Source organism: Engystomops pustulosus, chromosome 7, assembly GCF_040894005.1.
Source record: "Engystomops pustulosus chromosome 7, aEngPut4.maternal, whole genome shotgun sequence".
Taxonomy (NCBI): domain Eukaryota; kingdom Metazoa; phylum Chordata; class Amphibia; order Anura; family Leptodactylidae; genus Engystomops; species Engystomops pustulosus.
Window position 1 is genome coordinate 57,802,933 of NC_092417.1, and position 144,179 is coordinate 57,947,111.

Sequence of the window (144,179 nt, forward strand, 5' to 3'; positions counted from 1 at the left end):
CAAGGCCTATACAACGTTCTTTGCCTCAAGCTGTGTGGAACAGAAGCTAGAGAAAGACTCTGCCTTAGCAGGCATGTCTCTGTGACTATGTCCTAGGTTTTTTTTCCCTGTAGACTCAAGTACTTGTGAAGAACTGCGGTTCTGAGAGGAAAAAAAAATGAAAAAAAAATGAAAAAAAAATCTCTAGACAGTTAACTTGTCTTATCCATTTTTTATTCTCCTCTATAATGAATTAATGGAAGGTTTTCAGGGAATGCATCGACAAAGGGCATTTCTCCGCACTGCCTTCCTGTGGTGATTCACTTTGTCAGTGTTATTTGTTTTTGGTCATTGTGTAGATGGCTACAATGTGTTTGAGCAGATAGTGGACATGCTTTGTGTACTCAGGACAACAATATACAGTTCATTTACACATTCTGGCTAGTCATGATCTCAGTTAGCTCTTGTGTTCAAATTTCAGTGAATTTTCTCACTGGAGTAATTTCACAGTCAATTTTTTTTTATAAAATTCCTGGTGTAATGATACAGTTTTGCACAAAGTCAGCACTGTCTTTTTTGGCTTCCCACCTATTGTGTAGAAGCAGTGCTCTAGGTGCACCAACTATCTCATTAACACAAGGATTAAAATGGTAATATAACTGAAACACCAAATAGCCCTGTATAATAAAGGTATACTGGAATTCACAGTGATTTTTTTCTACAACATGCTTCCAACAGATTAAAATTCTTTGTGGAGGTGGCAGACTCCCTTAAAGGGGTTTTCCCAACAAACAAGTTAGGCCCTATCACTTAGACCCCCACAGATCACGAGGTCTGATGGAATCTGAGGACCTCTTGTTGCTCTCCAAGATGAGTGGAACAGACTGCAACAGATAGGGCCTAACTTGTTTGTTGGGGAAAACCCTTTAAAGCCACAATCTATCTGATTATAACATAAGAGTATCTATCCTCTTCCATATACTCGCATACTATAGGACAGAATGTGGGCTTTGAGCTTACAAAGAGGCATATGTAGCTCCCATTCTTTCATACTTTACATGTGCTGTGTGGTATCTCTTTATGGCATCATATCTTGAACATGTCATATTTTTAGGGCATGTCATATTTAATAAAAAAAATATTGTCATATCATGTCATATTTTTAGGGCATTCAGGAAAATAAAATCCAATTTTAGAATGAGCAAATTTATGAATGAATGTATATTATTTAATTTAATTATGCTATAATTATATGATATACAAATGTATCATAGAAAATACTTTTTAAAGGGTAGAGTTTTAAAAATAATATAAATAAAAAAAGATAAAAATAAGCACATAATATATATTTGAACTAGTAATTACTTAATTATGATTACTTATTCAATGTAATTGATTAAATTATGGAATTATAAAAATAAAGAGATCCCAGCTGCTGCTGTACCTCTTAAGGCTGCGATTGACAGACTGGCCTGCTTATCTTTTTGCCCCAGTCCCACCTGCCCCGTGGATAATTAGCGCTCTTGTCACACAGGCCATAGCTGGTCCCTACACAGACTGTACAATTAAGAAGCCATTTCTCAAACTATAACTTGCAGCATCATTTTTCTATACACAATGACAACTAAATATTTGTCTCAGCATTAATATTGAGGTTTAATACTTGAGAGATTTGGGAGAGTTTATCCTAATTTAAACTTTTGCCATAGGCAATCAATTGTGCTTGTCACATTCTTGATACATAGCTGGGAAATCTACATCTTATAAATTGTCGGATTCCTCTTGTCAACCCCCCCCCCCTGCATATTGCATATTATAAGGCTGAATGTTAATGTTGGGATTACAAACTGTTAAAATCTCATTCACCTACAAATTAAATTCTTATTAATTTGTATTCATTACATGATGTATTCATGTAATTAGTATTTACCTATCTTCATTTTTATTTTTGAGATTTCTTAATTTTTGTTCCAGAGACATCTGTCATTTTGCTATAAATAGATATAAAATTTGACATCCATCCTAAGAAACCAGGATTGTGCTTATCTCTCTCTATCTCTATCTCTCACTCTATATATACATATATTTGACTGCACTTATCCGCATATCAAAGTCATATTCCACACATTCTGCACACAAGATGTTCCCTGGTGTCGCACCAGATATATCTTATAATTATTTTCCGATAATTGTATATGAAGTCAACATATTATCCAGTACTATATACTGAATCTGGAACATCATTCATTCATACAGTGCAACTTTTTATTTCATTACTTGAGACTGACTGACTGACAAATTATTTTTTTCTGAAATTTTTAACCAAACCCTGACCCCCCACCAAATTCTATCAACCGATTCTTTTTGATTTTTTTTTAGATTAAACTTATAAAACCAGTTCAATTATTCAGCAAAGCACAATACGGAAGTAGATGGAAAAACTTCAAAGAGTGCAAAAATTGGTCAAAGTATACCCAACAAAAGATGGATCAAGAAGGACCTCAGCAAAAGTCCCTAGGTCGACAACTTAAAACCCATATACAAATAAGATTTCTATGTACACATAAGAAAATCCTAATCCTATGCTAAATACATTAATGGATAGGTTGATTTGAAAAATGTCCATTAATTGGCAATTTGCCCCACCAATCCAGAGTCTTTACAGTGAAACCGCGGGTCTCAAGAAGCAGTACCTTTGTAGATGAAAGAATCAGAAATTGGAGTATCTAATGGTAAGATTCCACGGAGCTCACTGTTCTCCTCCACCTCGAGTAAGGAGTGCTCCACACCGGCTGTGCAAAATTTGGGCTTTCCCTATAGAGACAGATCCGTCTTCCAAGGGTTCCCCTTGTCTAGGTTGCAGTTGTTCCGCAGAACATGTATACCCGAAATGGAAAAGGACAACACTAGTGAACCACCATTTGTAAAACAGGTAAAGATAAAGTTTAGCGTATAGCTTGAGTTTAATTCTTAAAACTATTAAAAACCTGATCACCAATTGTGCCAATTGTGGCTTGCCTCACATGCCCCAGAAGAAGCTGCAATTGAGTTGGGGGTGCACTAGTGTTACACTAATTAACCAGATGACTGGGCCACAGATGAGTCAGTTGCTCCATTGTGGTTTCTTCTTTCACAGATATGATGGTGATGGGATGAGGAGGATGACCATCTTTGGACATCAAAAAACTTAACGGTGTATTGAAAGTGTACACCATTTAAATTAGACTTTTTTTTTAAATTTGTCTTTGATATTAGATATGGTAACATAGGGGAGCAAATACAGGGCTCAATTTTGATAGATAAATAATTTGATAAAATTTCATAACTATGGTCTCACTGATCTGAACCCTTTTATACTGACACTGGAAGAGGAGTCCTTATTAGTGGTTCCAATATTCCAAGCAGACTCTGTAGATTGGCAATTTTTTTCTGCTATTCCTGATTTAATTGACCATTTTGGGAGCCATGGTAATATCCATTGAAGTTCTCACATCTTCTTTGTTTTTAAAATTATTGACCAACTCACTGCTGTCTAGAAGTTACTGATTGTTCTTGTATCTTGAACTGTGCTATGAGAACGTCTTCAAAAAGGGATGGAAGCTTGTGGAAAGATGATGAACCTGGTGTATATGTGGCCTAGTAGAGAATCCCACCGTGCCATGGCGGTCAGGGCTGTTTAACCATATAGGATTATAGTCATGATATGGGATGAAGTTGACGACTTTGACAGCATTCCCATAATTAAAAAGGTCTGTAGTCGCCTATTTGAAATTCCCACAGTGCTTGTAGATGCAAGGTCAATATTTGGTGAACCAGTGACCTGCTGCCCATGTAGGTCAGACTACCAGACAAAAGCTCAGCGCAGCAGCTTTAACAGGAATAAATTGACTGCACCAACATTTTAAGAAACAATTTATTCCTAGGGTGGTGCAGTTAACTCAAGCCAGCGGTCAGCAAACTGATGGATCTGTCAGCAGTGCAGGATGCCTGTCAGTCAATGCGAGAGCCTGCTGTGTATTGTGGCGTTCCTTGTATTAACACCCTGCCAAGATAATTCTTTTATATGCTTTTTTTTATGCCACCAAGAGGGTCTGTCACAGTACTGCTGTTTTTCATCTTGTTAATTGTGTCATTTATTTCATTAAAAGGTGAAATTTTATCAGGCTTTGTGTGCCAAATGTGAGAAGACACAATTAATGATACATCTCGCATTAAACTCTTGTGCCGCTTCTTCTACAAAGAATATAAAGCCTTTTAGTCAGAGGATGGAAGATGCTGCTACTTGTGTCTGCTATGTATCCTCTATGACTTATATAATGCCCTGCAAGCTCAAAGCTTGTATCTACTAAAACAACATATCTGCAGCCTCACAGAAGTCCACAGGTTGTTGTCCTACTTAAGTCATATTAACTAGGATGGAGTTGAGCTGCAATACCAGACCCAACCAATAAACAAGTGTGGCGGTGTTTCTGGAATTAGAAAGAAAAATACTTCTAAGGCTGACTGCAGACAAACCTGTACAGCCCGTGGAAATGAACCCATGTACTGGTCTGATCTCATGGACTGAACACATTGCAAAGGAAACCATCATCATCCTTGTCCTGCAGGGCCAATACTGTATTTAGGACCCTAAACCAACTTCAGAACCTTATGGACCTGTGGTTTAGGATCCCAAACCAACCTATGAGTGTGTTATACATGGAGAAATATTAATTGTGCCAACTCTCAAGAGCCAAGAGAATGCACCGGCTTCAAGCATACCTACAGCGTTTGCACAGTGAAGCAGGCGTGTACTACTCCGGCTTCACTTGTAACAACGCACAGGCGCCAAAGGTGATGAGGCTGGAAGTAAGTATAAATTCTCTTTCATACCAGGTGATTTGTAATATTTCATTGATATTGATAGTGCTCACCATGACTTTTACCCAGCCATTTACAGATCCTGGAAAACATATTAGAATGCATAGTTATATAAGTTTACACATTGCGGCTTCAGGCACTACACAACATTCATGAACCAGGAGGTTTTGGATGAACAGAGCTTTAGTGCAATTAACCGTGTCCAGGTTCGGTTTGTATTATATAGTGGTAGACTAAAACTTGTCACTCTCCAGCCATGACAAAATTACAAGCTGAAGAACGACCGCTCGGAGGCCCCTGTTGTACAGGATGGATTATAACTCCAGACATAATTATGTGAAAAATACATAAAAAGTCAGCAGATCGGATGGGGCCCTGTTTTCATGGATGGTCTTTTGATCCCTTCCTTGGTGTAAGATTACATATTTGAAGGTATTTTCTCCTTTATTTAACTTGTTCACGTCTTGGTTGAGATGTATGCATCGGCTGGACAGGTTGCTTCTTGTCTTGAATGGATAACTGTACGGATCTGGGCGCTCAGGGTGAGGCCTCCCTATGTCTGGGCCCGGGCTTAAGAGCTGACCGCAGATAAGACAATAAAGGAATTTTAGTCTTTCAAGAGCCTGTACACCTTGATGCCATGTAAAGGGATTTTACATTTTCTGTCGAAATAAAATGTAAATATTTTCTTATGAAAGGTTCTGCAATGTTCTCATATACCTTATGTCTTAATTCCTTATGACCCACCTCATCTTCTAGGGTACATGTCCAAAAAGCATCAATCCTTCATTCCCCTGACAAGTATACAACAGCATCGTACTACAATTTCTATGCCCAGTACATGTTGCACGCTTCTTTGTATTATCTATGTTACAGGCGCTTAGTATCTCTATGTACAATGCATCTTATACATGTTACTAAATGTTTCTATGATCAGTGTATGCTTGATGTTATACTGGATGTTTCTATGCCCAATAAAGTTGGAAAGGCTGCTTAAATGAACAATTCATGTTTCACATGATGTGTTTATGTACAATAAATATTATAAAGCTGCCACTCTCATTAAAATTAATGTGGGATGTGCACCACCATTTCGGGAGAGGATCGGTTCTCCTCTATAATGTGTCCAAATCAATTTGAATGCTGCTGGCAGCATAGATGCGATCAGTGCAAGAACCAATCTAAGGTGTTACTGTTTCGGGTTTGGATTAGGTACCGGACCTAGACCCAAACATGATTTTTAACTTTGTGGTTTACTCATCCCTAGTCCAAAGTTCAGTTCTAACTGTAGACTCATTGATCACATTCATCAACATTGTGAAGAAGAGAGCCATTTTCTTCTTGCTCCACCATCCACTCAGTGCCACTGCTGTCAAGACTTTCAGTGCTATGCATGTTACAAGTGTTTCAGAACGTTTTAATATTTCTACATATGCAAGTTACTGAATGGTCCTATGTACAATACATATAAATATATATATTATTATACTGAATATACTCGAGTATAAGCCGACCCAAGAGTATAAGCCGAGGGCCCCTATTGACCCGAGTATAAGCCGAGGGTGGGAAATGCATTGGTCACAGCCTCCCCATTACAGGCAGTCCCTGGGTTACGTACAAGATAGGTTTTGTAGGTTTGTTCTTAAGTTGAATTTGTATGTTAGTCAGAACCGTATATTTTATAATTTTTTTTGGTCTCTGTGACAATTGGATTTTAAAAATGTTGGGTTGTCATAAGAACCAGGATTAACAATAAAGCTTATTTGCAGACACCTTTAATAACTGTTATAGCTGTTTATTCCAGCCTAGGGCTAAAGTACAGTAAATTACCAATATCCTGAGGTCCGTTTGTAACTAGGGGTCATCTGTAAGTTGGGTGTTCTTAAGTAGGGGACGGCTTGTATATAGCCAGCCGGACCCTGCCCCATAGTATATAGCCAGCACCTGCCCCCCTGTATATAGCCTGCCAGCCCATATCCCCCAGTATATAGCCAACCCCCTGCCCCAGTATATAGCCAGCCCCCTGCCACAGTATATAGCCAGCAGTGGGGGAAGCCGGAAAGGTTAGTTTTGATATATTATTTTTACTCGAGTATAAGCCGAGTCTGGGTTTTCAGCACATTTCTTGTGCTGAAAAACTAGGCTCATATTCGAGTATATATGTATATTTCCCATGTAAGTTGTGCAGGTAATATGCAATGCATGTTTCAAGAACTTTCTATGTATAATGCATATAACACACTATAGGATGTTTCTATGTACAATGCAAGTTACATATATTACTGAAGATTTAGATTATTTTTTTATAAAGCACCATTAATTCCAAGTACAAAAGATAGAATACTACATATACAATGCAGGTTTAACAATTGTGAATGAACATTGTTCTGAAAGAGAAAAAAGTGCTAAGATGCACTAGACTGCGAAACAAAAATCACCACTGCATTTTGGACTCTCTCTTTACTTTCCTGTAGTAGTTATCCTGACCAGATACTATACCTTTGCTGGGCATAGAGATCAAGCAATTAAAAAAAAATGCATGCTGTTGTAGATGCATTGTGCATGTGCTATATTAACTTCTATGGGACTGCAGGAAATAGCTGTCCAGTAGGTCCCATAAAAGTAAATGGAAAGATGGTTAGTTTGCATAAGGCACTAGCAGACCCATGTTTTCCTAGTTGCTAAGAGTCCCTAATCAGACATTTTGTAATGGAGACACTGGATTTGGGGACAACATACAGGGAAATTAACCCTAAAACACCAACTCTCCCAACAGCCATGCCTGCTTGCCTTTGCATATCCCATTCAAACGGGACAACCACAAAGACGGTCCCTCCCTGTGCTAAAGTGTGGATGCGTAAAAAAAACAAACAATTAACACAAAGGGGAGGCTGACAGCCTGGGGCACAACTGAGATAAAGTACATAATCATATACACAGAAGGATAGTCAAGAACATAAGCCAAATATTGAAAAACCAGAAGTAAATACATATAGCATATATAAAAAACACAGATAAGAAAGCAAGCAAGAAAATCTTTTAACCAGCAATGGAGGATAGCACACACATGTTTTCTTTAACCCCTTCCCGGCGCGCGCCGTACTAGTACGGCGCGCGCCGGGTACCGGTGCATGGAGAGGGCTCGCGGGCCGAGCCCTCTCCATAGGCGGTAAGTCTTTGCTGCATATTGCAGCAAAGGCTTACCGGTAACACCCGCGATCGGTGCTAGCACCAATCGCGGGTGTTTTCTCCGCGATCGCCGCCGGCAATGCTGCCGGCGGCTTCAAAGAGATGGCGCCGCATGGGCACCGCCATCTTGTCGTGGATCGCTGCTCCCCGATGACGTCACGGGGAGCGGCGATCCGTCGCCATGGTAACCTCGGGTGTTCCGAACACCCGAGGCTACTTCGTTTTAACCCATGCATTACAATGTGCTAATTGCACATTGTAATGCATGGGGAGTAAAATCCACATATACTGCCATACTGTAGTATGGCAGTATATGATAGGATCGATCAGACTACCTAGGGTTAGAGTACCCTAGGGAGTCTGAAAAATAGTAAAAGTAAAAATAAAAAAAAGTTAAAAAAAAAAAAATTATAATAAAAAAACCTAAAAATTCAAATCACCCCCCTTTCCCTAGAACTGATATAAAAATAAACAGTAAAAATCATAAACACATTAGGTATCGCCGCGTCCGAAAATGCCAGATCTATCAAAATATGATAATGTTTTTTCACTATGTTTAACCCCGTAACGGAAAATAGCGTACAAAGTCGAAAATGGCATTTTTTTGCTATTTTGAAAAATATAAAAAAATTAATAAAAAGTGATCAAAAGGTCGCACAGTCCCAAAAATTATAGTAATGAAAACGGCATCAAAATTCGCAAAAAATTACACTATCCACAGCTCCGTACACCAAAGTATGAAAAAGTTATTGGCCCCAGAAGATGGCAAAATAAAAAAAAAATATTTTGTACAGGAGGTTTTAATTTTTTTAAATGTATGAAAACATTATAAAACCTATACAAATTTGGTATCCACGTGATCGTACCGACCCAAAGAATAAAGTAGACGTGTCATTTGGGACGCAGAGTGAAAGCTGTAAAATCCAAGCCCACAAGAAAACGTCACAAATGTGGTTTTTCACCATTTTCACTGCATTTGGAATTTTTTTCCCGCATCCCAGTACACACCATAGAATATTAAATACCGTCACTATGAAGTGCAATTTGTTACGCAGAAAATAAGCCATAACAGAGCTCTTTATGTGGAAAAATAAAAAAGTTATAGATTTTTGAAGTTGGTGAGTGAAAAATGGAAGTAAATAAAAAATAAAAAAGGCCAAGTCGTGAAGGGGTTAAGAATATGACTTATGCTCCAGGGGAAAGGAGCAGAGCTCTGTAAGCGTGAGAGTGTAAGTCCGGCCAACAGAGCACTGTTCAGACTGCAGACTGAAAAAAACTGTATTTAGCATCTTCTCAGCCGCAGAAGACCCAGACACAGATGTAACATATTTTCCTCTATTCAATAAGTGTAATTTGTTGGACAACACCTTTAAGAAAAGTATGGGGGAGTGCTACCCCACGTCACATTTAGTGGGCATTATACTACTAGCCAATATGGTTTGCATTGGATTAAGCATGTTGCATCTTGGACAATTATTTCAGTTTTTTGCTGAAACTTGCAAACAAGTAAATTACTGTAAATAAAAGTGAAAATGAACATAAATCAAGCGCTATAACAATGCCATCATAAGCTATTTATAATATTGATGATAAAACCCCCACCAAAAAATATTGAAAAATCTGTAAAGTCAAAACTGCTTTTGAATCTCAGAAATTAAGAAGATAAAAAATTGGCAAAAAGTCACACTTTAATATTCCACTCTCATTTTCATCAATCACCCAAGCAATACCCCCTAGATCAGCGCATTAACTTGTTTATCTTCGTCAACGACGAAAAACTACATAGCTTCATCATTCATTCCAGAGTGAGGGGGGAAGAACACAAAAGACAGTCACCGAAATTTGCATGGTGCTCAATTATACATTAGTGAACATCACTTGGCAATCTGTTCATATCAATTTAATTGGATTTTAATACTGCTTCTGATCTTGTTTTCTAATTAACAGCAGTGCCTGGCAATAAAGCAGAATCATGCACCCAGTAACACCTTTGATCTCAACCATATGGATTCCTACCGTGTTCTAGAAATTATTTTCCCCTGACTCAACACAGGCCGGAAAAAAAAAGCAAAAAAGCAGAGCCCCAAATGGCCTTTCCCCATGCCGCCACTGAGGCTATTGATTATTTTTATTACTGATAGGGGCTGATTAAAAATAAATAAAACATGGTCCTGTATACAAAGTGGTGTCACAGGCTGTGGGTTATGCTAATTGTGCTATCGGCTTCAGCTTCGATGTGGCGTCTGGTTTACAGTAAAGAAAAAAGTGTGACTCAGCTCTTGAAAAATAACAGAAGTTAATACAATTATAAAAAAAAAAAATAACAGAAGTCACCACTTTGAATTGAATTTTCTATTTATGTCTATGAATAATAAATATTTGTTTCACCCTTTCACAACCGCGATATCCATAGAGATCTTAATTTGGAAGACCCCCCTCCCTCCCCCCAGATCAGCTGTGATCTGTGGGGAAACCTAGCAGCAAGTGCTCTATTTCCCTGCAGCACCACCACTCGGAAATAAGGCATTACACACATTTTATTTTATTGGTCTGTCTGTTTAACGACGGACAGACTCAGTCCTCCAATGAGATAGGCATGCTTTGTAGCGGCACCGGATCCATCTGCTAATAGTTTTTTAACGGTATAAAAAAGGTCAATTACTAGAAATAACCCCATACCTAGTACCCCATCCTTTCCTGTACCCCAAATAACATACAACCCCTTTATCTTTTACCATGATATTATTATTATTCTTATAACAGACAAGGGGCAGTATATAATGCTTTATCAATGGTCTATGTTATTCAGTCCATGAGTTTACCTATCCTTGAGCCACCTAGACACTAGGACAGCAATAAGAAAAAGTAGGACCTAATGGGATTCCATAAAGGTCTATGTTATTCTTTCCATGGGTTTACATATCCTTGAGCCACCTAAATACTAGGACAGAATAAAGATAAAGTAGGACCTTATGGGATTCCATACTGGTCTATGTTATTCTGGCCATAGGTTTACCTATCCCTGACCCACCTAAATACTAGGGCAGCAATAAGATAAAGTAGGAACTCATGGGATTCTATAATTAGCTATGTCTCTAGATGGACCTACAAAAGAACATCTAATAGAAAGTGATCTGACGTTGAATTAAGCAAATAATAAATATGCAGGCAACTGGCTCCTAAATGCCCCTACAAGCCAGGACAGTGAATAACCCTATATTCCGTATATACTCCAATATAAGCCAACCCAAATATAAGTCGAGGTACCTAATTTTACCATAAATATAGGGAAAAGCTATTGGGTTAAGTAGAAACCTACGGTGGGAAATGCATTGGTGCCAATCCATACCCCCAGCATATAGCTAGCCAACCTCCTTCCCCCAGTCCATGCCCAAAGTATTTAGCCTGCCTCCTGCTCCTAGTATATAGCTATTGGTCCCCTGTATATAACCAGCATGTGTGCCTTAGTATACAGCCAGCCAGTGCGCTCTAGTATATAGCCAGGCCATTCCCTCAAGCAACAAGCCCCTAGTGTAAAGCCTCCTGCCCCCTGCCGTATATAACAAGCACTTGCCCCTGTATATAGCCAGCACCTGCCCCCAATATAGCCTTCCTACTGCTCCCAAAATAGCGTTCATCCTGCCCCCGTATATAGCCAGCACCTGCCCTTGGTAGTATTTAACAAAAGAAAGTCAAAAACCCCCCTTATGCAAATGTGTTTCTCATTGCTTCCGGGGAAGAACTGTTACTTCTGGAGCCCACCTTTTTACAATGCCATTAATTATTGTGGAATAACCCTATCACAGGGAAATATGATATGGAGTGTCTAGAAGCTTATGCAGTGCCCACCACAATGCTGGTTTTATTGAGGTGAGTTTCAGAAATGGTGGGCTCCCCTTAAGAACTATAGACACAGTAATGTAATAGGTTGTTACACAATTTTGTCATTTTGTGCTCAATGATGCCAACAGGCACGATACAAAGAAACAAATACATTTAAAACAGTTATCCAACATTAAGTGGCACACATACGTATCTTTGCCTTATCTTGTCTCTCATTGTGCTGTTCAGAAAATGAAGATTTATGGCCACATTTCATCATCTCAAACTTAAAATAAAGGAACTTTCTAAGTGCAGGTGCATTAGATTTCAGTGTTTCAGTATTACAAACCTTTAATTTATACCAAAGGCTTAATGTGCTGAGTCTATTAGATGGATTTTGAGTATGGCTCGAATCCTTTTCAAGTTTTAAGACTACACTTCATCCTCATCTCCTTTATTTAGTGGATCCAACCTAAAAACAATGGTGTGGAGTCATGAAACCTTGCCAAATATTCAAATGCAAAAAATCTCTGCTCTGTATCTTTAGACTCACAAATGGATTCAGAAGCCGTGGGTTAAAGGGACTTTTGTGTTATTCACTGGAGCCTTATATTTCACAGTTGTACTTTTGTGCTCCAAATATAACACAGGGACGGCACATCTTCACAATCTGTTTTGTTCCACAAGTGATTTTGCCATTTGCAGCTGGTTTTCACTCATGTGAAAAGACTGTGAATTCAGCTAAGTAAAGAAAAAAAACATAATAAGCTCCCAACCTTATGTTATGCCTGGAATACCAGACATCACCCATTGTTCCAACAGAATAGTTATACTATGTAGCCCTGTGTAACATACCAAAACCTAATAGTACCCAGTGTTGCTGCCGTAAAATCTGTACTGTGTGTGTGGTTGTACCAAGACCGCAGCTTGGGTCACTATATTGTAGCTAAGTTAGGGAGGACGCTTCAGACCCGCATTACACATGCGGGTCTGTACAGACTCCTGTCAAGGTTGTCCCTGCAAACCATGTCTCCTGTCACAGGTGCCTCCGTGTGCCCCTTTTTAAGAGTTAGCAGAAGAACTTAAGTCCATCTGGGAACAGACTTGTCAATCTCTACTTAGGGCATCCAGCCTCACCAAAACTCAGGCTGATAAGAAACGCTGGCCTCACCCCGTTTTTTCTCCAGGTGATAAAGTGTGGCTCCCCTCCAGATATGTCCGGCTGAAGATTCCCAGCTATAAACTTAGGCCATGTTTCCTGGGTCTCTTCGAGTTGCTAAAGCGCATCAATCCTGTGGCATGCAAACTGCAACTTCCTCTCACCATGCGCATCCCAAACTCCTTCCATGTCTCCCTACTGAAGCCAGTCATTTTGAAATGCTTCTCCCGACAGGCACCTCCTCCTGCTCCTGAGGCTGATGCAGCCGATATCTATGAGGTAAAGGAGGTTGTGGATATGAAGTTGGTCAGAGGAAAGTGGTTCTTTCTCGTTGACTGGAAGGGGTTCGGTCCGGAATAGAGATCCTGGGAACCTGGGGACAACATCCTGGAACCTGCTCTTCTGCGAAGGTTCTTTCAGACCAAAAAGAGGGGTAGGCCGAAGGGGTGCTGTCATGGGTGCCCCTGCAACTCATGTCTCGGGTCGCAGGCGCACCCGTGTGCCTCCTTGTGCCCTTTTGTGTCACTTACCTTACCGGGTTCCAGCGCACTGTGGCTCGGCGCCGGTGTCCCCATTTCCTAGGGCGCTTGTGCCGGCTCTGTGAAATTTAAAGGTCCAGTGCGACGCTAATTGGCGCTGACCGCCTGCCAATTCTGTTAAATAGCTAGCCTCTTCCTGTGTCCCCTGCTGGATTTTTGTGCCTTGTGTCCTAGAAGCTGTATTCCATGCCCTGTGCTGTTATTGTGATTTCCCATTTTGACCCCCGATTCCATTCCTGACTGTGCTGCTTTGACCTATTGCTACGTCCCAACTCTGATCCCGTTCTGCCTGTCCTGACCTCCTGCCTCCCCGACTACGATCATGGTCAACGTCAGACAAAGTCGCACCTTTGTAACGACCGGTGGTACCACAGCAAGTCCAACCCGCTTTGCCGCGGGCTCTGGTGAAAACCGGGTACCACTTAGATTCCAGTACCAGGTGTCGGCTTATGTCATCATCCGCGGTGGTCCTTTGGGACCACTACCCCTGAAGCTTGACAACTATAATGTTCTATATGATCTTGGTGTTGCTGATAAGTAAGATAAAAGTTTGCTATACTTAAGATGTGTATTGTCTAACAGATATCAAAGTTATTGGTTTCCAACCAACAGGTTAGGGAGAACCATATATTAAAGGTAGAGCCTTTAGAAGGGATAACTGCTGTAAAATGCATAAAGTCATAGCGGAATTGTGATATTCATCTGTACTACTAAGTAATGTTGTTACACTTTAAAATGGTGGTGTCTATCATTAGGACAACAAAGAAGGTGCCACCTGTGACAGAAATGCCAATAGAGGATCCAAATACAATTTGGGCAATTCCATTTTGGTGGAAATGATCACTAATGCTAAGGTAATCATGAGCTGTTCACAGATGTAGTTAATCAAACAAAATAGAACACACTAAAATTTGTGGATTATGGGGGACATGTATTATATGGATTAATCCCATTGTGGATTATGGGGGATCTTATATGGCTTTTTTATGGCGTACAATAATAAAATAGAATATAATAAATAGTATAAGTATAATATAATAGGTGACCCTTCCATATGTATAATATTTAGATGTGTTGGGTATTTACTATGTAGTCGTAGTGCTGAAATGAAACAGTGAAAATGCCTTGGCTAAATTTATTTTACAATTTGTACATATATTGTACAGTCTAGATCCAAAGCGTTTTCTTTAGATATTTCCTCTTACTTATGCTTTAGATTATTTTGGTCTAAGATTTCTGAGTTTTTAAACGATCAACGTCTACTATGAACAAGTTTTACCCAAGCATACCATCAGAACACCCTTTTGGTGCAGATAAGAGAAGCGCTTCGGATAAGGTGGAATTTAATCCTAACTTCAGGAAAATTTCAGTTTTTAACAAATGTGAATTTTGTGGCGTTTCATATAAACAAAATTTATGGCTTCTGCTGTGTACCCTGACCCAGTTGTCTGTGTCTAAACCTGACTCAGTTTTATGCACGTGGCATATTATTTTTGGGGCTCACTTTCCCCTTTATAGTGAAATGCACTGCACTATCTATCTGGTTATAATTGTTTATTGAAAATATCTTTTGGGGTCAACTTCTGCTTTAGTTAAAACATCAGTCTAAATGCACAAGGCAAGGTTTTCAGCTTTCAGGCATAGAGCACAAATATCCAGCAGGGGACACATGGAGGGGCTGGAAATTTAACAGAACAGGCAGCCGACCAGTGCCAATTATCGGTGCACTGGCCCTTTAAATCTGTGGAAGCCAGGGCGTGTGCCCTAGGAGGCAGGGATGTATGCGCTGGACTGCCGGAGCCAGCCCTGGATCCAGGCGAGGTGAGTGAGAGCGGGGGTCCTGGGGAAAACAGAGGGGCACCCGTAACAACATGTAAACAAAGATCTTACACTGGTAAATAGGAGGGACCTGCAGCAGGAGATTTTGACTCATTTGGCTGCTCCTCCTCCCAACTACCTGTGTTTGCCAGTGAGAGGGACGGAAAGAAAATAGACACACTGGAGGCTGCCATAATAGACAGACTGAAGGAGTGAGAAACAGGAAGTTGTGTGGAGATGCAAAGTGCCGCATGTGGATAACAGGGAGAGGCTGAGGCTCTCACAGCTAAATGTGTCTAATGGAACAGATTTCCATCCCAGAGTGCGCTGGCTGGGCCGTGAGCACAGAGCTCTTGTGGACCTGGCGTCGGCATGAAGAAAGAGGCGCTGCCCATGGAGCTGTCACGGACCTCCCGAGCACATGAAGATAGAAGAGCTGCCTAGGCCGTCGGAATGGTGAGTACTCATTTTATTTTTTGTATATACCCGAGGGTAAACCGAGTGGTGAATTTTGAAAATTATGCTGAAAAACTCGGCTTATACTTGAGTATATACGGTAATTTAATGTCTAAAGCCTGCAGCTTGCATGGTGATGGGGGTGAATACCCTCCACTATCTAGTTGTTTTTATCATATCCCATCCCTGGCATTAACACAAGGGATCAGATACACTCCAGTCCTAGGTGTTTAACATCTTAAACACTGCAGTCAAACATTGACCCTCCGCCACCCATTGGCACCCTGAGACTGCAATTGCTGGGTGCCAATGGTGTTGCAGCCATTAGTTCAGTGAAGGACTCCAGTGCTGCCTTGGATAGCAATATATTAGGCTAGACAGGAAGCTAAAATAAAAATCACCCACCACCTAAAAAAAATATGTTAAACCCCGCTCATTTTGTACCACCACAGCCATACCAACCCAAGCTACAAAACTTTAATGGTATTTATCTTGTATGACAAAAAAATGAAAAATGATGCCCAAATTTCCATATTTTAACTATCCATCTTGCAAAAAATTATATTAATCACAATCAAAACACTTGATAAACCCCTAGTGTGTACAAATAAAATCTACAGGTCTTGATAGTTTTTTGTCTCCACCAAACGTATTTTATGATGCAAAGGAAGGTAATTTTTAAATAAAAACCCTATTATTACCCTACAATTAGCATTGCTGTATTCACCAAGGGAATTTTTTTTGCTATTAAGGTTCAACGATAAATGCAGAAAAGTTTTATTAGAAAAACCATGTCAGATTTGTGTCCCTTTTTAAATATGCTGCACAGAAAGGGTTAATAAAAGTTCACCATAAGGATATATGAACCCCAAAATTGTGGGTTATATACTACATTTTGTCCTGAAAATAGCAAGACTCCATACAACTATAGTGACAGAAAAATAAAAAAAAGTTAGCGCTTCTAGAAGACATTGGGGCAGATTTACTTACCCGGTCCGTTCGCGATCCAGCTGCGCGTTCTCTGCGCTGGATTCGGGTCTGGCCGGGATTCATCAAGGTAGTTCCTCCGCTGTCCACCAGGTGGCGTTGCTGCGCTGAAAAGCATCCGAATGCCCTGAAATTCACCGAGCCGGACCAAGTGAAGGTAAGCGCGTCCCAAGCGACACTTTTATTGTTTTAAATGTGGCGGTTTTTCCGAATCAGTCGGGTTTTCGCTCGGCCACGCCCCCCGATTTCTGTCGCATGCATGCCAGCGCCAATTCGCCATAATCCGATCGCGTGCGCCAAAATCCCGGGGCAATACAGGGGAAATCGGCGCAAATCGGAAATATTTGGGTAACACGTCGGGAAAACGCAAATCGGGCCCTTAGTGAATGACCCCCATTGCTGCAGATTTGCCTTGCTAATGTACAGAGTGCACTAGATTATTAAAGACTGGTGCACAGTCTTTGCGCACCCTGCACTTGCCGATCGTGCTTACCCCACATTTATGTCAGACTTTCTACATAAATGTGGCACATGGTCCGAATTGTCACGCCCAGTTTTGTGTCTCGGCAGACACATCATAAATACATGGAAAAGCAATTTGCACATGTATTTACGTGCAAGATTAGACAAAAAAAACTGGTGCCTTTCATTGAAAAAAATGAAAAACCGCCTTGGTTTTAACATGGAAACCAGGTGGGGGGGATAAGGGGTTAATTTCTCTGATTCTGAAAATTTTGCTATATCATGACCATAGATTGTCATAGCTAGACTTTTAATCCCCTTAAATTCCATTCATTTCACTAGCCCTGTATTTAAAGACAAACCGTCAGGCAAATTAACCCCCTAAACTAAAAATATTGTCATAAACTGCCATTAGAAAGCATTGCCTCTATCCCTTCATTGTCCCTCTACATGCCTGTAAACTTAAGCAATGAGGTCCTAAAGCTGTATGCAAATGACCTGTTGGAGGTCCAATGAGTCATTATCATATTCAAGTTGTGCAGCTTATTAATGAGTGGGAGGCACAGCCACACCTCTCAGTGCTTGACTGACAGTCTGTATAATGATGTGAGGTATAATGGTGTAATGTCTCCTCCATGTGCTTCCTGGTGCTGCTGACCCCTGCAGCCTGTGTGTATGAGATACTCCTTTACACATGACTCACCATCTGTATAATGATGTCAGGTATAATGGTATAATGGCTCCTTCATGTGCTTCCTGGTGCTGGCACCCCCTGCAGCCTGTGTGTATGAGATACTCCTATACACATGACTGACCGCCTGTATAATGATGTGAGGCATAATGGTGTAATGGCTCCTTCATGTGCTTTCTGTTGCTGGCGGTCCCTTCAGCCTGTGTGTGTATAGGAGAGATACAACAGCTCCAGGCAGCCATGTCTGTGTCTCACACATTTGTATTAGGAGGATGCAGCATGTCAGCAGGTAAAGCACAGACACCAGCAATGCTTTACTATATATTATACACAGACATGAGCAGGGGGCGGAGAGGGGTATCAGGGGTGACATCACTGCCTCTGACCATGTGACCAGCCTCATTTACATAACAAAGAAAATATGCTTTTTCAATGATTAATGTATGAATTGACTAGATAGATCCTTTTGAGCTTCTCCAACAGTTAGTGGTGACAGAAATAGTGACAGAGACCTGATGACAGGTGTCCTTTAAATACCCTGGTCAAGTCAGAGTGGTGTCTTCCTAGGCCCCAATGGCCACATAAACAAACCCTATCTCAACCAGACCTTTAGTGGTTGGGGATGCCAACAGATAGCACCACATGTACTGATTCCAAAAGTCCAAATGGCTTTCATATCACATGATCATATAAATAATAATATCATTTTAGTTTTCTATAATCAGTTTAATTAATGTTGAATAGTTCATAAAAACGTTAATGACATCATTGATGAAACAAAGAACACAGGGGGAATTCCCATCCAATAGACGACTGTTAGTAGTGGTTTCTTGTCTGTACATAGCTTTCTGTGCTGGAGGACCCCTCCCTGTAATCCATTCAAACAGCAGCAGCATAAAAATATCCATATCTGGGTCATGTAAGTGTATGTAGCACCTCTGGCTTATACGTTGCCTTTGATTTTTTTTTTTCTATTCGTCTCTGATAAACATCATCTGCAGCTTTATGTACCCTAAGGGTTAATTGAGCAAACATTTTAAAAAATAATTTTTAAAAAGTTATTAAATGGCTAATCATTCCCCCAGTTTGACCCCCCTCCCCCACCCAAGGCAAAATGAGACTGATAGCCAAATGTATAAATTATTTCTAGTGAAGCTGAAAGCTTTAAAAGAGAATTTAAAAATCTGCTGTGTGTCAGGCAATCCACGGAGACTTTAGCAAGCGTGGATGATTCCTACTCCCCTGAAAGCCGTAGTGTTAATTTGTAAACCTAGGAAGTATACATAGAGAATGCTAATTTGTCATTAGTAAGATTAACACAATCGAGGGAATAGAATAGATTATTGATATATAAAATACTGGGGATCTTTGATGCATTACGTGTGAAAAACGCAAATCCGGTCTTATTGGAGTCAAGACATTTATAGCTTAAGGAAGGACTAAGAAGCTCTTTGCGTGTCACAGTGCGGAACTCTTGTTCCCATCAGGCTTTGCAGCTTGAAACACAGAACATTATGGAGTTTCTATTTAAAGGGGCTGAAAACAGCGCTGAAAAAAATCTTGGATCTCCACAAATATTTTTTATGTCAAAAGAACCTAACCCCTACTGAAGGAGATATTCAAGCCTTTCTATGGTCTATACTATAGCATTGGTCTCCACCTGCGTCTATAAACTACTAGCAAACCTGGTCCTGGGGGGATATATGCAGGCACATTTATTATGAAACAATGGCAAAGGTGGTGGCAATGGCCTTGGTAAACTAGATACCTACCTGGAGTTTGCATCCTTATTTCTGGTCGAACACAAGGAAAGGCAGCTGGACAGATTACAACAATATTCCTTGGTTTTCCTGGGTAGGATCATTGATGTAACTGTCAAAAAGAGTTTGTTAGGTATTATTATAGGAGTATTTCGCACTGCATGTTACAAACAAAGGGACCCATTAGTAATGCACACCCAACCTAATGCTGGTTTTAACTCTTAATTGACTATGAATATGTAATAATAGAATTGATCAGGTATATTGGACAATACAAGGCAATTCTTGCCCCTCATAGTGCTACAAAAATGGAAGTCTACTGGTTGTGTCAGAGCCAAAACCATGAGTTTTGGCAGAGGTCCTGCCCATTTCACAAACAAGCTAATTTAATGAATATAAAATCCATATTACAGCAAATGTTGTACTTTATGGACAACCCCATATTGATTTGTTGAAGGTTTGCTTTGGTCATGGATACATTTTCATTGTTAAGTAAATCATGGAATAGCTCCTTACGGTGTTCTCGTGTCTTTTTCTTAGTCGACACAAGTAAAGCTAAAATGGCCCTGGTGGGCTTCCCTAAAGTATTCCCCCCTATGTCATTATGGCTCAGAGCCAGGAATTATAGGAATCATCAATTAGAACATATTTACCTCATCTATGAGCTATAGTATAAGAATAACTTCTAATACTGGCTACAAAACAGCAATGAACCAGGTGAATCATGTATCAAGAGTAAGTGAGTCTAATTATACTATGGCGGTCTCATTCAATTTTAGAGGGCTTTTCTTAACTTCATCCATCTTAATAAACAGCTGTTAATAAGGGGCCTTTAATAATGTAAATTATACATCCAAGAGAAGATAAGAGCTTTTCAGCTAGAGTTCCTCATACATTTGCCCAATTATCAGCACACTTACATCTCAAAAAAGCCCATGTTACTTACAGATTTTATTGGTGAAATCACAGTTTTTAGAAAGACCCAATATGGAAAAGCTAATTTTAAATCTTAGGGAGGAAGGTTGGGTCACTCTCATGAGTTTTACAAAATTTCAGGATCTAAAATTTGCATTTGACTTACACGTATGTCTTGAGAAGACAAGTTTGGAACTTGATATGATATTTCTTTATAATCCCACTTGGCATGAATGGACATTATAGACAAGGTAATATAATGTAATAAGCCCATATACATTTCTTCAAGAGGTAACAAAATATATTGTGACAAAAATCTATTTTTGGGTGCTACTTGTATCTCAGAACTGCTAAGTATCACATTGAAAGGTTGCTATGGGGGATATTAATCTATACTCAAAACTTCTATCCTCATCGAGATACCTCAACATTTTGGAAAATTACCCCATCATCACATATTCTCTTAATCTTCACAAGGAGCAATTGAGGTTTGAACAGACAATTTTATTCTTGACTTCATTTTGTAGGTGGAAAATGTAAGGTTTGCTTTGATCTCTGTTTGAAAACAATTATTTTTTAAGACAAGTAGTTCATTATATTTCTAATTATAATTTTGGAATTCAATAATTTTCTAAATTAAGTGAAGAAAACCTTATTTTGTAGACTTATTGGGGAGGTAATGAGTTAACCATGAGACAGCACAAAACACAAGGCCACTAGTGGTGTGTCCATTGGTCTGTTCCATTATAGAATAGAGTAATGGACACCTTGGATAGATTGTAAATGGAAGCCCTTTTGTATACCCTCTGCTTCCATTGACTTCCATGTATGCAACTTTACCTACCATTATGCATTTGTTACTTATAATGATAGAAATAATGGTGGTCACCACTAATGGTGGTATGGACTAACCGTATGGCCACATCCCATGTGTTTCATGGTCCGTTGACCCTATCAAAAAAATACACAGCATCCTCTACTTTCAGCTGAGTTTGTGAAAATGGCCAATGAAGTCCATGGTTGCGTGAGAAATAAAAACGCACAGCACTAGGATGTCTTCCTAGTGGGGTCAGAATTTCATTTGTTTGTTGCTATGAGATGCTAATAAATGGTAGCTCAGAGCAGTTGATATCTCAAACAACTCACATTGCTCCAGGACAACAAAAAGTAGGTTCTATTGCACTAGTTTCAAAATCACATCAAAATCGAGCAATTTTCCTTGACCAAAAACTACTGAATTTGAAAGTTGGTTCGTGGGTAGAGATAAATCCCCCTGGCCAATCACAGCCATGGCTAGTTGCTAAGTATGTTCATTTGTCGAATCCAAATGCCGAACCGACATGTGGACATCAGGCCCGCTTTAAACAGACATTAGATGAAATGGAGTCCATACATAAAGATACTTCTATCTGGAATCAGTTGCATACAATAGGGATACAATTGCTTTGATACATATTTCCAGGTCCACTGAGAATTTGGTCTATAGAGTAGAAATATGATGGAGCGATTTCTACAGTTTCTTCCACTGGCTTTACATTGAATATGGAAAAGTTAATTTTCTGTGCACCCTTCTATGAATCATTGGCAAATGTCCTCTACTGTTTCTAATTTCAAAATAATTCACTTATTTAGTGATTATGAGACAAATGTAATTCCTCTTTGCTTGTTTTATTATACAAGCCAAGTATGACTAAGTGTTCTAAACCATGGGCATAATTGCCTTCGGGCCATAATGTATTTCGCCAACAGTTTCGATTTGCAACGGTGATAGAATTTCCCAGACTGGTGTTGGTGATAACATCTGATAGGTATAATGAACATTGTATGAAACTGTTACTTTACAAGCACGAGGCGGATAATATATAAGCGTTAAAGGGAAAGTGTCCAGGATTAGCTAAACATGCCCGCTTTTATACCTTTCTACAGGTGGTTTCTGGTATTGCAGGTCTGTAGGAGTGTATGGAGCTGAGCTGCAATGACATTAATAAACCTGGGGACAAGTTTGGCACTATATTTCCCTTATATACTTCATTGCTTACATCACATGGCAAATCTTATGTAACATGATCAATTCAAGTTGCCAACCAGTCATCTCATCTCAGTCCATATTAGAACTGGGAATGGAATAGTATATAGTAGTTGTCATGTGTATGGAAAATTTCAGAAAATTTAACTTAAGGTGATCCTGTAGGACCCAAATATGTTGCATATAGCTGGGATCCTGTTTTCAAGTCCCATCAAGGTCAACATATGCAAAGAGTTGGTATGTTCTCTCCGTGTTTGAGCGGGTTTCCTCCAGGTCTTCCGGTTTCCTCCCACACTCCAAAAACAAACTGAACGGTTGGTTAGATTGTGAGCCCCATTGGGGACAGGGACTGATTTGGGAATATCTGTGCAGTGTTGAGTAAGCTGTGTGCGGTATATAAATAAAGGATTTATTATTAATTTTACATCTTATAAACAGAATGTAATATGTTTGGAAACTACCATCAAAAGCCAGCATGATAAACCCGGAACACTTACTCATAGATCCAGGTACCGTGACTGTGGTAATCTTCTTATACAGGCGGTCCCCTACTTAAGGACACCCGACTTACAGACGACCCATAGTTAAAGACGGACCCCTCTGCCCACTGTGACCTCTGGTGAAGCTCTCTGGATGCTTTACTATAGTCCTAGACTGCAATGATCAGCCGTAAGGTGGCTGTAATGAAGCTTTATTAATAATCCTTGGTCCTATTACAGCAAAAAAATTTTGAAACTCCAATTGTCACTGGGGCAAAACATTTTTTTGTCTGGATTTACCATTATAAAATATACAGTTTCGACTTACATACAAATTCAACTTAAGAACAAACCTACGGACCCTATCTTGTATGTAACCCGGGGACTGCCTGTATTTGTTACCCATAGCCTCTGAACTAAAATCAATTTTTAAAATGATGTTCCTGCTCCCTTTGCACTTTTCCCTCTGCCTGCTGTTATCTCACAAAGTGGGAGGGGGAAGTGCTCCTGCACAGTGTAACAGCCTGTGAAGCCAGGGCACAGAGGGGCTCTGGTAATGCCCCCATAGCACTGCAGGCTCATTAGCATAATTTTAGAAGAAAGGAGACAATGCATAACATATATAAGAAGTCACGATGCTTGGATCTATGAGTAAGTGTCCCTGGTTTATTATGCCTATATTACATAACTACTATCGCATAAATGCAGTGAGAGTGTAGCTTAAATTGCTACATGTGGTTCTACTTTCCATCCAGGTCTGAAATGTAAAATGTAATTGGCCAGGTTGGTCTAACATAACTTGATGGAAAAAGTGTGAATCTTCCAGACCACGGTGCAGTCACATACAGAACAATAACTATACATTGTATTATATATCTATCTCTCTATCTATTGAATTAATATGGAAAATATAATGCATTGGAATTCAGCCACACTCAACTTGTCAATAACTATGGAATTAAGTTTCCTATCTATTCTTCCTCTAGGATCCATAGTAATGTATTGAATACAGAATTTGGAACTGGGCCTTTTCGAATCCTACAAAGATTTCTGCAATTTATCCTGTATCATATTCCCTTCACCACCTTCTTTTCATTGGCATCTTGTCACTGCCAACTCGGTGCCAAGTCTACTTAATATCCATATTTTTCTCTCTTTCTTTGGCCATCTGTACAGTTGTAAAATATCCTTCAGGGCTATAAGTTAATGAAGAAAACTCTGTCTTCTCTTTTCCATAGCCCAACAACAGACGATCGCTTCAAATGTGTGCTGAAAAGGTCAATATTTTTACTAGCGTTCAATCATCCTCGAACAAAGACAAACAAAATTCAATTTACACATGAGAGCCTAAAACGGTAGAAAAATAAAGAAATGATGACAAATGCCTGCATTATTAGAAAGTTATTACTAGAGATGAGCGAGCACTAAAATGCTCGGGTGCTCGTTACTCGAGCCGAACATTTCCAGATGCTCGAGTGCTCGTTTCGAGTCAATGGGAGACCCGAGCATTTTTCAAAGGGACCATGGTTCAGGAATAAAATGTGTTATTTAATTGAAAAATAATGTCTTCTGATAATTTGCAAACATCTGCGATCTATTCTTCACTGTTCCGCGCGTATATTATCTCCCGACAAGTTAGCAGATGTAAAGAACAGTGAAGAATAGAATAAAAACAGTGAACACAGTGAACACAGTGAACACAGGATCATTTAAGATAAAAACACAGTGCAGAACACAGTGCAGAATAGATTACAGATGTTCGGCACATCTGCTTACTTGTCGGGAGATACGCGCGGAACGGCGCGAACAAAATAGCATGTGAAGAACAATATATATGTGTGAAGAACACATTGCAGATGTATTTAAACATCTGCAATGTGTTCTTTACACACATATATATTGTTCTTCACATGCTATTTTGTTCGCGCCGTTCCGCGCGTATCTCCCGACAAGTAAGCAGATGTGCCGAACATCTGTAATCTATTCTGCACTGTGTTCTGCACTGTGTTTTTATCTTAAATGATCCTGTGTTCACTGTTTTTATTCTATTCTTCATTGTTCTTCACTGTGTTTTTTTTAATTAAATGCTCGATCTCGAGCAGGGGAAATACTCGTCCGAGCAACGAGCCGTCTCGAGTACCCTAATGCTCGACCGAGCATCAAGCTCGGACGAGCATGTTCGCTCATCTCTAGTTATTACCCATTTCATACAATATTAACTATGAGGGTTTAATAGTCAGGGACAACTCTGGACCTTATCTGACCATCAGTCAATTCAAGGCGAAAATGTGGCCATATCCTACAAACAATGGGGCAGATTTACTTACCCGGTTCTGTCGCAATCCCACGGTGCGTTGTCTGACGAGGATTCGGGTCTGCCGCGATTCACTAAGCTTGTCAATCCGTCACTTCTGCGCTGAGGTCCACCGGAGTTCACCTTCTTCTTCCTGGTGCATGTGAGTGCTTGCCTGCTGCTTCCCCTAAAACTCTGTAACAGTATTTTTAAGCACCAGTGTCAGTATACAAATAATGCTTCCTAGTAAAATTCACCCCATTCCAGGCCCTACACCATAAAAAGCCCTCTTTACAAATCCTGAGCTGTATAACACCCCCCCCCCCTCAGTGTGGCCCCCACAATTTATGTGGGACATTGTGGCAGTATACAGGCAGTCCCCGGGTTACGTACAAGATAGGTTCTGTTGGTTTGTTCTTAAGTTGAGTTTGTATGTAAGTCGGAACTATGCATTTTATAATTGTAACCCCAGACAGAATATTTTTGGTCTCTGTAACAATTGAATTTAAAAATGTTGGATTGTCATAAGAACCAGGATTAACAATAAATCTTCATTACAGACACCTCTAATATCTCTTACAGCTGATGATTGTAGCCTGAGGCTAAAGTACAGTAAATTACCAATATCCAGTGGTCCGTTTGTAACTAGAGGTCGTATGTAAGTCAGGTGTTCTTAAGTAGGGGACCGCCTGTACTGTCCTGATTTTGGCTCCCAAACTTAGTAATGACCCACGCGCATTAAAGGGAACCCGTCACCACATTTACACATTTACTGCCAGTGACAGATTCCTATAGAGCTCTAATAACTGACTGAGGCCCTTTTTTAGCTAAAATTTTTTGGCTTACATCCACTTAAATCACCTTGTATATTATATTATCTGGCATCAGAGGGGCGTGTCCTGCTCATGGGGCGTGGCTCACTGGTATCTCTGACTCTTCTCTCTAAGGCTGCCAAAGATGAGTCAGAAAAGCTAATTTGCATATCAGAAAAATGACTGTAATTATGGTACAGGGACCCACTGGCAGGTAATTTTTGGTGATATGAAGAGGACTTGTAACACTTTATCAGCAGGCATTGTTAGTCAGGGGGGTTAAAATCTGGTGACAGATCCTCTTTAACTCCACATTCACATTTAGACACTGTACATTAGCCATATTTTATAATGAACCATCTAATTACCTGTCCTAGTATATGTTCCCATACATTACATTATGCCTCTGTCTTGTGTCACTTGCACTTAATAATGACACCCATTGTGCCACCCACCCAATAAATGTTACATGCATTTGGCCTATGTGCTATAATGCCACCCACTTAATTCTTGTATACCCCACCTAATTCCCTCTCACTGTGACTCCTAACCTCCTAACACTAACAAATGCCCCCTCAAAGACCCTACACTTTACACCCCATAATTGTGTCCCCCTCCCCAATTGGTTTCTCCTTCCTAATAATCCCCTTCCCCGATTGTGGCTCCTGTCCTAACATTGCCCACTGAAAGGAACCCCTACCTAAAAGTGCCTCATTCTTTAGTCCACATTCCTTAGTGTTGCCCCCAAACTCCTCAGTAATGACCGGTTTATTGCCCACAGTCAATGTAAAATGCCCACAGTAATTCCCCAGAGGCTACGGTATTACCCACACTCTACATTAATGCCCCCCAGTCCAATAATGCCCCCTCTATATAGAAATTCCCCCTCTATATAGAAATGCTCCTCTAATAAAGTAATGCACCCAGTCCACAGTAATACCCCCTTTATATAGAAATGCTCCCTTTATAAAGTAATGTTCCTAGTTAGAGATGAGTGAGCACTAAAATGCTCGGGTACTCGTTATTCGAGACGAATTTTTCCCGATGCTCGAGTGCTCGTCTCGAATAACGAGCCCCATTGAAGTCAATGGGAGACTCGAGCATTTTTCAAGGGGACCAAGGCTCTGCACAGGGAAGCTTGGCCAAACACCTGGAAACCTCAGAAAAGGATGGAAACACCACGGAAATGGACAGGAAAAAGCAGGGGCAGCATGCATGGATGCCTCTGAGGCTGCTTAAACGCACCATTATGCTAAAATTATGGGCAACAGCATGGCCATGACAGAGTGACAGAATGAAGCTAGATAGCATCTAAAACATCCAATAATTGACCCTGACACTATAGGGGACGGCATGCAGAGGCAGCGGCAGGCTAGAGAGTGGCATGGCGACATACCCTAAATGGACTCAGGCTTCAAACCAATGGGTGGCAGAGAGGAACCAAAGGAGGTGAGCAAGAAGCGCTGAAATTATTTCCTCTGTGAACAAAAGGTTGACGGTATATTTAGTCGATAACACAGCATAACGTATCTGGTGAAACACCGGAAAAATGAGCCTGACACAGCTCGTTTGATAAGGGGACGACATTTGGAGGCAGCCATGGAGAGGACTTCCATGATTAAGAGCGACAGTATGGGGCATCCATATTGCGCTTCTATGATTGCAACTGCAGGTCTCCAGCATGGCGGCGACAGACGCGCCGAGTTCCACTATGTATCTGGTGAAACACCTGAAAATTCTGCCTGACACAGCTCGTTTGATAAGGGGACCATGTATGGAGGCAGTGAACTAGTAGTAGATTAAAGGTGCTGCAGTTAAAACTATGTTAGTTGGATCTTGGGATGGAGCTGGCGCTCCGCTGCCAGGCGAGCTTTCGCCAATCCAAGCCCCTGTCTCTAGGCTACTCCCCAAACAGCACTTCTAAGAACCTTTTGTATAAGATCAAGTGTAGTAGCGTTCTTATAAGTTTGGGATATGGCGGGTGAGGGGAATGTAAACAGATGCGCAAGAAGCGCTGAAATAATATCGGTAAATGATAAAAGTTTGCCAGTATATTTTGTGGATTACACAGCAGGGTGGCGACAAAGTTAACAAGTTTGATGTGGAATGCCCTGTAATAGCTCTTGGGCGGTGTGCCTTTTATCGCCTAGGCTCAGCAGTTTGAGCACCGCCTGCTGTCGCTTAGCGACGGCACTGCTGCTGTGCCTAGAGCTACCGACTGATGGCGCCATGCCCACGGATGGTAATTCGGAGGAGGAGGAGGTGGAGGAGGGGTGGGAGGAGGAGGAGGTATAGTAGGCCTTTGAGACCTGGACCGAGGTAGGCCCCGCAATCCTCGGCGTCGGCAGTATATGACCAGCCCCAGGGTCAGACTCGGTCCCAGCCTCCACCAAGTTAAGTGTAGTAGCGTTCTTATAAGTTTGGGATATGGCGGGTGAGGGGAATGTAAACAGATGCGCAAGAAGCGCTGAAATAATATCGGTAAATGGTAAAAGTTTGGCAGTATATTTTGTGGATTACACAGCAGTGTAATCAACAGATGCGCAAGAAGCGCTGAAATAATATCGGTTAATCATAAAAGTTTGCCAGTATATTTTGTGGATAACACAGCAGGGTGGCGACAAAGTTAACAACTTTGATGTGTAATCCATGAAAACAACCCAAATTTCTGCCTGACACACCTCGTTTGATAAGGGGACGATGTATGGAGGCAGCTATATGGACGACTTTTGGAGGTAGCAATGGAGACAACGTGTGGAGGCTGCTATGGAGACAATTTAATTTGGATAGTGCCTGTATGTGGCAGTCCAAAAAAGTTTTCAAACCAGAGGAGCAGGTAGGTGGCCCTCCAGAAAAATTAAATAGATTGAGTGCCTGTATGTGGCAGTCCAAAAAAGTTTTCAAACCAGAGGAGCAGGTAGGTGGCCCTCCAGAAAAATTGAATAGATTGAGTGCCTGTATGTGGCAGTCCCAAAAATTGTTTAAAACAGAGGACCGGGTAGGTGGCCCTCCAGAAAAATTAAATGCATAGAGTACTATAGCTAGAGCCAGTGGGCCCTGTCAAAAAATAGCCAGTTTCCTCTGCTTTAGTGTACAAAGAGGAGGAGAAGGAGGAAAATGAGGAGGAGGAGTGCATAAATTATTCAGGTTGAGCTTCCTTCACCTGGTGGAGATTGGAAATTATGAGAAATCCAGGCTTTATTCATCTTAATAAGCGTCAGCCTGTCAGCGCTGTCAGTCGACAGGCGTGTACGCTTATCGGTGATGATGCCACCAGCTGCACTGAAAACCCGCTCGGACAAGACGCTAGCGGCAGGGCAGGCAAGAACCTCCAAGGCGTACAGCGCCAGTTCGTGCCACATGTCCAGCTTTGAAACCCAGTAGTTGTAGGGAGCTGTGTGATCATTTAGGACGATGGTATGGTCAGCTACGTACTCCCTCACCATCTTTCTGTAAAGATCAGCCCTACTCTGCCGAGACTGGGGACAGGTGACAGTGTCTTGCTGGGGTGACATAAGGCTGGCAAAAGCCTTGTAAAGCGTACCCTTGCCAGTGCTGGACAAGCTGCCTGCTCGCCTACTCTCCCTCGCTACTTGTCCCGCAGAACTACGCACTCTGCCGCTATCGCTGTCAGAAGGGAAATACTGTTTCAGCTTGTGCACCAGGGCCTGCTGGTATTCATGCATTCTCACACTCCTTTCCTCTCCAGGGATGAGAGTGGAAAGATTTTGCTTGTACTGTGGGTCCAGGAGAGTGAATACCCAGTAATCGGTGCTGGAATAAATTCTTTGAACGCGAGGGTCACGGGATAGGCAGCCCAGCATGAAATCTGCCATATGCGCCAGGGTACCAACGCGCAAGAATTCACTCCCCTCACTGGCCTGACTGTTCATTTTCTCCTCCTCCAACTCCTCTTCTTCTGCCCATACACGCTGAACAGTGAAGGACTGAACAATGGTCCCCTCTTGTCTCCTCTTCCTCCTCATCCTCCTCTACCTCCTCCGATATGCGCTGAGAAACAGACCTAAGGGTGCTTTGGCTATCAACAAGGGAATCTTCTTCCCCCGTCTCTTGTGACGAGCGCAAAGCTTCCGACTTCATGCTGATCAGAGAGTTTTTCAACAGGCCAAGCAGCGGGATGGTGAGGCTGATGATGGCGGCATCGCCACTGACCATCTGTGTTGACTCCTCGAAGTTACTCAGCACCTGACAGATATCAGACATCCACGTCCACTCCTCATTGTAGACTTGAGGAAGCTGACTGACCTGACTACCAGTTCTGGTGGAAGTTGACATCTGGCAGTCTACAATCGCTCTGCGCTGCTGGTAAACTCTGGATAACATGGTTAATGTTGAATTCCACCTCGTGGGCACGTCGCACAACAGTCGGTGAGCGGGCAGTTGGAGGCGGCGCTGCGCTGCCCTGAGAGTGGCAGAATCTGTGCTGGACTTCCTGAAATGCGCACAGATGCGGCACACCTTCTTTCAGGCATAGTAGGCCTGAAAGACCTGGACCGAGGTAGGCCCCGCAATCCTCGGCGTCGGCAGTATATGACCAGCCGCAGGGTCAGACTCGGTCCCAGCCTCCACCAAGTTAACCCAATGTTCCGTCAGCGATATATAGTGGCCCTGCCCGGCAGCACTCGTCCACGTGTCCGTGGTCAGGTGGACCTTGTCAGAAACGGCGTTGGTCAGGGCACGGATGATGTTGTCTGACACGTGCTGGTGCAGGGCTGGGACGGCACATCGGGAAAAGTAGTGGCGGCTGGGGACCGAATACCGAGGGGCGGCCGCCGCCATGAGGTTGCGAAAGGCCTCGGTCTCTACCAGCCTATAGGGCAGCATCTCCAGGCTAAGCAATCTGGAGATGTGGACATTAAGGGCTTGGGCGTGCGGGTGGGTTGCACTATATTTCCTTTTCCGCTCCAGCGTCTGGGGTATGGAGAGCTGAACGCTGGTGGATGATGTGGAGAATCGTGGAGGCGACGATGGAGTTTTTGGGCCAGGGTCCTGGGCAGGGGGCTGACTATCAGCTGACACAGGGGAAGGAGCAGTGGTGTGCACGGCCGGAGGTGAACGGGCTTGGTGCCACTGAGTGGGGTGTTTAGCATTCATATGCCTGCGCATACTGGTGGTAGTTAAGCTAGTAGTGGTGGAACCCCTGCTGATCCTGGTTTGGCAAAGGTTGCACACCACAGTCCGTCGGTCATCCGGTGTTTCCTTAAAGAACCTCCAGACTTCTGAAAATCTAGCCCTCGCCGCGGGAGCCCTCGCCACGGGAGCTTCACTACGTGACACATTTGGCGCTGATGCACCAGCTCTGGCCCTGCCTCTCCGTCTGGCCCCACCACTGCCTCTTCCAACCTGTTCTGGTCGAGGACTCTCCTCCGTCTCAGAAGCACTGTGTTCACCCGGCCTCTCAACCCAGCTTGGGTCTGTTACCTCATCATCCTCTGATCCCTCAGTCTGCTCCCCCCTCGGACTTCCTGCCCTGACAACAACTTCACCACTGTCTGACAACCGTGTCTCCTCATCGTCGGACACCTCTTTACACACTTCTTCCACTACGTCAAGAAGGTCATCATCACCCACAGACTGCGACTGGTGGAAAACCTGGGCATCGGAAAATTGCTCAGCAGCAACCGGACAAGTGGTTTGTGACTGTGGGAAGGGTCCAGAAAACAGTTCCTCAGAGTATGCCGGTTCAAATGCCAAATTTTCCTGGGAGGGGGCAGACTGGGGGGGAGGAGGCTGAGGTGCAGGAGCTGGAGGAGTGCCGATTTCGGTGACATGGGTGGACTGCGTGGAAGACTGACTGGTGGACAAATTGCTCGAAGCATTGTCGGCAATCCACGACATCACCTGTTCGCACTGTTCTGGCCTCAACAGTGCTCTACCACGAGTCCCAGTAACTTCAGACATGAACCTAGGGAGTGTAGCTCTGCGGCGTTCCCCTGCTCCCTCATCAGCAGGTGGTGTCTCACCCCGCCCAGGACCACGGCCTCTGACCCCTGCAGTAGTTGGATGCCCACGTCCCAGCCTCTACCCCTAGCCCTCGGGTTAAACATTTTGAAAATGAAAGTTATAACTTTAATTTTTTTTTAAATTTTTTTTTTTGTTTTTTTTTTGTGTTTTTTAGTTTTTAAAACCAAACTATGCTATCCTATTGCTATGGCTATTTTCTAGCCAAGTATGAAAGCACACTGCTATGCCAGATGAGATGACGCTGAGTTATGAAAAAATAAACGTAAAATAAAAAGTAAATGGCAGACTGTGCCTAATTGAAATCCAACCCCTAATAAATTGTCCCACTTCGGTCTTTGCGATGGATATGTGCGTCACTAAGCGCTAAACACAACGGTCGCAAGTCTCACTGCAAATTCCTCACAATATGGTAGTAGATGCACTACAGCAAGGCCAGCCACCAGCAGATCAACCAGAAATAAAATATATAACGCTATTGTAGGCCTAAGTAAGCCGTTTGGATTCTCCTATGGCTATTTTCTAGCCAAGTATGAAAGCACACTGCTATGCCAGATGAGATGACGCGGAGTTATCAAAAAATAAACGTAAAATAAAAAGTAAATGGCAGACTGTGTCTAATTGAAATCCAACCCCTAATAAATTGTCCCACTTCGGTCTTTGCGATGGATATGTGCGCCACTAAGCGCTAAACACAACGGTCGCAAGTCTCACTGCAAATTCCTCACAATATGGTAGTAGATGCACTACAGCAAGGCCAGCCACCAGCAGATCAACCAGAAATAAAATATATAACGCTATTGTAGGCCTAAGTAAGCCGTTTGGATTCTCCTATGGCTATTTTCTAGCCAAGTATGAAAGCACACTGCTATGCCAGATGAGATGACGCTGAGTTATCAAAAAATAAACGTAAAATAAAAAGAAACTGGCAGACTGTGCCTAATTGAAATCAAACCCCTAATAAATTGTCCCACTTTGGTGTTTGAGGTGGATATGTGTGTCACTAAGAGCTAAACACAACGGTAGCAAGTCCCCCTGCAAATTCCTCACAATATGGTACTAGCTGCAAATAAAAAAAAAAAATGTATAACGTTATTGTAGCCCTAAGAAGGGCTGTTGGGTTCTTGTTGAATCACTCCTGCCTAACACTATTCTAATAGAACAGCCTAACGCTGTCCCTGACCAGCAGCAGCTCTCTCCCTAGCGGCATCCAGACACAGAATGATCCGAGCAGCGCAGGCAGGGGCTAGTCTATTCCAGGGTTACCTGATCTGGCCAGCCAACCACTGCTATCGACGTGTAAGGGTACCACGTCATGCTGGGTGGAGTGCAGAGTCTCCTGGCTTGTGATTGGCTCTGTTTCTGGCCGCCAAAAAGCAAAACGGCGGGAGATGACATTTTCTCGAGCGGGCGAACGAGCATCAAGCTCGGACGAGTATGTTCGCTCATCTCTATTCCTAGTCCATAATAATCCCCCCTTATAAAGTAATGCCCCCAGTCTACATTAATGCCCCGATATAAAGTAATGCCCCCAGTCCACATAATGCCCCTAATCCACGTAATTCCCCCAGTCCACAAAATGCCCCTAGTCCACATAATGCCCCCAGTTCACTTAATGCCCCCAGTTCACTTAATGCCCCCTAGTCCACTATAATGCCCCCTGTCCACGTAATTCCCCCTGTCCACATAATGCCCCCTGTTCACATAATGCCCCCGGTTCACAGTAATGCCCCCAGTCCACATAATGCCCCTTGTTCACTATAATCCCCCCAGTCCACATAATGCCCCCTGTTCACAGTAATGCCCCCTGTTCACAGTAATGCCCCCATATAAAGTAATGTCCCAAGTCCACATAATGCCCCCAGTCCACAGTAATGCCCTTAGTCCACATAATGCCCCTTGTTCACTGTAATGCTCCTTGTTCACTGTAATGCCCCCTGTTCACTATAATGCCCCCAGTCCACATAATGCCCCTTGTTCACTATAATCCCCCCAGTCCACATAATGCCCCCTGTTCACAGTAATGCCCCCTGTTCACAGTAATGCCCCCATATAAAGTAATGTCCCAAGTCCACATAATGCCCCCAGTCCACAGTAATGCCCTTAGTCCACATAATGCCCCTTGTTCACTGTAATGCTCCTTGTTCACTGTAATGCCCCCTGTTCACTATAATGTCCCCAGTCCACATAATGCCCCCTATTCACATAATGCCCCCTGTTCACAGTATTGCCCCCATATAAAGTAATGCCCCCAGTCCACATAATGCCCCCAGTCCACATAATTCCCCCAGTCCACATAATTCCCCCAGTCCACATAATGCCTCCTGTCCACTATAATGCCCCCAGTCCACAGTAATGCCCCCAGTCCACAGTAATGCCCCCAGTCCACATAATGCCCCTTGTTCACTATAATTCCCCCAATCCACATAATGCCCCCTGTTCACAGTAATGTCCCCAGTCCACATAATGCCCTTAGTCCACATAATGCCCCCTGTTCACTTTAATGTCCCCAGTCCACATAATGCCCCCTGTTCACATAATGCCCCCTGTTCACAGTATTGCCCCCATATAAAGTAATGCCCACAGTCCACATAATGCCCCTCGTTCATAGCAATGCCCCCTGTTCACTGTAATGCACCAGTCCACATAATGCCCCTTGTTGATAGTAATGCCTCCAGTTCACATAATGCCCCCAGTCCACATAATGCCCCTTGTTCACAGAAATGCCCTTTATAAAGTAATGCCCACACTGTTAACTAATAAACAAAAAAAATCATGAATACTCACCTCTGTCTTCCCTGCTTATCCTGTCTTCTGTGCAGGACTATCGGCGGTGACGTCATCACATTGCGTCTCCTGCTCCCGGCTGCTGTGTTGAGTTGCAGGAAGCAGGAGACGCAATGTAGTCACATAATCACGTCTTCTGCTCAGTGTAGTGCTGCGCGGAGCTGACGGCTCTGCGCACCATTACTCTACCCATCTCTATCTGTGTCCTGATGACACAGATAAAGATGAGAGTGGAAAAATCTCCCTGGACAGCGGGACCAGTGACGAGCCCCGAATCTTTTGACCTAGCGATGCCCCTGGTTACAGTGATACTTTGATGGCCGGATACGGACAAGGACAGTGAGCCCAAAAACTGTTCCTTCCTGCTTACTGTGTCCACCCTTAACATTGGTCAGTAACTGGGCATTATGCGTTCCATAAGCAAAAGTGGAAACAGAACAAAACAATATAACCCAGTCACAGCACAGACAGCGATGCAGTACAGAGAAAAACATAGTAACGACCCTATGTACAAGAATATAACTACTATAATACTGCCCCTATGTACAAGAATATAACTACTATAATACTGCCCCCGATGTACAAGAATATAACTACTATAATACTGCCCCCTATGTACAAGAATTTAACTACTATAATACTGCCCCTATGTACAAGAATATAACTACTATAATACTGCCTCCTATGTACAAGAATATAACTACTATAATACTGCCCCCTATGTACAAGGATATAACTACTATAATACTGCCCCCTATGTACAAGAATATAACTACTATAATACTGCCCCCTATGTACAAGAATATAACTACTATAATACTGCCCCCTATGTACAAGAATATAACTACTATAATACTGCTCCTATGTACAAGAATATAACTACTATAATACTGCCCCCGATGTACAAGAATATAACTACTATAATACTGCCCCCTATGTACAAGAATTTAACTACTATAATACTGCCCCTATGTACAAGAATATAACTACTATAATACTGCCTCCTATGTACAAGAATATAACTACTATAATACTGCCCCCTATGTACAAGGATATAACTACTATAATACTGCCCCCTATGTACAAGAATATAACTACTATAATACTGCCCCCTATGTACAAGAATATAACTACTATAATACTGCCCCCTATGTACAAGAATATAACTACTATAATACTGCTCCCTACGTACAAGAATACAACTACTATAATACTGCTCCCTACGTACAAGAATATAACTACTATAATACTGCTCCCTATGTACAAGAATATAACTACTATAATACTGCCCCCCGATCTACAAGAATATAACTACTATAGTACTGCCCCCTATGTACAAGAATATAACTACTATAATACTGCCCCCCGATGTACAAGAATATAACTACTATAATACTGCCCCCTAAGTACAAGAATATAACTACTATAATACTGCCCCCGATGTACAAGAATATAACTACTATAATACTTCCCCCTATGTACAAGAATATAACTACTATAATACTACCCCCTATTTACAGGAATATCACTACTATAATACTGCCCCCTAGGTACAAGAATATAACTACTATAATACTGCACTCTATGTACAAGAATATAACTACTATAATACTGCCCCCTATTTACAGGAATATAACTACTATAATACTGCCCCCTAGGTACAAGAATATAACTACTATAATACTGTCCCTTATGTACCAAAATATAACTGCTATAGTTATTGTAGAAAAAGCATTTCCAGCATCCAAAGTTGAATAAAATTTATCTTCTATATTTAATAGAAAAACTTGAAAAAGTCCATCTAAGCAAGAAACTATGTGTTTCGGTAAACTCCCTTAGTCATGGTTAACATGCTGGACTGAAAATCACAAACCAATCACGGACTATTAGCGGAGTGTCAGACGTCATATCCTTCAAATCTTATCAAATTACAATACAATGATACAAAAACTGAAACAAAACACTCCAAATTTCACATTAAATATTAATGTATTGACATCAAGTCTTACCGATAATTAAAAACTTTTGGTATTTTTGTATTTAGCTTCGTAATCCAGAAAATCTCCTGTTTCCTTAAGGTATTAACCCAAGCTTTGCCTTTCAAAGGTTAGCGCACCCTTTCTATACCACAGAAAGTTAGAGCTTTAATCAGTCTGGACAGTTTGTCTATGAAATCTCTAGTAGTAGCACCTGAAACTGTAGAGCTTTTATTGACATCACCAATATGCTCACTAATGCGATCCTTCATTTTGCGTTTAGTGGTACCCACATACTTAAGGTCACATTTTGTATATGCAATAATCAGAATTGCAATTAATGAAAGAGTTAATTGTAAAGTCCTTTCCCTCGTGTGTGAAATATTCTCTCTTATGTATATGTTCACACATACTACACATACTACCACAGCATAGGGAAAAACCCTTTTGAGATAACCAGGTTCTATTGCTTTTATTTTCTATATACTGTCACGGGTGCCCCCGTGATCCATGTCTCGGATCGTGGGCACACCCATTCCCCTCTTCGTTGTGGTGCCGCCCCCCAGCCCCGGTGCGCTCTGGTGAAGATCAGGTGCCACTTAGACTCTGGTCCCAGGTGTCGGCTAGTACCATCTCCCGCAATGGTCTAGAGGGTCCACAACCCAGAACCCTGACATATACAAGATAGTTTCCCTCCTCCCCCAGATCTAGTTCCCCACTTCATACCCCCAGGTCTAGTTTCCCCATCCTTACTGTCTTGTTCTTCATGCTGTTCTATAGAGGAGAAGCCGGAGTGTCATCTGATGATTTCATCATTACAGGTCCTTGAGTTTCCCTGCTGTACAGCAAGATCCTGAAGCAGTATTGCACACAAGCAATGAAATTGTGGCCCTGCTCCTGCACTATAAGCTGCAGGAAGCAGGGCAGTAGGTGCAACGTATGGGGTTGTGCTAGAACAAAAAAAAAAATGTATCTTTGTATCCCATGTAAATCTGCTATATATCCTCATATTATCGATGGGGCTTATTTATCAGGGCTTCTGCAACATCCCCCATGGGACCTCACTAGAGGCAGCAAGGGGTCCTGATTACCGGAGTGGCTGGCTAGTGTTGCCTTGCACACGGCGATGATCATGGGGCTTGGAATAAGAAGCAGAGGCCTCGTCCACAGCCAGGCAGTTCTCCAGCAGACAAACTCCTTCAGTCAAAGACCTCCTCAGGAAGACGTCTGGACTGCTCTCGAACTTTCTACTTGAGAAAAACCATGTGCTCCCACCCACAAGGGGTTTTATAACCTCCTCTTGTGAGGTAGAAAGCACTTTGTCCAACTCTCTTACTCCTTTCCTACAGCAAGTACAGAGCTCCCAGACAATGGCCTTCCAGACAGTGACTTACTACTGCAATTACCAAGTTTCTGATGCTAAAGACCTCTTAGTAAGGTGATGAGTCTCACCAGGCAGCTCCTGACATGGAAAGGGATAAGTTCACAACACCTATTAACCCTTTGCATCTGCAGGAGTGTTGCACTTCTACTCCTGAAATAACGGTAAATGCTAGAGTATCGCTAGCATTTGTGTTTATTTTCCCCTTCACGCCAGCTCTATGCCAGTGGAGCGTTAAGGCGGCATGGTGGATGGCGGAGTGGCCCGATGCGGGCCGTTCCTTCCCAATGCTGGTGCACAAACTGCAGTCATCGATGTTTCACATGCCTAAGCCTCATGAGTGGCGGCGTATGATAAATAATGATAATTGGGCATATGTACCAGCGTATGATTGCCCCACCACTACATTTTTGCAGCCTCATACATCAAGAGGCTTCCGTCTCTTGATGTATAGGGGTAGGCGGTTGAGCAGCACTTATTCTACACCAGGTGTAGACGTGAAAAGTCGCAGCAGCAAGTGCAAGGGGACAGTAAAACCCTGCCCCTTCACACTCCCAGCTGTTCTCACCCTCTGCGCGGCCGGCCATCCCGCCCTCACGCCCCTTCACGCCCCACTGGCGTTAAGGTGGCGGAGAGTGCAAAATAATCGCAAGTGCTAGCAGAGGCCCTGATAAATATGCCCCATAGTGTCTTTCCATCAAAATATTTTGTGGGTTAATTATCACATGCAGCCTGCAGCCCCGTTGCTGCTCTGGTGCAGTCAGATACATCAACAGGCTAAGGCATCATGAAGTACGCCTGGCCTGGCGTAGAAATAAAGGCAGGCGGCGAAAATTCAACGGCTGCTGCAAGTGCGAAGGCACAAGGACAGGAACGCTTCATGCATGGACAGGAAAGCCCCGCGCCGCCCCCTCCCACACCCCCCTTCATGCCCCTCCACAGCCTGCTGGCGTGAAGATGGTGGATTGGGGAAAATAATCACAAGTGCTAGCTAAAAGGTAGCATTGATGACTATTTCAGGGCTTCTACGCCAATCTGACGTGGGGCAGCAGGACTGACAAATATCTCCCTTTATATCTGTCCTCACTAAATCTGATTGTTTCTATCTATCCAATGGAGGCTATACATAGGTGTTCCACTCCAAAACCTCACGCATGGAATAAATTTCACCATTCACCATTCTGAAGTGACTGCTTTTACAATTTTTATCCATCCATCCATCCATCCATCGTCCACAGCAGCACAGTGTCAAAAAGAAGCCCCTAAGAAGGGGGGGGGGGGTGCAGAGACTCACCAGTCCTGGTAAAAGACTTGCATGTATACAATATTCAAAACCAGCTGGTTTTGGAATAAACCCTTCCTTTTTTTCACTTTCACTTGGGAGTGCTGCCTCATTTTTTGGATATTGTATCTATCTATCTATCTATCTATCTATCCATCTATCAATTCATCTTTTTGACTGTATTTATCAATTCATATGTACCCATATATCCATGTATCTATGCAGTTTCTGTTCTCCAGACATTGATTCATACGGCATTTTTGCTGACTGTTTTACATTAGAACAATTGCTGTAGAACTCTAGATGCTCTTTTTATGCAAAACATTTAAAGTGCTTAAATTGCCTTTAATGCCATAAATTACCTCCAGACCAAATATTGTAAGAAGTAGGTTAATGAATTATAAATTAATTGACTGTCCAAAAGAAAAGGTTTTTTATCATTTGATAAAAATGATATAAATGCCTCTTCCGCTTGTTTTAATGTGGATTTGTCATTGTGTCTCTTTCCTGTAGTAGGGAGAAGAATCATTAGCAAATTGATAAGATTAAAATGTAGAGAATGGTGCAGACTGTAGAGTGCGGAGAGAAGCGGAATTCCTAGAATTAACAGCTCAGTGACACTTACCAACTTGGAATATGTGTATTGTAGGATCACAAGTTTTAGGCACAAATAATCTCTCTTGCAGACTGTAAAAATGGCTAAGGGTCCGCAGTATTATGTTCTGTTTTTGATCAGTGTCCTGTGTCCTGTGTCTTTTCCATTTGTCCCTTGTGTGTCACCCATTTTCCTCTTTTTATTGTAATGGACATGGCACTTTATGAACTCACTTTCTGGAGGGCTTGTGCCACTGCAAAAGAACATGTCTGAATAAGCAGTGCTTCAGTATAGAGCAAAGTGCACAGTATCCTGTGCCTGCAAATTAATTTTAGGGGGTATTTATCATGCTGTGTAGATAATTTTTCTGGCCCGGAAACATTTTCTCCTGTTTTCCTCCCCACATGGGATTTATTTTTAAAAGTGGGTGGGGCACAGGGCAAGTCGAGGTGGGGATGCCCTTGGAACACCAAATGTACTACAACCTGCATCAGGATACTGCCACAGTCAGTGCCGTAACTACAGGGGAAGCAGCCATAGGGGGCCGAGAGTGTCAAGGGGCCCTGGCATCTGGGGTATTTGATGTATATATTCTGTATGTCTGTATATGGTATTATATGTTTCTGTGTGTTTTCTGTATGTGTGTGTATATGTGATGTGTATATGCTCTATATGTGTGTGCATATATGATGTGCATTTGCTGTATATCTGTGAAGCACGGATGTATATAGTACTGTATGTGTGTGTATGCTGTAAGTATGTATATATGGGAGCATATTTATCAAGACCTCTGCGCAACGCCAGAGCTTATTGCTAGCACTTGCGATTATTTTGCCCTCTCCGCCACCTTCGCGGCAGTGGGGCGTGAAGGGGGGGTGCGGCCGGCCGAGCAGAGGGCGCGGCCGGGAGTGGGCCGGCGCGGGGCCTTACTTTCCCCACGCCTGTGCACCCGCACAGCCTCTTGATGTATCCCGCTGCAAATATGCAGCGGCGGGACTATCATACGTTGGCGCACAAACACCAGCGTAAGATAAATATGCCCCATGGTGTGTATGTACTGTGTGTGATTGTAACTCACATGTATGAGTATACAAATATGTATATTTTTTAAGCAGGAAGTCTGCTATGGGGTCTCGCATCTCCTAGTCACACCCCTGGTTACAGTTTATAGCTGAAATCTAACCCAGACTGGACATGGTATGGATTTCATTTGAGCAGAAACTGAAGCCATAATTTTATAGTGTTGTGTGCCAGCCTTAATACATTCCCTCAAGTTTCAGTAACTAATCATTCCCTTGGCCCAATGCAATCCATCACATCTCTCTAGAATTACCAATCTGAAAGATTAAGGGGCCTTTATCCTTTATTAGGGGGTTATTTATACTTTAAAAACCTGCTTTGGCGCTCTTTTCGGAAACCTTTTGACTTGTGTCCTGGTGTATACAACAGTCATATTAGAAAGGCGATGAAGGATGTGGGATGTGGTGTGTAGTGGATCAATTAGAAATACCAAATACAAAACCACTTAATCCTGAAATTCTAATAAAAATGAAATAATAAAGACTTGTGGTTTTCCAAACTGCTGCAGAAACATGATATCCAAACATCAGTGGTGATTATAAAAATACTGGAAAAATAGTGGACCGCCCAAACTGTGCCCCAGACAACACAATTCTGGGTGTTCTGATCATTTGTGCTCAATGAATTAAAGACAATCCAGATGCTGGGAAAGTAGAAAATATGAATGATTCTATATACCCAGTCACAAACTTTATATACAATATTACAAAAATTAATATTTTCTAGAATTTCTGATTTAATATTAGAACTTTCAATGTTGCCATTGATTGTAATAGAGCGCTCTATAGAAAATATAAAATGGGACTTCACAATGCATTTCTTCTATGTGAACATTCTCAAGACCCAGTGGAAATAAGGATGGACACCACCAGTTTAGAGCCCTTTTTAAAGTCCCTCATAGCAACCAAATGGTCTGTATAATTTTTTAAACAAGTGACAACAAATGTAACCATTTTCTTTTAGATTCTATTTCTTTTAAGTTCTATTCTGCAATGTATAATAACTGTTTCTCTGGTATAATATGTGGACATATTACATTTTCCTGAATATATTAATATGCTGAATGACACAAGGCAGGTCCGAGTGCAGGCAAGAAATTTGCCATCGGCCAATATTTTAAGTCTTGATTCTGTACTAATTTGCAAAAAATTGGCGGGTGTCCAGCTTCCTGTTTTACCTTGACATGTACAGGTGAAGACTTAACTCTTAAAGGTGAGATTATTGTATCATTAATAACATTAAAATGATACCTAGGTTTACTGCTGCCATAGTCTGTTGCAAAACTTTTTTAGTAGCGACTTATAGTGTCTTGATTATAGCACCTGAATCGGCATCAAGGATTTATTGCTGGAGCCAATAGTTATCCAGTCACAAGGAGTTGCTAGTTGTTCTTGGCTAGCCACTGTGAATCCTGGCCTTTTTAATGAAAAATTATATATATATATATATATATATATATATATATATATATATATATAGTGTATATAATGATAAAAGCCCACAGCAAAACAAAGAGTTCAAATCAGGCAACGGCATCTTCCAGGGACATTCCCGACACAGTGTCCTAACACGCTGACAGTAAATTTAGTCATAAGAGGAGGAGGAAAAGGAGGAGTGGGAGACTTAGGCACTAGGCTTAAGTGAACAGTGTTTTTCTTGAGCCTACACTGCTTGAGGATATTGGCAGAGAATGCGAATAAAGTTTAATTATCTTAACCGTAACCTGGATAAACAGAGATGCCTCAATATCCTCAGAATCAGGACTTAGCAGAGGCCATTTTCTTCTTAAGAAAATTAAGGACAACACCTTAATAAAACCAGTTTTTCTTCAGTTAACAAAATCACTACTTGAGCGACATCTAACATGGCTGACATATATCTATAGGCACATTAGACCTGTACCTAGAGGACAGCCTGTAAGAAAGGGCATTGAAGTGAAAGATATATGTATACCGGTATATATAAAATGAACAAGTCAGCACTCTAAGTAAAATGAAAAAAGATGTAAGGTACTTTATTTACCATATGTCTAGAATAGCGACAGGTCCCTAGTAGCTGAGCCTTCTTCAAGCTAAGGGCTTTAATTGGAGTGCTGCCATCTTCCTTTTTACTATATTGGATTGACTTTTGTCTCAGTTCTGGGCACCTGGCAGAATTTGCCATTGGAAATTGGAAAGTGCTGCTTCTTTCCAATTTTGTATATATATATATCTGCATTCACTTCGTAGATCTGCTCATAGATTGTAACATCCTATGTCTGTACGCCATCCTAGGTCTACACAAGCTCTGACTTGCTGTGTATCATGGAGTCACCAAAAGCACAAAATAGGGTACAACACAAGAAGATGGACATTTAAGAGTATGAGGGGTATGTAGGTGTTATGGATTTGGGGGAGGGGTAGTACCAATATGAACAATTACGTAATTAGGGTACATTCACACTAATGTCATTGTGCTGGACATCAGTGAAGGTCAGCATGCTGCTCACCCCCATTTCCATAGAGCAGCGCAGGGTCGGCGCCATAACACAACGTCTTCTCACCGCACAGTGACTGGGCACCAATGGGGACTGATACACGGCTGCAAATCGTTCACCATTATGTTTGTGTGAATGAGCCCTTACAGTGATAAATCTGGTGGAAGTGGACAAGGATTGTAGCCATAGACTAAAGGCCAGAGTCGTCTGTCACGCTAAGTAGTGTTTACATAGTTTACAAGATTCTCTGTACATAAACTTACAAATAAGTGTGATTTGAAATGAATGCGGCCTCTTTGTAGACAGGGAGGCGCCATTGTAGATTTGTGCTGTCATTCAAAGCATTGGAAACCTCACAGATAATCGGAAGGCAGGAGCTGACTCCTCTGATAATCCTGGAAAGTCTGCACCTTTAATGGTATTAAAGTGTCTCCTGTCACTCTCTTTACCAAGTGTCACATTCTGCTTTGCTAAGAAATATGATAAGCCAGGGCTGTTACACTATATTACCTGTGGATTTGGGTATATGAGAAATGGAAACTATCTAGAAACAGCTCCTGGTTTAACACATACCTATATGGACCCCATAGAACTGTCCTACAGGACTGTGTTTATATTTACAAGTACTGGCACCCAGACGTAGCACTGTTGACTGCATCTCTTAAGTGACACTTTACTTGTAACACAGGCATCAATATAATAAAAATAGTAAGCATAAACACATACTAGAATAAGAATACCAGTTCTGTCAACAACAGCTTATTGATGGCTTCCAGGTAAATATCATATAGGTTTTAGAATACTATGTTATTACTTATTTATCAAACAGTGTACTGTACATCCAATAAGGGGCTCATATGCAAAATAAAATTCTCAAAATTGGACTAAAGTGGTGCAAGTGGAATGAGGGTGAGAGGGTGAGAAGAGATGGAGAGAAATAGATTAGCCATGCAGTAGAATTAGGGATAGTTGAGGGGTGTTATAGAGTTCAAGGGATTGATAATGAGGGTATAGACTACCAATTTTGTAAACTTTGCAGAACAGTATTGGAAGCCATGAAACTTAATGAGATGTCCTAGGCTAGAGGTGTAGATTGAGAAAAGTAGAGCCTTGTGGTACTCGTCAAAAGCTTCATTGACAATTATGGCACTACTGGAATGTCTTATAGACATGGAGATTCTAGAAGTCCTATTCCTTGTAGACTAGGTGATGGAAACCTAAATGGTAACGGTAAAGGTTTTTTGTTTTCCACAAATCAATAGCTCTTGGGATGTAAAACAACTTTGCCTATTACCTTTGTTACCTATATCTAACAGTTTCCTTGCTATCTCCCTCAGATTATCTGAGCACTGCAGTACATATAGTTGCTTCTTCTGCCTGTGCTAATGAGCCCTGGACTCCGTAGTATTAACAAATCTACAAATTCTATGTACTCCTTGGAGGGGAGAGGCTGCTGCTCCCTGCTCACAGAGGAGGACGTCATGTCATAGAGCTCTCTCTGTGTATGTAGCAGAGCTGGATGTGTTCAAGACTGTGGATACAAATGTCTCCTGCGCATAAAAGTGAGGTACAAGATCTCCCCTGTTCCCTATTATTCCCTTCATCCCAGTCTCATGCTGCTCCCTCCGTTCCCCCTCCTTGTCATTGCGGGACGCATCAGCTCTGGGCAGATAAGCTATTAACCCTTAGTGCTCTCACAGTACAGGCTATGGACTTTATGTACTAATGATTTCTACCACTTATTACATATCCCCTACTCCTCTATGTGATGTGCATTGTGCAGTGTTCAGTGGATTTTCTTGTGAGAAACTAAATGGATTAAATGCTAAATTACTTTGAGAGAGAACACATGGGATCTGTGGGCAAGCTAACTGGCCTCAGCCTGAGGGCATAGCCTGACAGACATTAGTCTCTTTCCACTTCACCTCTGCGAAGGGGGAATCACATATAATAATTTGGTAAAATCATTATAACTTTACAGTTACGTTTTAAGTCCCAGTAGTCACACCAACACATGATCAAATATTTTACTATTCCACCTCTGCTGTGATTGAAATTCTTCATCAGACTCCTGGAAGGCTGGCTTGTAATGTCCCTGAACACAGGGATATTAGTTGCAGTGAAGGGGAGGGTTCTCAGGTGGGGAGAGCTTGACTTCAGTGCTAAATTCTTTGACTTCTTTGACTTTGTATAACCAATTTATGTCTCACTGCAGAGTTGATTTTCTGGATGATGCGACCACACTGAGCCAAAGAAATATTATATGGAAGGTGTTTAACTAAATGGTTTATTAGCTCAACTTCTACTGACAGGTTCCCTTTAAGGGGTATAGGTTTTTTCACAATTTTAGATCAGGGAGAGGCTTTCATATGTTTTCTTTTTTTACTGTGATACCTTCTCTCCATAGTTTATTGGTCATTTATTATATGCCACCATCCCATTAAATAAAATATAACCTACCTAACACATTATAATAACATGTCCTCCTCAGCATCGCCGTTCAGATGAAGACGTTACAAGATATTTTTACAGAATGCTTTAATGCTCCGATTTTCAGAGTTTTGTTTCAAAGAAAATAAGAGAGCATGTTTGAGTAGCAGACGCTTGTTCTACTCTCTTCCAGATCAGACGCATAGACTGGGTGGGACAGTAAGAACACAAACTGTAAGAAATAATTTATAGGACAAATCCCCCTCAAGACCATTGGAAAAAAAAAAGTAAAAAAAAAATAAAATCTGGCTCTTGACACTAAAGGCTTAACATCAAATGCGGCCAGAAATCCATTTTCACAGTTTTATTGCCCATTCTGGACGCTTCATTTCAAAGGGAAAGAATCTGAATTCAGACACATAAAATTCCCTTTGTTCTCCTGCCCTGAAGCCTTTGTGCCAGTGTGGACGTTACTACAGGGAGAGGTTGAGATCAAAAAGCTTACAGCTCAGATACCTGGCCCCAAATGAAGGCCTTTGGCATTCTTAATTAAATTTGCACTCTTCTGGATTGACAATGCATTGACAATTACAACCATTTATATTACCAGCTGAGCTTTTCAAGCAACATTCAGGAGTCTCCGGGAGTATTACAAGATATTTTTACTGTGCACTGTGATCACTACGAATTACTATATATGAACCGTAGGAAATTCTATGTAGATGAAAATATAAAAGTCATGGGGGTTTTTTTTCTCATTTTGCATCAGGAATGGAATATAAGATGTAATAGAAATTTGGAGAGACACCCAATTTTAGAATTGAAAGTATGTGTTAATGGTAGCTTAAAGGGATTATCCAGAAATTTTAAAACATTGATATTGACACACCTTGTCACAGGGCATTTGTGGCATTGCAGCACAACCCCATATACTTTTAATAGAGTTCAGCTGTAAAATTCTAATCAACATTTTCATAGATATGGTGCTATTTATAAGAAAAGAATCAATATTCGGGAAGCCCATTAAAGGGGAACTGAGTTAAGCCCTATGCACAGGAGCACAGGATAGGGCCTAACTTGCTGTTTGGTGGGAGTCTCAGTGATGAGACCCCCACAGATCACAAGAACGAGGGGTCCGATGGGATCCCAGGTACCTCAGTCTAAAAGTAATGGAGCAGATGGCTGCGCATGACCATTCTGCTCCATGTATCTCAATGGAGCTTACAGAAATTGCTGAGATCTGCTTCATTAATCTCAGAGAGGGGTCCAACTGAGGTACCTGGGACCCCATCGGATCCCTTGTTCTTGTGATAATTGAGACCCCTTGTCCTTGTTCTTGTGATCACTGAGACCCCCACCGATCAGCAAGTTAGCCCCTATCCTGAACAGGTTTGTGGGACAACCCCTTTAATCTCTGACTTTATTATCCTTTGTGTTTGAATGTTTTGCCATATTCAAGTTCACAGCTTACTGTCAGTGAATCTGAACATAAAAGATAGTAATCGGATTACCTTTTGGTAGATGACTATTACTTACCTCCCCGTCTTGTCACGTCTCCCCACCTTGTCCCCGTGTGTCCCAAGCCATATTTCCTATATCTTTGCATGGCCGTATTTATGTAATAAATAAGTTTATAAGATGTGCAAATTAGTCTCCACTGTAATATAATTTATTGCTCGCCAAGGGCCGCGCCAGCAGCATTCTGAGAGCCAAAGATATTCAAAAAGAGAACTGATGACATCACTGACTCTCAGAACAAGGCTGGCGATGTATTACGGTGGTGCCTGATGGTGCTCTGCAGTGGCAGGAATATCTTATAGACTCTTTTTTTACAGAAATGTGGCCATGCAAAAATATGAATATAAGGAATGAAACTTGGGACAAACAGGGACTTGGAGGTATGTTATAGTCATCTACCATCAGGTAATATGATGGTAGATGTCCTTTAAAGGGAGCCTACCACCATGGATCTACCTATAAAAGTATATTGGGTGGTAGGTGCATCTATAAGATGTGAGGATAGCCCTTTTAAGGGCTAACTTTTAATTCCCTAATATGTAAATTTTGAAAAGAGGCTACTGGGGCGTGGAGTAGCTGGAGCTGAGGCTACACGGGGCGGCTACTCCACTCCCCGGTATCTGCTTAGCCTACCAGAAATCTTCGACGTGCAGCTTCTCGTAGCTGCGCGCCCTCGTCCATGAAACCTGCCATCTGCACCGCGCCATGTAGCCTCAGCTCTGGCTACTCCACGCCCCATTAGCCTCTTTACAAGATTTACATATTAGGGAATTAAAAGTTAGTAAAATATTGTAGGGACGTAAGGATTAGCCCTTAAAAGGGCTATCCTCACGTTCTATAGATGCACCTACCACCTGATCTACCTTTATAGGTAGATCTGTGGTGGTAGGTTCCCTTTAAGGTTGGCACCGGACCATCCCCTGTATGATTTATCTCTTCCATATCCTGAGTTTAATATTATGGATTTGTAGGTTTTACAGTTATTTAGCTATTAGTTATTTTCGGAGTGGAAAAAAAATCATGTTTTTCTTGAATACAGCTATTATGCTATATCAGCCGAATTTCAAATAAAGAATAATTATATTCAGTGCTAGTTTTCAACACCCCCTGTAAAATAACAAAATCATCCACCTTCCATTGTTTCTGTAACACCTCACTTTTTACTATGTCACTCATGTGTGCTGTGGATCCCTCTCTGCTGCACTTTATTCCCTCTCATAGCATTAGCATTTATAAGAAAGCCTGTAACCTGATCCCTCTATATAATATGTGACTCATTTATGCTAAATGTTATGGTGATGTTAAATGCTAAATGTTATGATGTTCTGATATTCTCTTCATCAGTGGCATATCTGTCATTAAGGAAGGGGGAACTTTGGTAAATCCAAAATTACGGAATTGGTGCATTAAAATGTTTATTATGTGGCTCCAAAAAAATCATCTTTTCAACACCAGACTCCGCCCATCCAACCTGCTTGTCACTAAGGAGACAAAAGAGACCTAACAATGTGATGTCAGTGGAAGTGAAGAGGACTGAAGATGTGGCTTCAAGTGGCCAGCTGCAGAAACAGGAAAACCAGCAATTTCAGATATGGTAAGTATATTGCAAAATTTAGTAGCTTCTTACTAGGGCTAGTCTAATGTAATGAAGGGGCTGGATTTGGGGAGAAGACAAACAAGTGAGCCCTGAACTGAGTCCCCCAAACTGTCACCTGCCTGCTTGCCTGCATGTACCCTAGGTGATACTGGAAAACTAGAAGGAAGTTCCTCCTTACGCCAAAGTGAGAACACAAAGCAAGACATACAAACAAATAACACAAAAAAAAGGCAGACTCACAGCAGAGAAAGAGAATATGGCACAAAATCGAAAGACACAGGGATAGTCAAAATGTAAGTCAAGATTGGATAACCATAAATACAGCAGAACATCAAGTGAAGATAATAAGCAGACTACTAGGTGCAAATGGGATCTATATATGTGGCTATAGAGCCGCAGCCCCAGGTGACCAGAGCAGATTTCTGTCCATCACAGCAGGTCAAGAGCTGAGCTTCAAAGAAACTGGGTGTGATACAATTAGGCTCAACACAGAGAAGTCAAACACAAACAGAGTAATTTAACGCATTTTAAGTCCTGGAAACCCCTTTAATGAAAATATTATCTTCTCTACTATGCAGCAAATATAACACAAACCCACCATCTCCTTTTTGATATTGAGCTCCTGCAGTGAGGTGTAACTGAACAGCACACTGCTCGTCAATACAATATATTTATGAACTTCACATTGTTCTCTTTCTATGCATTTTTTTCAGTCATAGCTTTTCCTGCACTCAAGGGAAGCATATAAATAAACCAAAAATTTTAATAAGAATCTGGAAAGTGCTCCGGCAGCCCATGAGACTCGTGTGTGTCCTTCGGCTGATGTTGTAACATTACAGGTGAGGTTCCCTTAAAGTTTTGCAAAGGGAATATTAGATTTTAGGAAGTGCTGTGTACATCGATGTAGATCAATTCTATTGATACCTTGGAGAAACAGTGGTAAGAATTTAAAAATAAAAGACAACTAGGCAGCAGAAACAAAGGACTAGAAAATCCCCCTCAAGCCTTCCTTGGCTTTCACAGATTAAGTCTAAACAAAAAAAAAAAGAAAAACTTTGTAGTTTTCAAAAAAACCCGACAAAGCAAACAGTGCTGCTTCTGATTGATAGGGCTGGATGGATTTTCAGCACTGGTTAGCGGCAGACGCTCTCACAGTAATTGATATAGTCCTATTAAATTTTGTATAAGATTTCTATGTTTTTATTACAAACATTGGACAGTTTTTGTTACCTGTGGCATGTGCTTTGTTGGTCAGTTTCACTATTCATACTCTATGTGTATTTTACTTTTACCATGGGTTCTCTGCATTACAAAAGACCTGGAGGTTCTCATAACTTGATACCAAAGGGTGTTGAATGTCTCTTCTGATGTCGAATAAATCAGGAACTTTTTTTAGGTGTTTTACAGGTAAACAACAAAATGGGGGTGGAATTTCTCCCAAGTATGCTGATACCATGGATGTGTTGGTTAACTGCTGTATGGCCACATGGGCACCATTCAGAGCGGAATTACATTGTCCCCTTTTTCAGGCACATCATTTAGGGGGGGGGGGGGTCAAATAGCTAATTGATGAGATTTTATTAACTCTTTCTTGGTGGGGAAAAAGAAAATCATTAATTCTGATTTAAGGCTTTCAGTTTTTTCTTTGCAGGCAATTTACTGTACCATAAAAATAATATGCTACCTTTATTCTTTAAGTCACCACTATTACGGCGATACCCCATTTATTTAGCTTTTTTATGGTTGAACTTAATTGTTCAGTTTTTGCATCGCCACAATCTAAGAGCCACAACATTTTGTATATGGGGCTTTTTTAGGACTTGTTTTCTGCGGGGCAAGCTGTACTTTTTATTGGTATCATGTTGGGGTATATGTTACTTTCTGATCACTTTTTATTCTTTATTTTGATGTCGGATGTGAACATATTATAAATTACAATTTGTAATTTTTGTGGATTTAAAAAAAAATTTATACGGTGTTCACCATACGCGTTCAGTAACAAATTTATTTTATTCTACAGGCCTGGAGGATTGCTGAGACATACATACCCATTGGGATGCGGCAACAGACCACATTTCCCGATGTACTGTACATCTAATTGTGCCAAGGGCTTAAGCATAGAAGAAAGGAAGAACCTGCAAGTGGGTCTATTGGCTTCTTTGTGGGGGCACGGTTATTATATTGGCTACTGTGTGGGGGCACTGTTACTATATTGTTTACTGTGAGGAGAATGTTACTACATTGTTTACTGTGGGGGTATAATAATGATCTCTAGGGGGACAATAGAACAGTATTAAGTGTCTGATAACAAGAAAGAAAAAGAGATGATGATGGAGCAAGGAACCTAAAATGTTTGTGTTGCTAAATCTGCAGAGTTGTGGAGTTGTGGCTGGAAGAAGCTGAAATGGCGGCCAGGTAGATGAAGAAGATAAAAGAGACTCCTCCGATCAGATTTACAGTATGTGCTGGCATTACTCATAAGTTCATAATTCAATATGAGCTCTAAACTCAATATGCAATATTTTTTATACTGAGCTGAGATGGGTCCTGATGCTGTTTTTATTTACTTATTTTGTTCAGGTGCTGTTTTTATGTATGGAACTTGCTTCTGATGTTGTAAATTTCTACAAACTTTGTTTTAGTGCTGCATTTACTGTAAAAATTGGTTTTGTGCTATGTACTGTATGTATACAAATGGTTATGTGGCTGTATTTATGGTATTATCTTGGCTCTGGTGGTGTATTTAATTTGATTCTGGTGTTGTAAATGTTCTACATTCTGGATCTATGCAGTTAACACAACATGTTAACTGCATAAATCCAGCTATCCAGGGCAGAGCCCATATTGCAACAAAGGCTTACTGGTAATACCTGTGATCGGTGCTAGCACCGATCACGGGTGTTAGGCCATCCATCGCCTGGGCACCGCCATCTTGGCGGGGACTGCATTTTGATTTCTTTCCTGCTTCTCAGTTCATGGCATGGAATTTTAAATACCATCATTTTGAAGTGCAATTTGTTATGCAGAAAACAAGCCATGACACAGCTCTGTACATGGAAAAGTAAAAAAGTTATAGATTTTTGAAGGTGGAGACTGAAAAATGAAACCGCAAAATCAAAAAAAGGCTGCGGCGTGAAGGGGTTAAATAGTATATTAATATGAAGAGCATTTTAAATATTTGAGAATTGTTGATTAGAGTAGGTAAGAAAAGAGCCTGTTGCTAGACATTTTGAATCCAACCCCTGACTTAGAGTAACCAATCTAAGGGCCTACTCTGAACCCTAGTGCTGATATAGTAACAGGGCCTTCTTAATATGCATGGAACCTTTTAGGTAAATGTAAATATTATACATAAAATACATATATTACATAGGAAATGAGAACATCATACGCAATGGTCCTTCCTTTTATAGTAAGACTAAGATCTCTTTTACCATAGATTAGCGAACAACAATGAACTGGATCTTTATTTTCATATACAATTTCAGAATTTGATCTTTACAATAAAGAATTATCAGTCAAAAGCTATGAAAAATAATAATAAAAATTAGACATTATGTTCAGAAAGAATGTTTGTTACAATAAAAACAAGCAGTATACCCATCACATTCATATTCACCTATTTTATAACAAAATAGTATTGACTGCAGCCATGAAAAAAAAACTCTTTGATCCATTGCAAGGTTCAGAGAATTCCCGGAGAATTATATTACGTCTGTAATAGTTCAAAAGAATAAAAAGCTTTCAGCGACTCTCTCTTTGCTCACCAATTTAATTTTAGGACATCATCATATTTATGTCTTAAATTTGATGGAATTTGTTTTTTTCCCCTTCTCCTGCATTTCCTTGTCCATGATCAAGGCAGTGTATTTGTACCACAGCAAAGCCATCTTCTCGCTCGGCTTCAGAAGCTGAATAACAATTGCAGAAAATGTAAATCTCCGTAGTTTGGAGAATCTTCTAAGAGTCTGGTAAGTAATAAAAAAACACGAGGAAAATTATAGGGATGCCAAGATTAAAGATCTCCTTTCCTTATAAAGAAACCTAACTTATTTTTTTAGATTGCGAAAAGGATTATATTCAAGATTACAAAAAATCTCAGAATTTAGATTATCTTTAGCCATCCAACAATTGGTTGTCCCAGTCACACGATTTGTATCACATGAACTGTTTATATCTCACAATTTGGTGTCCAAAATGTACTGTTGGCCAGGAGCCTTAATGTATGAAATAGATGGGTCTTCTGAGTGCTTTCAAGTTCAAGGATAGGACCAGATAGGATTTGGTTGACGTATGAAAAAATTACACACTGTAGATGAGACTAAACTGGTACTGTCTCCTAAGTGTGATGGCTGAACAGTAGATGGTTAAGTACTAAGTCCAGGATTCTTGATAGCAAAATACGGGGTGCTGCAGTTCATATCATACAGTCCAACATATAACAGAAGAAAAAAACTGTCCCTCACCTGTAAAATCCAATGCCTTATTCAGGCCTGCCAAACACAGTAAAACTACGAGCTTTTTCACATGACTGGCACTTCCTCTGGCACAATAGTCTTTTCTTCCTTTAGTTTTTCTTCTCCTGTTGTACATGAAAAAATGAGATGACAAAACTAAAAAGGTTTCCAATTACTAATAGCAATGAGAAAAAAAGGAAAGTAAAAATCAGAATATCCCTTGAGTTAAAGGGGTTCTCACAATTAAAACATACCTGTATCATCTATATATTACCGCTAATCACTTATCACAAGAACAGCATTCTCATGGCCAATGTTCCTCACAATTGTGCGATTCTAGTGGGGAGGGAATTTGGTGAGCAGAGAAGATGTATATGGTCACCCTGTTTGGGCTCTGTTGGACAGCCCAATAGACAGCAGCCAACAAACAGCCAATGATTAGCTATTGGATTTAAATGTGGATTGTGGGAAAACCCTTTAAGCATAGAGATGTGCATACCATAATCAATATGGGTTAGCAACAAAAAAAAAGCGGCTAGCTGGGTCTTCATTGCAACAATTAAAATATCTTCTTCCCCACTGCTAGGAAAGCCACAGCAGGAGCCAAATATTTTTGTCTATGATTTGCTGCAGCAGGATTGACTCTGGAATACTGCATACAGTCTGCAGTTATTCCACCCACATGTTCCAGTCTTAATGAGTTACCCTAGGATAACACTAGTCCATATTCCGCATTAGGGTTTTGGACATCTATGAGCCTTGGACCCCAATTATTAAACTAATCAGGCATAAATTTAGCTTTGGCAGACTTGGGAAACCATATCTTCCTTGACAGAGCTTCTTTGACTCTTATTCCTATGTTAGCACATGGGAAGCTATTGTTAGATCTATTCCTAACTTCTAGAATTGCAATAACATTGCCAGGAATTTTGCAAAGTTGAACAAGCAACTATGTGACTATAAATGTCTCATATCCATGTATCTTTGCAAACTTTATTACGTCGCCAAAATTTTGAGCAGATCTCTGAGTATTTATCTTTTTAGAGTACAATCAAACACAATGTAAACTTATATTGGCATTCCCATATCTATGAAGGGGACCCTTTTCGTAGGAGAGAGAGAAAGAAAAAACAGAAAACGGAAAAAGATCACACTAATCGCGAAGATGGAGGGTAAAAAATGTTTGCCTTCTAACTTTCCTAATCAGTAAAACTAGAAGAAAATGTAAAGTCAAGAAGTATATTTGCAAATCCATTATGGGGTCAGGAGATTTACAAAAAGGCAAGTCATGAAATCAGTTATAGCTACAAACTAATTAAAGTAGTAACAATTACAAGCAATAGCCATGGCAGATCTATAATTTTAAGACAAATTCTTACATGACATATTTAGATCTATTTATGTAATGTTCCAGATCAACCTCTTTAACTTTACGTAGACAATTTACTCTGTAAATAGCCAATTATATTGGATACCGAAGTTGCTTGGTGGTTTACTCTCCTTCTGGAAGGGTTTTGAAAGTTTCAATGTTAAACCACATAACCACTTCCAAACACATATATTCACCCACTGATGAATTGACCCCATAATGAGCGGTTGTATCTTGGTGTTGTTACATTTCCCAAATGGTAGCGGTAGCCCATTAGGCCACTATCATCTCTTCATTTTTTTTCTTTTAATTCCGCTGAGCATTGGCTCAACTAGGACCTGAAATCTGCAATAGGTTTCCAAGCTGCAGGATTACACAAGAGATATCTATCCTGTTCAACCAAAACCTCAATCATATTTGTGCATAAAACACCCACATTGGCTATTTGTCTTGGCCTGGAGTGCTTTGGCAGGGAGCCTGACTTAAGCCTTCAGAATGAGGTTTCAGTAAAGAATGCTTTCACTGTATTTCATGTCCAGGGCTGACCCCGCCCACTGTTCTTTGCTCCCAGCAGTTTGGCAGCTCTGTGCAAAACCACAAGACAAGTTTTATCATCTAGTAAACCTGTTGCAAATAAAAATATAGGAAAAAAGTAAAAAATTACTTCAATAAAATATTTCAACAACTATGGTACTTTTTAATAAGGTGCGTACCACATAATTACAGATTCTTGAATGTTTACGGTTTCTAAGGCCATTTTCAAGATCTGTAAACTTAAACCTATTAACGCATTGTTGCTAAGAGGGATGTAAAGTGATGTGTCGGTTTTTGTATTTCTATAGTAGTAGACCATTCAACAACACTGAAGTCTTATTGGTGGCAAGGCCACCTGTATGAAGAGAATGGCCCAATTTTACCACCTGGTTATGGCATTTATGCCAATTTAATCCTCTGTCCGTAGAGTATGGCTGAGGATGTTTTACATTCTTAGTGTGAACAGTGGTATATGTTTGCTGGTAGTGTATATTCATTATACAGCACACCCTTCTCTGTGCAGCTTGTATCCAGTTCATCAGCAGTTAATCTGCTGTGATTGACAGAGCTCTGCTCCAGTGATTTCTGGGGCTAGGATTTTGGCTTTAAATCCACTCTGCAATACACCTGGTTTGTATCCTGAATTTCTGTATTTAGTATTTTGGTGCTTTGACCTTTTGCTTGTACTCAGACTACCCTACTGCCTTGTGATTCTGTACTGCATTTACCCTCTCAGTTGTGGCCCAGCTCCAGAAACTATTCTTCTGTGCTTTGTCTTTGTTTCCACGTTTGGCACTTTGCCATTGCGTGGAAACCTCTTCTGGTTGTCTCTTACCATTTAGGGTAAGTCAAAGCAAGTTGTAAAGGAAAGCTGAGAATGTGATTAGTATCTTTAAGTGCTTAACTTCTAGATTATGGGGGTATCTACCACTCACTGACAGTGCTCACTATCTCAAGGTAAATGTAGGATATCATCTGAGCAGTTCTGATTTTTATGTTTCGCAGTTAGAGTTGCTAATAAACTGGATCTCTCAGCTCCTATGGACTTGGGCCTTCCATGAATCTTTTCCTAGAAAAGGAGGTTCTCTTATTTAAGGAATTGTCGAAGTTGAGACAACTCCATTAATTAGTTTCTGCAGTCACTGGACAGGATGGAGCAGAATATAATCTTGCTTGGAAAAATTGTGAGCTTCTGTTTGTTTTGTGTAATTTTAAGAGTCTTGTAAAAGCTGAGACTCCTCGCCAGTAGCGACGACAGACACTTTCCAGTGAATTATAACGACATGAGTCATGGTGATGCAGTTGTTTTTGTTTCATTATACAATAATCTTAACATAATGCAGATTATATTCTCAAAGAGCAGTGCGATCTCATCTCGCTTTAATCCATTTTTCACCACTATATGGAGGATGATGATCAGTATTGGTGATGGATGATGGGTGTTGTAGCACCATTCTTGACACTTTTTCTTATGATGCATTTGTTTTCTATTTAAAGTGAACATGTTTCTTTTTTCTGTGAACTCGAAGGACTGTTCTTTCCCTGTCTCACTGTATTTGCCTTACCAAACAATGTGCCACGACTCACTTCTACCCATCATGTCCCATCCACTGACAATATACTCTCTACAATGATTGTCAGTCAGTTCCATTTCCCTTTGGCCAACCAAAATGGATATAATGAGGGTTACAGGAGATATCCAGTTATTACATTTATTATGGAATTCATATGATTATTATATTGGAAGTATATTAGTCCCTGAAAAGCTAAATTAGAAGCTATTCTGTGGCAGAATTAAAATGTGTATTTATCAGTAGAAGAGCCGGAATCCTTAAAGTTTGGACTATACCCTTTAGAAAAGAATTATGATAAGAGAACAAATCTGGGAATGATAACCCCGTCTAATATACAACAACCTTACATAATAGTAAGGTTCTCCAAGATGAAAGTCTTGCATTCTTTACGAGGTTGTCCATCGTCATGACTGAAAACAATATACAATGATCTTATTAAACAATCGGGACAGACGGAATGATCCGGCACTTATAAGGAAAGCATTGTGAAACAATGATCTTTTGAAATCTTGCAATTCATTTCATGCCTATGGGAAAAAGCTTTCCAAAAACAGTCTTAATAATAATGATTCATAATTATCGTTATCAATTGATGCCTAGATGCTCTGAGTTAGATTATTCTGGCCTTTCTCCAAATGCCTTTTGCGTTGGGCCATTGGCTTAAATGTGAACCGCCGGTTAGGGTGGCATGCTTGAGCATAGTACAAAGGTTTAGACAAGCCTATGGTTATGTCAGTGGACCTGATTAATAGGTTTCTTACATTTCCATCTTTAATATATGCAGGAACAAGATCTGATGATGAGCTAAAGCTGCTTATATGTGCCAAAAGTGTAACTAGCATATAAAGGAAGGGAGATGTCCAAATGACTGCCCCAAGCTATTTTTGAATATACCGTACTAGTCTTTCATGCAAACACAGCTATGGGAAAAATATATATGTTTACTCATGACTGTTGGCCTTAAGGGTTATTTGGAATTGTCCCAAAGTTCCTTGTCTCTCACCACATATGCTGATGTCCAGTATTATTGCACAGAAGAGTATACAAGGTAAGTGGCCACACACTTTAGGCAAACTATGAGCAGTTTTTCATTAACATTTGGAAAAGGAGTAACCTGGAGCTTATGTTTTGGCACCTAAAAAGTCTAACATATTCCAACCTTATAATGCCAGGGCCTTCTTCTGAGCAAGGGGGTCTATGATAAAGGCTTCAAGCCAAGAAATTACTGTTTTCATTTTCTTTGCCTTTTTGACTCTTACTGTAGCCCAGCCATTTTACCTGAAAATCTGTCAGCTCTGATTCCCTGAATTAGTACTCTCATATGGTAATATGCTAAGAAAAAAAGAGACAGAACTGGGACACACTTGGGGGACTCTTTAATGTAATGTCTTATGATATCACAAACTATAAGTACTACTTAATAAAGAGGAACTTTTAAGAGATTGCTCATTATTTGGCCGTACCCACTCATGGTGAATTCTCTTTTTATATTGCCAAACTTATTAATCTACTTGTGACTAAGGAAATGACACTTTGATGATGTTAAAGGAAAGAAATGTCAGGTTAGAACCCAATAAAGGTAATATAGCTGGAATGAGTCACATAGTCCTATGAAGCAGTGTACATAGAGAAGCCCACTCTCATTCATTATGATGGTCAATCTATGATAATATTTCATGCATCTGTGCCACTCTAACCAAAGAAATATCATCAGGCTGCCCCTACTTCTCACACTTAATTTGGTAACATGAAAAGGAGAAAACAATGTTTATTCCACCCTGTAGACGTCTACATAAAAGAGGGTGTTCAACATAGGAAAAGGTAGAAAGAGATTGGACCCACCAGGGTTTCTTTTTCTATATGTCTTTGGACCCCTTAAAAGTCACATGGATTGGCACTGTTACTACTCAGGATAATTGGGAACCAATTGGCTAATTGGGTCAACCTTAGCGATCCATACAGATCAAGGAAAAATGCACTACCAGGATGCAATACAATTTACATTACATATTTAAAATTTAATGTCATATATATGTATATTGTTCAATATAGATCAGAGGGGGCCTGAAGTAAGCTTTCTTCTCAGACTGTTATATGATTCCATTCAACTAATAATTAAATCATTACTAGATTAAATCATTACATCACATGGCCCAATCCCTCATATTCCTATATTTGTCTCCCTTGCAGTGCCTCTAGAAATCGTGAGGCCATCACTGCTATAATGAAGGAAGGGGTGGGGCATCCAGAAGCTTTAATCCCTCCCCCAAGGAATCTCATTGCAGACTGAATGCATGTTCCATATGCCAACATTTGTGAGCATGACTACAGCATGAAATGGATTGGCTTAGCAGGTAGTTTTTCAGTTGTGTTACACCATTAATAATGCATTTTGTGTATATGAGTTTTCAGCGCGCTTAATTTTTTTTACAGTATCCATAACTATAATGTTCTTTAGAAACCACCATGAGCAATATCCTTGACTGGTATGAGTACTTCGCTGTTGCTTATTGTGCTCTTCTACCTAGTAAACATTTTTGCAGAAATCTAGGGATTCCTTTCTAATAGAGAGGACTATATTCTATTATTTTTTCATAAAAATGTAAATCTTGGGTACCGTTGCTGTAAACATGTCATTTTATGCAAGCCGCTATTCGACTGGTATGCTTAGGTTAAATGTTTCAGCTCTGATGGGCACAAAAATGATACACTTAAAGCAAATTAATGAATTCAAATCCCTGCATGTTTCTGAGCTTCATTTGGCCAAGGCTGCGTTAAATCTGAGAACTTGTAAAAAATATGACTCATATTTTTTTTAATAGGGTGATCTCTTTATTTGGATTAGGGTTAAATGACAATATCTCTTACCCTTTCACCACAGAAAATTGGAATAGAGAAATGCCTGAAAGACCGAATTACATCTTCCAATTTTTTACCATTCCCCTTAATATCTCCCGACCATAAATACACTTTTTATGACACCAATAAAGACAAATAGTCACCACTTCTCACAATAGACTGTCTTAACTGTGTGAGCGAGGCATTTCATTGAGCGTTTTAAAGGATATCTCATAGTCACAAACGTTTTATCGTTGCTTTTTATGTCTGTGCAGTGATCCCCAAAACTCTAATTAATTGAACATGTTTTAGACTCCGGCATAGAAAACTTGGGAAGAACCTTGCGCTAGAGAGAGTGATAGAGAGGTCCCTCACCGTGGAAAGTAAATCATTCTTTTCATTTAGAAATAATGTATTGTAATGATCCAATATATACTCTTATCATGTGAGTGAGGAGCATGAATCATTATATGGACAGTAAAGCTGGTACGATGTTCCCGAGAAGTCCTATAAATGGACAATTGAAATGTCTTAAAGTCCATCTTTACTGCCAATTTTCTTTTATTTCTCTGATCAGTCTTAAAGGAGGAAGGTACCAACTCTGCAGACAGACTTCATTAAGGGGCTCCAACCGACGTGAGTTTGCAGCTCCTACGCAGACCTATTTGTCTCTATGGTAACATACAACAAACCAGCTATGTAGGGATTTATCCATAGGGATGCTTAAAGGGAGTATGACTTGAGGCTATACATGCTTTCTCTGTTGTCTCTTACTTCTGAAATGCATTTGAGCCTCCAAATGTTTTTTATCAAAATTATTATTTCCTATGAATAAATGGATAGTAATTATTGATTGCAAAGTAAATTTTAAAAAATGTTGAAAAGAACACTACTAAACTCTGAATCCCACATTTTGTGAATTAGGCGGCGTAGACTGTAGTGTAGTGGCCCAGAGCTAAGGGGGCATATTTATCAGGACCTCTGCGCACCGCCAGTGGCGCAGAGGCCCTGAAATAATCGCAAATGCTAGCTTATTGCTAGCTTTTGCGATTATTTTCCCCAATCCGCCACTTTCACGCCAGTGGGGCGGCCGGACGGGAGTGGGCCGGCACGGGGCGTTACTGTCCCCGCGCCTGCGCACTCGCTGCTGCCTGCGACTTTTCATACGTGAAAAGTCGCCGGCTGCGTTTTTTTCTATGCCAGGCCCTGCCTGGCGTAGGATAAACGCTGCGCTACTGGCAGCCCGATACATCAAGAGGCAGAAGCCTCTTGATGTATTGGGCTGCGAATTTGCAGCGGCGGGGCGATCATACGCTGGCGCACGAGCGCCAGCGTATGATAAATATCCCCCAAGGTGTCCAATGCAGAGGACTCCCCGTTGGCTTTGGAGAAGGACCAATATGGAAAACAGGAAAAGAAATGTCCAGCACTGATCAATGTTATTAGTTAAAATTTTATCCTTTATTCCATAATGGTTAAAAAGTTGTTCCCAGACTTTGCCTAAGTGGTTTGGGATATACCTTCTATCATGGGCTTGACGAAGGGTATATCCCAAAACACGAGGGAAAGTCTGGGGTCTACTTTTCAACCATTATGAAATAAAGCAATTGATTTTTACGATATACATCCATCAGTGTTGGACATTGCTTTTCCTTTTTTCCTAATTTATTGCAAAGGAAAACATTAAAAACGAAAAAGGCAAAGAAAATAATTAAGGTTAGGCTCATAAATATAATGTCATTGCTCTCCCCACAAGTGCGTGTTATATTATGAGCTTTAGTAGTCTTATCACAGTGAGATGGGGTTTTGAAAACTGTATTCACACAATCTGAATGGTAAATTGTTGTATATTTGTAGCACAGTACCAGCACATACTATGGTCTAGATATCAGATGTTAGAATAATATTTGAGGATATTTCAGGGTCTACATTTCAGAACATGCCTAAAAAGGATCTGTTAACAAAGGTGTTAAACATCTCACAGGGCATATCCACCCTTTTAAGATGAAAATTTCAGTAAAGTCTATTCTAGGTGATCCTGTAATTTCTGACCTGGAAATCTTTGACATAATAGTTAAAAACTAGAGATGAGCGAGCACTAAAATGCTCGGGTGCTCGTTATTCGAGACAAACTTTTCCCGATGCTCGAGTGCTCATCTCGAATAACGAGCCCCATTTAAGTCAATGGGAGACTCGAGCATTTTTCAAGGGGACCAAGGCTCTGCACAGGGAAGCTTGGCCAAACACCTAGGAACCTCAGAAAAGGATGGAAACACCACGGAAGTGGACAGGAAACAGCAGGGGCAGCATGCATGGATGCCTCTGAGGCTGCTTAATCGTACCATTATGCCAAAATTATGAGCAACAGCATGGCCATGACAGAGTGACCGAATGAGACTAGATAGCATCTAAAACATGCAATAATTGACCCTGACACTATAGGGGACGACATGCAGAGGCAGCGGCAGCAGCGGCAGGCTATAGAGTGTCATGGCGACGTACCCTAAATGGACTCAGGCTTCAAACCAATGGGTGGCAGAGAGGAACCAAAGGAGGTGAGCAAGAAGCGCTGAAATGATTTCCTATGTCAACAAAAGGTGGACGGTATATTTAGTCGATAACACAGCATGGTGGCGACATAGTGACCAAGTTCCATAACGTATCTGGTGAAACACCCGAAAAATGAACCTGACACAGCTCTTTTGATAAGGGGACGACATGTGGAGGCAGCCATGAAGACGACTTCCATGATTAAGAGCGACAGTGTGGGGCATCCATATTGCGCTGCTATGATTGCAACTTCAGGTCTCCAGCATGGCGGCGACAGATGGGCCGAGTTCCACTATGTATCTGGTGACGTTGAGGGCTTGGGCATGTGGGTGGGTTGCACTATACTTCCTTTTGCGCTCCAGCGGGGTATGGAGAGCTGAACGCTGGTGGATGCTGTGGAGGATCATGGAGGCGAAGATGGGGTTTTCGCATGGGAGGTGTTTGGGCCGGGGTCCTGGGCAGGGGGCTGACTAGCAGATGACACAGGGGAAGGAGCAGTGGTGTGCCCGGCCGGAGGTGAACGGGCTTGGTGCCATTGAGTGGGGTGTTTAGCATTCATATGCCTGCGCATACTGGTGGTAGTTAAGCTAGTAGTGGTGGAACCCCTGCTGATCCTGGTTTGGCACAGGTTGCACACCACAGTCCGTCGGTCATCCGGTGTTTCTTTAAAGAACCTCCAGACTTCTGAAAATCTAGCCCTCGCCACGGGAGCTTGACTACGTGAAACATTTGGCGCGGATGCACCAGCTCTGGCCCTGCCTCTCCGTCTGGCCCTACCACTGCCTCTTCCAACCTGTTCTGGTATAGGACTCGCCTACGTCTCAGAAGCACTGTGTTCACCCCGCCTATCAACCCAGCTTGGGTCTGTCACCTCATCATCCTCCAATCCCTCAGTCTGCTCCCCCCTCGGACTTCACCACTGTCTGACAACCGTGTCTCCTCATCGTCCGACATCTCTTTACACACTTCTTCCACCAGGTCAATAATGTCATCATCAGCCACAGACTGCGACTGGTGGAAAACCTGGGCATTGTAAAATTGCTCAGCAGCAACCGGACAAGTGGTTTGTGACTCTGGGAAGGGTCCAGAAAACAGTTCCTCAGAGTATGCCGGTTCAAATACCAAATTTTCCTGGGACTGGGGGGAAGGAAGCTGAGGTGGAGGAGCTGGAGGAGTGCTGATTTCGGTGACATGGGTGGACTGCGTGGAAGACTGCGACATCACCTCTTCGCACTGTTCTGGCCTCAACAGTGCTCTACCACGAGTCCCAGTAACTTGAGACATGATGAACCTAGGGAGTGTAGCTCTGCGGCGTTCCCCTGCTTCCTCATCAGCAGGTGGTGTCTCACCCCGCCCAGGACCACGGCCTCTGACCCCTGCAGTAGTTGGACGCCCACGTCCACGCCCTTGTCCTCTACCCCTAGCCCTCGGGTTAAACATTTTCAAAATTAAAGTGTAAACTTTTTTTTTTTTTTTAAACAAAACGATGCTATCCTATTGCTATGGCTAGTTTCTAACCTACACTGACAGCACACAACTGGATTTTGTGCTGTGCCTGATGACTTTGAGTTATAAAAGTAAATAAACGTAAAAAAAAAATAAATCAGCAGACTGTGTCTAATTCAAATCAAACCCCTAATAAATTGTCCCACTTTGGTGTTTGAGGTGGATATGTGTGTCACTAAGAGCTAAACACAACGGTCGCAATCTCCCTGCAAATTCCTCACAATATGGTACTAGCTGCACTACTAGTGCTAGCAAGCCCACCCACAAGCAAACCAAAAAAAAGTAAAATATAACGCTATTGTAGGCCTAAGTAAGCCGTTGGGGTTCTCCTATGGCTATTTTCTAGCCTACACTGAAAGCACACTGCTTTGCCAGATTACTTTGAGTTATAAAAGCAAATAAACGTAAAAAAAAAATAAATCAGCAGACTGTGCCTAATTCAAATCAAACCCCTAATAAATTGTCCCACTTCGATGTTTGAGGTGGATATGTGTGTCACTAAGAGCTAAACACAACGGTCGCAAGTCTCCCTGCAAATTTCTCACAATATGGTACTAGCTGCACTACTAGTGCCAGCAAGCCCAGCCACAAGCAAATAAAAAAAAAAAATATAACGTTATTGTAGCCCTAAGAAGGGCTGTTGGGTTCTTGTAGAATCACTCCTGCCCAACACTATTCTAATAGAACACCCTAACGCTTTCCCTGACCAGCAGCAGCTCTCTCCCTAACGGCATCCAGACAGAGAATGATCCGAGCAGCGCGGGCAGGGGCTAGTCTATTCCAGGGTCAGCTGCTCAGGCCAGCCAACCACTGCTATCGACGTGTAAGGGTACCATGTCATGCTGGGGGAAGTGCAGAGTCTCCTGGCTTGTGATTGGCTCTGTTTCTGGCCGCCAAAAATCACAACGGCGGGAGATGCCATTTTCTCAAGCTGGCGAAATACTCGTCCGAGCAACGAGCAGTTTCGAATACGCTAATGCTCGAACGAGCATCAAGCTCGGACGAGTGTGTTCGCTCATCTCTATTAAAAACCTATTCTGTGCTAATAATGTCCTTGCTTGCTTCATGGTAGATACAGGGACTATGGTGTTCCATCTAAGGTAACTACCAAACAGGTTGGTTTCCCTGTCTACTAGTAAAAATAATTCGATAGATGGTGTCCTGTGTATTAGATTTTGTTGCCAACCATCCACCACCAGACGATCTACAGATATACAGAGCATTTATCATGGGTTGTATGGCAGTTTTATGCCATTAAAAAAGTCTAGATTGCTGGCTATGTGCCTCCTATGCCACTATTACACCAAGTGGGCAGGGAGGGGAGTTAGTAGTCCGGGCCTCCACCAAAATAATGCTGTACAATACCTTAGTAGCAATGCCACACAATATACAGTAGAATACACCAATTTAGTGCTCAAAAATTACTATAGGGCACATTTGCTTACCCGTCCCTGTGCGTTCCCCTATCTGGAGTTTTCCGACGAGAATGAACTCACCTTCACCTTCTTCTCCCTGGTTGTCAGGATTCAGGAACAGTGAGTCCTGTGGACCACCGCGGGAGGTGGTTCTAGCCGACACCTGGGACTGGAGTCTGAGTGGCACCTGTTCTTCACCAGAGCCCGCCGCAAAGTGGGATGGACTAGTTGCGGCGGGGTACCACCAGGTCGTTTCACAGGTGCGACTAGCCCACGTTGGCAGCCGAGGTCGAGGTACCTTAGCAGGAGACAGTCTCGTGGTCAGGTCCAGGCAGAAGGTCAGGGCAGGCGGCAGAGATGCAAGGTCAAGTCCAAATCCGGGGTCAGCAACGGGAGATCCAGGCAGGTGGGAATGGGAGGACAGGCACACGGGACACAGGAACACAGAGGGACTCAAGTAACACAGGAACGCAGAAATACACAGGAACGCCGGAATACACAGGAACGCAGGATTATTGCAGAGGAGCTTTCACAATGGCGTAGGCACACAGAGATCCTGCAGGGAACATAGGAAGGAGCAGAAATGATATGGTGGAGGTGTTCAGCCAGTTCACCAATCAGCAGTGCGCTGGCCCTTTAAATTTCCGACAGGCGGCACGCACGCCCTATGAGGTGGGGACGCGCCCACACTGCAGTCCGAGGAGAGGCCTGTGCCGGGACGGTTAAGTCAGCTGCTGCAGGGGGAACGGGGACGCACGGAGGGACACAACACAGGGATCGCGGGAGCACCCGTGACACTGGTGTATGTAAGTACATGGCTTGCAACACAATTTTACTGTTAAATCGCGAACTCTGTCCAAATCAGCCGGATCGACCGTAAAAGCCGGTGCCGATTCACCAAAATCGGAATACGCACGACACAATCTTCTTCTAAATCCCTGTCCCAGCGGCGTGATCCCCGAAAACCTCGGAAAACCCAACAGAAATGCGGCCGTGAGACCCTTAGTAAATATGCCCCTATATGTTATGGATGAATTTGCTGAATAATATAGCCATGTACAAAATGTCTAACTAATACAACTTCTAATGACCACAAACCTCAGATGAAAGACCATCTATGACTCCTTTATGCCAGGGGCAGCTGAAAAACTTGGTGTGTACCGAATATTGCAGATGTGTAATTGATAGTGTCACTTATACAAAACTTTTACAGTGTAATCCATATTTTTCTTACCTCTCTAAGTTTCTTGTTTTCTGCATGTCACATAACTTCCTGTGACATCCGGTGTCCTGACGGCTTCTGGTGGATGGAGGGGGCTAGGCTGTTATTATTGTCTGTACAGTGGTTATTACAGAGGAGGATGCAGACATAATAACAGCCCCCTCCATCAGCCGTAAGCCAGCAGGACACAGTACGTCACAGGATATACAGAATCCTGCTGCTGCAAGAACGGCGGCTTCCAGCGGTGATGGAGAAAGTTTAACAGGGTAATTATAATATGGGTCTTTTACTCGTGTATGTGTCATGCCCCAACCCTTTTGGCCAGCACTAGTCACCACACAGTGTACATCTAGAGCGGGCCTTCAACTAATTTCCATGTTGTTATATGAAGATTTTGATTTGAATTATATACTTGTAAGTGGATGGCAGAATACAACTTTAAGACATTATTATCGCAGAGCATACTCCATATACACTCACCGGCCACCATGCTAGTAATGGGTTGGACCCCCTTTTGCCTTCAGAACTGCCTCAATTCTTCATGGCACAGATTCAACATGGTGCTGGAAGCATTCCTCACAGATTTTGGTCCATATTGACATGATGGCATCACACAGTTGCCGCAGATTTGTCGGCTGCACATCCATGATGCGAATCTCCCGTTCCACCACATCCCAAAGATGCTCTATTGGATTGAGATCTGGTGACTGTGGAGGCCATTTGAGTACAGTGAACTCATTGTCATGTTCAAGAAACCAGTCTGAGATGATTCCAGCTTTATGACATGGCGCATTATCCTGCTGAAAGTAGCCATCAGATGTTGGTTACATTGTGGTCATAAAGGGATGGACATGGTCAGCAACAATACTCAGGTAGGCTGTGGCGTTGCAACGATGCTCAATTGGTACCAAGGGGCCCAAAGAGTGCCAAGAAAATATTCCCCACACCATGATACCACCACCACCAGCCTGAACCGTTGATACAAGGCAGGATGGATCCATGCTTTCATGTTGTTGACGCCAAATTCTGACCCTACCATCCGAATGTCGCAGCAGAAATCGAGACTCATCAGACCAGGCAACGTTTTTCCAATCTTCTACTGTCCAATTTCGATGAGCTTGTGCAAATTGTAGCCTCAGCTTCCTGTTCTGAGCTGAAAGGAGTGGCACTCGGTGTGGTCTTCTGCTGCTGTAGCCCATATGCCTCAAAGTTCGACGTACTGTGCGTTCAGAGATGCTCTTCTGCCTACCTTGGTTGTAACGGGCGGTGATTTGAGTCACTGTTGCCTTTCTATCAGCTCAAACCAGTCTGCCCATTCTCCTCTGACCTCTGGCATCAACAAGGCATTTCCGCCCACAGAACTGCCGCTCACTGGATGTTTTTTCTTTTTCGGACCATTCTCTGTAAACCCTAGAGATGGTTGTGCGTGAAAATCCCAGTAGATCAGCAGTTTCTGAAATACTCAGATCAGCCCTTCTGGCACCAACAACCATGCCACGTTCAACGGCACTCAAATCACCTTTCTTCCCCAAACTGATGCTCGGTTTGAACTGCAGGAGATTGTCTTGACCATGTCTACATACCTAAATGCACTGGGTTGCCGCCATGTGATTGGCTGATTAGAAATTAAGTGTTAACGAGCAGTTGGACAGGTGTACCTAATAAAGTGGCCGGTGAGTGTATATCTAAAGGTAAATGATTGTCGTAATGGAAGTCAAGTTCACTCCTAATTACTCCTGTTACTGTTGCTACTTCTTTTGTTCGCTGTCCCAGGCTAGCAGACGCTTTCAATTCCCCCAATGTCTCATTGTACACTTGTCTGTTCTCGCTTACACAGATCTGTATCCACGACACCCTAAGGCAACTTTCACTGTCTCCATTAAAGCCATTTCTCCTGTCAATAAAGCCACCCCACCTTACACCTGTCATGGCTCTTCACTCTAAGCCCTTCCTGCATTGTACTGGGTAATTATTAGAAGCATCTTCTTGTCAGTTCTAACAAAGCAAACATGGGAAATATCTGAATGTGTCTGGTTCCTGGCTGGACATCTAATTGTGTATAGTGCAAGCGGCTTAAGAGCTTCATCCGGCCTTGAAATCAACACTCCCTCCTTCAAGACCAAAAAAAAAGACCAGTTTAATAATTGTCGACAGTGTGAAAAAACAGATATAAGTTTCACATATAGGCTTCACCTAGTTGGAGGACAATAGAGGGCACAGAGTAAGAGGATTATGGGACTCCACCCAAATATTTGGTGTTATTTACTGTGAAAAAAATCAAACATTGAAACCTAAAATGCATCCACTGTATGACTGACAACCATAAGGGTCTTGTGTTGCCCTATAGTGTTGGTAGAACATATATGTCTAACTATTGGAGATAATTTCAACTGGGTGCTCTACTTTGCTATCGTCCTTTTACTTATGTCAAATATATTGTAGAGGTTCTTGAATGGGGTCTTCTGATGTTTGTTGACACCACCACCATGTCTATTCATTTATATGAAACTGAATAAATATTACTGTAACTATTCGGCCACCACCTTTCCCCCACAAAAATACTAGCCCCTCAGGTAGGTCATGAAATATATTTTTTAGACTCCCCTCTTGTATGTTAGACCCAGAAAAAAATCAACTCTAATGTCATATGCAAATGAGCAGAGAAGAGTCACCTTTATACTGAGGTGAGTAACTTTTAGAGGATGAAGGATGAAGAAATGTCAATTCAAGGGTCCCATCAGTAGCTTTATAGTAGTTTAACCATGAGTTTGGTATCTATATTCAAGATTTCACATAAAAGAGGGCATTCTACAAATGACTTTTCATACCCTACCTCAGGGGGCTGGTAGTTTAATAGCCGGTGACAGTTTCCCTTCAAGTAAAAATGAATTGAGCAGTGACATTGAGGATTCCTATTAGGCTCCCAGTGGTCAGATCTGCATAGTATATGTGTCATTGGTAGGGAACCCCCTTTAAACTTATAACTATAGAACAAATTTGGAGCTCTGTATATGCAAAATAGATCTCTGACCACTATCAAAAAAGATAGAGCATACACTCTTTTGGCCGTATCTAGGGCTACGATATTCTATGGAGAGGGGCGGGGCGAGCAGTGCTCTCCCCCTCCTCCTCTCCCATGTGCCGACATGTGCCCGCTCTGCTACGGCAAGACCGATACGCATTCATGTGCATGGTGCCTTAATCGAATTTTTTTTAACCATTAAAGGGGTTATCCAAGAGCACCAATAAATTAGTACACAGGCTTTTTTTACTCACCTCCTCCGTCACTCCTGATGTCCCGTGCTGCAGGTTCATCCTTGCCCCTTTTTGTTTACAGGGGCACGGAAGCTGTGCTTGGGTAACTTCCAACGGCCACTCCCATCCGTCACCATATCCCACCGCTTACAATGCTGAGAGATAGGAACGGATGGTATTGGGGCCACCTATGCCGGCCAGAAGCTCCCCGAGCACAGCTTCCGTGCCCCTGTAAACAAATATGGGCATGATCCGACAGACCACGTCACGGGACATTGGGAGCGACGGAGGAGGTGAGTACACATTTATTTTTTTTTAAACAGCCAGCCCATCCCTAATTTATTGCTGCTCTCGGATAACCCCTTTAATATGTATCTATGTAAGTTCAGATCAGTAAGCTCATCTATATGTGGGTATCCAGGTGAATCAAATAAAGGGGCAGTGTATACAAAACGTTATCTGACCACCCATCACCTTGGGAAGATGTCGCTGATCGCTGGGTTTGCATTACACCAAGTTCATTGTTGTTTATACAGATATTCCATGTAAAATGCCATATTTTGTCTGTAACCCTATGAACGCTCCAGGCTATTTAGTCTGCACTCATTTTGATGGCTGATTGGCTGCTGCGAGTTGGAACAGGCCGTAAATGATCAGGAATGCTGCAGAATAAAGAGGTTACATCAGTACAGAACTTCTTTATTAGCAGCAAAGGTAAAAATCTGAGCCTCACTTCTAAGAAAAAATTTGTAGGATTCCCACAATCATACATCACAAAAGATGTGAGGTCATTTACTGATCCTCTTATGTTTTTGAGAAATGCGTTTTTCACCTGGATTTTCCGGCTGTAAAAAACTCCAGTATTTTTTGGGTGTTCTGACGATTTTGACCGACATGCCTATTATTCAGAGCACATTTGCCCAGAGCATGTTCTTTTCCTTTCCAAATAGCTTCCCCATGGGGAAAATATGGCACAAAAAATGCACTGTGAATGAGCCCTAAGTGTAATATTGACACGGAATTGGCGTCAATCTTCATCTAAGAAGATGGATTCCCAAAATTTTTTCTATGCCAAATAGAACCTTCACCTAACCAGCATTATGAAGGAATAAAAATTATAAGAAATCCGATAAATACATAGATAGCAGATAGATTGATATATAGATAAGCAAAAAAATGTAAACTACTTTAGGACTGGGCCTTCAGAAATATGTAAAGAAAAATAGCACTCAAAACACAGGATCACGTGGAAAAACTGTTATTCCGCAGCACTGCACAGAGCTTGCCAAATCAGTCCCTGTCCGCATGAGGCTCAACTAATCAACCTGTTTTGGAGGAAACTGGAGGACACCCACGTAAACACGGAGAGAACATACAAACTCTTTGCAGATGTTGACATAAATGGGGCTTGAACCCAGAAACCCAGCACTGCAAGGCTGCAGTGCTGTAGGCTGTAGTGTAACCACTGAGCCACCATGCTGCCTCACCCTGATATGATTTTTGGACTACTGGAGTGCTGTCTGCACTTTTCAAACATTATTATTTGAGGACCCAGAAAGATAGATAGATAGATAAGAGACTGATATACATAAGAAAGATAGATGATAGATATTTTTGATGGAGTTTATTATTTGGTTTCTTGATGTTAATTGCTTGAGAAGGCTGAAATAGGAGACAATGGTGTCTGGTCAGTTTTGAACAGGTTTATCCAGATCGGGTGGAGTACATGGGTAACGCAAGGTGCAAGCGAGAACTAATAAACAATCCTTTGTTGTTCTGAATGTTTCTTTCCAGTAAGAAAAGTAGGTTGTTTAGTCATGTCAAGTACAGTGACCTTGTATGAAATGCCTGTAAAAATCACACTGATCAGTCATCATTGTGTCACATCAACTTTTGTTTGGAAAGTTTTGAAAAAATTTCAAGCACTTTATTTGTTGAAAGAAAAATGTAAAAAAAATCTAGAAATGGTATGTCAAGGATTTGGCTAGAGTTCAGTTGAGGGCTCTGTGATAGTTATTAGAGTATCATGGGAATTTTACATGATAATCCTGTATACTTTATCATGTCAGTATTATAGGGGTTATCCAGAATCAGCAAAAAGCGAGCGGTCAGACTGTTGAAGCCAATGAATGTATGTAGATGGCATGTCTTAATTAGAACATGGTAAATGGTAGGAAACAACTGCAGCGGCACTGGTGTGCATTGTGTGAATTCAACAGTTTAGATCCCAGAAAACCCTTTTAGGAGATTCAAAATAATAAGCATAGGCAGCGCTGCCATCAGGAAATTCTGGGAAATCCAGTCTCCCTGTGCTGATGCACTAGCCCAAAGAACTCTGATACTCACCTTCCCCCCGAAGAAGTCACAGTCTTCTTCTCCTCTCTGCAGCCGCTGCCTGTACACAGATCTAAAGGCGGCAGGTAGGATGTGATTACTTCATTGCCTCAGCTAGCTTCTGTCTTGCATACAGGGGCCACACAAAAGGTAGAAGCAGAACGGACTGATGCTTCTTTGGGGGATTAGGGAAAGGTGAGTATATATTTCTTTTTCTTGAATGGAGGGGACATAAATGAGGGGCTAAAGACAGGGGGCCATTAAAAGTTAGGGGGCTAGAGCCATAGGGCTATTATGATGACCTCTTTTCTGTATCCCTCTTCTTATAAAGCCTCTTTTTCTTTGGTTTGCACAAGGCTATTGGATACCATAGGACTGGTACTGTGACTATTGGTTACTGTGGAGCAGGCACCATGACTATTGGCTACAGTGGGAAAGGCATTGTGACTATTGGCTACTGTGTGGGAGACTGAAGCCAGCAAGGGTGATAAAGTCATCACAGTGTGTTCAACCTTAACTGCATCCAAAGGATGCCTCCCACCAGCTGAAAAGCAGGGCAGATCCAGGGACAGTTGGGAGGTATACTACAGGCAATAGCTTGAGCCAGTGCTTTTCACTTTCCTCTACGGGATGGTCCATACTGTCACATACTAACAGTTAGCCTCTGTCCAGTGATTTGGAATAATTTAACACTATAATGCTCTTCTAATACACCTGTAAGAAAATTCTGTTAAATGTGTTTTATGTGTCGGAATTAACTGAAAATGTATTATTCCCTAAACACGCCCATGAGGAGTCGACATGTTAAGAATTCACTTCATATCAACTTCTGGGTTTGAATTAAATGCTCACATGGAGGTATAAATGGAAGAAGACATAGCAGAGAGTCAAGGTGCAACAATTTACATGAAGCTTATAAAAGATCCTAGGAATTGCTATTATCATTTGTACGCTATGGATTATTCTACACTTGAGTTTACTTTTTTATAAGAATGGTACAACTTTTTCGGTTGCTTCTACAACTACTACAGTGTAGTTTTCAATAGCCATTTTATGTATAGATCCTTCATTTTGAATATCATTTTGCTTGTAGTCTGAAATACTCTGTGCTGCTGTGATCACCCTTTGAACTAATTCTTTATGTCTCCACATAGCACATGCTGATGATTTGCACAAATGAGGTCATTAAATCCATTGCACTGTATACGATAGAGACTTTTAATTACATGTTAATGAGAGGCGATTATGGGGGAAACAGGACTGGCAGCAGATTATATTCTTATGACGGAACAATTGCTTTTACAAGAGTACAATGAGTAAATGTTAGATCAATTCCAATTTTCTTTATATGGCCAGACACAGCTTACTTATAACCTTGTGTTGGTAATGTCATTGGAAAATGAATACTAGTTCTATAGTGACAACATTCTAAATATGGGGGAAAGTATGGACATTTTGATAACAACAGACCACAAGCAAAAAAAACTTAATGAGGCCTCTCTGGAGGCCTAGTGGATCTGGATCCAAGGTACAGTCAGAAGCACATAGATAAAACTCTAGGGACCAATAGCAACCTTTTTGGTTTGCAGGAGGATTTTTCATTAAAGAGGATGGGTGAACATTACATTTTATAAGAATTGTATAGATGATAATAAGTTAACAATTTTTTCCATTAAAAAAATCTAGGCCAGGACAAGGGTGCATCCTATACGCCTAGAGGAGAGTCAGTTCTACCATCGCCATAGACAGGGGGCATCCTCTACAACTAGAGGAGAGTTGATTCTACCATCGGCATTGACAGGGGACATCCTCTACACCTAGAGGAGAAAAGGTTCTACCATCACCATAGACAGGGGACATCCTCTACACCTAGAGGGGAGTTGGCTCTACCATCACCAAGGACATGGGGCATCCTTTACACTTAGAGAAGAGATGGCTCTTTCATCACCATAAACAGGGGGCATCCTCTAAACCTAGAGGAGAGGCAGTTCTACCATAGCCATAGACAAGGGACATCCTCTACACCTAGAGGAGAGGCAGTTCTACCATCACCATAGACATGGGGCATCCTCTACATCTAGAGGAGAGGCGGTTCTACCATTGCTATAGTCAGGGGGCATCCTCTACACCTAGAGGAGAGTTGGTTCTACCATAGCCATAGAGAAGGGACATCCTCTATACCTAGAGGAGCGAAGGTCCTTCATCATCATAAACAGGGGGCAACCTCTACATCTAGAGGAGAGTTGGTTCTACCATCTTCATAGACAAGGGACATCCTCTACGCCTAGAGGAGAGGTGGTTCTACCATCACCATAGACATGGGGCATCATCTATGCCTAGAGGAGAGTTGGTTCTACCATCACCATAGACAAGGGACATCCTCTATGCCTAGATGAATTTTTTCCTTGCTATGTCCTGTATAATGTAGGATTAATAGGTTGTTTTCAATGGAACAATGTCTTTTTTTAACCTTATCTACTAAGCATTCTTTTCCATACAGATATTTGCTAGAATTTCCAGTTTTCTCTACAGCCTCCCTTATTTCACTGTACTGAAGACTGATCTACTGCTCCTATTGGCAATAAAAGGTTAATGATTTCCTCCTGTGCAGAGAACAGGTGGAAATGATCTAAGAAATATAGACTGACATCAAAAGAGAACAAAGTTGTGTTGCCCATTGCCCCTTCTAGTTTAAGTGCTCCAGGCACATCTGCAACCACTGCAACCCCAGACCCACTGAGGATGGTCATTATGATTCAATGATTTTGTGTATTATTTGACTAGTCTAGTAGTCTTGGGCATCAGATCCGAATAGTAGAGAAACTTTAAATTTCTAGACCTGAATGCAAAATCTATAAAAAAGACCCCCGCCCCTTTATACTGGAATCGCCAACCCTGTATACGGGAACCTCCACTGACTTACGACCCCTTCAGGGACCAGTTCCAAGATGTAGCTGCTACTTCTGAGCCTCCAATCACTATACTCCTGGTAGATGTTCTCCCATATTTAACAATCCTGCCGCATACGAGAACTCCCTAAGGTTCCTCTGCAGACAGTGGAAGAATCCCATTCACATAGACGTGCATTCGCCTCACGCTCTCCCCCAGCCCCAGACCATCTGCTAAACCTTCCCAGCCCCCACCATTTATTAGACTGATGCAAATGAAAATAATAAATGAAAATAAGAATTCCTATTGACTTAAGCGTCCTTCATTTATGTAAAAAATGATCATGTACAGTCACGGCAGCGTTCTGGCCACGTTACTGCGCTATCTCCACTGGAAGACGAGACGTTTGTGTGTGTTACATTGTGTTGCGCTACTTTCCTATTATTATTATTTTTAGCCCCGAGCACAGTTAATGAACCAAAATTGTTTCTTTTCAAGTGTTGCAGAAGTTCTGCTAACCACGATCATTAGATGTCATGTTGGTTTAAAGATGTCAGGGAAGAAAAATCTGTTCCGATTGAACTAGCGAATAATAAAACCATTTACATTTCTTTTCATTATGAATATGGTGAATTGAAATAGTGGGTGCATTTCATTCATTACTGGGAGTCTATTTCAGCTTAATGAAGCAAGAAATGGATTCAGTTGCATATTGAGCACTGTCATTTCTATTTTTTAGGGTGGGGGGCACATATAAGAGGCACAAATTGGGGTTCACCTAACACTATAATAATGTGCTTTATATCAATTATCAACAGCTGATATGACATAGCTGATATGTCATGAACTTAAAATGCTTATACTGAACACAGCTGATCATATACTAAAACAGCACCACACCTATCCACTGGTTGTATGTAGTATTGCAACTCAACTACATCTAGTTTAATAGAGTTTATCTATAGGACCTGACACCACCTAGTTTAGAAAATAGCAGACATATTTTTGGACTAGAAAATTATTTTTAAATGATTATTACAGGAAAAACTGATGTAGTATGAGATTTTCAGTTCCACACCTGAGAAGAAGGGGCATGACACATAGATTCAGTCTCTGATGTTCTGTTCTATTCCAGCACTGGCCTTGGCAATATGTAAAATCTTGATTTTACGTTTTACGAACCTGTCATCAGAAATTGGCCAACTAAAGTATTACCAGTATGTTGTCCACCAGCTTGAACAGCTTTTCGATCATGTTTCCATAATGGCCCAGCTAGGTCACATCATCAAGAAAATCAACTTTGAAGCGAGAAGCTACTGGTTTTATAAAGTCAGGGAGGTGGAGAGTCTAACACTGAAGTCAAGCTCTCCCCCTATTTATGAACACTTCCTCCCCTGTAATTGACATCATGTGCTGGACTTCAGGAGATCTGGTCAATGAAGTCCCTGGACGCAGGACTATCAATTACAGTGAAGGGGCATTCTGAGTCAGGGAGTTCAGTGTCTATCGCACCTCCTTGAAAGGAATTTCAGGGTGATGCCACCACCATAGGCCATGAAAGAATCATGATCTAGAAGCTGCTCAGCTGCTTAATAACAAACTATTAGTGATTTATTTGGCCTTATATCTGATGATGGGTTTGCCTTAAATGGATTTTGTGAGGATTTGTCCTAAATAACTGATACATGCAGGTCCCATTTCCAGCATATGAACCTATCTTGAGAAAAAGGGTTAACCTCCACTCAACTGTATGATAGAGCTGAAGATAGCCTGGCCTGTTTACTTAACAATGTCCATCTCTACCATAGCCATGACTAGTGAGTACCGTGGCATCTCTAGATCTGGCCCAGCCACAGATGGATGTCTGTTCTTGAGGTATGCCTTGGTCCCAGTAGTGGCATACTAATATTACAACTTTAAAGGAAATCTTTCAGCAGTTTTGACAATACAAAGCTGACAGTGATAGGTATTGGTCCTGGAGATCTATGTTACCATACCTTTGTGTATGTTGTAAGTGGTAACAGGATTGTGAAAACTGAAGTCATGATCCAAGTCTGTAGCTCTTGCAAGGGCTCTAGGTAGGTCTTTCAGCCTGAAGAGCTTTCTGCTCTCTGCACTGTGCTGCTCCACAGCCACAACCCTCTGTTAATAGTAGGAACTGTATCAGGATTTTGGTTGGAAACTTAAAGCCGTCACTCATAGCAGAAGAGAGGGGCTGTGGAACAGTTTTTTGGAAAGAGCGGGAAGCTCTTCAGGTTGAAAGACCTATCCAAAGTTGCAAAACCTGATTAAAAGTTCCCTTTTCACAGTCCTGTTGCTATTTTCTAAATACACAAATCTCCAGGGCTTATACATAGCAAAGAATGCAGTTATCAAGGGGGTAAAAACACATTGCATTAATTATTTCTGCTACAGAAGTGGTCTCTAGTCTGAGAATATCTAACCTACCAGTCCCAGCATGTCCATGCAGCATCACAACAACTATAATGTCACAAATTGAAAACCACCAAACCTAAACTAAATCTTGTACTCCTGTCACTCATCTAGCCCTTGTCTCTCTCTTGTTTTATACCAAAGGTATAGTTTTTGGTTTAAAGGGGTATTCACATTTTGGCAAAAGAATGTTATTGTTTGTATAATGAAAATTTATACAATTTCCCAATATAGTTTCTGTACCAATTCTTCATGGTTTTCTAGATCTCTGCTTGCTGCCATTCTATAGGAAACTTCTATGTTTACTTCCAGGGGACAGAAACCTGACCAGGGTCACACAGGTGCACGGCTCGTTAGTATCATAGAGAGTCATCAGAGCTCTGTGATATAACGAGCCGTGCACCTGTGTGACCATGGTCAGGTTTCTGTCCACTGGAAGTAAACATAGGAGCTTTCTATAGAATGAAAGCAAGCACAGATCTAGAAAACTGTGAGGAATTGATACAGAAAAAATTGTATAACTTTTAATTATACAAACAATAACATTTATTTGTTTAACCCCTTAAGGACGCAGCCTGTTTGCAGGTTAAGGCTCGCAACTTTTTTTTGAAATTTGACCAGTGTCTCTTCCTGTGGTAATAACTTTTCAACGCTTTAAGATATCTCTGTGATTTTGAGATTGTTTTCTCGTGAGACATTGTAGTTTATGTTAGTAGTGTCATTTCGGTGATCCGTTCCTTTTTTGGGGGGTAAAAATTCAAAAATTTAGGAAAAATTTGAAAAAAATGACTATTTTCAAAGTTTCAAATGTTATAATTTTTAGACAAAAAGTGATACCACAAATTTTTTTTGATAGAAACCTTTTGCCATTGGTCTTCTTTTTATATCCATAATTTGTTTTACGTTTCCATTATTTTTATGGATGTGAGAAGGTTTGAAGTTTTAGTAGCAACTTCTCAGATTTTCTTGCAATTTGAAAAATGCGAACTTTTTGGTGATCAATTCAGTTTGGAAGTGCCCTATAAAGACTTATGTACTATATACCCCCACAAGTTACACCATTTTATGAACCTAACATCTCAACCTATTCAAATCAGCATTTAAGAAGTCTGTTAACCCTTTAATTATTTTTCCGGAAGCATATGAAAATGGAGTGGAAATTTTGAAATTTCAATTTTTGATTTCAATCTTTCCAATTTAGCCCTAAAATGGATACATTCAGAAGGAATTTGAGGTAAATATATATTCCTAATTTCTTGCCCTGCTTCTTCCGAGTACGGCAATACCAGACATGTGGATGTCAGCTGCTGTTTCCCCGCACAGTGATGTCCAGAACAGAGTTAGCGATACTGGGAATTTGGAAGGCCAATTTGGCTGCAAATATTTTGTGGTGCCACAGTGTAATTGAAGAGCCCCTGAAGTAAAAGTACAATAGAAACCCCCCAAAATGTCACCATTTCGGAAACTAGACCCCTCAAAGAATTTATCGGTGGTTGTGTTGAGCATTTTAACCCCCAACACGCTGGTCAAAATTGAATGCAAAGTAAATGGTGCAGAGTAAAAATTGCGTTTTTATCTCAAAAAAGTCATTTTAGTGCCTCATATACTGTGCCCAACCCGTGCCACTTTAGACAAACACCCCAAAAATCATTCTGCGGGTTGTCCTGAGTACAGCAATACCACACATGTGCCAAAAATTTACAGACTGGGCACACAGAAGGGATGAGAACGGAAGGAGTGAAATTTTGATTTTCTAGCTCCGTTTTCACAGGTTTGGATTTGGAGTGCCATGTCATGTTGGCAGGGCCCGTGAGGTGCCAGTGCAATAGAAACCCCCAATAAATGATACCATTTCGGAAACTAGACCCCTCAAAGAATTTATCGGTGGTTGTGGTGAGCATATTAACCCGCGACACGCTGGTCAAAATTAAATGCAAAGTAAATGGTGCAGAGTAAAAATTGTGTTTTTATCTCAAAAATGTCATTTTAGTGCCTCATATACTGTGCCCAACCCGTGCCACTTTAGACAAACACCCCAAAAATCATTCTGCGGGTTGTTCCGAGTACGGCAATACCACACATGTGCCAATAATTTACAGATTGGGCACACAGAAGGGATGAGAACGGAAGGAGGGAAATTTTGATTTTCCAGCTCCGTTTTCACACGTTTGGATTTGGAGTGCCATGCCATGTTGGCACGGCCCGTGAGGTGCCAGTGCAATAGAAACCCCCAATAAATGATAACATTACGGAAACTAGACCCCTCAAAGAATTTATCGGTGGTTGTGGTGAGCATTTTAACCCCCGACACGCTGGTCAAAATTGAATGCAAAGTAAATGGTGCAGAGTAAAAATTGCGTTTTTATCTCAAAAAAGTCATTTTAGTGCCTCATATACTGTGCCCAACCCGTGCCACTTTAGACAAACACCCCAAAAATCATTCTGTGGGTTGTCCTGAGTACAGCAATACCACACATGTGCCAAAAATTTACAGACTGGGCACACAGAAGGGATGAGAACGGAAGGAGTGAAATTTTGATTTTCCAGCTCCGTTTTCACAGGTTTGGATTTGGAGTGCCATGTCATGTTGGCAGGGCCCGTGAGGTGCCAGTGCAATAGAAACCCCCAATAAATGATACCATTTCGGAAACTAGACCCCTCAAAGAATTTATCGGTGGTTGTGGTGAGCATATTAACCCGCGACACGCTGGTCAAAATTAAATGCAAAGTAAATGGTGCAGAGTAAAAATTGTTTTTTTATCTCAAAAATGTCATTTTAGTGCCTCATATACTGTGCCCAACCCGTGCCACTTTAGACAAACACCCCAAAAATCATTCTGCGGGTTGTCCCGAGTACGGCAATACCACACATGTGCCAATAATTTACAGACTGGGCACACAGAAGGGATGAGAACGGAAGGAGGGAAATTTTGATTTTCCAGCTCCGTTTTCACACGTTTGGATTTGGAGTGCCATGCCATGTTGGCAGGGCCCGTGAGGTGCCAGTGCAATAGAAACCCCCAATAAATGATACCATTACGGAAACTAGACCCCTCAAAGAATTTATCAGTGGTTGTGGTGAGCATTTTAACCCCCGACACGCTGGTCAAAATTGAATGCAAAGTAAATGGTGCAGAGTAAAAATTGCGTTTTTATCTCAAAAATGTCATTTTAGTGCCTCATATACTGTGCCCAACCCGTGCCACTTTAGACAAACACCCCAAAAATCATTCTGCGGGTTGTCCCGAGTACGGCAATACCACACATGTGCCAATAATTTACAGGCTGGGCGCACGGCAGGGGTCAGGAAGAAAGAAGCACAATTTAGGTTTTCAAGCTTCGTTTTCACTAGATTGGTAATGGGGGGTACCCCCGAGGTACCAGTACAATAGAAACCCCCAATAAATGATACCATTACGGAAACTAGACCCCTCAAAGAATGTATGTAAGCTTGTATGAGCATTTTAACCCCCAACACGCTGGCCAAAATTGAATGCAAAGTAAATGGTGCAGAGTAAAAATTGTGTTTTTATCTCAAAAATGTCATTTTAGTGCCTCATGTACTGTGCCCAACCCATGCCACTTTAGACAAACACCCCAAAAATCATTCTGCGGGTTGTCCCGAGTACGGCAATACCACACATGTGCCAATAATTTACAGGCTGGGCACACGGCAGGGGTCAGGAAGAAAGAAGCACAATTTAGGTTTTCAAGCTTCGTTTTCACTAGATTGGTAATGGGGGGTACCCCCGAGGTACCAGTACAATAGAAACCCCCAATAAATGATACCATTACGGAAACTAGACCCCTCAAAGAATGTATGTAAGCTTGTATGAGCATTTTAACCCCCAACACGCTGGCCAAAATTGAATGCAAAATAAATGGTGCAGAGTAAAAATTGTGTTTTTATCTCAAAAATGTCATTTTAGTGCCTCATGTACTGTGCCCAACCCATGCCACTTTAGACAAACACCCCAAAAATCATTCTGCGGGTTGTCCCGAGTACGGCAATACCACACATGTGCCAATAATTTACAGGCTGGGCACACGGCAGGGGTCAGGAAGAAAGAAGCACAATTTAGGTTTTCAAGCTTCGTTTTCACTAGATTGGTAATGGGGGGTACCCCCGAGGTACCAGTACAATAGAAACCCCCAAGTAGTGAACCCATTTTGGAAAGGGCACCCCTCAAAGAATGTATGTAGGCTTGTATGAGCATTTTAACCCCTAAGGTGCTGGCTCAAATGTAATACAAAGTGAGTAGTGCAGAGAAACAATTGTATTGCAATTTATCAAATATGCCATTGAAGTGACAAAAGTATTTTGCCCAACTCATGCCACTTTAGACAAACACCCCAAAAATCATTCTGCGGGTTACCCCGGTTAGGGCAATACCCCATAGGAGGCAATAATCTGTAGGATGGAGACACGGCAGGGCTCAAAAGGGAATAACTTGTTGGATCACAGACATTGTACATTTTTTTTTTCTTTTTGTCATCATGAAAGATTTGTAGATGCCAATAGGGGCCAGTACAGTAGAAACCCCTAAGAACTGACCCTATTTTGGAAACTACACCCCTCCATGAATTAATCTAGGGGTATAGTTAGCCTTTTAACCCCACAGGTGGACCCCTGAAAAAGTGCATAATGGATAGTGCATAGTAAAAAATATCCATTATGTCATTTTGTGCCCAGCTGCTGCCATGGGAGACAAACACCCTAAAAATCATGATGCATGTTTTCCCGGGTAAAGCATACGGGACAGTAATCTACAGGCTGGGCACATGGCAGGGCTTAGAAGGGAAGGTGCGGCATGCGGCATTATGTATAAGCTGTGCGTCAGGGTAACAACAGGGTACTCTAAAAATCCAGGGATGTATGATAAATTCGGAAGCAATCTTTCATACATAACCCTGGTTTTTCTGGGCATGTCTCACAGTGATGAATGGTGTCCCTCCGAATGCCATTTTTGGAGCACACCCTGCACCTCTTTTGTGACCTTCCCTTGCTGGCTGTTTGGGGAACTACTCCTGGAAAGTGCTGCCCTGGTACAATACGTGATGTGGCCTCACTTCCAGATGTGCTAGCACTCCCCCCTTCCTGGTCTCCAAAAAGAAAGTACTTTATTACCACCTCTTGAAATTCCAGGAAAGTTCCCCTCTGGCCGGCATATCGATGCAGCACGAAAGCATTATACAATGCCATCTGCATGATGTGGCATTGTACGGCTGAAGCACCTGGTCAGACAAGTCCACCCCTCCCATGTATTTGTTATAATCTAAAATACAGTCTGGCTTGGGGGCTTCTGTACTGGCACCTCGTACTGGGACAGGGGTGGTGGTGTGCTCATGTATTGTGGTTAATACAAGGACCTCTCTCTTGTCCTTGTACTTAACACACAATACAGAGTCGCTGCATAGTGCCCTGCTTTCGTGCCTTTTAAGTTTTTGCCCAAGCAGCGACTTAGGGAGACCTCTCTGATTTCTGCGTACAGTGCCGCATGCCGCAGTATTTCTGGAAGTGAGGCACTTGAACAGGGTGGTGCTGGTGTAGAAATTGTCCAAGTAGATGTGGTAGCCCTGGTCCAGCAGTGGGTGCACTAAATCCCACACTATCTTCCCTGTAACACCCAGGAAGGGGGGGCATTCTGGGGGCACTATAGTGGAGTCCTTCCCTTCATATATCCTAAACTTGTATGTGTACCCTGATGAACTTTCGCACAGCTTATACATCTTCACACCATACCTTGCCCTCTTATTGGGCAGGTACTGGCGGAATTGAAGTCTCCCTTTGAATTGTACCAGGGACTCGTCTATGCTCACATGTTTGGCGGGGGTATATGCCTGGGCAAACTTGGCACTAAAATGATCTAATATGGGCCTGACCTTAAATAACCGATCATAACTGGGGTCACCTCTGGGTGGGCACTGTGTGTTGTCAGTGTAGTGCAAAAACTTATGGATGGCTTCAAAGCGCATCCTGCTCATTGCCATGCGGAACATGGGGGTGTGGTACAGTATATCTGTGCTCCAGTAGTCCCTGATTGAAGGCTTCTTTACTATCCCCATAAGGAGTATTATGCCCCAATACTTGTGCATCTCTGCTGCAGTGACAGGGGTCCACCTGTAGGGTTGTGCATAAAAGGACGTGGGGTTTTGGGCAATATGTTGTGCAGCGTAGAGATTTGTCTGAAATATAATAATATTCAGCAGCGCCTCATCAAAAAAAAACGTAAAAAGTCCACAGCTCTGAGCCCTGTCGTGTCAAAGTTAATTCCAGGATGGCCCGTAAAGTCAGGGACCTGAGGGGTATAATTATCTGGGGCTACCCATGTGGGGTCAGTGGAAGCCCCAGACGCTTCTCCTGCAGAAGTCCCAGAAACTTCTCCTGCAGAAGTCCCAGGCACTTCTCCTGCAGAAGTCCCAGGCACTTCTCCTGCAGAAGTCCCAGGCACTTCTCCTGCAGAAGTCCCAGACACTTCTCCTGCAGAAGTCCCTGGAACCCTACGGCGCCTTCTTGGGGGTCCTTCCAGGTCACTGGAAGATGAGCAGGAGGATGATGATAAGTAAAAGGGACCATCATCCCCACTAGCTGACTCGGTGTCAGAGGCAAGCATGTTATATGCCTCCAACACGGTGTATGTCTTCTGAGACATTGCACACAAAAAATAGAGAACTAGAAAAATTAGATAATGTGCACCAAACTACACGGATAAACCGTCTAGCAGACACACAAAAAAAAAATATATAATGCACACCAAACTACACGGACAAGCCGCACAGATAGCACACAAAAAAAAAAAAGATAATGCGCACCAAACTACACGGACAAGCCGCACAGATGGCACACACCAAAAATAATGCGCACTAAACTACACGGACAAGCCGCACAGATAGCACACAAAAAAAATAATGTGCACTAAACTACACGGACAAGCCGCACAGATAGCACACAAAAAAAAAAAGATAATGCGCACCAAACTACACGGACAAGCCGCACAGATGGCACACACCAAAAATAATGCGCACTAAACTACACGGACAAGCCGCACAGATAGCACACAAAAAAAAAAATGTGCACTAAACTACACGGACAAGCCGCACAGATAGCACACAAAAAAAAAAAGAGAATGCACACCAAACCACACGGACCAGCCGCACAGATGGCACACAAAAAATAATGCGCACTAAACTACACGGACAAGCCGCACAGATAGCACACAAAAAAAATAATGTGCACTAAACTACACGGACAAGCCGCACAGATAGCACACAAAAAAAATAATGCGCACTAAACTACACGGACAAGCCGCACAGATAGCACACAAAAAAAGAGAATGCACACCAAACCACACGGACAAGCCGCACAGATGGCACACAAAAAATAATGCACACTAAACTACACGGACAAGCCGCACAGATAGCACACAAAAAAAATAATGCGCACTAAACTACACGGACAAGCCGCACAGATAGCACACAAAAAAAAGATAATGCACACCAAACCACACGGACAAGCCGCACAGATGGCACACAAAAAATAATGCGCACTAAACTACACGGACAAGCCGCACAGATAGCACACAAAAAAAATAATGCGCACTAAACTACACGGACAAGCCGCACAGATAGCACACAAAAAAAAAGATAATGCACACCAAACCACACGGACCAGCCGCGCAGATGGCACACACAAAAAGTAGCTACGTACGGGTACACCTACGGCGCTCTGGAAAAAAATATTACCAGGCACCGAAAAAAAACCTATGTGCACCGCGCAAAAAGGCGCTACAAATGCACCTAGCTTGCCCTAAGACAAACCAACTACCGCTAAGACTGCTAAAGATTCTGTGCAGCGCTATTCACACGGCGCACTGAAAAGTGCGTCCAGTGCAGAACAACACTAACACAGCGCACTGAAAAGTGCGTTTGGGTTCAGAAGGGACAGACAGGGAAAAACGGAAGACACGTGGGATCACACAAGGCGATCACACAGGGAACACACAGGACACAGGAAAAAACAGATAGGGAAGGGAATTTGTAGGGAACAATAGGGATCAGATAAGGATCAGAACACTATTGATAGTGTAAAAGTGTATTTTGGTGCACACAGTAACGCTCTCTCCTCTCTCCAGCGATACCAAACCAAAATGGTGCCGCTGGAGGAAGAGGAAAGGGCTAAAAGCATGTTTTTTAGCCCAAAATCACTGTAATTGGCCAGTCAGGTTTGACTGGCCAATCACGGCGATCGGCGGGCGGGACCAATTTGATTGGTTGGGTGACGGAGACAGGAACTCCTCCTGCCTCTGTCACCCAATTCTCGTCCCGATGTCACCACGTCGCGAGACGTGGTGACAATTCTAAAATCCTATGCGCTCGCGCCGTAGCTGTACTGCGCTGAGCGCTAATCGTCGGAAGCTGCGCAGTACAGCTACGGCGCGGAGCGCTAAGGTGTTAAATGGAAACACCCCTTTAAAGATGTACAGAGTCAAGTATTCCACACATGCCCAGCTGACTCCTGCCAATTTCTCCTTAACGCTGACTGACCATACCGTCCATTTCACAAAACACTGTAGCAGCCTATGAATAATATCTTGGAGAACAGGAGGAAAAATACTGTGGTTTAGAAAAGGATTAGAGCTGGCTGTGTTTCTCTGGAAATTCAGACCATGTCCTTGGTTGTGGAGACATCTTTGATCCGTAATATGATCTTATTCAGTCTAGGAGGCTTGAAATATTTAAAAAAAAAAAGAGAAAGCCAAAATTGAAGTTTGGAAAACTTATCCTCATGTGTTTAGCATGGGCAGAGCAGATTTAATGGGTACAAATATTTTCCTTCAAATACAATTAACAATTTTGTTCACTTCCCAATTTTTTGATTGCACACTCTATAAAAAAAAGTTCTTTCATCCTGCAGTCTATGATTCTTTATATGAGAGGTTTCCCTAGATCATTTTTATGGGAGTGGGATGAATGAATAAAACTGGTTTGACCCTAGCTACGTGATTTGCAGTGGATTCCTCGATTGCTGTTTTGGGTGGAATTTTTTAAGAATTAGATATCTTGAAACATTTTAATTGTAGCCGGGCCAAGTGTGAAACCCTGACAAATTCCTCAATCTGTGTCTGAATTCCTGGATACAATTTGTTGGGGTTTTAGTTTTTCTGCAATGGGTGAAATATGGTAAATGAATATTAAAACATAACATAGGAACAAGTTCTGAAAAATTAAATGTAACTAAAAGAACATTTGAACATTTGGTACAGTTCCTAGAACAATAATAGAGGTCCCTCTAGGTAAGGAATTACAGGTGGCACCCTACTTAATACACCTGACTTACAAATGACCCCTAGTTACAGACAGACCCCTCTGCCCACTGTGACCTCTGGTGAAGCTCTCTGGATGCTATTACTTTAGTCCCAGGCTGCAGGGATCTGCTGTAAAGTGTCTGTAGTGAAGCTTTATTGATAATCCTTGTTCCCATTTAAGCAAAAAATGTGGAAAATCTAATTGTTACTGGGACAAAAAAAAAATTGTCTTGAATTATAAAATAAACTTGTTCCGACTTACATACAAATTCAACTTAAGAACAAATCCAAAGAACCTTGTACATAATCCGGGGACTGCCTGTACATTTATATGAACTTTATTTGCCTTCATAACCCCCTATATACTTACTTATCTGCTGTCCAGTTTAACCCCTTTAGGAGGCAGCCATTTTTTGCCCGTAAAAGAAAGTTCTCAAATTGTAATCCCCTAGAGAGGTTTACACAGTAAAGATCATATTTGACCCCTTACTTTGCAAATTTACTCAGTCTTATTGCTGTTTTAGCTTCTATACCTCAGTATGGTCTGTGTAAAATTCCAGAGTGTGGGTGGAGACCAAGGTCGGCTCCAGGTTTCAGTGGGCCCTTTTGCAATGAACTTATGTGGCAGCATTAAAAATTCAAAAACATAAAACTGTTTGCTAAAATATTCCCTAGATTATCAGCCCCATTGTGGTTATTTTATATAAAGCCCCCTCATAGTTATTTAATAAAAAGACCCCCTTCCCTCTGTGGATTCAGTAGATACAGCTTCCCTCAACCTCGTGGATTCCTTATGTACAGCAGCTCTGGGCCCTGGCACTTGCCTGGTTATGCCCAGTGATGGTGCTGGCCATGGTAGGGACTCTCTAAGCAGATACTTCCTGATTCCTCTGTGCTTTGAGATGCTGTGTGCTGACATTGTGCTTAGATTATCAAGTTACAGGGTTTAGCTACAGTTTTATTTAGCTTCTGAACATTCTACTAGTATCTAATACATAGAATTAGAGAAAAGAGTCAGATCAGAGTCATGAGATGCATATAGGACACAATAACACTTAGCTTTGCTGATTCACCTAATCAATAAAACACAGTCAGCACTGCTATATCCCCTGCCCTGGGATCCAGAGCGTATCTTGTTTCTAGAGCAGCTGCCTCCATGTCCTCTCCACTTCTAGAAGCACGACTGAACCAGTTAGTGCCTGAGTCTATAGTGGTCTCTCTGCTTCCTACCCCTCCCCTTCTACTGCAATACATGATAAGTTAGAGGGAATTGTTTAACCATAATCAGAAGATTTACGATCGGATCCAGGGACAACCAAACGAGGACTGATGGAAACAGGTTGGAATTATATCTGTGAAAGGCTGTATTTTTGTTAATAACATTGAATTAGAGAATGTGTTATTTAGTTATGCTGAGTATAGCATTTTGTCTTTGTGGGAATACCCCTCTGAGGCTCACATTTGAACACTTTAACTTATTAAAGTGATTTGGAGTTTGTTTTTTCATCACATGTTGTACTTCATATTAGTGGTAAATTTTGGTATGTTTTTTTTTATTAATAAAATGTAAAAAATGGCTACATTTTTGAAAAATTCACCATTTTAAAAATTCTAAATGATCCCGTTTCCAGACAAATAGTGTTATAACCCAAATTAGTAACTAAATGACATTTCCTATATGTCTGCTATATTTTTTCATCATTTTTCAAATATAGATATTTTATTTTGATGTCACACAACTTACAAATGGAAAATTGGTTTACCATATATTTACCATATATTTTTCAGAATGGACTTTTTTGGGGGGGTAAGTTTTGTTTCAAATGAGCTTTGAAATATACAGGCAGTCCCCGGGTTACATACAAGATAGGGTCTGGAGGTTTGTTCTTAAGTTGAATTTGTATGCAAGTCGAAACTGTATATTTTATAATTGTAGATCCAGACAAAAAAATTTTGGACCCAGTGACAATTGGAGTTTAAACATTTTTTGCTGAAATGGGACCAAGGATTATCAATGAAGCTTCATTACAGACACCTTACAGCTGATCATTGCAATCTGGAACTATAGTAAAGCATTCAGAAAGCTTCACCAAAGGTCAGAGGGGTCTGTCTGTAACTATGGGTTGTCTGTAAGTCGAGTGTCCTTAAGTAGGGGACCGCCTGTATAATATTAGAAACGCCCTGTATATCACTCCATTTACAAATCTGTACTTCTCACTCTATTAGAAACAGCTTTTAGAAAGATTGGTAACCCTTTGAGATCTTCATAGTAATTACAACAAAATGAAAGCGAAATGAAAGGTCTGATTTTGTCAGTAATAAGTTCATTAAAATGTACAGATTGACAAAAAATAAAAAGGGAAAACTCATCTTTAAATTTATGGCGCAGTTTCTCCAGAGTACAGAGGCCCCCCATGTGGATGTTATTTGGGCACACAACGAGGTGCAGAAGGGAAGGATCGCACTACAGTAGCCAGTTTGCCGTGCATAATTTAGTGGTTATTAGTTGGGTGCACTTTTGTGAGCTATAAAAGATTATTTTTTAACCAATAAAAGGGTTGTATGACCATAGACATTGTCCTGCATGTTTTTTTTTTGCATAATCTAATTTAATGTTGATTATTGGCTGTTTTGTAGATAATGAAATTAGCAGATACAAAGACTAACTGATCTCCAGGGTAACAACAGGGAGACTTGCTTCAGCGCAAGTCATGCATGTGTGAATCGCGGCCGATTGTAGTCTCCAGCCTCCTGGCAGTCGTACACATTCTACAGTACATTACAAAGCCAATGGCTGCTGCACTGCGTTCTGTGCACAAGTACAGACTGCTCCATGAGAGCGAAGTATCGTGGGACTTGAAGTCCTCATGCGGAGCACCACGCCCATCTTGACTACACTGTCCAAGCAAGCAGGAATAAAAAGGTAAAAACCTTTCAAAAAACTATTTGTCACAACATTTGGAGTAAAAGGTATTAACGCAACACTGGGGTTTTCTTTTTACATTCTGTGATCGTTCAACCCCTTTAAGGAGGACCTGTGACCCCAAAAAAGACCCCCACCAAACATGCCCCCCATAATCCTCTCCCCAGCCCCTTTCTATTTATGTCAAATTAATTTTAACGTATGTTGGGAAAGTTGTTCCTAAAAGATCCAACCTCCTACCAAATAAGAGGTCGGATCCATGTATCTCATGCGCTGGCAGACGGGTTTATTCATGAGGGGGCCGGCACTCCTCTGTATGGTCTGGCCGACACTCCCCCGACACTCCTCCACTACGCCCTCTGTTTCACGCCGTCGTCAGCGGGGACCTGTAAGAGAAGCCAGCACCATCGCATATATTGTGCAATCACTGCCGGCTCTCTGCAGTGCAGCCATGCCGACCTGACAGTGGCCGCGGCCGCGCCATGCTTATTGACAGCGCTGGCCGAATGTTATATATACATAACATTCGGCCAACACTGTCAATAAGCACTTTCTCCTTGTAACCCAGTTTCTTTTACCACCCTTATTGTGTTTATCTGTTTGTTTGTCTTGTTGTGTGTCTGCACTTTGGGTTAGGGATGGGCTGTCTTCTTGGTTATCCCGTATCACCTAGAGTACACAGAGGCAAGCAGACAGTGCTGTTGTGGGGCTAGAGTTTAAGGGTGCGTTGTTGTATCTTTCGTCCCTAAGCACAGTATCCTCACTACATTGTAATTGTGGGTGTCCTTAGACCCTATCACCTAAACCATCTACCTAATCCATTGCTGTCACAGATTCTAAAATCTTTTATTACATCAGAACAGGAGATCTGGGGACATCTGGGAGCTGAAACACCTACCAGTCATTAAAATAAAAAAGTGCTCAGAAAGCCAGTGTGCCTTTTGTTTCTGCTAGACAAATTGCCATAGGAGTGTGCTGTGCATTTCTGATCCTTGCTCTAAGCAATCAGTGGGGGTCTGAGTAGCAGATCACAACCATTAAAAACTTGGCAAACTGGCATTGCACTGTGAAATGTCAAAAGTTTGTAAAAGATAGGTATCTTTTAATGACCAGGAGGCAATATCATTTCTATCCTACTTTGATGGAATATAATCTAGAGAAGGGTAGTCATAAAAGACTCATACTACATAGACAGTACCATGGTCTTCATCTTGGTCCAAGCAGATATTTTATTTGTTAAGCCCTTTCTTTCTTTTCTTCTCTCATATGACCAGTCACTTTTTTGTCATTACATTTCAATGTCAAGACCATAAAGGGGAAAACTGTGATAATTGACCAACTAATTGGTCCTTTGATCAGTTATGTACGGCCTATACTGGATCCAGCTCCTAGACACTGATTACAGGTACTGATTACAGGCACCTTCTCTCCTAAACCAGGCCATTTATATAGTATAGTTCTTATCACCCGTGACAAATATTTTAGGACCCCTCAGGTATCAGGACTGGGATGCAACTACTACTTTCCCTTTTCACAATTTCTCAGAAATGTACAAAGATATCTACTGACTTTTGATTTTCAAAGCAAACCTTTATTATTTCACAATAATGCTCCCCTTCAAACTTTTTTAAAAATTTTTGTTCGTCTTCTTTTTGAACATCTTCAATTGGAGCGATGTGAATGCTTGCTCTGAAGACCATGACATCGCATTGACACATGAAATGGTCTGACAAGGGGACATATGTACTCAAAGAAATTGCCTCGAGACGATGATAACGGTACATTAGCATTTGGTCAGTAAATCTGTTTAACAAGGACTCTGTAATCCCGGTGGATCATGTGACCATTTTTTTTTAAATGAGACGGATTATTATTTGTACCCACTCGTTACTCCCGCTTGGCTTGAAGCACATTTGTCCTCTGCCTTGTACTCTTTGTGCTGATTTTTCGTATTATGTTCTCAGCAAAGACACAGAACATAAACTTTCCTCATACCCTCCTCTCTCCATGCCTGTATAGAATATCCAAGCCCGTTTATTAAATTTAATCCTCATTATACATCAGGCCACTGCGGTGCTGTATTCTCAGGCCAAGTCATCTATGCCGACCAGAAACCAGATGTTACCATTCCATTGCTGAGGCTGAAACGCGTTGCTTCCCAGTGTGATAAATCTGCAGTTTTCAATTTTCCTTTCTATAATGTCTTAACGTTTACATTTGAAAAACATTATAATGAAAGATATGAAGGGTCGGCAGTAAGGCCCCCCCATATTACTGCAAAGTGGGAAACTTTTCTTCACAAAGAATTTTTAAGCCATCTTGTTACAATTTAATTTTTCCCCCCTATTTGATGTGTTTGGAGATCTCATCCAAGGTTTGAAAGAAGGCTTTTAATTCAAAAACAGTTAACACCAGGTACGAGCAGAGAACCAGTTTTCCTCCCCTTTGAAATAACAATGGTGGCACCCGTCATTACCGTGTGATCTTTTTCCTTGAATATCATTTTTTTTTTCCAAATCTGATTTTTTACTTTGTTTTTTTTCTTTTTAACTTTGATGAGAGTCTGAAAAATACCCATAATTTTGCTATTATACAAAACAGTATAAAATATTCCGTTATTGACAATGGAGCACAGCTAGACTGCAAGCCATAGCATTTACTTGTCACCTAGTGCGTCTGAAGATTCCTTTTTTAAATGTGCATCTACTTAGTCAGGAATATAGAGGAAGCCTTTGAAATTTTCAATGAAGTGACAAGTGAGTGGCTTTGTGGTGTCTTTTTGTCCTTTTTTTGTATTGCACAGAAAAAGACATCCAAACAACATCAGTGGGGAAGGTGTAAATGATCTTGCAAAGTTTTTGAAAACTGTTCAGCAGCTAATCATTTCAGCAAGGATTACGAGTACAGTCAGGGCTGGAGAATTCAGATAGGATGACTGCTACATGAGTACTGAACAAATATTTTTGGATATGGGACAAGACATTTAGAACTAAGTGAAACTAAATCATCAGATCTGAGAGCTGAGGGTTCCACAGCCCCATCTATTCTCTTGCTCTTGTAAATTACTGTTGGACCTTTATCAGAGACTATCAATGCAACAAATTACATTACTCTGTACCAATAATTTTTACACTAGGACAGTTAACAAAGTGTCTCTGGCAAGAGTAACACCATTATGTTAGGGACAGGGGACCAAAATGATAAGAGGCTCATTACATGTACAATCTTTCCAAACTAAAGGCCCTTTAGAGGATAGATTAGTAGGTCATTAGTTTAGTAGACCCCATTGCTCACTGCTATTAGAGTAAAGGTGCCTTCTGTATTGACTGTTATCACTATGTAGTAGATTAAGTTCATATTTTTAGCTTTTATGGGGTGGGTCCTTTAACTTACATGTATTAGGACATTTTAGTAGAGCTGTTGTATTGACTGATGCCATGTAGGGTTTTGTACTTTGATCAGGTGATGGGTGCTTTTGACTGCCAGAGATGGCTTTCTGTACACAACTGTTTCTTTAGGGGCCATTTACTTGGTGCAAATGGTGTCACATTGTTGTTCCTTGGGTCCACCAGACAAAATTATTAGAAAGGCCCACCCTCCATCAAACCCTGAAAAATAGGCCCTAGGAGACTCAAAATTAGGTTGTATTTTGCTGTATCTCTGGGTGCAGTACTTGGTTAGAACCTAGGCCCACCAGAGGTTGCTGAGGTAATTTGATGGGCCAGTCTGACACTTGCTACGAATCAACCATATTTTGTATATGAAAATACCTAAAGATTGTCGGGGATTGCATGGTGGATATTTAATTTTTACTTATAAGTTATAGCTAAGGCTATATAAAATGCAAATAATCCAGCTCCACGGACACTCCTGTTGTAGATAAAAACGTGATATTTTCTTTATTGAAGTACAAAAAGGAGGTATACAGCCAAGCAGAGGGAAACACACACAGAGCCGTGGAGCTGGATTATTTGCATTTTATATATTTCTTGGACTTGGAGCAAAGAGAATCCGTGCTTGGACTCCTGGTCATATACTGCTGTGCCTCCAGGTGAGCTGACTTCCACTTTTCTACTTATAGCTAAGGCTGGTTTGACACTACATTTCACAAATGTATGATACCACAAGGATAAAATGATAGATCCTATGTCAATTTTCTTGGGTCAGCATGAACACCCGAGAAGGGCCATAGGGTCCATTCACCCAGGTCAAATGACTAAACAGTCTCAAATCACCACCATTTTGGAATGGATTCAGAAAAGTTGAAGTCCATTCTTTGTGTAGTGGCTGTGTTGACCACAGTTCCCAAGATGGCCACTGCATAGAGCATAGAGTAGGGGTTCCATTTTCATTCTCAGTTTTAATTACAGCGAAGAAGAAGACTGCCAGGATGGGTCGGGTTCTAGTGTGTCATCAATATTACAGACCTGGAAAATTAGTAGACTATCCTATCCTTTCATAGACAATTGACAGACTATAAATGTAGATACTTCTGTAAGCTAAACAGAATAATGTACAGATCTCTTTATAATGATATTCAATAGAATTAATAAATAGTATACAATGTCATTTCTGAGATATGCCACATAATTACACATGTGATCTGGTGCGCCTTATAGTATGTAGTCTATGTAGTCTATAGTATATGGAGTCCTTAATAAAGACTTGTGGTAATATATGGGACACACTATTGTATTTAGACTACTGCACTATATATGTCTCCCACACACTGCAGAGTTTGGGGGCTCACCTCCCTGTACCTAATCTGTACCTAAGTTTGGGACAATGGGGGAGGGAATTTATCACGCATCGTCAATTGATAAAAACCCCAGCCGTCCTTCTGTGCAAGATATATATAGAGGCTCTGGCCTCCTTACATATCCAGTGGTCGGTGTGCAGCTGGGCTTTTCTATGCCTGGTTCTGTGTGGCATAGAATTGTGCAAAAACCTGCCCCAGGAAAGTGCACAGACTATAGCTAGTGCGTCACTCCACTGCTGAGCATGGCATCCATCATGCCCATCCATGCCTATTTGATGTGTAGGTGGCGTAAGGGGGGCATACAAGTTAGATAAATCTCTCCATTGACTTGCACTTGATCCCCACCGAGAGGTTAGTACAGTACAGAGTGCAGTTCCATCACCGTAGGCCAACAATCTTCTCCTCAGCATAGACAAGCCATACATATTTTGTTAAAGGGAACCTGACAGCAGAAATGTACCTAATAAACTATTACCAGTAAATTGTCAAGCAGCTAAATACCTTCGAGATCATGTTTATTTCATGGTCCAGAAAATCTACTTTAAATTGAGATGTAAAATTAATGTATAAAGTCAGAGTATTTAGCACTGAAGTCAAGCTCTCCTTGCCTTCGAATTTACCCTCTGCTGTGATTCACATCATGCACCAGACTTGAAAAGAGCTGATTACTTATAATTAGAGATGAGCGAGCACTAAAATGCTCGGGTACTCGTTATTCGAGACGAACTTTTCCCGATGCTCGAGTGCTCGTCTCGAATAACGAGCCCCATTGAAGTCAATGGGAGACTCGAGCATTTTTCAAGGGGACCAAGGATCTGCACAGGGAAGCTTGGCCAAGCACCTGGGAACCTCAGAAAAGGATGGAAACACCACGGAAATGGACAGGAAACAGCAGGGGCAGCATGCATGGATGCCTCTGAGGCTGCTTAATCGCACCATTATGCCAAAAGTATGGGCAACAGCATGGCAATGACAGAGTGACCGAATGAGGCTAGATAGCATCTAAAACATCCAATAATTGACCCTGGCACTATAGGGGACTATGCAGAGGCAGCGGCAGCAGCGGCAGGCTGGAGAGTGTCTTGGCAACATACCCCAAATGGACTCAGGCTTAAAACCAATGGGTGGCAGAGAGGAACCAAAGGAGGTGAGCAAGAAGCGCTCAAATAATATCGGTAAATGATAAAAGTTTGCCAGTATATTTTGTGGATTACACAGCAGGGTGGCGACAAAGTTAACAAGTTTGATGAGGAAGCCATGAAAACAACCCAAAATTCTGCCTGACACAGCTCGTTTGATAAGGGGACCATGTATGGAGGCAGTGAACTAGTAGTAGATTAAAGGTGCTGCAGTTAAAACTATGTTAGTTGGATCTTGGGATGGAGCTGGCGCTCCGCTGCCAGGCGAGCTTTCGTCAATCCAAGCCCCTGTCTCTAGGCTACTCCCCAAACAGCACTTCTAAGAACCTTTTGTATAAGATCAAGTGTAGTAGCGTTCTTATAAGTTTAGGATATGCCGGGTGAGGGGAATGTAAACAGATGCGCAAGAAGCGCTGAAATAATATTGGTAAATGATAAAAGTTTGCCAGTATATTTTGTGGATTACACAGCAGGGTGGCGACAAAGTTAACATGGAAGCCATGAAAACAATCCAAAATTCTGCCTGACACAGCTCGTTTGATAAGGGGACCATGTATGGAGGCAGCTATATGGACTACTTTTGGAGGCAGCTATGGCGATGACGTGTGGAGGTAGCAATGGAGACAACGTGTGAAGGCAGCTAAAAAGACGACGTGTGGAGGCTGCTATGGAGACAATTTAATTTGGATAGTGCCTGTATGTGGCAGTCCAAAAAAGTTTTCAAACCAGAGGAGCAGGTAGCTGGTCCTCCAGAAAAATTACATAGATTGAGTGCCTGTATGTGGCAGTCCAAAAAAGTTTTCAAACCAGAGGAGCAGGTAGCTGGTCCTCCAGAAAAATTACATAGATTGAGTGCCTGTATGTGGCAGTCCAAAAAAGTTTTCAAACCAGAGGAGCAGGTAGCTGGTCCTCCAAAAAGATTAAATAAATTGAGTGCCTGTATGTGGCAGTCCAAAAAAGTTTTCAAACCAGAGGAGCAGGTAGCTGGTCCTCCAGAAAAATTACATAGATTGAGTGCCTGTATGTGGCAGTCCAAAAAAGTTTTCAAAGCAGAGGAGCAGGTAGCTGGTCCTCCAAAAAGATTAAATAAATTGAGTGCCTGTATGTGGCAGTCCAAAAAAGTTTTCAAACCAGAGGAGCAGGTAGCTGGTCCTCCAGAAAAATTACATAGATTGAATGCCTGTATGTGGCACTCCCAAAAATTGTTTAAAACAGAGGACAGGGTAGTTGGCCCTCCAGAAAAATTAAATACATAGAGTACTATAGCCAGAGCCAGTTGGCCCTGGCAAAAAAATAGCCAGTTTCCTCTGCTTTAGTGTACAAAGAGGAGGAGAAGGAGGACAATGAGGAGGAGGAGTGCATACATTATTCAGGTTCAGCTTCTTTCACCTGGTGGAGAATGGAAATGCGGAGAAATCCAGGCTTTATTCATCTTGATAAGCGTCAGCCTGTCAGCGCTGTCAGTCGACAGGCGTGTACGCTTATCGGTGATGATGCCACCAGCTGCACTGAAAACCCGCTCGGACAACACGCTAGCGGCAGGGCAGGCAAGAACCTCCAAGGCGTACAGCGCCAGTTCGTGCCACATGTCCAGCTTTGAAACCCAGTAGTTGTAGGGAGCTGTGTGATCATTTAGGACGATGGTATGGTCAGCTACGTACTCCCTCACCATCTTTCTGTAAAGATCAGCCCTACTCTGCCGAGACTGGGGACAGGTGACAGTGTCTTGCTGGGGTGACATAAAACTGGCAAAGGCCTTGTAAAGCGTACCCCTGCCAGTGCTGGACAAGCTGCCTGGTCGCCTACTCTCCCTCGCTACTTGTCCCGCAGAAGTACGCCCTCTGCCGCTAGCGCTGTCAGAAGGGAAATACTGTTTCAGCTTGTGCACCAGGGCCTGCTGGTATTCATGCATTCTCACACTCCTTTCCTCTCCATGGATGAGAATGGAAAGATTTTGCTTGTACCGTGGGTCAAGGAGAGTGAATACCCAGTAATCGGTGCTGGAATAAATTCTTTGAACGCGAGGGTCACGGGATAGGCAGCTTAGCATGAAATCTGCCATATGCGCCAGAGTCCCAACGCGCAAGAATTCACTCCCCTCACTGGCCTGACTGTCCATTTCCTCCTCCTCCAACTCCTCCAACTCCTCTTCTTCTGCCCATACACGCTGAACAGTGAAGGACTGAACAATGGTCCCCTCTTCTGTCTCGCCAACATTCTCCTCCTCTTCCTCCTCATCCTCCTCCACCTCCTCCGATATGCGCTGAGAAACAGAACTAAGGGTGCTTTGGCTATCAACAAGGGAATCTTCTTCCCCCGTCTCTTGTGACGAGCGCAAAGCTTCCGACTTCATGCTGACCAGAGAGTTTTTCAACAGGCCAAGCAGCGGGATGGTGAGGCTGATGATGGCGGCATCACCACTGACCATCTGTGTTGACTCCTCAAAGTTACTCAGCACCTGACAGATATCAGACATCCACGTCCACTCCTCATTGTAGACTTCAGGAAGCTGACTGACCTGACTACCAGTTCTGGTGGAAGTTGACATCTGGCAGTCTACAATCGCTCTGCGCTGCTGGTAAACTCTGGATAACATGGTTAATGTTGAATTCCACCTCGTGGGCACGTCGCACAACAGTCGGTGAGCGGGCAGTTGGAGGCGGCGCTGCGCTGCCCTGAGAGTGGCAGCATCTGTGCTGGACTTCCTGAAATGCGCACAGATGCGGCGCACCTTCGTGAGCAAATCAGACAGATTGGGGTATGTCTTGAGGAAACGCTGAACTATGAGGTTTAACACATGGGCCAGGCATAGCACATGTGTCAGTCTGCCGAGTTGCAGAGCTGCCACCAGTTTATGGCCGTTGTCACACACAACCATGCCTGGCTTCAGGTTCAGCGGTGCCAGCCACAGATCAGTCTGCGCCGTGATGCCCTGTAATAACTCTTGGGCGGTGTGCCTTTTATCGCCTAGGCTCAGCAGTTTGAGCACAGTCTGCTGTCGCTTAGCGATGGCACTGCTGCTGTGCCTAGAGCTACCGACTGATGGCGCCATGCCCACGGATGGTAATTCAGAGGAGGAGGTGGAGGAGGGGTGGGAGGAGGAGGAGGCATAGTAGGCCTTTGAGACCTGGACCGAGGTAGGCCCCGCAATCCTCGGCGTCGGCAGTATATGACCAGCCCCAGGGTCAGACTCGGTCCCAGCCTCCACCAAGTTATATAGTGGCCCTGCCCGGCAGTACTCGTCCACGTGTCCGTGGTCAGGTGGACCTTGTCAGAAACGGCGTTGGTCAGGGCACGGAGGATGTTCTCTGACACGTGCTTGTGCAGGGCTGGGACGGCACATCGGGAAAAGTAGTGGCGGCTGGGGACCGAATACCGAGGGGCGGCCGCCGCCATGAGGTTTCGAAAGGCCTCGGTCTCTACCAGCCTATAGGGCAGCATCTCCAGGCTAAGCAACTTGGAGATGTGGACGTTGAGGGCTTGGGCGTGTGGGTGGGTTGCGCTATACCTCCTTTTGTGCTCCAGCGTCTGGGGTATGGAGAGCTGAACGCTGGTGGATGCTGTGGAGGATCGTGGAGGCGAAGATGGGGTTTTCGCACGGGAGGTGTTTGGGCCGGGGTCCTGGGCAGGGGGCTGACTAGCAGATGACACAGGGGAAGGAGCAGTGGTGTGCCCGGCCGGAGGTGAACGGGCTTGGTGCCATTGAGTTTAGCATTCAGATGCCTGCGCATACTGGTGGTAGTTAAGCTAGTAGTGGTGGAACCCCTGCTGATCCTGGTTTGGCAAAGGTTGCACACCACAGTCCGTCGGTCATCCAGTGTTTCTTTAAAGAACCTCCAGACTTCTGAAAATCTAGCCCTCGCCACGGGAGCTTGACTACAGGCAACATTTGGCGCTGATGCACCAGCTCTAGCCCTGCCTCTCCGTCTGGCCCCACCACTGCCTCTTCCAACCTGTTCTGCTATAGGACTCGCCTCCGTCTCAGAAGCACTGTGTTCACCCGGCCTATCAACCCAGCTTGGGTCTGTCACCTCATCATCCTCCGATCCCTCAGTCTGCTCCCCCCTCGGACTTCCTGCCCTGACAACAACTTCACCACTGTCTGACAACCGTGTCTCCTCATCGTCCGACACCTCTTTACACACTTCTTCCACTACGTGAATAATGTCATCATCACCCACAGACTGCGACTGGTGGAAAACCTGGGCATCGGAAAATAGCTCAGCAGCAGCAGGACAAGTGGTTTGTGACTGTGGGAAGGGTCCAGAAAACAGTTCCTCAGAGTATGCCGGTTCAAATGCCAAATTTTGGTGGGAGGGGGCAGACTGGGGGGAAGGAGGCTGAGGTGGAGGAGCTGGAGGAGTGCCGATTTCGGTGACATGGGTGGACTGCGTGGAAGACTGACTGGTGGACTAATGGCTAGAAGCATTGTCCGCAATCCACGACATCACCTCTTCGCACTGTTCTTGCCTCAACAGTGCTCTACCACGAGTCCCAGTAACTTGAGACATGATGAACCTAGGGAGTGTACCTCTGCGGCGTTCCCCTGCTCCCCCATCAGCAGGTGGTGTCTCACCCCGCCCAGCACCAAGGCCTCTGACCCCTGCAGTAGTTGGACGCCCACGTCCATGCCCTCGTCCTCTACCCCTAGCCCTCGGGTTAAACATTTTCCAAATTAAAGTGTAAACTTGAAAAAAAAAAAATTTGTGTTTATTTTTTTTTTGTTTTTTATTTTTTTTAACAAAACGATGCTATCCTATTGCTATGGCTAGTTTCTAACCTACACTGACAGCACACAACTGGATTTTGTGCTTTGCAAGATGAGTTTGAGCTATAAAATGAAATAAAGGTAAAAAAAAAAAAAAAATCAGCAGACTCTGCCTAATTCTACTCAAACCCCTAATAAATTGTCCCACTTCGGTGTTTGAGGTGGATATGCGTGTCACTAAGAGCTAAACACAACGGTCGCAAGTCCCCCTGCAAATTCCTCACAATATGGTACTAGCTGCACTACTAGTGCCAGCAAGCCCAGCCACAAGCAAACAAAAAAAAGGAAAATATAACGCTATTGTAGGCCTAAGTAAGCCGTTGGGGTTCTCCTATGGCTATTTTGTAGCCTACAATGAGAGCACACTGCTTTGCAAGATGAGTTTGAGCTATAAAATGAAATACAGCTAAAAAAACAAAAAATCAGCAGACTCTGCCTAATTCTACTCAAACCCCTAATAAATTATCCCACTTCGGTCTTTGCGATGGATATGTGCGTCACTAAGCGCTAAACACAGCGGTCGCAAGTCTCACTCCAAATTCCTCACAATTGGCTAGTATATGCACTGCAGCAAGGACAGCCACCAGCAGATCAACCAGAAATAAAATATATATAACGCTATTGTAGGCGTAAGTAAGCCGTTTGGATTCTCCTTTGGCTATTTTCTAGCCAAGTATGAAAGCACACTGATGAGATGACGCTGAGTTATGAAAAAATAAACGTAAAATAAAAAGAAACTGGCAGACTGTGCCTAATTGAAATCAAACCCCTAATAAATTTTCCCACTTTGGTGTTTGAGGTGGATATGTGTGTCACTAAGAGCTAAACAGCTAAACGGTAGCAAGTCCCCCTGCAAATTCCTCACAATATGGTACTAGCTGCACTACTAGTGCCAGCAAGCCCAGCCACAAGCAAAAAAAAAAAAAAAAGTATAACGTTATTGTAGCCCTAAGAAGGGCTGTTGGGTTCTTGTTGAATCACTCCTGCCTAACACTATTGTAATAGAACACCCTAACGCTTTCCCTGACCAGCAGCAGCTCTCTCCCTAGCGGCATCCAGACACAGAATGATCCGAGCAGCGCGGGCAGCGGCTAGTCTATCCCAGGGTCACCTGATCTGGCCAGCCAACCACTGCTATCGACGTGTAAGGGTACCACGTCATGCTGGGTGGAGTGCAGAGTCTCCTGGCTTGTGATTGGCTCTGTTTCTGGACGCCAAAAAGCAAAACGGCGGGAGATGCCATTTTCTCGAGCGGGCGAAGTATTCGTCCGAGCAACGAGCAGTTTCGAGTACGCTAATGCTCGAACGAGCATCAAGCTCGGACGAGTATGTTCGCTCATCTCTACTTATAATCCTTGACACAGGAACATCAAATACAGAAAAAGGTTGTGTGGGAGAGCTTGACTTCATTGCTAAGCTCTCTGCCTCCGTGACTTTATACAACCAGTTTACATCTCACTTCAAAGATTATTTTCTGGATGATGCCACCATGCCTCCAATATCTGGAAGGTGTTTGGATACTTGGTAGAATACTGGCAGGGGTTTATTATGTTAATTATTGCTTGATGTGTAGATGTAGTTTTGCATCTGTTTTGCCACAGTGTGGTAAGTGATGCTCTATCACACCATTATACCCATTGTGAAAACACCCCTAGTTTATTGGGTTGTGTACTAAGACACAGGTTCCAAGACCATGAAAAGAGGTGCAGTTTCCATATTTATTTTAGAATTTTTCTCTCTTTATAAAATGTCAAAATGTCCTGTGTAAGCAAAAAAGATATTGGAGTGTTACTTTAAGAAACAGAGATCACAAAATCACAAAGTACGATGGTTTCAGTTTCATTGCTGCTGTAGAGTTCACACCTTGTATAAAGCCACAAAAGGTTCTTTTATAGCAGACAGTTAAGCTAATGGCTCAAGTATGTGCTATTATAAGGAAGTAAACACATAAGAAGAGCAAAATGTGTGTCACACCTGGAGATCATAAACTCCTCTCCCTTATCTCTCCACATGCCAGTGACTGCTGCCCTCACATTACTGTACAAACCCCACAAAGACCTTGTAAGGCAGCAGATGGGGAGACATGCTCACACATGAAAGATCTTTACATCCTCTATACAGCATTAACCTTTAACAGCCCAGAGAAGTACTTGTAGAATATGGACAATTATCATTATTATGGGCTATATAGCTATTTACATCGTTAGTATGGTTGGTAAAAAACATAAGGAAGGCAAAGGCAATGCTATACATTTACATAAGTTATTTTGCCATTAGATGCTATCTGAGTCCTCTTTTAAGCTCTCTGCTGTCCCTGCTGTGACCATCTCCTGAGGCAGGCTATTCCACATTTTTTTTTGCTTTGACATGGTATATGGTTATATAATGATTATATATAAAAAATACAATTATTTATATATATATATATATATATATATATATATACATATATATATATATATATATATATATATATATATATATATATATATATAATTATTTTATATAAATAAAAGAAGTTTTTATTCGTGCGAGCCAGCACCATTTTTACATTACGGATTGGAGGAAAAACGTATCCCTATTGGATACTGAAAGACTCAAGTTGGAAAACTGCACATCTACTAAGGGGGAGAAAGCAGTGGAACGCAGCAGCGGCACTAAGTCTTGTTATAGGCTCACCTAATAGGTGAGTGTATCACTACACCATCACATTTTTATATTCCATATTCAATAGGCCAAATAGTCAGGGATTTTATAGATATCAATGCAGATTTAACCACCATGAGTCCATGATCGTAATGTACTGGTACCCTAACACAGTCCCTTTCTGTCTCTAAGGCTATATTCACACTGCCGTTGCCCGCCCGTACCGTAACGTAGCGGGCAATGGCAGTGCACGGGGAGAGGAGGAGGAGGTGAGCGCAGCTCACCCCCGCCCCTCTCCATAGGAAGTAATGGGGCACGGCGCCGTACTACGGGTAAAGATAGAACAGGTCCCATCTTTTTCCCGGGTACGGAGCGGTACGGTGCCGCACGTGTGCTGCACTGTACCGCTCCCGTAGGGCGCCGTGCGCCCATTGCCGTCTATGGAGGACGTATATCGGCCGTATATACGTTGGCCGTATATACGTCCTCCATACGTTAATGTGAATGTAGCCTAACACAGAATTTTAAGAATTAATTTAGCGATTTAGATATAAAAACTATATTAACCAATTAGGGAGAACAGATAATCACTATTTGGTTGCAGTGGTTCTTGAGAAGTTTTACTGCTGAACAACATTAGCAAATAACCCTGATAAGCCATTATGAAAGCAGAAAATGTCCTTTCCAGCAGAGCGCACGCTGTATGCACCTGTGTCAGATCAACATATAGGAGCTTCCTGCGGGGACTATGCAGGTAAAAATAGTCCAATCTTTTTATATGCAGGGAAGCTGTTAGTATTGTTGTAGGGGTGGTTGTCTGTCAGTAATGGAAAATGAGAAGGGTTGTTAAAGTTAAAGAGTTGTAAAGAGATGTTGGTATACCCCCTCCCCCCCCCCCCCATAGAGTGACGCTCAGCAATCAATAATATGTAATATGATGCAGTGGAGGAACCACAATATCAATTCCTTCATGATACCAAGGCAATATGTGATAGGTGGGGGCAGGGGGTCAACACCTAGGGGCCCAAAACCAGGCAAAAGAATCAACACAGATCTACAGCTCAGCTCCCATTTCAGACACATGAGCACTTAGTTTCCAAGATTTTCGTTGTTTCCCTGAATGCAAAATTATATTTTTTATAAGCAAAAAGATTTTCACAACCATCTCCCACTAAAAAAATCCCCTATCCCTTATGTTTCTTAAAAACAGCCCATAGACGTTGCTGCTACTACCTCCAGCAGTGCTGGGCATAGACTACGCTGATCGCAGATACATAATCATGGCTCGGTGCACTTCCTATGTAAATCCCAGCATTCCTATACAAAGGTAGAAGGCGCCTTTTATGTGTCCAGGTGCAGAAACACTTTCACTTGTCACATGGGCTTCATTTCCTGGTAATGTAACCGCCCGCACTGCAGAACAGATAATGTTTTTTGTGTGAAAGAATCATAAAACAATAAAGCAATAACCTATAAAGCTCAACAGTGATCCTCTATAATAATACAGCATCTGACGAATGCAGAAACTTTGCCAAACAACCGTGACCTCCAATAAATAGAAATCTATTGAGTATCTATCATCTATCTATATTGCTATTATTAGATATTATGATCTAGTTGGTATTAAGACTTGAGAAACATCAGCTTTGATACATACTCCAAGTATCTACACGGGATATTTGTTTCCTATGTATCTGGTGTGAGCAGAGAAAGGTCATAGAGAATTAGGAAAATAAGGTGCAGAAGGATTGCAGTAACACAACTGCTTGGGTTGTTTTTGTCTGTAACTATTTAGATACATTTAGGAGTGGGAGTATCCTGATGCCTGGAAACCCCAATACCAGGACAAATATCAAGTGGCGGCACAATTTTATATTAATTGAATTTTAGAGTAAATCCATTTTTTTACATATCCAGCAGGACAGTCACGATTTTCAGGCTCCGTCCCACTGTCCTGCCCTGCAGGAGGCATGTGCCAAGACATCCTTCGGACGCCGACTGAGCTGATTACATATTACAGAGCTGACAGCTCCCTGGACTATCACTGTTACTGTGTGTAGCATAGCTGGAAGGTGAAGACATCATGAGATGATGTCATCCCTCCCTGCCAACTTCACTACTACATTCAGCAGAAGGAGAAGAGAGAGGAGCTGCTGCAGGGGAAAGGGGAAAAGTGAGTACCTGTTTATTATTTTACTGTGGGGGCACAATAAAAGGAGGAGCTGCTTGATGGGGGAGATAAGAGGAAAAGCTGCTGTGGGAGGGCACAATAAGAAGGGGAGCTTCTGTGGGGGGGATTAATAAGAGGGGGAGCTTCTGCAGGGGTGTAATAGGAGAAGTAGCTGCTACAGGAATGCACAATAAGGCGAAGCTGCTGGGTGACAAAATACTAGGAAGAGCTGCAGGTGGCGCAAAATAACAGGGGGAACTGCTGGGGGGCAATAAGAGGGATCTTGATTATAAGGGAGAGCTGGGGGCACAATATAAGAGGGGGATATGAAGGGCACTAAGGGGTTATAGATTATACTGTGTGGGTGTGGTGTTATGGGCAGAGAAAAAGGTGTGGTTTAGGGCAACAAAAATTTCTGCAGAACAAATATTTTATCCCTTTTTCTCTGTTATGAAAGGTGGGAGATATGATACTAATGTGTGCAATAATCATTTAAACAAACCACTACAGGAGCTGTTGAAGGATAATATACATGATCATGTATGTGCAGGCCATTAAGTGAGGCAGACCTACAGGGACAAGGTAAATGTCTAGGATATGTGTTAATTGTATGTGTCTGGTCTCTTGTCTACATTTATTTACCATTAGAGATGAGCGAGCACTAAAATGCTCGGGTACTCGTTATTCGAGACGAACTTTTCCCGATGCTCGAGTGCTCGTCTCGAATAACGAACCCCATTGAAGTCAATGGGAGACTCGAGCATTTTTCAAGGGGACCAAGGCTCTGCACAGGGAAGCTTGGCCAAACACCTGGGAACCTCAGAAAAGGATGGAAACACCACGGAAATGGACAGGAAACAGCAGGGGCAGCATGCATGGATGCCTCTGAGGCTGCATAATCGCACCATTATGCCAAAATTATGGGCAACAGCATGGCCATGACAGAGTGACAGAATGAAGCTAGATAGCATCTAAAACATGCAATAATTGACCCTGACACTATAGGGGACGGCATGCAGAAGCAGCGGCAGCAGGCTAGAGAGTGGCATGGCGACATACCCTAAATGGACTCAGGCTTCAAACCAATGGGTGGCAGAGAGGAACCAAAGGAGGTGAGCAAGAAGCGCTCAAATAATATCGGTACATGATAAAAGTTTGCCAGTATATTTTGTGGATTACACAGCAGGGTGGCGACAAAGTTAACATGGAAGCCATGAAAACAACCCAAAATTCTGCCTGACACAGCTCGTTTGATAAGGGGACCATGTATGGAGGCAGTGAACTAGTAGTAGATTAAAGGTGCTGCAGTTAAAACTATGTTAGTTGGATCTTGGCATGGAGCTGGCGCTCCGCTGCCAGGCGAGCTTTCGCCAATCCAAGCCCCTGTCTCTAGGCTACTCCCCAAACAGCACTTCTAAGAACCTTTTGTATAAGATCAAGTGTAGTAGCGTTCTTATAAGTTTAGGATATGCCGGGTGAGGGGAATGTAAACAGATGCGCAAGAAGCGCTGAAATAATATTGGTAAATGATAAAAGTTTGCCAGAATATTTTGTGGATAACACAGCAGGGTGGCGACAAAGTTAACAACTTTGATGTGGAATCCATGAAAACAACCCAAATTTCTGCCTGACACACCTCGTTTGATAAAGGGACGATGTATGGAGGCAGCTATATGGACGACTTTTGGAGGTAGCAATGGAGACAACGTGTGGAGGCTGCTATGGAGACAATTTAATTTGGATAGTGCCTGTATGTGGCAGTCCCAAAAATTTTTCAAACCAGAGGAGCAGGTAGGTGGCCCTCCAGTAAAATGGAATAGATTGAGTGCCTGTATGTGGCAGTCCAAAAAAATTTTCAAACCAGAGGAGCAGGTAGGTGGCCCTCCAGAAAAATTGAATAGATTGAGTGCCTGTATGTGGCACTCCCAAAAATTGTTTAAAACAGAGGACCGGGTAGGTGGCCCTCCAGAAAAATTTAATAGATTGAGTGCCTGTATGTGGCACTCCCAAAAATTGTTTAAAACAGAGGACCGGGTAGGTGGCCCTCCAGAAAAATTAAATGCATAAAGTACTATAGCTAGAGCCAGTGGGCCCTGTCAAAAAATAGCCAGTTTCCCCTGCTTTACTGTACAAAGAGGAGGAGAAGGAGGAAAATGAGGAGGAGGAGGAGTGGATCAATTATTCAGGTTGAGCTTCCTTCACCTGGTGGAGATTGGAAATTATGAGAAATCCAGGCTTTATTCATCTTAATAAGCGTCAGCCTGTCAGCGCTGTCAGTCGACAGGCGTGTACGCTTATCGGTGATGATGCCACCAGCTGCACTGAAAACCCGCTCGGACAAGACGCTAGCGGCAGGGCAGGCAAGAACCTCCAAGGCGTACAGCGCCAGTTCGTGCCACATGTCCAGTAGTTGTAGGGAGCTGTGTGATCATTTAGGACGATGGTATGGTCAGCTGCGTACTCCCTCACCATCTTTCTGTAAAGATCAGCCCTACTCTGCCGAGACTGGGGACAGGTGACAGTGTCTTGCTGGGGTGACATAAAGCTGGCAAAAGCCTTGTAAAGCGTACCCTTGCCAGTGCTGGACAAGCTTCCTGCTCGCCTACTCTCCCTCGCTACTTGTCCCGCAGAACTACGCACTCTGCCGCTAGCGCTGTCAGAAGGGAAATACTGTTTCAGCTTGTGCACCAGGGCCTGCTGGTATTCATGCATTCTCACACTCCTTTCCTCTGCAGGGATGAGAGTGGAAAGATTTTGCTTGTACCGTGGGTCCAGGAGAGTGAACACCCAGTAATCGGTGCTGGAATAAATTCTTTGAACGCGAGGGTCACGGGATAGGCAGCCTAGCATGAAATCTGCCATATGCGCCAGAGTACCAACGCGTAAGAATTCACTCCCCTCACTGGCCTGACTGTCCATTTCCTCCTCCTCCAACTCCTCCAACTCCTCTTCTTCTGCCCATACACACTGAACAGTGAAGGACTCAACAATGGTCCCCTCTTGTGTCTCGCCAACATTCTCCTCCTCTTCCTCCTCATCCTCCTCCACCTCCACCTCCTCCGATATGCGCTGAGAAACAGACCTGAGGGTGCTTTGGCTATCAACAAGGGAATCTTCTTCCCCCGTCTCTTGTGACGAGCGCAAAGCTTCCGACTTCATGCTGATCAGAGAGTTTTTCAACAGGCCAAGCAGCGGGATGGTGAGGCTGATGATGGCGGCATCGCCACTGACCATCTGTGTTGACTCCTCAAAGTTACTCAGCACCTGACAGATATCAGACATCCACGTCCACTCCTCATTGTAGACTTGAGGAAGCTGACTGACCTGACTACCAGTTCTGGTGGAAGTTGACATCTGGCAGTCTACAATGGCTCGGCGCTGCTGGTAAACTCTGGATAACATGGTCAGTGTTGAATTCCACCTCGTGGGCACGTCGCACAACAGTCGGTGAGCGGGCAGTTGGAGGCGGCGCTGCGCTGCCCTGAGAGTGGCAGCATCTGTGCTGGACTTCCTGAAATGCGCACAGATGCGGCGCACCTTCGTGAGCAAATCAGACAGATTGGGGTATGTCTTGAGGAAACGCTGAACTATCAGATTTAACACATGGGCCAGGCATGGCACATGTGTCAGTCTGCCGAGTTGCAGAGCCGCCACCAGGTTACGGCCGTTGTCACACACAACCATGCCTGGCTTCAGGTTCAGCGGTGCCAGCCACAGATCAGTCTGCGCCGTGATGCCCTGTAATAGCTCTTGGGCGGTGTGCCTTTTATCGCCTAGGCTCAGCAGTTTGAGCACCGCCTGCTGTCGCTTAGCGACGGCACTGCTGCTGTGCCTAGAGCTACCGACTGATGGCGCCGTGCCCACGGATGGTAGTTCGGAGGAGGAGGTGGAGGAGGGGTGGGAGGAGGAGGAGGCATAGTAGGCCTGAAACACCTGGACCGAGGTAGGCCCCGCAATCCTCGGCGTCGGCAGTATATGACCAGCCGCAGGGTCAGACTCGGTCCCAGCCTCCACCAAGTTAACCCAATGTGCCGTCAGCGATATATAGTGGCCCTGCCCGGCAGCACTCGTCCACGTGTCCGTGGTCAGGTGGACCTTGTCAGAAACGGCGTTGGTCAGGGCACGGATGATGTTGTCTGACACGTGCTGGTGCAGGGCTGGGACGGCACATCGGGAAAAGTAGTGGCGGCTGGGGACCGAATACCGAGGGGCGGCCGCCGCCATGAGGTTGCGAAAGGCCTCGGTCTCTACTAGCCTATAGGGCAGCATCTCCAGGCTAAGCAATCTGGAGATGTGCACATTAAGGGCTTGGGCGTGCGGGTGGGTTGCACTATATTTGCGTTTCCGCTCCAGCGTCTGGGGTATGGAGAGCTGAACGCTGGTGGATGCTGTGGAGGATCGTGGAGGCGACGATGGGGTTTTTGTGGCAGGGTCCTGGGCAGGGGGCTGACTATCAGCTGACACAGGGGAAGGAGCAGTGGTGTGCACGGCCGGAGGTGAACGGGCTTGTTGCCACTGAGTGGGGTGTTTAGCATTCATATGCCTGCGCATACTGGTGGTAGTTAAGCTAGTAGTGGTGGAACCCCTGCTGAGCCTGGTTTGGCAAATGTTGCACACCACAGTCCGTCGGTCATCCGGTGTTTCCTTAAAGAACCTCCAGACTTCTGAAGATCTAGCCCTCGCCGCAAGAGCCCTCGCCACGGGAGCTTCACTAGTTGACACATTTGGCGCTGATGCACCAGCTCTGGCCCTGCCTCTCCGTCTGGCCCCACCACTGCCTCTTCCAACCTGTTCTGGTCGAGGACTCTCCTCCGTCTCAGAAGCACTGTGTTCACCCGGCCTCTCAACCCAGCTTGGGTCTGTCACCTCATCATCCTCCGATCCCTCAGTCTGCTCCCCCCTCGGACTTCCTGCCCTGACAACAACTTCCCCACTGTCTGACAACCGTGTCTCCTCATCGTCGGACACCTCTTTACACACTTCCACTACGTCAAGAAGGTCATCATCACCCACAAACTGTGACTGGTGGAAAACCTGGGCATCGGAAAATTGCTCAGCAGCAACCGGACAAGTGGTTTGTGACTGTGGGAAGGGTCCAGAAAACAGTTCCTCAGAGTATGCCGGTTCAAATGCCAAATTTTCCTGGGAGGGGGCAGACTGGGGGGGAGGAGGCTGAGGTGCAGGAGCTGGAGGAGTGGCGATTTCGGTGACATGGGTGGACTGCGTGGAAGACTGACTGGTGGACAAATTGCTCGAAGCATTGTCAGCAATCCACGACATCACCTGTTCGCACTGTTCTGGCCTCAACAGTGCTCTACCACGAGTCCCAGTAACTTCAGACATGAACCTAGGGAGTGTAGCTCTGCGGCGTTCCCCTGCTCCCTCATAAGCAGGTGGTGTCTCACCCCGGCCAGGACCACGGCCTCTGACCCCTGCAGTAGTTGGACGCCCACGTCCCTGCCCTCGTCCTCTACCCCTAGCCCTCGGGTTAAACATTTTTAAAATGAGAGTTATAGCTTTAACTTTTTTTTAACTTTTTTTTGTGTTTTTTGTTTTTTTTTGTGTTTTTGAGTTTTTAAAACCAAACGATGCTATCCTATTGCTATGGCTATTTTCTAGCCAAGTATGAAAGCACACTACTATGCCAGATGAGATGACACTGAGTTATTAAACAAAATAAACGTAAAATAAAAAAGGACAAATGGCAGACTGTGCCTAATTGAAATCCAACCCCTACTAAATTTTCCCACTTCGGTCTTTGCAATGGATATGTGCGTCACTAAGCGCAAAACACAGCGGTCGCAAGTCTCACTACAAATTGCTCACAATTGGCTAGTAGATGCACTGCAGCAAGTACAGCCACCAGCAGATCAACCAGAAATCAAATATATAACGCTACTGTAGGCGTAAGTAAGCCGTTTGGATTCTCCTATGGCTATTTTCTAGCCAAGTATGAAAGCACACTACTATGCCAGATGAGATGACGCTGAGTTATTAAACAAAATAAACGTAAAATAAAAAAGGACAAATGGCAGACTGTGCCTAATTGAAATCCAACCCCTACTAAATTTTCCCACTTCGGTCTTTGCAATGGATATGTGCGTCACTAAGCGCAAAACACAGCGGTCGCAAGTCTCACTACAAATTGCTCACAATTGGCTAGTAGATGCACTGCAGCAAGTACAGCCACCAGCAGATCAACCAGAAATCAAATATATAACGCTACTGTAGGCGTAAGTAAGCCGTTTGGATTCTCCTATGGCTATTTTCTAGCCAAGTATGAAAGCACACTACTATGCCAGATGAGATGACGCTGAGTTATTAAACAAAATAAACGTAAAATAAAAAAGGACAAATGGCAGACTGTGCCTAATTGAAATCCAACCCCTACTAAATTTTCCCACTTCGGTCTTTGCAATGGATATGTGCGTCACTAAGCGCAAAACACAGCGGTCGCAAGTCTCACTACAAATTGCTCACAATTGGCTAGTAGATGCACTGCAGCAAGTACAGCCACCAGCAGATCAACCAGAAATCAAATATATAACGCTACTGTAGGCGTAAGTAAGCCGTTTGGATTCTCCTATGGCTATTTTCTAGCCAAGTATGAAAGCACACTACTATGCCAGATGAGATGACGCTGAGTTATTAAACAAAATAAACGTAAAATAAAAAAGGAAAAATGGCAGACTGTGCCTAATTGAAATCCAACCCCTACTAAATTTTCCCACTTTGGTGTTTGAGGTGGATATGTGTGCCACTAAGAGCTAAACACAACGGTAGCAAGTCCCCCTGCTAATTCCTCACAAAATGGTACTAGATGCAAAAAAAAAAAAAAAAAAAGTAGAACGTTATTGTAGCCCTAAGAAGGGCTGTTGGGTTCTTGGAGAATCACTCCTGCCTAACACTATTCTAATAGAACAGCCTAACGCTTTCCCTGACCAGCAGCAGCTCTCTCCCTAGCGGCATCCAGACACAGAATGATCCGAGCAGCGCGGGCAGCGGCTAGTCTATCCCAGGGTCACCTGATCTGGCCAGCCAACCACTGCTATCGACGTGTAAGGGTACCACGTCATGCTGGGTGGAGTGCAGAGTCTCCTGGCTTGTGATTGGCTCTGTTTCTGGCCGCCAAAAAGCAAAACGGCGGGAGCTGCCATTTTCTCGAGCGGGCGAAGTATTCGTCCGAGCAACGAGCAGTTTCGAGTACGCTAATGCTCGAACGAGCATCAAGCTCGGACGAGCATGTTCGCTCATCTCTATTTACCATCTCTGGCATAGGGTCTATAGCAGTGATGGCTAACCTATGGCACTGGTGCCAGAGGTGGCACTCAGAGCCCTTTCTGTGGGCACTCAGGCCATCACCAGAGATGACTCCAGGTATCTTCCTGCAGTCCCAGACAGCCCAGGATTTGCTGTGCACAGAGCTATTTTAAAGTGACAGCTGTACCTGGGGCTATTTTCTGCTTTATTGGTGTCCTCAGGGGGCTGGTATCAATGAAAACTGTGACAAAGAAGGGAGTATAAATCACAAATTAAATTTCTGTGTTGGCACTTTGCGATAAATAAGTGGGTCTTTGTTGTAGTTTGGGCACTCAGTCTCTAAAAGGTTTGCCATCACTGGTCTATAGTAATTTCTGGGGGTCTGCTTTTATTATGGGGACAGTATTTGTTAAGGATTTGTATTCACTCTGAGGTCTACACTTCATTTTTGGTATCTTTATTTACTATATTTTGGGATATTTTCTTATTATAGGGTTTGCAGTTAAAGGAAATCAACCAGTTGTAAAAACACAAAAAAAAGCTAGATATACTCACCTCCGCTCCTCTTTATCTTGATCATGGTGCTGTCCTCAGCTAGTCTTAACAAGCTGTGATCACCTACAACTTATAATTGTCAGCATAGAGCGCGGGGACAAGATGTCCGGCACTCAGGGCTGCTAATTATTCATGCCCCTGCACCTCCCTCTCCTATTCTCGTTAATGGAATATGACATCACCGCTCTCTCCCATGATCTCAGCGTGCATAACTAGCAGCCTGGGGTGCCAGACATCTTATCCCCGCACTGTGTGCTACTAATAATAAGTTTCTTTTCTAGGTGACCATGGCCTTTTACGACTAGCCAATGACAGCACCAGGATCAAGAGGATCGGAGGTGAAAATATCTAGGTGTTTTTGAATTTTTACAACTGGTTGATTTCCTTTAATTATGGATCTGGATACTGATGGTAGTATGGGATCAAAGATGATGTATCAAAGGCTCTAAGCATGGTTTGAGTGTGACTATGCAGGGCTAGAGTTAAGGGGCAGCAAACTAGGTATTTGCTCAGGGCCCCTGTCTTAATCATCATCAATCTACCTATCACCTCGTCTATCTCCTATAAAATTCTCCTACAGACCCATATTTCAGATTACCTAATCATACTACTGTTTGTAAACTACAAAATGTTGTTATTGTGCAGGACTAAAGGGAGCCTCTTACTGACTGTGACTGGTCAGAATTTTTTTTTATTTTGGCCCACTTTTAGTTTTGCCCATGGCCCCACTTTTGTCTAATACCAGCCCTGTGCCTATGTCTTATGTACTTTGCCGGTGGCATTTAAAGGGTAACACCCAGTGTTACCAAAGGGGGTGAGGGTCCCATACCAGAAATGGAGCCAGAATAGAACTTTCTGGTTCTGTTCCAAACATGAATGGGTCCACTCATCCCTACTCCTCAGATATGAAGATCTTGGTACAAATGCCACACCTGCACACATATCCTCTGTTGTCTGGGTAGCAAGATCCCTGTAGTTTCACACATTGTCAAACAGTCCACATTGTGGACCATACTAAATTGCACAGAAGTAAGCCAATAAATGGAAACCTGATTTAAAAATATGATTATTTCCCCATTCCTTTCCATAGACTCAAAGGAAGATATAGGTTGCCAGTTCAGGTTATTATGTTAAATTGCTTCTGCATAGAGCACCACTAAGGCCTTGTCTTGGCTCAGGAAAGTGGTTTTTAGACATGTAAAATTATGTAAAAATATCGGGTAACTTCCTTGTAATTCAGAAATTGTTATCACTTGTGTATGGTAAATATTGCTACCACTCCTAGTGATATCACAGTGAGGACTCCTTCATGATGTCTGTACAAACACCCATCACATATGAGAACTCCCTGGCAGACGCTCAATTTTCATTATGCTGCCAAGGAATGGTTGAATAATCTTTCATTGTTACAATGTTATTATAAGAGTGAACCAATAAAACTTCTTATCTCACCAAATAATCATAAAAATCTACTATATCATAAGATGATGTGACAACTATAGTGACTTAATGGATTTGCCCTTTGCTTTGTTTACTGTATCTTTGTATCTCTTATATCAATGATTAATATAATCATTGTTCTATTCTTTGTACCCCAGGAGAATCTTTAAAGGTGGCTGAACACTAACATGACCCACAGGCCAAGGATCCTACTTAAAGAGAACCCGTCATGCAAAATAACCCCCCTAATCTAAATAGATTTTCATAAACTGCCATTAGAGAGCATTGCCTCTATCTCTTCATTGTCCCTCTACATGCCTGTAAACCTAAGCAATGAGGTCCTAAAGCTGTATGCAAATGACCTGTGAAATGTCCAATGAAGCATTAGCATATTCAAGCTGTCCACTCTATTCATGAGTGGGAGGCACAGCCACACCCCCAGTGTTTGACTGACAGCCTGTATAATGATGTGAGGCTGTATAATGATGTGCTTCCTGGTGCTGATGGCCACGCCCCCTGCAGCCTGTGTGTGCATGTGGGTATGTATAGGAGAGATACAGCAGCTCCAGGCAGCCATGTTATAGCAGAACATGTCAGATTCATGTGTAGCTGATGTCTGTGTCTCTCACCTGTATATTAGGAGGATGCAGCATGTCAGCAGATGCAGCACAGACACCAGCCATGCTTTACTATACATTACACACAGACATGAGCAGGGGGAGGAGAGGGGAGGGGTAACAGGGGTGACATCACTGCCTCTGACCATGTGACCAGCATAATAAAGAAAAGATGATTTTACAATGAATAATGTATGAAATAACTAGATAAAGGCTGGGATGGATCCTTGTGAGCTGCTCCAACAGGTAGTAGTGACAGGACTAGGTACACAGACCTGATGACAGGTGTCCTTTAATGATGGGACCTTTCTGGCTTTCTGGTAAAAGTCCCAATACAGTGATGCAGGTTTTTTTAAGTCTTCCCTTCTCAAAGGGAACCTGTCACCGCATTTTCACAAATACAGCTAATGACAGGGTCCCAAAGAACCCTACTAACTAACTAAGTATTTGAACGTCTGGTATTACAGTATCTGTCAGGGCAGGTCAAGTCCTCTATGGATCCTCTTCCGTTCGCACACAGGAAAGGTGTGGGGGGTAGAAGATGCATTAATCCATCTATTGCATCAAACACACAAACATCATTGGAGACACAGAATTCTTGTGTATGCGTTCGTTTTTTCGATCTGAGTAGTGCTTTCAACACAATTAGACCAAATATCTTGTGTGTGAAACTAGTGGAAATGGGCGTCCTTACTCACACTGTAAACTGGAGAGACACCAGGGAATGTTTTCTTCAAAAATTTAGTGACGATACTGTTGTGGTAGGCTGTATTTGTGACAATAATGAGTCGGAGTATTGTGGTACAGTGAACCGTTATGTAAGATGGTGTAGGGAAAATGGACTACTACTTGATATCGGGAAAACTAAAGAATTGGTTATTGATTGTAGGCGGAAAAAGGTGATGTGTGTCTCCCGATTTGCATAGATAAGCTTGTAGTTGAGCAAGTTTCAGAGTAGAAATATTTAGGGGTCTATGATAACAAGAAACTGGATTGGCAATTTCATGTTGATCAACAGGTGAAGAAATTTCAGAGTAAGGCTACATTCACACGAACGATTGGGGCACGTATATACGTCTGACGTACATACGGCGTATATATACGCCCCCCATACATCGCAATGGCCTCATGGTGCCGTTCGGGAGCGGCACCATACCGGTGCGTAGGATATGTCTTATCTTTTGACAGAATACGACGCTGGGCTCTATGTTAATCTGTGGAGAGGGCAAGGGTGAGTGACGCTTTCCCCCTCCTCCTCTCCCCAGCACCGATGTATGCCCGCCGTACTACGTAATCGTGTGAAAGCAGTCTAAGTTGTATTTTTAGTGTTCATTAAGGTCCTTTAATATTTGCAACCGCTTTCTGTATAGCTCGAATAGAAAACATGCTATTCTTTGCAGTTGCAGCATGGGTCACAGGAATCTCAGCTTGCAACAGGTTGAGACTTAGTAGTCAGATCGGAAAGCTGGGTCTGTGGTAGGAATTTCACTGGAGTCCTGGGAATCGGTAGTCAATAATAGAGTGCTTGGCAGGTTTAATAAAATTATCATGGAAACAAGGAATTCGAGTCATGACATATTGGCTGGTCAGCCAATATGAAGAACAGTTTCGTGCCATTCTCTATCAGACTGTACAGTGATGGTAGAGGAAGCAAAGGAAAGTCCAGCTCAAACCACGAGTGGAACGCTGAATACTGGAGAGCACGGGTCCTCGCCCCAGACGAGTAGAAGCCACGAAACCAAAGGAATGATCCAGCTCAGATCCAGGTAGATTGCAGCATAAAACGAAATCTTTATTTAGACCATTTTAAAAGAGACATGGGAACAGCAAGGAAAAATCCAACGCGTTTCAGACGCTCACGGCGTCCTTAGTCATGGATAAAATAACAATTCACAATGATGGTATTTAACAAAAAGAAACATGTCATGTGACCAATAAGCCCTCCTCCGTGGAATAGAAAAAATGCAATTAAGAAGACCAGCAGCTGGTGTGAATGTATCAAGATCCTCAAGGGGAGTGGTTTAGTGGTTAGAACCAGCGGCGAACAACTTCACCATGGCAACCATCAAACACACTACGCTGCGAGGTAAAAATCTGCGGAGAGTCACTATCGCATAATGGATAATCAACAGGGTAAGATTAATCATGAGCATAGTATCAGCATATATGAAGGAAAATGCTGGTAATGAATACCCCACTTTGGAGTTTAAACATAAGAGCATTTGATAGAAGAAATGTATAAAACACATATGAAATACAATAGTGATATTTACCAGGAAAATCATATTTTGTGATCACTAAGCCCTCTAACGTGAAATAGGGGAAATGCAATAGAGAAAACCAGCAACTGGTGTAAGTATGTACATGTAACAAAGTAAGATTGAATGTAAACATGAATGTAAACATAATGTTGACATATAAACATAAATATAAACATAAAAAGAAACATGTATGGGAATCCACGGAGAGTCACTGTCGCATGTGGGATATTCGGCAAAGTAAAATTAAATGTAGACTTGAAATGTAAACAAAATGTTAACATGTAAACATAAATGTAAACATAATGTTAACATATATGGAGAAAATTGCTGATGATGAGTACCCCACACGCGACATTAAGGAATTTAGGCATGGAAATATTTGATAAGAAGAACATATGAAGCATATGTGATAAAATCAATCATCATTTGGCTGAGGTGAGCAGGCGTAATAGGAAGGAAACAAAATGCAGACTGATGGTAGAACCTGTTATTATTAATTTTTTATAATGCATTTATGTTTTTATTGATTGAATTGTGTATTTATCAATGTTCGTTTATTATTTATTCGATTGTGTTTTTGTATGGAGTAGTGTGCAACAACTGTATTTCCTCTTTGAGGACAATAAAGTTATTATTATTATTACTATTATTATTATTATTATTATTATTATTAACTGACGCTTTTATTTTAGCTAAAAATTGTTTCCCTTACATCCCCATAAATCAAATTTATATTATATTACCTGGCATCAGAGAAGGCTTTTCCTGCTTGGCCGGTCTTTCCCATCTATTCCTGCCTATATCACATTCCTCATCTAAGTATTCATCACTTAATGTATTGTCACCATTATGTCATCTAAGGCCCTTTACCCAGTTACAATTGCATTGTCTACCCCATGTATGTATCCGATCACATGAAATCACAGTAGCCTCCATGGACTTCTACTCCTCCTCATTATCCATGGAGGGTGCTGTGATTTCATCTGTTCAAATACATATATAGGGTAGATATTGCACATGTAACCAGGTCAAGGACCTTAGATAACATCACCCTGGTCACATGACATAAAGTGCCTATTTAAGTGTGATTGCACTCAAATCAGGTGAGTTGCATATACATTTACAAAGTGTTTTTTTTAACACTGAAGCCATGGAAAGGAACCATTTAGGAATAAGGACAGTGTTTAAAACATAGTTTTTAATGTAATATTTATTTTGGGGTGGGTTCATTTAAATGGCGGGTTTTCTTTAAGGTCTCAGATCCATGGCTTAACTCTTTTATGATTTCAGGTGAATATAGTAAATAGTTTAGATGAGTCCTGCTTGGTAAAAAAAAGGCAGATGTAGTAAGTGTTTTCCTTTCCTCTCTTGGCACGCAAAAAAGGGATTCTATGCAACAGTGTCTCCAAAATTCATCAAAAAAGCCTATTATTTTGTTGATGGAGTGGTCTACAAATAAGGTTAATATCACGCCTGCGCTCAGTGGGTGAAGTTATAACGTAACATAAAAAATAGAGCAGCAGCCCAAGTAATGGTCTAATCAAAAGTCTATTGAAGTCTATGGGAATGGAAGGTAAATGGAAACCTTCCCCTCACCTCTCGTTGTTTCATTTATGCTTTACTAAAATGGAAACGGTGATGTAAAGCCCATTAGACCTGATGAATTTTTCAATATTCGCACTGATGACAAGAAAAATTATAATGAAATGAATAAATGTTTTGTATTGAATGGGTCAAGTATTTTCATGGAGAAAAATGGGAAAATTGTAACTTGCCTGATTTAACTCGTGAGAATAGCTTGTTCCATAGAATCCAATCATTTGCCTGCATCTTAAAAGCTAACAGCCATACATAAAGATTCTGTACTATTTTGCGACTGCACATATAAAATAATACAAGATGGCTGAAAGAAAGCCAAAAGTGAAGTTCCCCTTTAATTACCTAGAAAGGGCCTCAGTGGGCACAATAAGGTTGCCCATTGTTCTTGTCAGGCTGAACATAATATTATAAGCAGAGAACAGTGCCGGCATCCTCTGGCACACAATACCTGCAATATATTCTGGTTTAATCATGCATATATTTTGTATTCCACTGGCCAGAATGAAGCTGTAGGAGATAATATATTCTGAGGCAGACCAACTGCCGTTCATGAAGGGGGAAAAAAGAGAAGAGAGAGATTTGCTTGAGTAACTGTAATAATTGGAAAATTATTTTGATAGCCTGAAACAATCTAATATATTACAGAATTTTATTAAAATAATATCAAATCAAATTAACTGCAATTCCATAATGAATTAGGTAACAAGGTAGGCAGATATTAATCGGTCTTGGCTTGCAGGCAGGGGAGTCAGGAATGTATTAGCTGATGTGGCGTGTGAGAGCAAGACAACAGAATCAGTATCACAGGCTGCAGCGAAACCCTTGAGAGGGGGAAAAAAACATCTTTAACCATTACGATTTTTTTTATTACTTTTACTTTATAATCCGTCTTGAAACATTTGTATTTCTTTTATGTCAGGTCTTAGGATTCTTTTTCAGAATTTTAATTGCTCTGTGATTTAGTACTTAGTGTTCGGAGATTCACAAATTAGTAACTAATACAGAATTTTTTTTCACATTTTTACATTTCTGTCGTATCAGTTGGAAACAAGCAGATTATTTGTAATAGCAAATAATGTTAGTGTTGGGATTAGAGATGGGCCATTCGATTCAAATGAATTGGAATTCGATACAAATTTTACAGAAAATTCGATTCATCACGAATCCGAAGTTTACCCTCATGCGTGACACCTGCCGTTTTCTCAGGCCCTTTGAAGAGGCCACGTTATTTGTCAGTCGCCAGGACTGCGGGATGAAAACATCATTCCACTGCTTCATGTCCTGGAACTCATGCTGCAAAATCTGTCTGGTCAGGGCACTGGAGAAGTGGAGACTACATCTCATGGCTACATGAGTCCGGAGGGGGCTGAACTGGAGGAGGAGGACAGATTCTGGTGAAATCAGTGATTTTTTCACTCAGGTGACAAGAGAGGAGGAGCAGGAGCATCTGGAAGATGCGAAGTAGAAGACGAGGCAGGTGACCCAGAAGCACTGTGGCAGTATAAAGTGGATATGGAGGCCGGGAGTCCCTCAGAGTCACTTGCGCAGATGGCCCGCAGCATGCTGCTTTGCCTAACTAGTGACAGCCGAATAGTCAACATCCACCATAGGGATGAGTTTTGGCTCTCCACTCTCTTGGACCCTCTCTACCAATCAAAAATGGGTGACTTTTTTCCAGCTGCCGAGAGGGAGGAGCAACTGGTCCCACAGAGTGGCACAATGATAGAGTATGGATTTGGCGGCAGCAGAAGCAGCAGCAGGAGCCCACCAGGTGGTGGCCTACTTGGACAGTACTTCACCCCAGGTAGAGGATCCCTGGACAGCCAAACTTGATGCTTGGCCGCAACTTGCGAAGTTTGCAGTAGAGAAGCTATCCTGCCCGGCCAGTAGTGTGGCATCAGAGTGGGTGTTCAGTGTGGCAGGGGCCAACTTGTCCACCGATAATGTGGAGAGACTGACCTTTGTCAAGATGACTCAGGCTTGGATCAGCCGAGATTTCAACTCACCAATGCCTTATGCATCAGATTAGATCAGCCAAGACGCATCCCCCAAATGTTGAGAAATTAGTCTGGATTCTAACTACCAGCCTCAGTGACTATTCTGATGCTGCCAACCGCCTGATGCCACACATCTGCCTACTACCATCTTTACCAGGGACTACAAATGTCCGCCACCTCCACATTCTGTAATTGTGCCTCTCTGTGGCTTACCAGGTAGCCGTCAACGCCACACTCTATAATTGTGCCACTCTGTGGTCTCCTGCTGCTGCCGCCACCTCCTCGCTCTATCATTGTGCCGCTCTATGGCTTACCAGGTTGCCGCCACCTCCACACTCTATCACTGTGCAACTCTGTGGCTTTCAATGTTGCTGCCACCTCCTTCTGCTGCTTCTGCTGCCGCCACCTCCATACTCTATCATAGTGCCACTCTGTGGGCTCCTGCTGACGCCACCTCCACACTCTATCATTGTTCCACTCTGTGGCTTACCAGGTTGCCGCCACTTCGACACTCTATCATTGTGGCACTCTGTGGCTTTCCATGTTGCTGCCACCTGTGGGCACCTGCTGCTTCTGCTGCCGCCACCTCCACACTCTATCATTGTGTCACTTTGTGGCTTACCAGCTTGCCACCACCTGCACACTCTATCTTTGTACCACTCTGTGGCCTACCAGGTTGCTGCCTCCTCCACAATGTCATTGTGCCACTCTGTGGCCTCCTGCTGCTGCCTCCTCCGCCTCCATACTCTGTGGCCTACCATGTTTCCGCCATGTACATAATTTGTCAGTGTGCCACTCTGCGGCCTACTCATGCTGCTGCCAACTGACCGCTGTCTCCCTGGAACACCCTGTGATTTCCATAATGCTGTTTTCACCCTCCACCTCTCTATGATGTTGCCACTATGTTTAGTTTTCCCCTTAATTTCATCTGTCAGAAGGAATGAAAAGTCTCAGGATTGATAGCCAAAAGCAGGAGTAGCTACAGAACACAGAGGACATGCAAATATCCCATTTACTGGCCATCTCTGTTTTGGATCCACTCCTGTTTGTTTTTGGCTTTAGCAATACTGATGGATTATTGATCAATTTAAAGAGAACACTGATGGATGAAAAGAAGGGCAAAATGATCAATGACGTCAATGCAGAATTACTGCCGACACCCTCTGCACTCTTTTTGGGGGTTTCTACATGTATCCACATTTAACAGAACCGGTCCTTTCATAATTTATGGAATCATCTGATGTCAGTGTAAAAAGAGTGCACTCTTTGATGTTATAGTGGGATGTTAGCCTTCAGGTCAGTCCTTTTGAGCTGGCACAGACGTTACCTTGTCAGGCTGCATTCCTGTATCGCTTATTTGGTGAAGTTGGCCCCTGTAAGTGCCCATGGAATTGAAGAGGGAAGCGATTCTAAGAGTGGTGGCTGTCATGTGCGTGTCGTACTAAAACACAGCATTGTTTGAAGACCAAACCACTCTCCCTATGCATATTTAAGCATGGTACAATGTTCTACAACACCCTACACATTCTCTGCAGCAAGGCAATATGTTTTTCAACATATTTGTCATGATTCAATTTGAGTCAAATTTTTTCAAAAAATTCGGAGAATCGGGTCGAACCAAATTTCAACAAATCCGCCCATCTCTGGTTGAGATGACTCATTAGGAAATAGTTCAATGTAAAATATCAGGTCTGCGATACTTTTAAGAAATCAGGTGGACCATGAAGTAATGGAAACTGGAAATGGCTAATCCTAAGGGTATGTCAGACCCACTGACAACACAGTAGAATTTTGACCGCTGCTCCCCTAATATGGAAGAACTGATTATGATTTGAGAGGTTTTGCTGGTTGGATCCCAACTGATTGTCAGAACAATTTTTTACCACAGTACCCTGTTAATTAAACAACATATTAGCAGGCCCATATATACCCTTAAGGGCAGCATATTTTTAAAGGACATCTACCATGAGATTGACTGATGTTAGATGAGTAGTCACATGCTTGTTCTGTAATACAGGTCTTGGAAAGTCTCAGACTTACACCACCTTAGCGCCTCTTGGCTCCGCCGGCTTTTAATTTATGCAAGTCCCAGTGCCTAGCCTGGTTTCACTTGTAGAGATGGTGACATCTAAACCATTGTGGAGAAAAGATATGGTACCAGAACCAAGCTTACTTCATATAAACAGGAGCAGAGACAAACTACTACATAAAGAAAACATAAAAAACATAAATAACAAAAACAAGGGCATGACATGGATACAGTACCAGAAACAAACCTACTACATAGATATGGTTCCAGAACTAGGCTTACAAGATTGGTACAGTTCCAGAACTACCGTATATACTCGTGTATAAGCCAAGTTTTTCAACACAAAAAATGTGCTGAAAAACGTCCCCTCGGCTTATACAGGAGTCAATACTTACTGGGGGAGTATAAAAAATACTTAAAAAATAGTAAATTTACATACTCACCCTCCGATGGCCCCGATGTGCAGCGCTGCTCCCCCCATGTCCGCGCGGGTCCTCTTCTGGCTTCCGCGATCGTCTTCTTTCTTCTCTAACATCGCACTGGGCGTCGCCATGTTTTTCTCCCGGGCGGCTCCTAGTATGACGTCAGCAGCTGCCCGTCATGCTAGGCGCCGGCCAGGAGAGAGCGATGGTTAGAGAAGAGCAGCTGGGAAGACAGAAGACGGGCGCGGAAGCCAGAAGACGAGCTGCGCAGACATCGGGGGAGCAGCGCTATATAGCGGGGCCACTGGAGGGTGGAGTATATAAGTTTTTTTTTTTTAATGCTGGGCTGTATACTACTGGGGGCAGGCTGTATACTACTGGGGGCAGGCTGTATACTATAGGGGGCTGGCTGGCTGTATACTGGGGGGGGTCTGTGACCAATGCATTTCCCACCCTCGGCTTATAATCGAGTCAGTAGGTTTTCCCAGTTTTTGGTGGTAAAATTAGGGGTCTCGGCTTATACTCGGGTCGGCTTATACTCGAGTATATACGGTAGGTTTTCTATATAGACTTTAAAGAGATACAGTATCAGCACCAAACTTACTACATAAAGACAATAATGAATTCAAACTGATTGCACCAGTATAATAACAGAGCCAAGGTAATAGCATGGATACAGTACCAGAAACAAAGATATTTTATAGATACAGTTCCAGAACTAGGCTTTCTATACCAACATAAAGGAAATACAGTACCACAACAAAATTGCTATATAAAGACCATAAGAAAATCTACTTTATTACACCATTATTATAACAGAGCCAAGGATATGCATTGCACAACATAGATACAGTAAGTAGAGGAATTTTAACACAAGCTTACTTCCTGAATATTAATGATAAAGGGATTGGTATTGGCCAACACCTTATCTACATTAAGTAATTATGGTATAGCGTACTGAGCATATACACAGCATATGAGAATTAGTATTATGCAGCCTTCTCATGAATTGAGTTTTACGGAAGCTTGAGGAGTTGTGAAGGCCCTTCAACATCATTTGCATACTGTACTTTTAATGGTGATGAATGGCCGAAGGCCTTATTTCCTTCTAACTGTTGAGTGTGGTCACTAGTTTGGGCTACCACTAGCCTCCTTGGGCAGCAGCTACCATCTATGAATTCCGGAATGGCAGTTATGGTCCTCTCAAAGATTAAAAGCCACGATAAATGTAAGTCTTTAAGCCCTCATAAGTTCAAGGTGAAAATAACTTGAAGTTTTTGTGCTGCAATGCCAAATCTGGAAAAAGGCCCCACTTACCACACAGCATTTATATTTAATGGTATCTTCTTTGTTGGTAAATGGGACCTAATGTGTACATTTTCTATGGCTACAGTGTATGGCGGAGTTCCAGCCAGAGTTTTCCAATAAATGTGAGCCATGGTTCCTCCATAAATTCCCGCCACAGAACCATGCAAGGAATGCATATAACAGTAGTATGTGATACGTACTAGCTTATCACCAAACCTTCTGACCTAAGCTATGTTTGTGACTGGGTGCTTGATGGCTGATGGGACAAACTGTACAACCAAAATTATTGAATAGCCAACATGCTGGAAACATCACATAAAATCACCAATGTGACTTGATTCGATTTTCTAATTCAGTACAATTATATCATTCTGTTTGATTTGAGCATTATTGCAGTTGTTTTGTGTGGGGGGGGGCAGTTTTATAATAGTTATAATATATTCTTTAAATGAGTGATAATAGCCATCATCATGGAGATACATGCATAAAAAAGGATAAAACATTTCCCAGTACAGAATATAGTAATATCGGATACCTATCTATACACCTTCATTTGTTAGTTCGTTAAATATTAAAATGCAGTTTTCGATCTCTCTGTGGGGTGTTATTATCCTACTCTTTAAACCTTAATGCGCTCCAAACGCCTGTTTCCACTCGAGGGGCTTTTGTCTCTCATATTGGCAGCAGGTTTCGCCAAATAACCACAGAGAAATCATTCGTACAAGACTTTTTATGGAGACAAAAATAAACTTTCTGCACATCCCTGGTGGTATAATTAGCACTATGAACAATAATTATAACACTAAACAATCCGAACAAGTAGACCATTATGTTCTGGTTTATTGTCTTTGTCACATTGTGTTGTTATTAAATCATAAATTAAATTACACTGGTAAAGGAGAAAAAAATTTGAAATTTTATATAAACCCGAGAACCAGGGGCTGGTCACATTCATGTTATAAATAGCGTATGCTGCGTTCTGTCTGCTAGATCCTAATATAATAGGAAACATTAGAGGTATATACTGAATATGGTCACACAGACAAAGACTGGTCAGCTGGAAGCTTTATTAAATAGAACATTTATTCTTATCAAACACCAAAGCTATACTACTACTACTACTGTCCTAAAGTAACACTGCCCTACGTACAGGAATATAAGTACTGTAATACAGCCAGTGATTACAAGAAAATTACTACAATACTATCCTGAAAAACAACATTATACTGCAACTACTGTAATTTTGACCCAGTGTATAAGAATATGACTATTATAATAGCTGCTGCATGAACAATAATAAACCTACTTACTATAACACTACCCTGATGTACAACTATATGCCTGAGCTACAGTGATATGGCCCCCTATGTACAAAAATATAACTATTATAATACTGCCTCGTATGTACAAAAATATAACTATTATAATACTGCCTCCTATATACAAAAATATAACCACTTTAATAATGCCCCTTGTGCACAACAATCAAACTACTATAATACTGCCTCCAATGTACGGTAATATAACTACTATAATACTGCCCCCTATGTACAAGAATATAACTACTATAATACTGCCTCCTATGTACAGGAATATAACTACTATAATACTGCCCCTATGTACGAGGATATAACTACCATAATGCTGCCCCCCTATTTACAAGAATTTAACTACTAAAATACTGCCCCTATGGACAAGAATATAACTACTTTAATACTGCCCCCTGTGTATAGGAATATAACTACTATAATACTGCCCCCTATGTACAAGAGTATAATTACTATAATACTGTCACCTATGTACAAGAATATCACTACTATAATACTGCCCTCTATGTATAAAAATATAACTACCATAATACTGCCCCCTATGGACAAGAATATAACTACTATAATACTGCCCCCTATGTACAAGAGTATAACCACTATAATACTGCCCCCTATGTACAGGGATATAACTACTATAATACTGCCCCCTATGTACAAGAGTATAACCACTATAATACTGCCCCCTTTATATAAGCATATAACTACCATAATACTGCTATAATATTGCGTTCTTAGAACAAAAACCTAACTACTTACATACTGCACAAACTTTACTGTCTGTTTCTTTTGTCTAACCAAGGAATACTAAAGGAAGATGTCATTGATATTTATATTTCAGATTAGCCTTTTTTCCTATGAATCACGTATACAGTACCTATTAATACATGTTAATATTTTCCTGGCTTTTGCAGCTGCTGATTGACGTTGCTTGCTGATGCACAGTCTGTGGTCCACCTTGTATTCCAAATCCTCCTCCATCAAGGCTTTACCCAACATAATCTCATTTAGTGTGTAAATTACATGAATATTCTTATGTACCCAATGCATAACATTACATTTATCTGTCTTGAACCTTGCCTGTTAATTTCCAGCCATAGCTTTCTATCTGAGAAAGTCCATTGCTCGAAGTTTATCAGCACTGCAGTTCTCAGCAGTCACTGAAATCCTAAAATCCCTTCCTCCTGGTGAAATTCAAGCCTTTTACCCCCTTCAGACAACTTTCATTTTTTTCTATAAAAACTCTTAGAAAACTCCTCCACTTGGGAAGTATCTTGGCTTTAATCTTTTTGAAATTCCCTAAAGGGGTATTCCAGGAATCAGCAGAATTCATATACAAATGGGCACTCAAAATATAAGCTAATGTGTAATTAGTTGTTATTTAAAATGTTGCTCCCCTTGGCAGAAAATGCTGTAGCCATACAATGTAATGAAGACTTAAAATGCTACTGGCCCTTTAATCTTTCCGTTGATTTCCTCCGCACAGAGCAGACACAGGACAGAAGATGGCCACTGGTCACATAACCACATCACATGATGTGCATCTGCCGAGCAGGTCATGTGATCAGCACCTAGTTTGGCTGTAGTTGGTTGGTTGCAGTGCATCCAGTATGGCCGGTGTTGTAGTGATGGCAGTTACACATCTTTACTATGGTAACAAAGCAGGACAGTCTGTTACATCATCACTGGGAGCAGAGCATAAGAGGGAGGAGGAGTTACTGAGAAAAGGATCATGGGACTTGTGGTTTTCAATGGGGGTCATCTTGGTGATAACTCTGCCTACTTTAGAGAGGCCAAAAATTTTGTAAATCATAAAATCAAACTATTTAAGGTCCATTTTGTGACTAATGAGATTGAGTTTTGTTATATTCATTTATTTATATTATGAAGGGTTTTTGTGTCAGACGTTCATATTCCTGGAATACCACTTTAAAGGAAACCTGTCACCAGAAGCCCTTTTTTGAATTTCCCATGTCCTCACAGACACTAAACATCATATCCCTCTACAGATTTTATAACATTTCTGCCATTTATTGCTCAAAAGATACATTTTATCATAGTTTTACCTGGCTCTCTACCAGCATGTTTCCTGTGTCCCCAGGGTGTGTTTTAATCAAGGAGCAGGTTCCCAGCCGCCACCCAAAAAAACTTACATTACCCTACATTAAAAAAAACCTCCCTCCTCCTTTTCCCCCTCCCTATTCATATTCCTGTACTCGCTTAAACACAGCAGGCAAGGCAGCACCTTCTTCTGCACAGCAAAGGTAAATTGGAGACAGCCTTTACTAATATCTGCGCATGCTGCGCATCACCTGGTTGCTAGGCATTGAGCTACATAAGAGTCTCAGTACGGTGCATGCGCAGATAGCAGTGAGGTCCGTCCGGCCTTCTCCGCTCTATCTTTGCTATGCAGAAGAAGGTATCCAGTATGCAATAGGATAAAAACCCTCTAGGGGTGATCTAGGTAAAAATATTTTGATCTCTTTTTGATAACACTATAATCGTTTATTTGGAAATTGCAAAAATGCTGCATTGGGGTTTGACATATTAAATGGTTAACATACACAATCACATAGTTAAAAGGTTAAAGATGTCACTGTATTTGGTCATAAACATTTATTTATTGCTCTGTTTTTAGCCATTTCCAGCCAAAAAGAACATTTCTGAGATCTAATTAAAAACAGAAAGTCCAGACTCTTTGTGCTTAACTTCTTAATTTTTTAGAAGATTTCTACAGTAGGTGTAGATCTCCTTTAAGAAGAGTCAGTAATTGTGAGTCAATTTGGAATTGTGTGATTTGGATTGATATCAGAAGCTTCAGAAAATCAAAGAGGATTATGAGAAATTGACCACATTTCTTCAGCATGATTGGGCTGTAAATCCTGAGAATTATGGGTTAAATTTCCCTGGTCTCCTTCCAATGACCATAAGGTCGGAATCTCTGGGTACGCTCTGTGATGAGCCCTTGCAGCCTGATCAAAGCTTGGCAGAGCACACAAGTAGCCGTTTTGCTAATAGTTTGCAGAAATTCCTGTATTCATTCAGACACATGAGGCTGGCAAACAGAAGTGCGGAACCTACAGTGCGGTCAGAGGATCTGCTACACATTTAGACTTTGTGGAGGCAAGTATAAATGGTATTTGTCTGTCTTGAAGGTGAATAAATGTAAAATATTCTATTCCTCTTTATCTTCAGATTACCTATTATATTTCCAGCTATTTGTCTTCTATGCAATATGTGATATCTACGGAGCACATTCATAATTTAGCGCCAGTGTATGATGGTGCCCCCGTCCCCCTGCAGCCACCAGATTTATCAGGCACTGCCAACCGCACCCCCTTCACACCCCTCCACACCCATTTGCTGTGGAGGTGATGCAGGGAGGGAAATATACGTAATTCCTGGCCGCATGTAAGGAATTGCACATATTTCAGGTCAATTACGCCGGAAAAGTGGCACACAAGCCCCAATGAATGTGTTTATATGCTTATATCCAGTTACATCATTTTTACTCTATTATCTTTTGGGAGAAAATGAGAGGTGTTGTTTGGGAGAGCCGTTATCTGTCCTACAGGCATGGTACATGGTAAAAGCCCTGCATTTGTCTGTGGTAACCATTGGTTAATGCACACATGTGGTAAGCAGGAATAGTCAGTTTGGCCTATGTTGGCCTAGCTAGCATAGACACCTTTATAATGTCCATACTGGGCCTGCTTATTATGGAGTAGGGATAGGCTGGTAGTGGGACTCCTACTCCATCTGGGAATCGGTTCTGGGTTTCTGTATAACCCACAGGTGTGGGTCACAGGCCTCGTTAGAAGCAGTAGGAGAGGCACTACTTGGAGAGCTGAAGGCTGGTCTGAGTTCACACAGGAAAGGTAACTGAGTGCCTCCTGTTATACTGCAGGCCAAGAGCGTTTGTCTGGCAGCCAGGTGCATGTATAGTCAGGGTCTATTGATGTATTAGGCAGTGCCCAGCCGGACAGGGTTTATTTTTTATGTGCCTAAGCCAAGGCTGTATATGTGTTTTGACAAAGAAGTGTGAAAAAAAGCACTTGATTTGGACTTTAACTCTGCTTTTGTCCCTGCTTCCTGCACTGCTACAATGCATCTACCATAGTAATTTCCCACACTATCTTATATATATTGTTCTAGCTTAATATCTATTTCAATTTTTTTATATCTATCTAATTATGCTATCTCTCTGCTATCTATCTAGGTATGTCTATCACTCTGCCCGATTATTTAATCCATATAAAAGACAGCACTCCAGAGTGGCATAGTGCATGGAATGGATGTTCCTTTAAGCACATGTATAAATCCCAGCTCATATATATATAGGTATACATAGGTATACCAGCAATCTAATAATATACAATTAGTGAATAACATAATAATAAATCTGTACAAAGTATTAACAGTATACGGTGACATATATTTATATTATATAACGTGCAATATTGTTAAAAGTACATCTGCATCATAATTATAGTCAATAGAAACACCTCCTCATCCTGTTCCCCTGCCTCTTCATCTCTTCTCCATATCCCACATGCAGCTTTATCTATTTAAGGTTATAGTAATCCTTATGGTTGCTGAAATTTTTTTTCTTCCCCTTGCTGCGCCTCTTGCACCCTATTTATGTAGTGTTGGCGCCATAATATTAGTGTTTTTCGACACTTACCACTTGTTCTTTTTTGGACACAAAATTGTGTTGCCGATTTTGAATCCAATATTTTTCCGGTGCTCTTATTTTTCTGACACATTTTTTGGTGCAAATTATGGTGCACATTTAGAGCAGCTAAAAGCTCTTCTAGGGAGATCTAATTCACCTTCATGAATGTGGAGACAGTTCTAAACCTTTTTGATTGTGTGCAAAATTATTAACCTCTTGTGCCACAAATTTACATCCCACTGTAAATTATAGCACACTCCCTGCACTCAAATTAATAAATTGTACAGCTGTTTTTTATTGCCAAGGACCTAATGGCTTAGCATCCACCCTTGTGCAAGCGTATTCCTACATGGATTTTTGTCGCGTTTTTTAAACACATCCAAGATGCAAGTTTAAAAACATGACAAAAATGCAACGTGGGAATCTGCCCTTAGGTTGTGCTGCTCTGGACCTTATTCTGTTTATGTTTGATTATCTATCTATCAAATTCAAAGAAGTTTTATTGGCAGGACAAATACAAGTTAGGACTGCCAGTGCACTCTATTATCTAGAGTCTATTATCCAACATAACTGAAAAAAAATCAAGAGCACCAGTATAGTAAAAGACTGGAAGCTGCACACTCCTCTTGGTTTTGACAGACCAAGTGAATAGTATTACAGAAAACAGGAGGAATAGTCCAAAATAAGTGTAAAAATAGTGGGTACTTTATTAACCCAAGTGCAACATTTCAGACTCTATGTATCTATCTATCTATCTATCTATCTATCTATCTATCTATCTATCTATCTATCTATCTATCTATCTATGTTTTGGACTGCTGAGGTTGTAACATGCCCTAGTAACTGTCAGAAGTTTTGATAAGTGCAGGTTCAGTACTGAGAACCACACTGGGCTAGAATTGCTCAGGTTCGCATTGTGCCCCTTTGTATTGTGAAGTACGGAGTGGAAATAAGTCAGTAATCAGCTGTTCTATTCTGCAAGGAAATAGGTGATTTATGGATCCACAGATGGTTTATAAGTCAGTACACTGCTGCTCTGCTTTTCGAGAACACCTGGGCAAAGCCAACCAAAGGCGAGGAGGTGCTATGCTAAGTGGTTCTGCCCCATTGTTTCAGCATTTAATGAGTTCTCTGCATTATTTCATAAGTTTGATAAACTTCAATTAGCCTTTAAGTTGGTTCCACAGAGCTGTAATGTGTCCAAATTTTAGCATTTACTTATAAGGAACCTGCCACCAGGTGTTACCCCACTAAACTCCTAGCCCCTCAGGTAGGGTATGAAATGTCCTTTCTGGAATTCCCTTATCAGAATCCTCTGAATGGACTGGGTTTGGGTGGTTTTATCTGGGTCTCTGTGTTTGCTTACATGCACACAGAATGTAGTTTTATATAGAAAAACAATGGATTCATTGCCCCCCCCCTATGTGATCTGTTTTTCTCCACTTTATCTCCCATGGAAAAAAATATGGTCCATGTGTCACCCGTATGTACAATGTATAAAATACGGAAGGCTGGCAAATGATGTTATTGGCTTGTTTCAATCACTTGATTTTTTGTTAGTTAGCAACCAATCCACAAATATACAGATGGCATATGCAACGCACATGTGTGGCATCAGTATTTTTCACAGCTCCATAGACTTCTATAGAAAGGCACAGAACGTGAATATGGGCAGGAATAGGACCTGCTTCAAAATAAACTTTGCAGATGAGACACACAGATGCAAACAAGGTCAGACTGGCCCGCCGTGGATCCAGCGGCAGGCCTCGATACCTGTGCCGAAACGGCGTCATGGCAAGCTAATAGTACCCAAAGTTTGTGGAGCAAGGGATTAATGATTTGGCACACTAACTCAAATGTCTCCTGATTCATGAAGGTGAAAAAGAACTCCCTAGACGGGCTTTCAGCTGCTTTACATTTGCGCCAAAAATTGCAGAACAAAACAAATCAGAAAAATAAAGTCTATATTAAATGCCCCCCTATATCTTTATCTGCAGCTTGCATTTCTAACTATGTATTTAACTGTCTGTATCTCCAGTTCTGTAGCTCACACAGCCATGACCCTTTGTGATCTAAAAGATAACATTCTTATCTTTAATATCACACAAAAAACATGTTTCTAGGTACTACAGAACCAACAATAGGGGCAACCGCTAAACTTAACTCATCTGGTATGAAATGAGGGAAGAAGGATCATATTTGGCTAACTTTTAAGGACATTTGTTTATAGGTAAACAGATTTCACATAAAAGAGGGAATTCTAGAAAGAACATTTCATACACCATATCAGGGGGCTAGTTATTTACTGTGGTAAAAACTGGTGACAGTTTTATATGTAGAATTGCGTGTCATGCAGAAGGGATTGTAATTATTGTAGTGGTAAGATGACGACATTGACCCCAAGTCCAAAGGTCACATTGGATTAATTCACAATATAGCCCTGCATCAAAATTGAAATATTTTACCCCAATTTCCATAGATAAAGATGAAAAATGATGAAAAAACATCTCTCTTTCTGTTTGCAGTTATGAGAATTGTCGAATCTCTTGTGCCAGTGTAATCCCCATAAGCCGTGTCAGGAAGCAAGCAGGATCCTATCTTAGTTACTGTCAAGGGATTTATTTGGAAGAGATATAATGAACACGTCACCTATCTATGCATGTCCATCCCCAGAATCCTTTGCAAGAGCGTACTGTGTCACACCGTGGGATGCTGAAACTAATTCTGGAATGGGCTTAAAATAAGCTGTTACATTGGAATATAAATTAGGACTGGAGACTTTATTCTACACTGTCCTACATATTCAAATAGACCAGAAGATCTACCACAGCAATAATCAGTCATGGAGCATAGCAATAGGCAATGCACCCACTGGTGGCCCTTTAATTTGGTCCGGATGATTAGAAACATGCTATTTTTAGAAGTAAAGGTCCATTTTTTTATTCTTACAATTGAGGTTTAACTTATAAAGTTATTGCTTTATGGGGATGTCAAGCTTAGACAGCTCATCTTCCTATACCCTATTAGGGAATGCTAAATGAATGAGTAGAGGAGGGTGTCACGGTTCAGGGAACGCATTACTTGACCAGCATAGAAAGCATTTACAAACAGCATCTTCTCTGGAGGACATGTTCTGTTCCACATCACACAGATAACTCACTGATTGTATGCAGTGAGTAAGGGTAGGTTCAGGGGTTTCCTGAGTAGCCATTACTGGCGGCCAACAGGAAGGATTTTGGTTAAAGTGAGATTGGGGAGAAGAGTGCAGGGATGGATCAAGGTGATGGACAAGACAGAGGCATCAGTTCTTCCTTTTTCATCTGCATCATGACCAGTTATGGTGACTTGAGGCACAGGCATGCCAGATTGGCCACAGTCTCTGCTGACCTCAATTTTTTTAGCCACAGTTACACACCACAAAAAAAAGAGTCAGTCAGTTGCTCTGGCCCTCTGAAGTTCTTAAGCACATCCCAACACCAAGGACATTTGCACACCCCTGCAACCAGCGTCATCATTATTGGCGGACTCTGGTGTTCTGAAGAGTGTCTATGGACTCTGAAGAGTATCTATATAAATCAGTGTAGGTTAACACTCAGCCCCCTCGCTTACTGGACAGTCCCAAAAGCAGCTGCCAGCAACTAGCGTGACATGAAGATTGCAGAGGTAGAAATATAAAGTTTAAGGTTATGATGAGTTATTGGGATTGTAACTCCTTTAATAGCTCCATACTCTCTCCAGATCCAAAAGTGTGTTGCCTTAACCTTTGACTCTGCACCATCCTTTACGCTCCATATCCAAGGCTTCAAACTACATTCTGTTGACTCAACATCTCCAGCATCTGATCATTCTTCAACCCAGGTAAATTTCTAGTCCATGCCCTCTTCATTTCCTGTTTTGGTGATTGCATCATTCTTCTCTGTGGTCTCCCAGTTAACTCACTAACAAACCATCCAATATATCCTTAACTCTGATGCCTACCCAATCCATCTCCCTCCACATTTAAATAATAACCATTTCAAATCAGATCACAACCTGCTTCCTCAGTATATCTCTGATCACATCAGCCTATACTGTCCAACGTGTAGTTTCCATTCTTCACAAGACCTCCTGCCTTACTCTCCTATTATCTGCTCTTCTCACAACTGTCTCTAAAACGTCTTTTGTTCATCCCCCATACTCTGGAACTTGCTACCAACATATTTCAGACTATCCTTCATCCACTATCCTTATTTGGTAACACGGGAAGTTTTAATTTATATAAAAAGGAGGGGAGGGTAAATAAGCTCATGGAAAGTTATTTTGAATAAATGGATATCAACGGATCCCCTGGCGGTGAGGGATAGGATTCTCTATTCTAAGAAAATGTTGGTCTATGAAAAGATTTTATTGGAGAGAAGTAATAAACTTAATGTTTATAATGAAATGTGGGGGGATTGGGGAGAGAGGGGGGTTGAGACTGAGAAAATAAACTTATTAGTTGTGATTATTTATAATTTAATTTTTTTGGGGGGGCTATTGTATATGCTCTGATTGTGGTCTCTATGTATATGAAATTCAATGTCTGGACCAATATTTGGATTGTGCTAAGTTGCAAGGATTAGCTTTATGGGATCAAAAACAGGGAATTGAAATGTATTAGAGATTATATATGTACAATATTGTGTAAAAGAAAAAAAAATTCAATAAAGATCATGTAAAGAAAAAAAAAGACTCTCCTCCACCTTCCAAACCTTCGTAAATCTGAAAACCCAGCCATTTAGAATTGCTTTCAATACACAATAACCTCATGTCTATGCTCCCTCATCTAATGTCTCCCCTCCCACATTGGTAGTAAACCCACATGGACATGGTTCTCCTTTCACTTTTACCAGATAGATTAAGAGTCCTAGAGACTTTAAACGCTTAAGACATTTGCCCTCACAACACATCATCATGATCACTGTGCCTTTCATGTTGCATCTGAATACAAGAACAGGGTGGTCTATTTTTGTGCACCCCTATTTCTGGCACCCCATGACCTCTACTTACCTTGTAAAACTGGATGACCATTTTCCCATACAGTAAGTATAAATGTATATTTTATTGGCTTTAAATTAGTTTATGATGAGCTATCCATATGACACAGCAGCCCCTGGCTTTTCCATTTGGGCCTGGTTTTCATCAAATTAAAAACCAAAAGTTGGAAATGTTTGTGTGGTTTTATGGCCCAATGTTTTATTTACCTAATTTTAAGAACTTCAATAACTGGATGACCATTTTCCCATACAGTAAGTATAAATGTATATTTTATTGGCTTTAAATTGGTTTATGATGAGCTATCCTTATGACACAGCAGCCCCTGGCTTTTCCATTTGGGCCTAGTTTTCATCAAATTAAAAACCAAAAGTTGGAAATGTTTGTGTGGTTTTATGACCCAAGGTTTTATTTACCTAATTTTAAGACCTTCTAAGGAACAAAAGTCCTATTACATGAAATCATATATTCAACCAGATTGTACTTTTTTTAATGACTGTATAGTTCCTAAATAATAATATTAATCCCATACATTGCACCAATTATACTGCTGAAAAACTGTACTTATGCAAACCAAGTGTCAAAAACTTTTACATCCTGAGTGAGACAGTGGAGCCCCAGGACATTTGCCCTTTTGCCCTCCCTATATTTTGAATGAAAAAGAGGTTAGTGGACACAAAGCCTCACAATACCTGTGTACATATATTATCTTTCAAGGCATATTATTGGTTAGCCAGCGTCAGAGACACCTTATTATGGGTCCACTCTTGCGTATTGTTTGGCGGGGGTTAATTACAGATCCTCATTTCTCTCATGAACGTGTGATTAATTTGAAAAGTAACATCAGATGGCTTTATTCGTCCTGCCAGCCCCGCACAGAGGTGGTTTGAGAAGTCGTCCCCGGGGAAAAAGAAAAGGATTTGATAGAGACAGGAGCAGGACAGCTAACTTTTGAAGGTAAAAGTGCTTCTCTGGATAAGGTGACAGCTGAATCCTCTTTACTGGGGGATTTAAAATGAATTGTGTCTACCGATGCAGCAATGATGTGACTCCCTGACACAAATATCTCTGTTTTTCTTACATGCACTCTAACACATTCAGCTAATTAAAGTTAAATTAATGATATAAAAACCAGCAGCCGATCCCTGTTACTAATTTAAACGCGCTGTAAATCGCCGGAATTATTCACACACGAATAAAGCCAAATACCATATGGGAATTAGCTGTAAGTTATGGAAAGGTGAAGGTCAATGTGTAATGTGGGTATCCATTTCAGCATCTTAAGTAGGTAGTTAGATCTTCACTTTAAACGGCTTTTGTAAACAGGAAGCGATAAGGGAATGCCTTGGGGGAAGTGAGGGTTAATGGGTTATAAAATGGGGGCAATAGAGGTATAGGATAAAATATGAGAGAAAGAGAGAAAGGGGCGTATTATTTCATAAAGATACTGAATATGGGTTGAGGTGAAATGTAATACAGGCAGTCCCCGGGTTACGTACAAGATGGGTTCCATAGGTTTGTTCTTAAGTTGAATTTGTATGTAAGCCAAAACAGTATAATTTATAATTGTAGTTCCAGAAAAAAAAAATTGCCCCAGTGACAATTGTCGTTTCCATTTTTTTTACTGTAATTGGACCAATAATTATCAATAAAGCTTCATTACAGACCTTCCAGCTGAAATGCTAGAAATTAAACCATCAGCTCACACCACAATAAATGACAACTTCACAAGAGTGAAACAAAGTTTTTTATTTTTGTATGAAAGGTTTACATTTACATTTGAAATATATTAAAACCTTATAAAACCTATACAAATTTGGTATCTCCATGTTTGTAGTTACCAAAAGAATAGAACAGAGATGTCACTTGGAGCGTACAAAGAAAGTTGTGAAAACAAAGCCCACATGAAAAATGCGTTTTATTCCGGCTTTCCGGTGCAAAGCAAGGAATATAAAATGCCACTAATAATTAGCCCTTATACAAATCCATACATGGCAAAATAAAAAAAAGTTATGGATTTTTTCAGGTGGGGTCGCAAAAAACAGAAATGGAAAACTGGAAAGGTCCGTTGATGGGAAGGGGTTAAATATCCTGTGTTATATCAGTTTCTATAGTGAGATAGCTCCACCCCGCATATATATATATAGCTTTATAATGTCATGACAAGTGTAAGCTGCACTAAGAGAGTTACTATGGGCATAAAAAGTCTCTAACCAAACTTCAAAGCCTCTGATCGTGGAACATAATCACTATCACTAAAAGGCATTCTGGCATTATGGCATTCTATAGTAGTCGTCTTCCTTGCATATGGAGGACAAGCGTGCATGTGATGGCACATACGCTGAAGTTGTTTTTGAAAACTCAATCATACAAAGTTGTTACCTTGTCTTAAGGAGGCTGTGAAGATCCAAAGAGACCATCACTAGTAGTAGGATCCTCCACAGATGATTTAGTAAAGGGCCACTCTTGTTTAGAAAACTAATTTCGTTCATTAAATTCTCTGAAATCTACCATCAAAATCAAAATCATGATAAACCAGTTTCTTATAGATCCAGGGAACCGTGACTGTGGTAATCTTCTTATATTTGTTATCTATGGCCTCCTTCTTTCTAACATCAACATTTCAGATTATGCTAATGAGCCAGAAGGGCTCTGGGCAAGAGGCATAACGAAAGCTCCTCCAAACTGCAGCTTCATAGGCTGTTATACTGTCTCCCCCCCCCCCCACTGCTCCAAGATCACTTCCCCCCTCCCTCTGCCTGATGTAATCTCTTAGCAGCAGAGGAAGTTTCAACACACAGTCGGAGGGAGGGTGCTACTGCACAGTGTAAGCTACAGCATGGAGAAGCTCCGGTAACGCCCTCACAAGTCAAGCAACTTTTGCGTATGTTCCACCACATGCCCCTAATGCCACTGCCATGGCCAATATGTGCCCCTACTGCAGCCAATAGTCACAGTGTCTCCATACAGCAGCCAAAAGTCACAGTGTGCCAACAGCAGTCAAAAGTCAGATTGCCCCAACAAAGAAGTCAATAGTCACAGGGTCCACACAGAATTCTATTCCAAAGAAAAAGCAAGGCGGCACTCACCAACGTGACGAACCATCTTTATTAGAACGAGGTGCAGTACAGAGAAGAGCGGGGCCAGGCGACGGGCCGTTTCGCGCTAAGACGCGCTTTCTCAAGCCGTTGACGTCATCCGTCGGCGACTGCTCACACAGAGGGTCCACACAGAGTTGCTGATAGTCAGAGTGCCTCCACAGAGTAGCCAATAGTCACAGTTTCCCCACACAGTAGCCAATAGTCATAGTGCCCCCAAAGCAGCAAGTGTGCCCCCGAAAAAGTGACCCACCCACAGCAGGCAGAGTGTCCCAACAGAAGCCAGAATGCTCCCACAGAGTGCCTCCCACAGCAGCCAGTGCCCCACCGGAGAATGCTTCCACAGTGCCCCCCCCCCCCCAAATTTAAAGCTGTATGCAATAGATCTGGAGCCGGCTCACATCATGTCTCCCGACTTCAGGATTTGCACATATAGCCCTTGCAAATAGAAGAAGAGATGAAGACTGCTGCTTCTTCTCGGGGCACGGGGAAAGTTGAGAATCTAAGTACCCTACCCCTATGCTGCTCTCCTGACTAGCACAGCATAGGTATCTAAGTACCCTGCCCCTATGCTGCTCTCCTGACTAGCACAGCATAGTTATCTAAGTATCTAAGTATGTATTTGGCCCTTGGGCCTTGTGTTTGACACCCGTGAAGTTTTATACGTTAGCACAATTCATGGGAAAACAGCAATGATGTGGTGTCTGTGTGACAGTCTCAGCATTTCTACACCTGTATGTCCACAGACTATATAATTTGTCTGGTTTCCATTCCTGTTTCTTTTGCTATGATAAAAATGTGCCGCCATACATCAGTAATGAAGTGCATCCCTACAGCTGACAACACAAGACAACTACAAGTTTTCCTTTGTGCCACAGAACATCCATCTCCATCCCTTTGTTTTGAGGTTCCCGGTTTGGAGAATTGAAAGGGTGTTAAGTAACAATTTCCACCTCACAGGACAACGGCGTGATAACAAAAACATTGAGGCATGTAGTTTAACCTCTTCATCTCCTGTGCTTACAGAAAAGTAGGTGACGGGTGAACACCACACATGTCCTGTTGAGATGTTTCCCATCAACTGCTGCCAAGTCGATTGTATAGCAGAACAGAGGCTGCAGGCCTGATTTACCTGGTCTCCCACGACAACAGACTTCACGGCAGCCAAAGAGATCGAGAGGCAGCCGTGCGTGACACCAACATCAAAGCAGGAATGCCACGCCTTGATCCAGGCTGCTGTCTACCTGCTTGGGCAAAGGTATTAGTATGACCACCCTGGAATTCAAAGGAGTTGGGAAAAAAAGAGCAGATTTGGAGAATAAAAATAGGAGCCTAGACAAATCTGCTTCTGCAAAACTCCACACTGACCTCATCAGACACCCTTTATTCTTTAGTTTGGTCCTTTCAAAAGGAAAATCCAGGAGGAGGGGGGAGGACAAATATGATCTCGTGTCTTATAGAATTACTGTATGTACCAAAGAAGGATCTCTCTCTTTATCTGTCAAATATCTAGCTGTGACTTCAAAGAGTAAACTGTCTGGTTTTATAATGACTGGTGTTATGAGCAATTTAATGTATATAACTAATTATCTATTTATCTATTCTATCTGTCACATCTATCTATCATTAGCTATCTATCTATTATCTATCTATCTATCTATCTATCTATCTATCTATCTATGTACTCCTATTTATCTATATAAAGTTTAAACAAAAAGTTTACATAGACTATATAAATTTACACGAAATCTGAATAAACCTCTCCCGTTTTAAGTCAATTAGGATTATCAAAATTATTTATATTTGCCAAATGCCAGAATAATGAGACAGAGAGGGAAAGAAGGAGAGAGACAGGAAACTTTTTAATGCATTTTACTTAAATTTTTGCAAAGTCGAAAGTTTACATACACCAAGATTACTATCTCTTAAAACAATTTGGGAAAGCTCATATGATGATGTCATGTCTTTGGGAGCTTCTAATCGGTTTATTGGCAACATCTGAATTAATTAGGGACACTCCTGTGGATGTAATTTAAAGCACAACTTGCTTTTTTGTGCAACATTCAACACTGGAAAGTTAAAAGGAATCAGCCAAGATATCAGGAAGAGAATTGTGGCATGGCTGTTCATCTTTGGGTTTAATTTCCAGAAACTTGAAGGTGTCTCATTCATCTGTACAAACAATTATATTCAACTACAAACAATATGGGATTGTCCAGCCTTCATACTGCTCAGGAAGGAGATTGGTTCTGTTTCCCAGAACCGGACATTTGGTCTGAAACTAAAGAACTAAAGTAAAAGACCTTGTGAAGATGCTGGCTGGTAAGAGTGTGTCATTATACATAGTGAAAGTGAGTATAACCCCCCCCCCCCCCCTGCCAATCATAGCCATGGCTAGTTGCAAGGGGCGTCAATTTACCGAATTACCTGTGTGGCCTTCAATCTGGCATTATGTCCGAGTCTTACACCAAATATAAACCCTGAACCCAAACATGGACATGAAATCCACTTATCTCTAGCTTAAAGGCCGCTCGGCCAGGAAAAAGCCTACTCCAAAACACAGGAATAACTAAAATTATACTGTTTGGTCATAATGACCATCATTAGGAGGGAAAAGGGAGAAGCTTACAAGCCTGAGAACACTATCCCAATTGTGACACTTGTGGGGGGGGGGGGAGCAGCATCATGTGGTGGAGGAACTGGTGCACTCCACAAAATAGATGCATCATGAGGAAAGAACATTATGAAGTGAACTGAAGAAGGGATTTAAAGCTTGGCTGCAAGTGGGTCTTCCAAATGGACAATGACCAAAATGGCTACCAACAGGCTTAAAGGGTTTTCCCACAAAAGAAAGTTAGGCCCTATCCACCTGAAAAGACAGGTGAGAGCAAGGTGGCTCCAACATAGCTCAGTTACACCAGTCAGAAGGAATGGGCCCAAATTCCTACCAACTATCGGGAAAAGCTTGTGAAAGGATATCCAAAACATTTTCCCTAAGTCATGGCCCCAAATACTAATAAACGTATGTAAACCTTTGCAGAAAGTAATAAAAATGCATTAAAAATCTATCTGTCTATTTCTATGTATCCATCCAAAGCACCATAGCAAAAGCCCAGTGTTACACATGGATGAAAAGCTTTGCCTCTGTATCTATCTTACTATATTTTTATTACATCCTTCCGCCCTTATGCCTAACATTGACTGAGAACAAAACATTGCAAATCCTCCATGTTACACTGGTACCAAATGTGACAATGGAGACTACAGTACCGCCTGTCTCTGGCATCAGGGGCCAGTGTCTACACAATATGTCCAGTATTGTACATTACAACCTAACTGAGATTTGATATTCCTGGATAATTACTAATAAGGACACTTTCCCTTTAATTAGTTTGTGGTGACCAATTTAAGGTGATTAAAGTAATCTGAAGTTAGATGTGGTTTAAGATCCCATGAAGACCTGGTCTTTCTTGTGGCTGCATCTGAGAAATCGCGTCTCCTTCCTTCCAGACTGTAAGGCTCGGTGGATATTACAGTGCAAAATGTTTTTTTGCCCTTCAGGCAATGTTAATTTTAGAGATAATGTGATTAATAATAAAAGGCAGTTATGTATTATGGGTGTTGGCTGGTGGAGGTGCACTCAGTGTGTACTAGGTAGGCTTCTATCTAGTTCTATAGGGCAACCACTGTCATCGCTCACCATGGCTGGACACTAATGACTGGACACATCTCTATCTGACACTGACAACTTCGTTACATTGTCTATCTTCTGTACCATATCCATATTTTATAGAATTTTACACATCCACCAAATAAAGGTTATGTGTGGATAATATACAGTTTTACAAATTTCAAATAATAATTTTGATTCAATTCCTTAGGCTGCATTCACACTAACGTATGGAGGACGTATATACGGCCGACTTATATACGGCCGATATACGTCCTCCATAGACGGCAATGGGCGCACGGCGCCCTACGGGAGCGGTACGGTGCAGCACACGTACGGCATCGTACCGCTCCGTACCCCGGAAAAAGATAGCACATGTCCTATCTTTGTCCGTAGTACGGCGACGTGTGCCATATCTTGTCACTGCCGTTGCCCGCTACGGTACGGGCGGGCAACGGCAGTGTGAATATATCCTTAGGGCTATTAACATCTCTGCTTGCTGTCATTTAGAGGGCACTTTCCCTTTTTACATATATGTGTTGATGAAACTGTATGGGACTGTATACAATGAAAGGGGGGGTGGCTGTATATATGTAAATAAAATAGTGGGGACTATCTGTCTATCCATCTATCTAATGTCTGCCTATTTATCTTTTGTAAAAATTGATTTGTGTCACTGGACCTGGAACACCATAAAAAAATTATATTAATCACAATCAAAAAATCTAAATAAAACCCGTCAGTCTTTTTGCAAAAAAATAGTCCTCACACATTTAAGTGGATAATAAATGACATCTCCCCCCCCCCCATGAGATCCTATAATTAGAAATTTAGAACTTTGTGTCCCTCTGTTGGTATCTCATATCTGTCTATCTGTTACTACCTATCTATCTAGCAATTGATCAATTAATCATATAGAGACTATTATTCTTAATATAAAGTACAGAACCTGGGGCATATATACAATACTTCATGACATCAGTCCATTAATAGAGGCAGGAATGAGGCTTCCAAAGTCTTATAATGACTTAATTAGTGGAATAATCTAATGACAGCTTGGGACATAGATATGATAGGCGGCGTGACAAGCTAAATGTATGAATACGATCTATGTATATATCGTATAAGTCATAGATGTCTGTGCTATAGATAACGACTGGAGATGACTGGCTACAGGTAATTAGTAACTTGAGGGACAGTTTTACTACAATTTGGGGGCTACTTCATACTCCAGAGCTGTACTCACTATTCTGTAGGTAGACATTTCATCATACATGGCTAAAATTCTATGTGCCTCCAGAATTCATGAGGATTGGTCAATAGAAAATTGCAGGTGAGTTTTTGAAGCTCAGTCATCAGCTACAGAAGGAACATTCCCACAACACCTATACCAGAACACAGAAGGAGAGAAAGAGAAGAAGTAAAAATAACATCCTTAAGATACTGCAAGCTGTGGGACCAAGAATAAAAGCA